We start from the raw sequence: 144179 nt of genomic DNA on the forward strand, positions 1-144179 counted from the left end.
TATTGGAATGTCTGGTTCTGGATTTTGAAGATCCTTGACGTTTGCTTCTACATCATCTTCACTGTCAATTTCCAAGTGAATCATGTCTAGCATGTTACTTAAATCAGATATGTTAGAAATTTCAGCACTGCTGTCTTCATCGAAGACAACATGAATTGATTCTTCAACATTAAGAGTTCTATTGTTGAAGATTCTAAAGGCTTTGCTTACAGCAGAGTAACCAAGAAATATTCCAGCATCTGATTTAGAATCAAATGCAGTTAAATGATTTTTGCCATTATTTAGTACAAAACATTTGCAACCAAACACATGAAAATAAGATACGTTAGGCTTCTTCCCTTTCCATATTTCATACGGAGTCTGGTTGTGTCTTTTGTTGACCATAGATCTATTTTGCGTGTAACAAGCAGTATTGATAGCTTCAGCCCAGAAGCACTGAGAGATGTCTGCATCTGCTAGCATTGTTCTAGCTGCTTCTTTTAGAGTTCTATTTCTCCTCTCAGCTACCCCGTTTTGTTGAGGTGTTCTGGCAGCTGAATATTCATGATGAATCCCCTGTTCATTCAAATATAACTCAAGATACTTGTTAGTGAACTCAGTGCCCCGATCACTTCTGATTTTAATGATGGTAGTAGATTTTTCATTTTGAATCCTTTTCAGAAGCTTGATCAAGAGACTACTGGTTTGATCTTTTCCTGCGAGAAAGATTACCCAAGTGAATCTAGAAAAATCATCAATAACAACAAGAGTATATTTCATTCTCCCTAAGCTCATGATGGGGATAGGACCAAATAGATCTATATGCAGTAGTTCCAGACATCTTGAAGTTGATTTGCTGTCTTTGGTCTTGAAACTGGATTTTATCTGTTTCCCAAGCTGACAAGCAGAACAAACATGATTTTTAACGAAATTAATGTCAGGTAATCCATCAACCATATTCTGCTTCTTGAGATAATTGATTGACTTGAAATTCAGATGATTCAATTTCTTGTGCCATAGCCAGTGTTTATTGCTAAGAGAAACAACTAAGCATGTAGAAGTATTGACATGATTTGAGTTCCAAGAGAATCTGTAAGTATTTCCTTCTCTTTTTCCGATTAACACAGTAGTTTCAGCAGAATCTTTAACTATACATGAATGCTTTTGAAAAGCTACAGAATAACCATTATCACATAGTTGACTAATGCTGATTAGATTGTAACAAAGATTGTCAACTAATAACACGTCATTAATAGTTATGTTACCATGGATAATCTTACCCTTACCCATGATTTTACCTTTAGAGTTGTCTCCAAAAGTTATCTTTGGTCCAGTACAACTCACTATCTCGGAAAGTAGGTTTCTCTGTCCAGTCATGTGTCTGGAACATCCACTGTCCAGATACCATATAGAGTTACTGATTTTTGCTTCCTTCTGTTGTTCCTGCAAACACAAATTTTAGTATCTGGTACCCAAATCTATTTGGGTCCAAGCCTTATCAGTCCTTTGGGGACCCACATTTGTACAATTCTTGGTGACCTTGTACTTCGGGTATCCAAAGATGTGTGTTACTTCTAACAGTATGCATATTAAAATGTTGTTCCTCCCTTCTGTTTCTGTTTTCCAGTATGTATCTCTTCTGAACAGGTTTAGAGTTGTAGTACTGGTAGTTTCTAACCTTCATAGGATGTTGTCTTCCAGAGTTGAATTCTTTTCTGAATCTAGAACTCTTGTCAACTTTTTCCTTAGGTTTAACGTAACCCAGACCATAGTGCATCCTTCTGTTCGTCTGATTTACATTCATTTCAACTAAAACAGTAGGTACTTCTGGTTTCTATACCACACTGGATTTCACAAAGTGAATGTATTTCCCTTTGCACATTTCCAGTGTTGGCTTAGTATTCGTTTCAGAAGTGCCTTCATTATTACAAAAACCGAGACCACTCCTATCTCCTGACTGTTTTTGTAATTCTTGCATCTTTTCCAATGAAACAGATGACTTGTTCCAAGCATTTACAAGTAGCGACAAATTCTGGTTTTCAAAAAGCACCTTCTGGTAATCTGCTTTGGCTCTTTCATTCTCAGTTATTAATTTACTCATCTTAACTTGTAAATCATTGCAGCTGTCTACTTGCAAGCAAGTTAACTTACTGTTCTGATTCTTCAAGTTCTGATTTTCGATCTTAACTTCTTCAAATGATTGAGAAAGTCTGGAATACTCTTTTACCATCTCATGTAGTGCATCAATCAAATCAGTTCGTGTAAATTCATTAGAGTCAAAATCAAATACCTCTCCAGATGTCGAGGTTGAGTCATTGTCTGCCATTAGACATTTGACTTCTTCTGCATCACTGTCACTGGAATGACTTTCTGAGTCAGATGACTCAGAACTAGAGTCCGCCCATTTGGATTTGCTTTCTTCGGCAATCATCGCTTTTCTATCTCTTCTGGACATTTTGTCATTCCTCTTGTGATCTTTTCTCTTTTGGTCATCCTTCTTTGGTTTAGGACAATCTGCAATGAAGTGACCTATCTTTCCACAGTTAAAGCATCTCATATCACCAGATGGTGAATCTTTCTTGAAGTTGCGATTGGGACCCTGATAAGTTCGATGGTTCTTCTTCATGAACCTGGAGAATTTCTTTACAAATAAGGACATAGCATCACTACTGATCTGTTCAGCAGTCTTCTCCAATGTGTTGTCAATGATCACAGTCGGTAATGCCTGAGGTACAACTGCAGCAGCAGTAGAAGAGGTAGTGGCAGTAGCAGTAAAAGCAGTAGCAGTAGCAGCAAGAGCCTTGGTGGGTAGGCTTGAAGGCTCTTCTCCACTTCTCACTTCCAACTCGAACTCGTAGGCTTTCAGATATGCAAATAAGTCGTGCAGTTCCAATTTGTTCAAGTCTTTGGATACTCTCATAGCCATTGTTTTAACATCCCATTCTCTGGGTAAAGCTCTCATCACCTTGAGGGCTATCTCTATGTTGTTATACTCTTTACCCAGAGCTGTTAGCTCATTTACCAGGCTACTGAATCTTTCATAAAATTCATTTAGAGTTTCACCAGCTCTCATTTTCATATTTTCGAACTTCTGCATTGCTACAGACAGTTTGTTTTCTTTCGTTTGCTCATTTCCTTCACATATCTGGATGAGCTTCTCCCAAATATCCTTTGCAGTAGAACACATTTTGATCTTGCTAAAAGTGTTCTTGTCGAGAGTTTTATACAATATATCCTTCGCCACATTATCAAGATTGGCTTTCTTCTTATCTTCACTGGTCCATTCACTTCTTGATTTTTCGACCATCTGTGGTGCACCGTCGGTAACAGCAACAGCTGTGTTAGGCTTTAAAATTTTCAGTGGACCATCTGTGATGACATACCACATGTCATCATCTTGTGCTGCAAGATGAGCTTGCATTCTTATCTTCCAGTCATCAAAATCTTCCTTAGAGAACATAGGGATCTTGTTGAAGTGTGCCATTTGTTTTAGTTTTTCACAAACAAGAATGACCTGCTCTGATACCAATTGTTGAGGATCGAAGTTGAGTTTAGAGGGGGGGTGAATAAACTCTACTCGTTTTTCGTTCTAATGAGGTACTAAAATCCTGTTAGGGATAGTAGTTAATCTTGTGCGAATACTTTCACCTGATTACAATAAAACATGCGGAAACAATCTGATGAAGTAGTTGAAAAACAATAAAACAGTATGCAGCAGTTGTTTATGGAAGTTCGAAGATAAACTCTTCTACGTCTCCCCTTCTCCTGTTTCCAGAAGGTATAACTAAAAGACTTTGGATATTACAGTACAACTCTTGTACACACCCACTTCAGAAGGTCTTACACCTCAGCCTACTGAAACTCTGAGTTACTCAACTCTTAAAAATGCGAAACACAAAGTTCTGAAAAGACTCTTTTCAGATTACAAACTCTTCTTGATAAAGTATAAGTGATGTAAAGATTGTGAAGAGTGTAAGAATCAGTAGCACAAGATGATCTTTAAAAGATCAGATATTAGCTATGAAGCGTGTGCTACTTTTCTTTGTGTTGAACTTTAAGTGCTCAAGGAATTTCGAGATTCGTCTGATAAGAGAGTAGCTTTGTTCCTTGAAAATGATATTATGCGAAGTGTCGTGTCGAATAAGGATTTGATCCAAGTATATATAATCGACTGAGTTCAACGTTCACAATCAGAGTAAGTGTTCAGATAACTGATACAATCAACTTCATTACCGAAAGAAGTTCCTGCAGAAAAGCTATAAAACAATCAGTCTTGTTTTATACTTAATTGGGTAAAATGCATTAAATGACTCCGTATAGTATTTAATGCTGCAATTAATACTAGTACTAGGAACTCTTTAACGGTAACAATTAAGATAGCAACGTTAGAAAAGCGTTCTCTACTGGTTTTGTATTGCTATCCTTTCTACTGGTTTAGTTTTAATAAATCAGCAGCTACTGATAAGTTATTCTATTGTTCTGGTCTGCTAGTCTACTGGTCTACTGGTTTTAGTTATCATCGCCACAATAAAATTCATTCTCTAACATTTCATTTAAAAACTTGAGATTTTTATTTTTGATCTTATTTTTTGCCAAAAGTCAATATTCTCATAAAATATTGTTTATTTGACACTGTTGTTTTCTTACATAACCATGTAATGAGAATAAACCTACATTACACACATTGAAACAAATTTTAAAAATAAAAAGAGAAAACTAAAAGAAAATGACACCTAATATTTCAGAAATAACTTGACATTTCTCTTTATTTTTGTTTAGATAAGTTTAGTGTATATAATATTTGTTTAATTTTCGCTATATGAGCCATATAAAAATTATCCTTTTTAAAATTATGAATTCATGAGAGTCAAATTTTATTCGTACATATGGTTGAAAGTTTACTTTCTAATAATGTTTCCAATATAGGCGTAATAATTAAAGTATCATGTGAACCTTTTGTTGCCAAATACACAATTAGTTCTTTAATAAAAACGAAATTATGCAAATATTCATCATTTGTATTTTGTTCACGAAATTTTGAGGGAAAAAAAAAGTTACATTTTCTTTATGTGCCTCGCCATAAATTAAGAAGTGGGAAAAAGAGTAGAAAACTGAACCAATTTCCACCCGCGAAAAGAGTAAAAAGAGGCTTCATTAATTCAAACACCTCAAAGATACCACTATTGTCATGGGCCAGATCGATGCGACAAGATGAGTAAGAACATTAATTATCATCAAACCAAAAATACTCAACATCTCCATTCATATTCTTAAAATTAGAATTTGGACCTAACTCAACCCCAAAAGTTAGCTCAAGGGGGGATTGTCCAAGCCCATATATATACAACTCTCAAGTTATTTATCCAACCGATGTGGGACAATTAACACACCTCTTTCACGCCTAGGAATGAACATCTGGAGCGTAGAGTTTATAAATGACTCAATTATGGGCAGAACGGATGGTCCACACATAACGGTGGAACCTGAGCTCTGATATCATGTTAAGATTGGGTCATTTGTAAACTTCACGCTCCAGATGTTCATTCTTGGACGTGAGGGGGGTGTGTTAGTTGTCCCACATCGGTGGTATTTAATACCTGGGAGTTCTATATATGGTCTTGGGCAATCCTCCCCCCTTGAACTAGCTTTTGGGGTTGATTTAGGTCCAAGTTCCAATCTTAACACATATTATTCAAAAATGTTATAAGAAAATTGTTTTCTTTAAATTTTTTGGTTCTATATCCATGTTGTACCATACAATCTCCCATCGGCCATCACTATTATAAAACACGCATCACCACACCAAATTCTTCATCAGGTACACCACATTTGCTTCCTACTTTCTTTTCTTGAAACAAAGTCACAGTTAAATGGGATGCAAAAGAAGCAAAAATGTGAAGATTTTAGCAAGACGAAATGCGAAAACGGCTGGTGGATCGATTCGGATGAAGGTGAAGAAATTACAGAAAATAGTTCCTGGAGGCCGAGGCTTGAAACCTGACAGGCTTTTGCTCAAAACAGCAGAGTACATTTTGCTGCTGAGGCTGCAGATTAATGCTTTCCAGATTCTTACCAAGCTATGTATTCCATGAGTATTATTGCTAAAGAAAGTTATTTAATTTCATGTGAAATTTATTATTATATGAAGCCATTTTTATTTCATTTCCTTTTCATTTTCAACATCCATATTTACATTTAGAAATTATTTAAGATTTCTTGGTTTCTCGTTTACTCACTTTCAAATTGATTCTCAGAATTATTTAAATGAAATTTTTTTTTTGTAATATTCAAAATATAGTTTAATTTTTTTAATGAAGGAATTATGTTTTCTGACCATCAGGATAATGCGATGTGCATCGTTTTACAAAACTATTTTTCGATATATTATTAGTTATTTATAATATTTGTTCTTAACAATCTAACTGGTAAAAGGTATACCTTTTTTGTACCTTTTTTGATTAATTCTTCAACAATGATGGTAAATATTATGTCTGAATATTAATTTTTCCCACGTGAGCATGCATGTTATTGTATACTTTTGTGCTAGATTACACATTTTTGAAGTTACCTTCAGCTAATTGATATTTGGAAAAATAGCTTAAAATTTCTTATGTACGTACTATAATACCAGTTCCTAAATGAGGAAAAGAACAAAAAGGAAACAAAATATCATATATGAATGTTACTGTAAAAAATTTTCTCAGAAATACAAAAATTTTCTCAGAAATACAAAAATTTTCCTTTCCAATTTCATGCATTCGGGCCCATACGATCTATCTGGCAGCTGTTATTTCGGTTACCCAAATTGTTTGAAAATGTAAATTTTGCGAAAATTACCATCTGATCATGTAATTAATTTGGTCATTTTCCATTTTTAGTCGTGAAGGTATTCTGTTTAACATAATGGTAAAGAGTGTGCATCATATATAAATATTATCTCGAATATTGTAACAACTCAGTGACAACAGCCAGCGGAATAGATAATTATGCATTAGTAAACACGCTTGTGCGATGATTCATGAAAAAATAATCACTAGAAAAGAAATCAAGTTTACAAAATTAATAATGGTAAATGAACGAAAAAATATCTTCCTTAATAAGTCAAGGAAGTAATCTGCATCATAAAATATCAATAACAAAACTAACCAAAACACAAGAATGCAAATATGTAGCAACAAATCAATTATTCAATCAACAATTTGTACGGATGTTATCTTCAAGTGTCTCCAACACGTCACGCAACACAGTGAAAAAACAATACTTCGTCTTTGCAAGTTCTTTTAGTTCTCTCATATCTCGCTCGTCTCGCTTCTCTACGTGCAGCAATTATTCTTCAATATATATAGACTTGTGTTGATCTTGATAGGATTATTCGAATAAATTCATAAAATATAAGAAAAATAATCTTTCATTATGATAGAAATTTTTTTAAACATTAAAGATAAAATCTAGAGTTTAAGAAACTTAATATTCTAGAAAGACAAAACTCTTGTGCAAAATCTTATTAAATAAAAAATAGAATTTAGAAGATAAATTGTGTCTTGCAAGACAACGCACATTTCCTTTCAATATCGATCACATTTTTGTATTTCTGGACAAAATAAGCGCAAACAAGTCCATATTACAAGTTGATTCAACTCCAAGCACCTCCATTTAACTCCCCTTGAATTTGATCATGTTAATAGTGTTAATAACAGGGGGCGGAAACATTTATCACTTAGATTTAATCAGAGCATTAAAACAAGAAAAAACAACTAACACCTTTGGCCTGAACTATTTGCTTAAGTGCAAACTCAATTTGGGATTGTAAAATGTTATGGGCAAGCTAGATAGAGTCAGAGGTTGAGTATGTGTTCCCAACATCTGGAGCAACATTGGATTCTGACCAAGGACCAAGACAAGTGGTCGTAGTGCTCCGTTGGCAAGTGACATGTCCATCGAATTTTACCTGTTAAACCAAAAAACCAGAATCTCACTTAGTAACGTCAAGAGTTAGCTCTGATATCAAATGAAATTGTTTGGTTTAACATAATGGTAAAGAATGTATATCAAATATAAGTGTTATCTCGAATATTATAACACATATTGACAACATGTAGCGGAATAATATAACACACTAATAAATAACTTAATTAAAAATAAACATAGATAATTATGCACAAGTTAACATATATACTTGTGCGGAGTTAACACACTTGTGTGGTACCTATAATCACTAGGAAAAAAATCAAGTTTACAAAACTAATATGGTGAATAAACGAAAAAAAATATCTTCTTTAACAAGTCAAAGAAGTAAATTACATCATAAAATTTCAACAAAAAAAATAACCAAAACATAAGAATTTAAATCTATGTGGCTAAAATTCGAATCAACAAAACAATTCTTCAATCAATATTTTATACGAGTATTGTCTTCAAGTGTCTCCAACACGGCAACACAGTGAAATAGCGATCTTTCGTCTTTGCGAGTTCTCTTTGTTCTCTCGTATCTCACTTTTCTACGTGCAACAATTATTCTTCAATATATATAGATTTTTGCTGATCTTGATTGGATTTTTTTAATGGATTTTTACAAGAAAAAGAAATTAATCTTTCATTATAAAACAAATTATTTTAAGACATAACTCAATATTATATAGAAAGACAAAAAGCTTATGCAAAATCTTATCCAAAAATTGAAAAAAAAAAAAATTAAGGGATAAATTGTGTCTTGCAAGACAATGCATGGATCATGATTCCTTTCATGTACAAAACTCCAAACAAAAAAAAAAGATTATAAATGAAACAAAGACCAATTTAATGGACTATTACTGGAGGATTTATAAGACAAAAAATGAAAATTTGTCAAATTACAATCCCAAAATTACTATAGAACCAACTATGCACACTGATATAATCTATACATGTCAATTAATGTCTCATATGAAATCAAAATCTCAAATTTGAGACACGGTATCAGATTCGAAACCCGATTATAATAAATATGTTCCAATTTATTATATAAAAAAAAACCATGTACATGATATCGGCTTCCTCGCGTGTATATATTAGATGGGCGCGCGCCAAATATACACCTGATGACTCCGAGGAAGTAGGCCTTGAATCGAACATGACAACATCCATGTCTGCCATTAGTTGACTACATACGTAAATCAACTCAATCAAAGGTACCAAAAGATATTCTTTCTTCTTCTTTTTTTCAAATTTTAAGTTTGATATCAATCTTAACACTTGGTGTGAGGTAAAATAGAAATATGTTGTATAATAAAAGGAATTAAAAGTTAAAATAGAATTATAATAATTGTCTAAAGTATATCGTCTGATCTTACAATAATCATATCTTAATAGCTTATTCGAAATATAAAATGCTTTTTTAGTTCACTTTTGGGGAAAAACAAAGAAGGAAAAAAAGAACCAAGCATTATGTCGACACTTTTATGGGAAATGATTTGAAGGATGCTGTCTTCTATGCTTAAATGAACTGCAAGTGCTTGATGTGGTACTAGGAATAAATCTAACTGAAACGAGCAAATATAAGCTGTGCCTTCTTCCAAACAAAAAACTATAACTTTGATGCATTATGCCTTTTGAAACATTATATTTAGCCATCAAGAAAATAAGTCGTCATTCACCTGGAAATTCCAGGTTCTCTACAAGCTTCTTGCGTCCAATCGGGCATCGGAATCCGATAGTGGTGTACGGTTTATTGTCATTGTAATTAAACATCTATATTTCAAATATGCATTTGGAATCAGGCACACTAAAAAATCAAAGATTACAAAAGAGAAGGAACAGGGAAAATTTGGACATCAGGGCTCCTTCATTCGGTCTCAAAGTCAAAAAAAGTGATTCGATTAGCTACAAGAATCCTTGTGATGGTGTAAATAAACTACCTTTTTAGGAACTGAAACCAGACACCAGCTCAGCCGAAACAAAAAAATGAATTTTGACCTGAATCTACAAGCTGGGCGAGAATATGATCCGGTGTCGCAAGAATTAACTAGATTCTTACATTTTCAGGCGCCACTCTGCATCACAATTCGTGGGGGAAATTGTCGATCTGCCCTTCCTCTAAAACATCTTTGCCATTGACCGTATAGTTTATCCTTATGCGCATAACAAGTGGTTTCTGAAAGTAAAAGCACAAGGTGAAAGCTCGCAGCTCGGTTAACATAAAACAAGATTGTATAAGCATTTGGCTTAAAAAATATTTTCTTGAACTATATTTTTTACAAATTAGATTTATCTTAGTGAATCATAGTCAAAAGCACTTCTTTTTTGGTATATTGAAAGAAGCGGGAATATATAAATACTAGAAGTTATATTGGCCTTTTGAATTAAGTTTTTTTAAGTTTTAAACACTAAAATCTTCTCTAAAAATCAATCTACAATGGAAAAAATGCCCATTATATTAAACAGAGAGGGATCCATAGTGAAACAAGTTTATACGGGTGTCCTTTTACTTTTGGAAACAAGTATTTTATTTTATGAAAGCTTTTTAGAGACAATAGGGGAACCGAAAGAGATGGCTGTTCCAGAGTTCAAAATCAATCATAGGGCATGCAAAACACGTTAAGAAGATTTTTGAATTAAAAAAATTGCAAGATGCATAAATATATATATATCGGCATGCCTTCACATACCTTGCCATGCTGGCTGTTTGAAACTCGTAATTTCTGTGTGATTGATCCATTACCACTTGCAGGAAGTGAACTACTGCTGGCAGGATCCAGGTGCAGTTGAAGAAACTGCACATCATATTACAAACAAATGATGTTACGGAATGATAGGATCCCATACTTCTCCAACCCAAACTTCAGTCTCTCAGCACACAAAAATTCCAAAAAGATTCACAAGTTAAAAGATGCAAGGTCTAAAATAACGATGCAAACTCAGAATACCTTCGGGACAGCAGTCTGGAATACAAAATTTGAATAAATATCGGATGACTTGTTCATGAATTCAGCCTCAATTAATGTGGACTGTAAGTTTCCAGGTTCTTTTGAGAAGTTGAAAGTTAATTTCAAGGAGCTGCTTTCGAATGCAACAATTGATGGATAGGAAGAGCCATTTGTTTCTGCAACTGCAAGACAAGGTGTCAAAATATGAGGAACAAAATAATAATGGCAACAAGGTAAAGAGTTTGTTGACATATACCAGGCGCTGATGAGCTAGGCCCAAAACCGTCCAACAAATCCATCATTGAAGAACTTCCAACTGGAGAAAAAGTTTTTGCTGAAGGTGCAGAATTTGATGCTAGATTATCCAACACAGTCACGGAAGTTTTATTATCTTTTCCGGATTGCAATATATCAAATGGGGATGAGTCGCTTTGAGATTCAGATGGAGGAGTTCCGATAGACAAAAGGTCCAGCAAAACATCAGTGCCGTTAATTTGGGTTCGGTTAGTTCCTGACACATAGAGTCAAAAGAATAGCATAAAATTAACAATTTACCGTATTACATGAAAGTAGATGCCAGAAGAAAACAGATTATTTAAATTACGCTAAATCTTTTTTCGAATTTTTCGTGAGCAATATAATATGCGGCAAAAATATTTTAAAGAGCTTTTGGCATAATAAAAACTCCAATAATCTAAAAATGTCAGTGTTTCAAACTAATTATTATTTCACACTTTATAGGACAACCTTGAGAAGATGAGGACAGATCAACCCCAAGAAGATCCTGAAGAAAAGCTCCATCAGAAGAGCTGGGTCCAGGGATTTCATCTGAACTAAGATCGAGTAAATCTACAAGCGGAGCTGAAGTGGGCTTGGCAACTCCCTTTGGAATTTTTGATGGAACTCCTTGAGAAGATGAAAAGGCGGGAGGCACAGATCCAGCCCTCCTACCGCTGTAAGTAGCCTCATCAAGTACTGGCATCCTTTCAACTAGTGCAGACCTAAACAAAAGCATCCGCATCATCTCATAGCCAAGTTTGTATAAAACAAAAGGGGAGAATGTGTTGAGACAAAAACTGGTATCTGTACCTGATTCTCCCGTGCTTCTCAATGATAGAATTGAATTCAATGGCTCTCTGTTGCAGTTCAAGCACGAGGCTTCCTTTCTGATGGATAACGATATCATTTATTCTCCTGCAATAATTAGAAACAATTCTTGACTTACAAAAGAAATAAAAGCAGTGACTAAATAAATCTATACGTGCTATGACATGATAGATGTACAAAGTACATGCAATTATCAGTATTATATATTCTTACAGCAGTAAGATAAAAGCAATAAATCAGTGAGTTCACACAATTTATAACATGCAGATGCAGGTCTGTCAAACAAGGAAAAGAAACAAAAAAGAAAGATCAATTATTATACATATATATTAAGATGTTAATCAGTCATCACTACATTAGAGAAAACAAGCGGAAATATGTAGACATGCTCCAGAGAATGCAGCCTATCAAAGATTGCAACCAAGTAATGGTAACATACTTTGAACAGGAGGGAAATCGACTTGATAGCTTTAGCAAAGCGATCAAACACATAGCCCGAGTTGTGAGATCTGCAGAATGACGCTGAATTACAGTTTCTACAACATCCACTGCATCTACCTCTGTTACCTGCTCTAGACAGCAAAAATATCAATGTTGTCCATGAAAATGAAGTTTTAAAGCGCCACTCACAAGATTAAAGAATCAACGCGATTCAAGAAAGATGGTGATAGAATATTTTAAAACTATCCATTCCCAAGCATTTAACCATGGATATATGATAACTCAGCTAAGGGACTTGTCAATTTATCGTTTCAAACCTTTCAGTCTGCTTCAAATAAACATTCTAAATCAATAGCAGAGAACAAGCTAATAAAAGTACTTGAAGGGACTCAATTACCACCTATGGCTGTAAAGGCAAAAACTATCATGGATGGATAAGAGCTTTAAAGCTGTATGACAATAGGGGCCAAAAAGAACATCCATCTGGGGAAACCCGTTCAGAAACTGAAATTTCAAAATTATTTCAGGCAAAAACTATTATTGATGAAGAAGTTTGATCCAGTTTGTAAATTTGTTGACAAGTATTGCAATATGATGTCTACGTATATCCAACAAAAAGGAGTAGATGGTGAAGATAGAACCAAATGAAAAGCAACAGCACCGCATTAATGTACAGGCTCGAAAAGACGTTAGTAAGTGCTAATTTAAAGGGGTACAGGAACCACCAATCCTGAATCAAGCCAATTGACTCTACATTTTTTCCGTGCAGAATAAACATTTCATCGTCAGGAAGATAGACGACAACGAACTGGAGAGAGAAAATATTATAGAAATGGAAATATATTATTCACAGAAGTATCAACTGAACTTGATAACCAAATCTAACATGCTAAAGCTCGAAGTAAATTATTGACATAAAAATTAACATTAAGTTCTTTAAGACGTATGTCAGTTACAGTTCACAAACATACGGCACACAAATAGATGAACAATTTAAATAATGTCGTTACAAATCAGAAACATACAGCACGCAAATTGGTGAACAAATTAAACATTGTCGACACCCCCAACTCATACAAACCATTCTAGGGAAACAATGAATACAAAAAGTGATAATTTCAGAAGTATGAACTCACTGTTACTGGATCCTCTACACCAAGCATTCCAGCATTACTGACCAACAATTCCCCATATTCTCCAATGCACCAAACTGCAACTCGAGCCAGAGTTTCCTGGTGGAGACAGAAAAATTTTAAGGCATGAGTAAAAGAATATAAGAAAATGTGAATTTATTTGATACCTAATTTATTATCGCAACATGGTATACCTGTTCACCTGCTGTTTGTACAGTCTTGTACAGTGATCTAACAGTATATCCATGGAGATCAGAAGCATTGGTAATTACGACAATAAGGGCATGCCACACTTCATCTTTCACATAGTTTCCAGCCTGCAAAATATCACAAACATCGATTCTCTCGGTAAGCGAGACAATCAATAAAATGATAAAACAAGTAGACCAAACTCTTCCTCGACTAAATGTATTTGACGACGTGGCATTTTTTTATAAGAACTCATGCGCAACAGAATAAACTAATGGGGTGACATGTATAGCTAACAGAATCTGAAAATATAAATGCTTTCTAAGAGAGCAAAGCACGGGATCAATTGGGCTACAAGTTAAGATCCTCACAACATGCCGAACTCTGAAGTAGAAAATAATCAAACACATTATAAAAATAAAAATTGCTTAAATGTTGTGTTTAATAACATATATTTCCAAGTATTTACACAAAATGGTACTCAACCAACAGATCTTTCAGAGTTCTCCTGTCCAAGAATGATTCTAAAATTGTAGTAGATCTACTATTCGATTGACTGTTTTGCTTTCAACTATGAAAGCAACATAAGTAAATGTATCAGGTCAAATTCAAAAGCATTGGATGTGCAGAAGGCCAAAAATTGCACCCAAGTGATTTTGGGCCAAAAGCCTAAGTTACTAATCAATAAAGTAACCAAACTAATGCCTTACAAGCATCTAATAGAGAAGCAATATGATCTTTTGCATCACAACAAGAGATCATTCTTTTAGGTTTGTGATTCATCATAACACACTTTCAAGATCAACAATACAGCATCCACATCTGAGAGCTTCACAAATCTAAAGATATTATAGAGACTGTCATTCCAGTCATTAGCACATCAAAACGAAGTGACAAATTGCAAGTCATTTCAAAAATCGAAGCTGGTTCACAAACAACCACGTCTGTGAAATATAAGAAGGAATATATGATGCCTTTAACTAAAAATATGGTATCTTTCAAAAGGTCTGCAACTAAACTTTCAGTATCATAGATATTCCACAAATACAAGGCATACCTCAGACAGAACCTTAAGCATCTGATCAATGTACCATATTTTCTCAGGGGAAAACCTGAAATGCCACATAATAAATGAAAAATGAGTTTCAGGTCCAACTGCAATAAGCTAAAAGATGCATCATTCAAGTCAGACCAAGACATTGCACCGATGTTTAATATTAACTTTCGGGGTCATGAAATCTGCAAAACATTTATGGACAGAGTGGAATTATGTCATGAACCAACATGCCAGTCAAGCCCTTATGCAAGGCCCAACCGATCGGGTTTATCAAAGAAATACACACGGGAGTTTCAAGCAAAGGGACTAGGATCCAGAGCTTTGTTTATCTTGTAATCTTGTTCATTTTTTAATTTCAGAATAAATCAGGTGGATATGCATATGATAGGATTAGGTGGTTTGCTTTTGAATTTGTTTTATCATTTCAGTAGTTTAGATAACGAGAACTCTAGGTGTATTTATTTTGGTTTTGATGAATAAAGAAGCATCAGAATATTTTTCTCAAACAAGTCTGATGAGATAGTGAGTTCTCTCAAACGACCATCATTCAAAAAAATATGACAATAGGCCGTAAGGATAGAAAGTCGAGTAAGAAGAGATACACAATGGAAGGTCACGATTTTTCAGTGAACCCACCCATTACCTGATCCTCTTCAAAAGCACGTAACAGGTTACAGACGAGTTTAATAAAGAAAAGGTAGGAGCTAGAAAAAAGAGAACAAGATAATGTTTTGACATGAAAAAACATGTTAAGGTTGAGAGAAGAGATGGGAGGTCACTAACAGTCTAACACGGTAAATGACAAGGGAAACAACTTTTGAATATTTTGTTGAATTTACAATTTCCTCACAAACTAAGAAGCGTTGCTTACAGATTTTAATGAAGACAATCAATCGCAATATTTTTAGTAGCTCGAAATTATTAAAGGGAAAAAGTCATCCCATGCTTAAACGAAACAAATGTATTCAGTCATCAGAATTATGAGCTGCTACTAAACACATAAAACACATGCACACGAGTACAACAATTGTCCATGATCGGACTATATAGATTCTTAGACCATGCAAGGAAAACAAATTTATAGAATTTTGTATCAATTTAACTCACTTCTCAACAATGGAGCAAATTTTGGTGGAGAGCTCTCCCTTAAATTCTGGATCACATACTTCTAGATAGTCAACGAGCTCCTTAGTCAAAGACTTCACGTTACTTTCATTTATCAGAAGATAAACAAGTTCAAGGGCCCTTTTACGGATTGAAGCATCTGAATCCTGATACAAGATAAGCACCCATAGGCTGCTGAAACTATATTATCCAAGAGAACTAGAAAACAATGAGTTGGGAATGGAAAAAAAAGTAGGAAAGAAGAACATATTACAAATTTTAATAATCATATAAAACAAAGATCGGGTTTGAACTTGTTTGGTTTAATCACATTTTTTCAGGAAAAATCAAAATTCTAGAAGAACACAAATCAGTGCTCAAGTAATTGTGTCAAAGTACTATCTCACTGATGTATTACATCATATCAAAATGAATAGATGAAAATACGGAATAAAAAAATCTCAAAAATGTAAAGGAAAAAATTAGTTTGGAAACAAGATACCTTTACGCATTCCAAAATTGTTGCTCGATGCCTCTGTACTGCCTGGCTATCTAAAAGAATAGCTTTCATCAACATGTTCAATGCAACATATCTGAAATAATTCAACTTTATCATTCATTCACATGAGCCAGAAGATTGAAACATTTAATCATGGTATTTACAACTAACATGATTTTACGAATCTGTTTTAAATTTCTACACATCTTAACAGATGAGATTTGATCCACTTCTATCTAGTTTGGTTCATCACAGCCAAAATTTCAAGTATTTTGGATGCTTCTGCCAGCTCTCTACTAAAGTTGCGATAAAGGAAAATCCATCATCATTTGTTGGATGTTAGGCCACAACATTATTTCAGCGTAAAAACTTTGAGTAGTATTCCATCAAATATCTGACATGTCCAGGCAGGTCAGGCCTTGACAAAATGTAAACTAGAAAATATTGCCTCGTTTTAACATATTCTCAATAATATGCCATGCTTCATATATTGAATAATATAAAGATTAAGCACGATATCCGTTATCTAAATATAGATTATGATATAATAGTAGATAAAGCATAATGGCCTATGAGCACAATGGCCTATGCGAAAAATCTTAATATATGTTTTAGTATCTATTGTTTGGGTGTACTACAAATACTATAAAGAAATAAAAATTTATCGGAGATTTGGCAACAACAGTATTCAAGATTTAACAGCTAAATGAAAGGCTCATAAAACCATCAACTAAGAATTAAAGTTGCAATGGAGCACAGAGATTTGACAAGGCCATAATTACATCCAAGAGCAACTAAAGATTATCCCAGTTGTTCCCTACTTCCAGAAAAACTAATGGCTTGCACGAGAGAGAATCTTAAAGTGACGATATTCATTTAGGAGCCTTCGGCAAATGACACTAGTTCAACAGATTAAAAAGCATATAACAAGATAGAAGAGTTTGAAACATATTCATTATGAATCATACAAAATAGTCATACCAATGGATGGAGATTACCTAATATTATTGTCTCGGCTAGACAAAAATCTTCCCAAAATATTGACAGCAAGCACACGTAACCCACTATTATCTTCAAGGCTCATGATGGTAGCAACACATTCATAAAGAATCGCATTTCCTGTATTTTTGTTCGATTCAGTCTTGGTTGCCACCTAAAATGACAAGGAAACAAAACAAAGGAAGATTCATGATACAGCACATGGTATCCCTAGTCAAAACTGATTATTCAAATGCCGATGCTAAAAGCATCATGTTTTCATGCAATCATAACTATGGAAAATCAGATTCCACGATTTAACCATGGTTCATTTTTTCGTAACTTATGTCATTGAGTTTGACATTAAAAATACCCAATTCATCGCCACCTCCATGTCTACCAGGTGGATCTTCTTTGTGTAAAAATCAAAGCTGGATTGCTGGAATCAATTAAGTTGATCTCATGTCATGAAAAAGATGAAATTAAAAATAAGCCTTGAGACAATTAGAGTTCCAACAGATACAATTTGTGCGATACAGAATATTATGTGTCTTGAACTCAAAGTGAAACCATTTACAATGAGAATAGATAATTGAAAATAAGAAACAACTAGAATTTGAATAAGGGTAGACTCGAGGAAAAGCAAACTGGTGCAAAGATTATACTAACTTACCTGGGCAAGAATATCATTCATATTATCACTAGCATCGGGATCTCCTTGTCCTAACTCTCGTAAGAGCTTGAGCAATCTAATATGAAGAAAAGGGTCTGAAATCCCAGAAATGTTGTACTCAGGTGCATATGAACTGTTTGCAAGATCCTTTAGAACTTTGACTAAGATGCCTATGCAATTCTAACAAAAAGAAAACAAAAGGAAATAAATGTCGCAATCCAGTGTAATTAGCCAACTATATTTCGCCCAACACACTACCTCCATTACCTTTCTGAAATGCTCGAGAGCTTCTGTACTGACTTTACACATATCCATACAAAGCTGAACTCCAGTTAATAACACTCCATGGTGTTTTTCTTTTAGCAATGCAACAGCAGGATTTATAAAATTCTCAGCCAGGTCCGGAACTTTTTTTATGATTCTTATTGTGCATAATGCTGCCTATATTGAAAAACAAAGGAAGGAATTAATACAAACTAATAAATGTTTCATGTTGTTTTATTTTATTTTATTTTATTTATATAACAAATGGCAATAGCCACAAAGCAAATCTTCCAAATTTAAACAAAAATAAAATAAATTTCATCCTAAACGGACTATTATTAAGAAACAAAGTCTCAGCATTGTCACAAATCCAGCAACCAGATCCTATCACCAGGTTGTAGGACATAATAGAAATGATTAAAATGAAATGCAAAAATCAAATATAGGGCTGGTACCTGCAACCTTTTGCATCAAACACCACACAGATGTCAACTCAATCCAATAAAGAGCTCGGAAAAAGGTTGCAAAAATGTCCCAAAACAGACAAGTTTATTATCCCAATGGACCAAAGCTTTTTACACTCTATGGAGGTGATTCTTAAAAGAATGCAATTTCTCAGCATATGACCACGGAGGTAGTATGTCTTCAGTGTCAGTTGAAAATTTTTAATTCCTTTCTTCTATTGTTGATCTCAAATTTTCAAGTTGTGGATTCCAGCAAGCAACCAATTGAACTTTCTTCGGGTGGGTAGTTGTAGAACCCGTAAATTAGACTGCGTATAAGCCATGCATAATTCTAATATTTAAAATTAAAATGATTTTTATTGTATGAGTATTTAAATTCTTTTCTTTAAATTTATTTATGTTACGCAGTAGTTTAATCGTCATCTTTTCAGTATATAAGTGAGGCCGGACTGGAGATGGAGTATTGAGATAAGTTAATAAAGATTCATTTAAGAAGTTGTAATTTAGCATGTTTATTTCATTAATTTATGTTTAATTATTTTTATGCATTTTATGCATAATTCATGCATGGTAGAATTTAATTCATGAAATTTTAAAAGTTCACGCATTAGGATTTCTAGGTGCATTTCACGTTCGAACGAGGATCGGAGACCGAAGAATTTTCAGGAAAATTATTTTTATTTCACGATTTATTTTTATAAATTAAGTTAAAATATTTTTAAGTGTACTTTTCAAAAATGGGAAATTTTTGGGTATTTTTACCCGCAAGATTTTTATTTTTAGCGGTACGCAAATTTTATCAAATCGGGTGACATTTTAATGGTTCGGCTAATATTTTCAAAATCATTTCAACATGAAATATTTTTCGAGATTGTATTTGGATTTAATGGGCCAACTTTTAAGCTCGTTGGGCTTAATTAGCTTTTAAACCTTTAATTGTTATTTTAAAGCCCATTACCTATTTCTTATCTATTTAATTATTACCTAAAGCACCATTTACCCTAAACCTAATACTCAAAGTAGCCGACACCTCCCACCAGCCGACAACCCTCACTTACATAAGCTTTTCTTCTTGGTTTCATCACCACACCAGCCGAGAGGATTCGGTTTGCACTTGTTCTTGCTTAGGAAATCCTCCCGGCGCCTCCTGACTCTCATTTTTGTTCATCAATCATCAAAGGCACGCTAAGTATCTCCATTCTCGCATCATTTGCGTCATATATGTGTTGTGTTATGTGTGCTGTGTATAAATTGCTCGGTCCTTACTTATTCGTGGATTTTCTTTTTCGGTTTTGGCATTATACCTCACGGGTTGTGGTTGCAGCTCGTGTTTTACTTATTTCTGTGCAAGGGGCTGTGGGTTGCGGATGCTAGAGGGTGGAACCATGTCTCGGTTTAAGGAACTTTATGCTAGAGTCGAGTATGAGAGCAGGTAGCCATCGGGTTGCTAGGATCGAATCTTGCCAGCCAAGGGAATAGGGTCTTCGGTTGCCATGGTGTAAGCGATCATTTCTACTTGGTTTGCTCGGCAGCTTTATGTTTCGGCTAAGCTTGGTTTAGGAGCTCTCTTAGAGCCATAAGAATGGGATTTAAAGGATGGATAGGTGTTGAGTTTAGAGGGGACCGAAGGAAAAATTAAGAAATGGAGCCATGTGTTGCAAGGAATATGGGTAATGTGTTGGCCGAGAATTTTGCATGTTCTGGAGAGTGGCCGAGGGGGTTAGGAGTGAAGTCTTATTTATTTTAAGGTCTTTTAGATGTGTGGTAAGTGTTGTAAAAGTTGGGACCAATATATTTAATAATTGTGGCCATGCGTTGGAAGATGATTTTACAAAGAGGGGGCCGAGAGTTTTGTTCTTTTCTCGGAATATCAGCCGATGGTTTTTGGGTCTGATGTTATAATATTATTAGCATTACAGTGTTTTTAAAATATGATAAGAAGTTGGGAAAGTTTCGGTTTAGTTTTGGTTCGATTCGGGTTAAAACCGGGACCCCGATCCAAGTTTTAAAACGAATCAGTTAAGTTATGAATTTGGGCTCGATTTTACGTCTAGGAATATTTTTAAAAATGTTTTGGATTATTTTAATGAGTCTGGTAAGCTTCGGGTCAATTTTAGAGGTCCATGGGTAAAATGGTAATTTTTGGGTTTCCAGGGGCAAAATGGTCATTTTGCATCCGGGGTGAGATTTTAGTCCTAGCAGCACCCCGAGCACAAATCATAATATTTTTAAATGTTCATGCATTACGTTTACGATTTTTATGCTATTTTAATAATTATGGTGCATACTTAATTTAAAGGAATTAAGTGAGGAAGAGAAGAGCACTCCGTCTCCGCCGCGCCGCGTCGTTATTTTGTTTGTTTTCAGTCAAAACAAACCAAGGCATGTTTATATCTTCTTTCACTCTTCAATCAAGCCATATAGATATTTTTAAATATCGCAAGTACATAATTTTAATACAAGATATTTCAGTATGCGATTTAATTATATTACGTGCATTAAATAGAAAATGATTATTTTTTAGATTTATACGATATGGCTTGTGGTTCCTTCACTATGTGGGAGCATTATTTATACGGTCGCCAGTGACCGCTCAGTTCAGGTTGGTACCACCCGGTCGCCAGTGACCGATCAGTTCAGGATGGTACCATCGGGTCTTCAGTGACCGCCAGCTCAGTTCCAGGCTCCCCGGTAGTCAGTTACCGATCAGTTCAGCTTAGTGCAGTGGCCACAGGCGTAAAACATAATCTCAACAGAAAATTTTATCAGTTATTTCAGTACAGGGCTCCAAGGAGCAAATATTTTTACTGTGATTATCAGTTCAGTTATGCACGTATTATAATTGCTCAGTACAGATTATTTTCAGTATGCCTCATGACATGATATTTTACCCCATGCATATTTTTACTCAGATTTTACTCGTTACCTGCGATATATGCATGTTGAGTCTTTAGGCTCACTAGACTTGATTGTTGTAGGTACTGATGAGGTCAGGGCCGAGGGCGGGGACCAGTGAGCCAGCTTGGGTCGGCAGTAGTGGCACCCGAGGACCTCAGTGCAGCAGTGTTTATTTTATTCCGCAAACAAATTTTTATCAGTCATTGGACATTTTTTAAATTGTTATTGTGGACAAACAATTATTTCATTCCGCTGCTTTTATTTTAAACATTGAACTTGATTCATCAGTTGGTTTTATGAGTAAGGCCATTTAAGTTCTTTTAAAAAGAAAAAAATTTAATTTTCCGCAAATTTTGAAGCAAGCAGTTTTAGGGCCTTCACAGTAGTAATGAATGGAGAACTCAAAATTATTGATAAAAGAGTTTCAAAAAAAAAACCTAATAATAATTAAAAATAAGCCTCCTACTTCATGATATACTGCATTGTTTTTCGACAAAGCTACTAGTACTACAAAAATTTTATGATTTGTTTAACAGAAACCGTGTAATGCAAGTACAAAGTGTTTGAAAGTGATATAAATATAGCTAAAACAAAATAGACTGGCATTGAATTGTAGTGAATTCTACCAGGATCTCTAAACTCGCTTTAGTTTTATGATTTTGGGAAAAAAAATCCCAATCAGTAAGAGAAATATGAACGACTTACTTTCTTCCTGATATTAGGATCCCTAAATTGAAGTAATCTTTCAACTTCTGGAGCAAGATCACGAGCCATTTCAGCAGAACAGATATTTCCCAAGGCACAAAGAGCAAGTCCAACAATATACTGGTCGGTGTGATTAAGATCTCTGAGCACAGATTAAGGTATCTCAAGGGATGGAAAAAATATAATACCATAGGAAATAGGTGAATCAACAATGACTTCATTTAGACGTAAAACCAAAGAATTTTAAGCCTTAACATTCCGTTGCTGATTTGCCTCTCCTTTTATTAATTTATTCAGATACAGGTGGTACGGATGAATTTGTTTGTCTTGATAATAGAAAACTTATATCCAGAAAATATTAGATTAAAATGGATACTGTTTAATTGAATTGGTAACAAGCATCAGAACTTCCTGTCTTTCATCAAGAAGCGACGTAAGACCAAGATATCCTATTCTTTTTTCTGGAAATCCGGGAGATGCAATTAACTTCAGGCATTCCATTTGACCAAAATGTGTTGGGTAACCAAGCATGTGAATAAACATGAGCTTTGCCAGATTGCGATGTCTATAATCTTGGTCATTTTCACTAATTGCAGCTCGAATTGAAGCACATTCTTTTCTTATAGCAGCCCGCTCCTCTGCTGCAGTTTTGCAAGCACGTACAGCCCGAATCAAGTCCCTGGCAAACGAGAGTTATAACTCAATTTTACAAAAAAATAAGAATTATAAAAAGGAAAAGAAAATTGACAACACGCTACGATGGAAGGGCATTAGCTGGAATTAAAGACATCTAAGAATTCAGAAAGAGGGAATAAATAAGAGTGAAGGTTGATGAAGATAGAAAGATACAACTTTGGTGCTGAACTGATGCGCCAAATAAAATTAGTGTTTAATAATTTGGGAGAGGATAAACGTGTTAAGAAACTACTTTGTGCACCTGGTTTGTGACTCTTAAGGACACTTTTTATTATCTTATGAAAACCGAATGTATATGTTTTTAAGTTATACAGAGAACTCTTTTGTGGTACATTTAACATACTTCATAGACCATAAAAACAGAGGAGGATGTAATAATTTTTATACTCCAGAAAGATAGGAATCAAATTTTGGGTTTCATATAATGACTCTTTTTAGATCTATATGAGTGTTAATCAACATTCAGAAACAAACAAAATAGAGTATTCATAGAAATTCAGAACTTCATGCGAAATCCCAAAAAAATCGTTCCAAAAGCAAACAACTTCTTGAACTAACCAATTAACCAAGATGTCAATCAAGCAAGATCGGGAAAAAAGCGAAATATTACACAAAAACAACCAAAAAAATCGACAGCTTCCTCTTTTGAATAAAGATTAATCACCACTGCATCGTGAATACACACTGCTGAGATATACAATACATCAGAAGAGATAAAGATAGTAAAATCATCCATGTCCACCGTCCAAATGAAATAACTGTTTTTTACACTGATTTAACTAGCTTTGTCAGCACAATAGTCAACATCTTCATTTTCAACATTCTTTGAAAATGGCAAACTTCACATTAATTCGATAAGACTAACAATTCATTTATATCGAAAACCTGTAGTTTAAGCAGAATCCAAGTAGAAGGGAACTTTGAACTCCTTCAAAAGAAAAATCCTCCATGAACTCAATAGTGAATGTGCAACCACATGATGTGTAATTCTTACAAAAATGGATTTTTCATCCCCAGAATAATTCATTCGCCCTGCACAACTCCACTCATGCATTGATCGATGAGCTTTCAATCTTATAAATATTTATTTTACTAGTCCCAGGAATCACACAACCAATCAAACTAAAAACAAACGAAAATGTCATAAACCAATCAAACTAAAAACAAACGAAAATGTCATAAAACGCACCTAACACATCATCAAACGTTTAATAAACTCAAATGTGACAGCTTTAAATCGTTAAATTCGCACAATCACACAGACAATCAAAATTGATCACTAAAGAGTAAACGAAGCACAAAAACACAGAAAATAGGAAACCAACGGCGTCCAGGTGGTTACCTCAAGCGAGTGGAGGAGGAGAACGGATTCATGATCGAGTCCATTTTGAAACCCCGATTAAGCTCCACCAGATCCAGCTATATTTTGGATCTGAAACCCTTTATTAGAACGGATTTTTAATGCTGTAAATTGAATTCAATGCCGATTTGACGTGTTTCTTCCACTATTATTACGCTGAGAATGAGAATTGGGTGTGAAATTCAAGGGTGGATTTGGTGTGATGTTCTTGGCAGACCAAAACTAAATGCTAATTAGTAATTTGGGGGGAAAAATTAATTTTCAATAAATATTAAATTAAATAATGCAGGTAAACTTATATTCTCCTAATTTGGCAGTCTTATATTTTAACTAATCACATAAATAATATAATTTCTCCGCTAATTTTTTTAAATTCAGAGACTTTGAATAACTTAAATTAAATTTATTTCCATATAATTTTTTTCTTGTTATCTTTTCAACTCGGGTGTCCGCGTTGCGGTTGGATTTTATGAAATCACAAGTGTTACTATATACACTTTAAAAATAGAAGTTGAAGTTGACATTTATTTTTAGATGATTACTCGTCTAATTGCTTAATAAAAAAAAAAAAGTGGGCATACCTCTTTTTGGATAGCAATTCGAGTCCTACGGGCAGGTTGTTACCAACTTGCCTTTTTTTAATTGTTTCAAAAGTAAAAATAGAACATGAAAACTGACAAATTAATTGGATTGTACAACTTATACTATAAGGCATAGTTTGGTACACATGATAGGATAAACATGTGATATATAATATAAGGATAAGTTAAGGATAAATAAGATGTAGGATATTATATTTAATGTTTGGTATGATTTTAATAAGAGTGATTAAATTTATATATTAGATTGTAATGACAAAATTAACATTATCATAATAAATTTTATAATTTCAAAGTCGTTGCTTGAGTTCATATTTTTTATTTGTTCATGTGCCGATAGTACTTGCATGATTTATTTATTTTTACCTAATTTTATATATTACATAATATGATAATTGAGCTCTTGATTTTTGATTCAAGTCAAATATCAATTTTTAAGGTTAATCGAGTGATAATAATAATTTTATTGAGATTTATAAAAATTATTTATATAATTATCTCGAATTCATTTATATAATTATCATATTATATAATATATAAAATAAATAAAATATTTATTTGATTTTAAGTTCTACCTACCTACTAGCATAGATTTCTAAAAAATCATTTATAAATTGAGGATAATTAAGTCATTTGTAGTGTATTTTATCATTAAATTAAAATTATCACACCTTCTATTAGGGATATTTTATCCTTCTAAAAAATTATTTATCAAGGGCCCATGATATTATCATGAGCTTTTTAAAAAGGTACCAAACATGAGATAAGAAAGATTATGTATCAATCCCTCTCTTATCTCATGTACCAAACTATGCCTAACAGATAAATGCTGACAGATACATTGAAAATTTTCTCTCTATGGATATGATATGAAACTTTCTTATGTGTAACTCATATTTCCAACTTCTCATCTACTTGCCAAGCAAGAATAATAATTTTCTTAACTTAAATGGTTGATATATTCAGTGGTTTATACAACAATTTTTTTTGGTTCTTCAACTATAGAAGGAAATTCAAGCTCTTAAAATTCTCGTTCTCGTTGTCGTTCTCGTCTCAATCACCACCCATCTGAAGTTGCTATGCAACTCAATTTGCACAAAACATTCTCCCTGGTTCGAATGTTATAGTTAACACTTCGTTTTTTCCGATTATGATATCATCTCTTTCTCACATATTTTCTTCTCCACCATCACAGAACATTTTGTCAAACGAATAACAACATGTGGGCCTTTGAGGATCTAGATCTGATAGAGATCCGACAACACCAATGTCAAGGCTAGGTCCTCAATTTCCACCACAATCGACGTACCCCGTGATAGAAATCATTAATCTCGATGCTGATGATGAGTACAAGAAAGAAAAGAATGACCTTCGTAAAAAGTTATGTTGAGATGGTCAAACGAGGAGGAAAATGTCTTGCAATAGCTTGGGTACAACTACCAACGACCCAAAAGCAGGTAATGGACAAAAGAATAAGAACTTTTTGCAAATTACTATTCCCTACTATAATGATAATCAGTATGCGGGTATGTCAGGGAGATAATGGATGGTGATAAAGTCACATTACTATGAGGTTATGCCCGATGTTGGCAAGTTTTCGAGATGATACAACAATTTTTTCAATAATCAAACTAGTGGTCAAAATGATGTTGTTGTTTTAGTGTTGCACATTATATTGAAAAACATCACACGATAATAAGGCGCCCAAGTACGAACATGTGTGGAAGATTGCAATGGAATGCGAGAAATGGGATGCATGTTCACTTGGTCGTCATGCTCTCAAGAATTCGAGGACTTCCGAGTAAGGGGCACATACTTCTTCAACCAATCCGGATACTGACGAGGACTATGAAATTTGCTCACATCCAATAAAGCTACAAAGGGGCAAAAGTACGTAAGAACATATCCTAAGTTTTAGATGTCGGAGAACTCCAAGTAAAATGAGAACAAATGCACGAAAATCAAAAGGAAAAATTGGCAGTAAAAGAAACTGAGATAAAGCAGAAGAAAGCATAAATTATTACAAATTAAATCGATCTTGAGCAAAAATATTATGTTATATTTATGATAGATACTAGTAATGAAAGAGAGTCAACCTCGTTGGTATACAAAAATAGCTGCAGCAAATGCGTAGAGATGTTACCTATAGTAAGTGTGTCGTTTGTATAAGTTTAGGTTTTTAAAATTTATATTAGTTTTTGTCGGTTGTGTGCATTAATGTTTTCGAAATTTATGTTAGTCTTTGAGGTTTTTCAATTGTTTTCTTCTCTTAATTTATATTCATTAACTGGAAAAAAAATAAAAATAAATAAAATAATAAAAGCAATATATATTATTAATAATTATTTAAGATAAATACCATAAATATATATTTATGATATTATATAAATGAAGATGCTAAATATAGATAGTGATATGATCAATTGGAGGATAAATATTGAGTTAAAATAGCTCATTCTTGAAATGTTAAAAATGAAATGAGTATCGAAAAATTATATTCAGTTTTATTTAAAAGTGAGCAGAAAAAAATCAAAATAATCACTTTAAAAATCGACTCTCATGTATATGTGTGACTATCACTCAATTATTATTTGAAGCGACTCTCATGTATATGTGTGAGTGATTGTGCAGTGAATGCTTCTCAAATGTATCATCACACACAGGAAAAGATCTATCACTAAGCTAAATTATCTATTGTGAGGCCCGGAGCCGAAGAGGGCGAGGGGTGATCACCGGTGCCATGAGGTTGCACAGACAATGAGCGGCTTTTGGTAGGATTCTAGATGGAGGGAACATGAATGAACCGATCTTACACTGGAAGGAGAAGGATTCTGAAACTGTTCAAGTATGGAACTGTGCAGTAGAAGAGGACTTAAAAGATTTGATATGTACTACTCATATCAAGAAGGTGCATCTTCTTTTCGGAAGCTCATCACATAAGAATTCCAAAGTTAAGCGTGCTTGACTTGAGGCAATTCTGAGATGGGTGCCCTGGGAAGTTTTCTAGGGTGCGTGTGAGTGGGGACATAAGCACGCTGGAAAGTCACGTCTTGGTACAGTGAGCACAGACGTCGAATATGGGGCGTTACAGTTGATATCAGAGCCGAACTCTCCTAGTACGGTGTGGTTCGGGGACGAATCTAGTGGAAGCTGGTGGGCATGTGAGACTCGGGCCGAAGAGGGCGGGGGTGATCGTTGGTGTCATGAGGTTGCACGGACAATGAGCGGCTCCTGCCAGGCTTCTAGGCGGAGGGAACATGAATGAACCGATCTTACATCGGAAGGAGAAGGATTTCAAAACTGTTCAGGTATGGAACTGTGCAGTTGAAGATGACTTAAAAGATTTGATATGTATTACTCATATCAAGAAGGTGCATCTTTTTTTTGGGAGCTTATCACATAAGAAATCCAAAGTTAAATGTGCTTGACTTGGGGCAATTCTGGGATGGGTGATCTCCTGAGAAATTTCCTAGGGTGCGTGTGAGTAAGGACATAAGCACGTTGGAAAGACCCGTCTTGGTACAGTGAGGACAATCATCGAATCTATGGCATTACATATATTAAGACTCTCTTTCTTGGGTGTGCTCTCATTCTAGATTATTTATCTTATATAGACCGCACTTGCTTTGAATATTCTTCAAAAACTTTTATTTGATATTCAAGATGTTGTATTAATAATCTCCAACAATTATATGAACATTTGAAACATGAATATGGCCGTTTGGAACGGTTTTGTACAGTTTCTGACATTGAAACGGTCATATTTAACTATTTGTCCACTTTTTGGTATTGGGCTGGCGGCTGGACTTTGGAGTGGTCCGGTCGGATTTGAGCGGATGGACTTCTGGAGCAGTCCGATCGGCTTTGAGCAGTTGGATTTTGTGACAAGTCTAGTTGGTCTCTTCTCTTGCTTATAACCGATTCGTCGATTTCTGAGCATAGTGGTGAACATGAAATTTGTATTCTTTTCTTTGTCTTTCCAAAGAATCAATCAATTTCGAGTTCATATGAGAGATATATACTTGATATACCAGACAATATACAAGCTGGTGCAAGTTGAGCTGGTATCTTTTCTTGATTATAGCTCTTTATTCGTCGATATCGAGGTGAATTTATGTACATAAAAGTTGTGCCTCTTTCTTTTAGTTATCCATAGAATTAGAAATAACTCAGTTTCGAGTTTATATGAGAGAAATATGCTAGAAATATTAAAACTTTTCATGTCTAGCTATAGATGTATCCTTGTTGCGAACCAGCAACTTCATCTCAATTTATCAGCTTCTTAAACTCCAGTTTAAGGCTTTTTGACTTAGGAATTCAAATTGTATATCATGGTATTATATTTTTAGCGCATTATGGATTGTTCCACTAAAAAACTTGAGCTAAGAGATATGGCTATAATATCATAACTGCTCAAGTCTAGTCGTTTGCTATATCTGTAACTTCCAGCTGGACATTGCAGTGTCTAGTAAACATAGATAACGACCGAACTAAGTCGACTGGCCTGAAATATGACATGTAGAAAATTGATTTGGATTTTTCAATCATTATGCTCACTACTCATTTGAATCACTAATTTGTGATATATGAGCAAAATATTGCAGCTCGTCAGAGTCTAGCTATTTGCTAAATTCGAATCGGGTATGAGTAAGATTCTTTAAAACCCGTTCTCATCCCCATGCCTGAAAATCCTCATACACGATTACAGATTTATTTAATCGGGTAAAAAATCTCTTTCATATCCTCCTCCATTCGGTAGAGTATTGGATTATCCGTCAGGTTCGAAGAAAATTATCATCCCTAGAATGTGGTTCCCTTGTGTTCTTTTCTCTCTAATATAATACTATACAATTGCCTTTTTTTTAAAGGATTTTTCATATCTTTATTCGTGTTCATAAATTTCATAACAAATATTGCATGTACCATATCATAAACTCAATGTGTTTGAAGACCCAACTCAAGACAAGGCCAACTTAAAGCTCATGAAATTTGCAGCTTTTAAACCAAAGAATGCATTTTATTTTCAGCTCAATAATTACTTACATTGATAGCTCAAACACAACAAAAAAAAACATGCAACCCGTCAAGCTTCATTTCAAAATTTAAAGCACAATTTGACCATCATTAACAACTATTAATGACCCTTAAAACCTGAATTTTAAACAACCTCTTGGTCAGTATGTAATAGCCAAATAATGGGTGCTTAAGACCATTAAGATGGTGATTCTTACAGGCTGAAAACTCTTCAACATCTCTCCCCATTCTAGCCTATAAATATCATCCCAAAGTGAAAGATATCATACCAAATACAAAGGATTTCTCTCCTTATTTTCAAGTTTCCCTACAGACATATTTGAGCAAGAGTGCTACCAATTCCGAGCTAAAAATCTGTCCAAAATCAGGTAGAAAGGTGGTGTCCATTCTCTAAAGCTGATTTTTTTCCATCTTTGAGCAGTCATTTGCAAGCAGCTACTTTGGAGTTCTCAAAGAAGAGTTGTTGTCCAAGAATTGAGTCAACTTTAACGATCTTTCTGACAACTTTGTTCACCTTATTCTCAACCTTAAGATTAAGTAAGCGTGTGATTATATATGTATTTTAAAATAATGATATTCATGTTTTTAAAAATTCAATCGTACACTACTCGTTTCACGTCATTTGATTCGTATATGTTTCGTTCCGCATGATTCAAATGTTATACTACTGTTAGGATTCGAATTAAAAGTGGTAAGGAAATTTCCGAAACATGCTAAGATAAAGACCTAATGCAGTGAGTTATAATAACCGATATATATGGCCTCGCCGCTTAGATGAGTTACAATTAAAGATTGATCAGTATATCATGGATAAATATATGAATAACAATGTCTTGTTTTGATATGTTTTGATGTCTTGTTCCAAATTATGCTTGTCTCATGTCTTAATTCACGTTCTGATATGTTTTGCGAAATACCTTTGAACTCATATATATTTATATGCCGATATTCTTATGTACGATCGGCTCCACATATCGAGTGTTTCTCCAAACACTCATCCCCTTACTTTCCTCCCCAGATAAGAGAGAATATCAATTGGAAGATGATGAAAAATGCATGTTTTGGGGTCGGTGATAAGTTCGAGACATAAAGTTTCAAGCATCAATTTTAATTTTATTTTTCATTACGTTATCGCTTCTGTATTTATATTAAGCACATTAAAAACAATCTTGATTTATGCAATATACAGGCTTTTGGCTATTTTATATATTATGTGGCTTGAATTACATAACCTAACTATAGCAATATCTTTATATTTTAAATTCTCGAAGTCAAGAGTTTAAAAATATTTCTCCATTCATATCTATAATTTCAAATTATTATTATAAAGATTAAAATATTTTAATTTAATCATAGTTAATAGTAAAATCAGAGAATTTTAACTCCAATGTTTGCAAAAAAAAAATTAACCTACTTTGTAATTTATTTACAAGTCCAAAATACACTCGAAATCATAAAAATTACACATTGTACACCATTCCCACTTCTAAAGTAGACGCATGAGGCACAGTCAATGCATAAGTAGAAGCCCTACTATTCCTTCTCAAGAAATCATAGCCAAAATTTATGACCATTTTCTTCACCAAACTTGATCCTTGCTTTGTTTTGACATATGAATGTCCCAAAATATAAGCTATACCGGCTTCTCTAGCTTCCATCAGTTCTCTCAACTCTTCCCGTGCGCCTCTGTCCATTTTAGGGGTCTCGGGTATGACAAAGCTTACCCGTTTCCTCGGTTTAACACATCGTGGAGACCGTATCTCTCTGAGCTCTGATGTGCCAGGCTTCTCGGGATCAACCCCGTTTTCCTCACGTAGCCAAATCCCATCTAGATGAGTCGAGGGCGTTCCTACAACAACCATTTCTTCATTTTGCTGATTACCCAAGTTTTTCGTGGAATCGTTTATACCTGCGTTCCCAGTACGTATATACTCTGCAATACTACATACAAGCTCGTTCTCAAACTGTATATCATCCTTGTGTGCATCACGGTAGCCATAACGAACTATGCATCTATACATACGGTACTCTCTGGGGCCAATGTGTCCAACAAGAAACCGTTCTTCGTGTTTAACATGAGGGATAGGGACGGATTTGACACAAAGGAAAATAAGTACCTGGTGGAATGCTGGAAGATTGGTGACAAAATGGGAGAAAATGGCGGGGATTCCGGATACGAGTTCTGTGTGTATAATACCAATGCCTTTAACACGTACTATCCCCAAACTCGGGCCTAATTCAAGTAGCCAGTCGACGGAAACTTTGTTTTGAACATCGTACTCATACTTTTTAAGCGTTCCATAGTGCCACACACACATCACCATCATGAAAATGAACGAAAGGGCGATTGGCACCCATGCTCCTTCAAGAAACTTGATCAAAGAAGCGGAGAAATATAAGGCCTCGAGTGTCCCAAAGAACAGAACAAAGCAAATTGCGAGGGCGAGACTCTGATGCCAGCACAACACAATGACAAGAGACATCAGACATGTTGTAACAAGCATGACGGTTATAACTGCCAAACCTGAAAGAAACATTGAAAAGGAACATAATTAAGATCCAAAATCCCATTTCTTTACGAGAACAGGTTTGTTTTACTTTATGTCAGGTTTTTAACCAGGTCCTACCGGAGGCGTTGCCTAAACGTTTCGTGTCTCTGAACCCAACAGTTACAGCTAGACATAGGAGCATTAAAATCCAGTTAATCTCAGGAATGTATATCTGTCCATGAATTTTTGAGGAGGTATGCACGATTTTCACTTTTGGAAAGCACCCTAAGGAGGAACACTGCTTAATTATGGAAAATGTTCCAGTAATAATGGCTTGGCTTCCAACGACTGCAGCAAGTATTGCAATCACCATAACCGGCCATCTTAATATCTCTGACATAATACGCAAGTATTCAGTTTATTACAGAAAAAAGATACAAGAGAAACAATTTAAGTTGCATACCAGGCACAGAAACATAAAACCCAACACGATAACCATTTTGAATTTCATGATGCCGGGAAAGATAGGCAGCTTGCCCCATATATGCAAGAACTAGCGACGGATAGACAATGGATGTGAAAGCTATCTGTAAATTCATGACTAGAGAAGGTTGGATAACAGTGAAAAATTGAAAAGAGTTTTGGAGAAACTTAATCGACTCCAAAAGTGTGGGGTGTAAGTATTATGTCTACTACCTTTATTGATAACTGGGAAAAATGCCCGAGATCAGCAAACATTGCCTCCGAACCTGGAATATTTAAAAACTGTATTCTTGTAAATGAAAGAAAAAATTAATTTACGCTAGTAAATAAACAAACTTCATTGTACATATCAAGCGATTTCTTGCCTGTTATGCATAGTAAGATTCCTCCCAAGGACATCCAACCACTTCTTTGTGTTTTCTTTAGAAATTTGTACATGTAGTATGGAGACAGAGCTTGATACACATGGGGATTCCAGTGGAAAATATTGTATATACCAATGACACTGATACACAAAAGCCATATTATGACCACGGGTGCGAACAAGAATCCGACCCTGTGGGTGCCATAATGTTGAAGGCAAAACAAAGCTATCAATATGAAACAGGTGACTGGGACCTCCACATCTGCAAGAATATATTATTTTGGGCAGGAAATGAACAAGTCGGTAAATGACATTCACAAAAGATTTGTAGGACCAAATGCTGCCACTAAACTGAAGGAACAATAGAACTCAAATATTTCAAATCATGTTTTGGCCCCCAAGAATCATATTTCAATCGGTAACAATATGCATGCATCCACACAAGACAATATGGACAATTATGGCTACACAATAAAATTGGATGCTTTCATCATAAAGCTGAAAAGTCAAATTTAGAATACATGTGTTCATAAACCTAAATTACGAGAAATCAGCATCCATTTTTCATTATTTTACGGACTTGAGATCATATAACTGCCAGCCCGTTACGTTGTTTCTAAATAAGCAACGTTTTACAGGCACCAATTTGTGATAATTTGTCTTCCCATCTGCAGTTAACTATCTTCGAGTCGATCCCATGTCACAGGTTGCATGCCTCATTTAGTTGGATAGAATCTTTGTCAAAAGTGACATCATATTTCGAAATGAAACTATCCCATTTTTTATATTGTACAACTTAAGGCTAATCATTCCAGACTGAGATGGCTAATTCTAAGTTTCCACTTAGGAATAAAATAGGTATTCAAATAATAATAATAGCAGGCACCCTTTCCATACAGAACTTTAAGATTTTCTCAGGTTGTATTCAAATCAATGGTTTACAACCTTTCGAAATTATACTGCATTTCTTAACATTTCCACACTTTCCTTAAAAAATCTCAGTGTGAGACTCAATACAGTAAATAAAATGATGTTGTGGTACACAGAAAAAACCAAAACCAGAACTACCTCGAGAATTTTGATTTTCATTTGTTGCTTTTATAGTCATTATTGATTAAAATTTACCACTTATTACAGTCAATAAAATGATGTTGTGGTACACACAAAAAAACCAAAACCAGAACTACCTCGAGAATTTTGATTTTCATTTGTTGCTTTTATAGTCATTATCGATTAAGATTTACCACTTATTATGGGGGGTGATGATTTGGTATCTAGCAACAAATTACAACATCTCATGGAACTTTTTGCTAATTTTCAAGCAGGCTAATTAATTCATGCACCAATCGTACTAAAAATTTCAAATATGAAAAGCCAAAAGATGAACTAGAACAATTGAAAGGGAAAGATTGGAATCTTACATTTGTGATGCTCTTTCGCCATCGCAAGTTCAACACCCGAAACCGCAGAAAAAACTGCCCAAAATGAAAACAAATATCCATCCAACGTCAGTACAACTTGAAAACTCGAAACAAAATTTTTTGATCAAAATCCAAGAGAAACTGCAAGCATACCCGAAATTGCTGGAGTTAATATTCCATCTCCAATCACCATACAAGCACCCAAAAGAGACAACAAAAGCAAAAATCTTTGCAAAACTTTATATTTTTCCAAAGAGGATTTTAGCTTCGCCCCAAAGGTTGAGGGTGCAGGATTTCTAATATCCTTTTTGTAAGATGATAAATCCTCATCTGCTAATTGAAAACTAGGCAGTGAATTTAACTTAGCGTGTCTACATAAGAGTGAATACAATGCAAAAGTGCCTCCTTCACCATTATCATCAGCCCTCAGCACTATGAACACATACTTCAAAAGTGGAACCAAAGTTAAAGTCCAAAATACAAATGAAAGAACCCCAAAAATTTCTTCATTAGTTTCGGAATGTTCAATATCTTCTGCAAAAGTACTCTTGTACACATACAATGGTGATGTACTCAAATCCCCATACACAACACCTAAACTCTGATAAGCCAATGTCAATACTGTTCTCCAAGTCTCTTTCTGCAATAAAATCGGTCGGCGGGGAAAAAAATTAAAACGTACCCGAAAATGCCTTAAATCCCTCTAGAACACTAATTTATCAGAACAGAACTCACTTTTACATGATTCTGAAAATTCCCACTTTCAGGATCCATTGAAAATGCACTCAGAATCCTGGAAATTAATCACCAGCTGCAAATTCAAGAACTTTAAAGACGACCCATCTGCCAAAACACCCACCCAAGTAAAGAACTTTCAAGAAAATGCATACTTAAACACCCAACACATATCTTGTCCACCAAGAAAATGGATAAATTTGTACCTAGAAATGTGGCACATCCAGCAGTTCAACAACCTCCATGGAAAAAACAATCAAACAAAGATTGAGGAATAATACTCTGTTCACTTGAAAAGATATTTCAACTTTAACTACCATAAAAATATGTGATAAGTGAGAATGGTTTACACTTTAATGCAAGTAGGTAGTTTTTTTGCGTTTCTTTATTATTTATTCCCAATCGTTTTATTCAGTGATTTCTTCCGTTGAGTTTACTGATTCAACTACGAAGTGATATCACATCTCACATATCACATATATTATTCTTATGCCCACGTCAGCGCTTGTAGGAGAGAAACAGAGACGTGTAAATGTTTGCTCTGAAATTAAGCAGACAATGGGGTTGCAAAGTGTTTTGTTTATCTAAATTTAATATTCTTTTCTTGTGGGAATCGATAGACGTTAGATTATGCACATTACAGGGTATTTGAAATAATATTTTCGTAGTTTTTATTTAGATTCTTTTTCAAAAGAGAAAATTATAGATAAATTTATAAAAAAATACTAAATTTCGTGTGCAGTTTATGATGGTATCAACTATCAATAAAATGTATATAAAAACTTTTGTGAGACGGTTTCATGAGTTAATTTTATGAGACGAATCTTCTACTAAGGTCACCCATGAAAAGATATATTTTTTTCATTCAAAAAAATTTTTTTTTTTATTTTAAACCTACCAGTCTTACAAATAAAGATCTGTGAGACTGTCTCACAAATAAATATATGTGAGACCGTCTCACAAGAGACTTTATCTAAAATTTAATGTGTGCAATAAGTTTTTTTTTTTGAAATGATTCTCCGCGAAAACTAAAGATGTTTTTTTTAAAAAAAATTATGATGGAACTCACAATCGTTATCTTTCGATATAGATTGTAAACGCTCGAGCTAATACAATACTCTAGAAATTATGTTACTAATTTATACGAAGATTTTAAAAATTAATCCTCGTATATTTTTTTCTTAAATTGAAATCGAAATTAATAATCAATTAATCATGATAAGAGACATCCACGATGACTCAACATTAGGAAATGGTTTCCGAAATGGCAAAGAAGAGATTTGGAAGAAATAGAGGCAAAATGGCCGGGGTGGTACTTTTAGGTTTAATTAACGTCTTTGAAAAATATACAAATTTGAATTGTTCTAATCTATGTGTGTGTGTATATATATATGTGTGTATGTGTGATTGTGTGTGTATAGAATATGTCTCTTGTGAGACGGTCTCATAATAAAAAGTAATATTCTTAGCATAAAAAGTAATATTTTTCATGGATGACCCAAATAAGAGATTTGTCTCACAAAATACGACACGTGAGACCGTCTCACACAAGTTTTTGCCATATGTATGTGTATATATATATATATATATATATATATATATATATATATATATATATATACACATACATATATATATATATATATATATATATATATATATATACACATACATATGGCAAAAACTTGTGTGAGACGGTCTCACGGGTCGTATTTGTGAGACGGATCTTTTATTTGGGTCACCCATGAAAAAGTATTACTTTTTATGCAAGGAGTATTACTTTTTATTGTGAATATGGGTAGGGTTGACCCGTCTCACGGATTATGACCCGTGAGACGGTCTCACATGAGACTCACTCCATACATATATACACACACTATATTATTAAGTATGAGGGCATGATAATAACTACCTAGAGAGGACACCAAATTTTTTTTCCAATTTTACTCTTATATGATACTAATATTGCACTTTTGTTTTTTGTTTTTTTTAAATTTCAACACATTTTTTTTTATTTTTTTTATTTCAACCATTCAAATATCAATTTAGTTTCTCCATAATTTGTCAAATTTAACTTTAATCTATCGATAATGATAAAAAAATTGTATACACGTAACACGTGTACAAAGTAACTAGTTTATATAAAAGACATATGTTTAGTCAAATAATTGAATAGGACGTCGCCATATAAGGGACGAAAGAGATATTGTTTCTTTGAGTCGTCCTACAATTGGACAATGATTATTTCATTTTGAAAATATCTTGGTCTTGAAATCCATGCATTATTTAATTTATTAAATAAAATGTTACATAAATATGCTCTAAATATTGTTTTCTATAAAAAGTCATCATTTGTCCAGAATTTCCATTTTAATACTGGCACAAAACCCTAATTAAGCCATTGAAACAATACAATTTATGTGTCTATAAATATATACAAATGATTAATTTATAAATATTACAATAATTGTCATCCATCGATCCTACAAATTATTTGGAATTATATATCCTATGTATGTATATATGTCGTCACACATATTGATTTATCTGCCCGATAATTACATTATTATTAAACAATTATACATGACAACACAATGCTTGTCATTATCTTTTATTTTTAATTTTTTGAGCAAGCGTTTGTTTATCTTTATATTCTAAACGAAGGAATACATATATTTCTTGATTTGTGTGGGGTTCTTTTAGTTTTGTCATCTTCAAACCTCAATTACTGGCAGGGGCGGATCTAGGATTTCGATACTGAGGGCCGCTTACAAAAGACAAACAAAAATTTAAAAGGAAAAAGACAAAAATTCTATGGGTTACATTGAACAAAACATCAACAGTACGTTTCTTAACAACGTACGGTTTTGACAATAACCGTCGCCGATCTAGATCGGCGACGGTTTGGTTAAATCCGTCGCTATATGCTAAAAATTTTTTTAAAATTTTTTGGGGGGGGCCGTGGCCCTCGTTCGCCCTACACTAAATCCGCCCCTGATTACTGGGTCTTTATTGTTATTTGTTAAATGAATCAATCTTTCGTTTCTTTTCATGGTGATATGTACGTGAGTGAAATTTCAATAATTAATCAAAGTCATTCGAAACTTGGTTAGACTTGTATTGAATATACGTACACATTCCACTTGGTGAGACTTGTAGTTAAATATACACACATTATTCCACTTTGTTCTTGTCACACCATGAATTGGTGGAGGTGAATCTCTTGGTTGTGTTACATCAAAGTTTAAAATGTGACTGGATTGACAAAATTATGAGTAGTTTTCAAAGAATTTTTTTTTTCTCAAATCTCGAAAAGCTGCTGAAATAACAAAGAGTAGATCTCTTGTGAGATGATCTTACGAATCTTTATCTGTGAGACGGATCAATCATATCGATATTCACAATAAAAATTAATACTCTTAGCATAAAAAATAATACTTTTTCATGGATGACTCAAATAAAAGATTAGTCTCAGAAAATACGACTCATAAGATCGTCTCACATAAATTACACAAGTTTTTGACAATAATAAATTATCAAGATACCCTAACTCTAAATCAGATCAAATTACGTTTTCAATGACATTTATTAAAAGTGAAATGATTTCCGAAAGTGCCGGTCTGGTCCATCTGGATCCAAGACTTTAAGTTGAAGAAGAATTTATATTTCTATAAAAGTTACACATGTTTAAGGGTCCTCCAATTTTTAGTGAAAAATAGTAAATTTTATTTATGATTTTAAAATATCTAAGTTTTTTTTTTTACATTAAAAATTTTGTGGTTTTAGCATAATACCCGGATTAATTATTGATTCTTTTCCAAATGTGACGTCAATTTTACATCAGAAGAGATGGTGGAAATTATTATTTTTATTATTAAAGCTAATAAAATTATTTATTGCTAGGTTTATAATTGTTAATCAATGTATAATTTTATTTCTTTATATTTGTGTCAGCATAAAATGCACTTATTTAAGTGTTAATGGGCCGGCTGTTAGGCCCATGAGTCCAGGAAGATGCATGTTTATCTGTTGGTGCTGTCTCATATATCTAAAAATATCAGTTTTACTCTTTCCCTAACGTCGGCTCTGTCCCAACAAATACAATATTACTCGTTAAGATCTGATGTCAGTCTTTTCTTGCTCACCTAGCCAACCATATCAAGTGGCACAACGTCAGGAGCTTGACACAAGAGAACTTCTTAGGAGGTCACCAATCTCAATACTACTCTCACTCATGCACATTTAACCCAACATTCCCCATAAGAAGTATTATGATTTTTTGGAGACTTGAATTCATTACCTCGTTCTGATATCAATTATTAGGATCAAAGCACTTATTACTAGGCCAAAAGTTATAGATGTTAGCCAAGGTGCAACTTTATTTCCTTATATTTGTGGCAGTGCAGGGTGCATCTACTTGGATGCTAATGGGTGGGCTATTAGGTCCATGAGTTCGATGAAGTACATGTCTATCTATTAATGCATGTCTATCTACTGATGTTGTCTCATATTTATAAGAATTAGTCTTATCATTTCCCTATCGTCGACCATGTCCCACCAGAGACAATATTATCCGTTAAAATCTGGCTTCACTCTTTTATGGGCCCACCTAGACAACCAGACCAAGCGGCACAACATCAACAGTTTGATGCCCAAGAACTTCTCAAGAGGTCATCAATCTCAATACTACTTTCACTCATGCATGCTTAACACAATATTTCCCCAAAAAACATAAAATATGCTTCTTTAGAGACTTTAACACACGACCTCACTCTTATACCAATTGGTAAGAATAAGCACTAACCACTAGACAAAAGATATAGTTGTCAGCCAAAGTGCAACTTTATTTCCTTATATTAGTGGTTGCGAATAATGCACCAACTTGAGTGCTAATGAGTCGAATTGTTAGATACATGAGTTCGAGGAAGTGCATATATATTTATTAGTGCTGTCTCATATCTCTTAGAAATCAGTTTTACCATTTTCTTACCGTCGACTATGTCATCAGCAGATATAATATTACTCATTAAGATCTATCATCACTCGTTTACGACTCACCTAACCAACCAGATCAAACGATACAACGTCAACAATTTGATGCACGAGAAATTCTCAACATATCATTCATCTCAATATTATTCTCAATCATATATATCTATCCAATACAATTATTAAAAGGATAGAGCATGCGATGGATGATTCAATTATGTAAAAATTGATTGATGACTGCTTGGCTCGATTTAATGCCTTGTCTCAAGTAAAATAAAAGGAAATGAACGCCACATATTATAAATTATATCGTGTGCCTTACGTGGTTTGACTTGAGTAATGGACGTGATTGAATAATAAGGAAGTTTTGAAAATCCCTCAAAAAATTTTTTGGTTACTTCTATAAATTGTGGCATGCAAATGTGTACCTCATGTGGAATGTGGTTAAACAGTATAGGGATAACCAAAAAAATGCGGCTGAGGGAACCTCTAAATTTATTGATAACCCTCATCATCTATATCTTAGGCTAATTTTTTCTATCCTCTCCATTTTTTTTCTCGCAGAACTGGTTACTACTGAAATGAGAGAACAAGCCACAAGCCAATTGGCTCAGTCGGCTGACGCCTCTTTCTTACGTGGGAGAGGCGTGGGTTCGACATTTACTTATATTGTGATATATATAACCTATTTTTTAAAACGTCTTGAATCAATGGCTTTTAATCTAATCCAACCACATAACTTAAAAGATATGTCGAGTTGAAATAGTACTTCAGTTTTCGTGGTAGATTATCTGTAACGATCATGGATCATGAGCTGTGCACTGATCTAATATGAGTTTTAGTTTATACTAATGCATCATTAATGATGATAGGCTGTAGGTTTGTCCAACATGAGCCGCTCATAGCTCTATACATACCAAAAATCTAATCTTTTATGACTACTTCATCACTACATAAGACGAAAAATAACTACAAAATCAATCAAGCCATAGTTTGAATCTTTCTGCATAATAAATGGAATAAACTAATTAAGCAGCAAAAAACAATCATTTCACCTCGTGCAAACTCAATCAAGGCTCTCTCCCGCACAAGCTTTTTCAAATCTCTTACCAGAAATTCCTTTCAAATCCCACCCTCACAACTTTTTTCAACTCGAGGCCCTTACTTACAAAAGTACAGTTGTTGATAGAGTAATTTCTCTTATGATTAAATGAGTTGAAAATAATTTTAGTGGGCTAAGTTAGTAAATATAATTATTTTATGGACTGGATAAAACTTTAATGTAGGCTAAAATTACATATATACTATACTTACTAACAAATTTTTTTTGATCCAGGGCTGGAGCCCACCCCAACATTTGGGGTGGCTCCGTCCCTGTATGTGTTTATATATTGGACCTATTTTTTAAACGCCTTGAATCAATGGCTTTTAATCTAATCCAACCACATAACTTAAAAGATATGTCGAGTTGAAATAGTACTTCAGTTTTCATGGTAGATTATCTATAACGATCATGGATCATGAGCTGTGCATTGATCTAATATGAGTTTTAGTCCATACTACATGCATCACTACTGATTATAGGCTGTAGGTTTGTCCAACATGAGCAGCTCATAGCTCATGTCCATTCACGGTCACTCATAGAATATCTAACCTCTAGAATGTGGTTTCTCTTGTCTCCCTCAACACCTCTAAGTTTAAGTACCTACATCCTTAGAGTGTTGAATCGTAACAATAATAAATGTTTGATCATAGTATATATTAACGATTGATGTCATATGTAATAACAAAAAAAAATTAATAATGACTATATGAATTAAATTAATCACGACATGAACCATTCTAAACAGCTAGAGCCGATGAACAACGAAAAAAAAAAATTTTAAAAAATGCATTACGTCAAGAAAACGAAAAGGATGAAAAATTACATTAAAAACAAAGAAGAATTTAATTTTTTTTAAAAAAAAATCGATTGTTTTTGCTTTCCCCACCAAATTGGTTCCTGTGCATTCATCAATGGCCAACTTCGACCACGTCATAACCCCTTTTTAAGTGAAACAAAAAATAAGTCAAAATTTGTGTGAGACAGTCACACGACTTGTATTTGTGAGACGGATCTTTTATTTGGATCATCCATGAAAAAATATTATTTTTTATGTTAATAATATTAATTTTTATTGTGAATATGAGTAGAGTTGACCGTCTCACAAATTATGATCTGTGAGACGTTCTTACATGAAACCCACTCACACCAAAACACAATTTTTGAATTAAATAATTTGAGTGAGTCTCATGTGAGACCGTCTCACGGATCATAATCGGTGAGACGGGTCAACCCTACTCATATTCACAATAAAAAGTAATACTTTTAGTATAAAAAGTAATATTTTTTCATTGGTGACCCAAATAAGAGATTCGTCTCACAAATACGACTCGTAAGACCGTCTCACACAAGTTTTTATAAAATAATTTAGCCATTCACTAGCTGTTCTTTTCAATGTTTTCTTTATCTAAATAGGACCTACTTTTAATTCAAATATATAATATATATACTTTTTCTCCCAAAATGGGCCATTGAATAATAACATCTTCTACCTAATTTTTGAGACTTGTTTTAATCTTTATTTTATTTAATGTCATGGCCTAATATTTGAGTGCTACGTGACTCTTTCCTCCATGGCCCCATTTATCTGATCGTCCCAAGAAAACGACACCATTAACAAATTTTGTTGCCTCATACACTATCATCACCATCCATTTTCTGTCCTACCCGGTGCACCCTCATTTGCTTTACCCCCACAGGTAAAAACCGGAACACGCTGATCAACTCGACTCTAAAAATATTTTATTCGTATTCGATTTATATATTACATAAATATATTTTGAATTTTTCGAGCTTTATCATCAAGCAATGGTTCGATAGATTACGAACATGTTCGAATATCTCGAACAGAACTCAGAGTCGAGCTCTCATTCGAGCCAAAATCAAACCAATTACTTTAAATCATTCGAGCTTCGAATCGAGCTTGATTCGATCTTTTAAATCGTACATGAGCTCAAACATCATGTTTACATGATCTCAAACATCATGTTTCAATTGTTCTATCCAACATTGACAATTATTACACCCGGCAAAATCGTTCCCCGCGCTTCAATTTCGGATTTCCCCACCGATTTATTTTTGGAGGGATGCGTACGGTGGAATTAATCATTTTATGAAAATGATAATAAAGCACAAAATTTGACCGTCGTTGACTAGAGAGAGTCAATTTTGTTAAATGAATGATTTTGATTTATTGTTTGGTTCTTACACAAAAATGGTACCAATTTTTGTTAAGCGGTCTATAGTTAGCAGCCTGGACCAATAAGTTCTCGTCGGCAGGGAAAAGACTCTTCCAAATCCAGCTGCCACCAATTTATTCTGGCCGATTCTGATATTTTTTTTCAAAATATTTATTTATTTATATTATGATAGTGTTTTAGAAAAAAAAAAATTAAAATAATTCAAAAATATATAATTAATCTGAGTATTTTACGAGATTAAAATATGAACTTCTTTATGGGATTGGTGAGCTATCTTAACCTTATATGAAGACATAATTTGGTACTGGTAGGCTGCCAGCCATACAAATAGCAAATGGGCCACCTTTGGGAAAAAGAAGAATAAAATAGAGAAACTAGATTTTGCAATAAGATGATATTTTTTAGTGCATGAAAATGAATATTCGATTCTACCATTAATAAAAGTAAAAATTTGTGTGAGACGGTCTTACATATCGTATTTTGTGAGACGGATCTCTTATTTGGATCATCCATGAAAAAATATTACCTTTTATGTTAAGATTATTACTTTTATTTGTGAATATCGATATGGTTGACCCGTCTTACAGATAAAGATTCGTGAGACCGTCTCACATGATGAACAATAAATATATGATCTTTCTACGTATATTGTCGAAAAACACTGAAATAGAGACACTATCAATAGTAGTGAAGATGGATTCGATTTCCTTCGAAAAAGTTTTTTTGGGAACCTGTGAACTCGTGTGAAAACAATTAAAATATGATGTTTGAATTGTTATATAACCTAATAAATTTTGTAGCGTAATTTTATATAAAAAAATAACTTTGTTACTAAGACAACGGTTTCATATCAATATATTTATGGTGTAGCGAACAAAATAACTTTGGTCAAATTTTTTTTTTTTTTTGTTTTTTAAATAACGTTCACATATGTATTTTAAAACAGAGTATGTTATTTCCCTGAATTTTCTTTTTACAAATTTAAAATTTTTATTGTGTTAAAACTTGGAGAGAATAATGGGCTGATTGTGGGGTAATAGGGCTAAAGCCCAAATAAATTATTTGGGCCTGGAGTAACCCATTTTAATCAGAACTAGGGCCAGTAGTGAGTAGCCCGATTCCAACAGGTATAAAGGCATACATAATATTGCTTCGCTCGGCCAGGTGATTCGATTCTTTTCTGGTCTTCTTTTTCTTCTGTTCTTCTTTCAATTTCTCGAGCTCTAGTTTTGCAATTTTCTTGTATTTTAGGCATTTCAAGTTCTGCGAAGGAGATTTTCTTTTCTAGGTTTTTGTTGATGCTATTATTTCCTGTCGGGGTGTTGCTTGTTTAGGCGCAGGAGTAATTTGCTTAGTGGGATCTCCGATCTCTCTCACCGAAAGAAGCGTAGAAAATGGTAATTGGTCGCTAATTTGACGCAGTTAGTGTAATTTCGATTATTTTGTTAAGTTTTCAATGCGTAGTGTGTGCTGCCTCTTGAATTATAGTTGCCTGGAGTGATTGATAATTGAAATTCGGTTGCTTGAGTGAGGAACAACAGGGAGGTACATTAGGAATAAGAGTCCTGTTTCTTGATTGAATGAATTTATTCTGCGCAGAGAAAAACACAATCTTTGTCAGTAGCGGTTATAAACTAATACTTGATTATGTTTTCTAGTTTCCTTCACAAGAATAACTTTGTGTTTGAGTTGGTGAATCGTTGTAAAGATTAATACTTGCTATTGCTGCAAAACAGAGGCTCAAAATTATTTCAAGTGAGAAGAATTTTCAATTTGCATGTTTCTTGAGTGTTATGTAGAAGAGAAATAACATTTTATTTTCACTATGATGGAACAACTCTTGCTTTGAGATAATGTTGTAGATACTGGACCCTAGCAATCAGCCTGAAGAATATCATCATTATTGTATTGATTGAGTAAATTCTTGTTGATCATAAGATTGAGGTAATACAGTATACAGACTTGTCCACATGGGGTTTTTTTTGCTCAATTTGAAGGTCGACTTCCATGTTTCTATTTGACTTGATTCGGCGTTTTAGGCACAAAATAGTTTAACCTTGTATTGATTGTCAAAGAACTGAAGAAGACAACTAACAAGTTTTCTTTATTTAACTGAAGATATGTTTTAGTAACAATACAGTTGGCCAACCTAGGGAAAATGCTATTGAGATTTTATGAAAAGCTCTTGTTATTCCACTTTGTAACAAAAAAGATATATATCTCCGGCATGTTATATGATATAGCCCTCCGTGCTTTCCTAATATGATAATAATGCTTGGTCATATTATATTTTGCCAACATCTGGTGTGTAAGTACTTTTCATTTGCATCCCTAAACTATAGCTCTTATGGACCATTCTTTCACTCTTGTGCTATATGTTGCTTGACTCATTTAGCAGAGCGGCTTTTAGAAATTTCTGTCCAGGCCATCTATTGATGGTCCTTGTGGTAGGCTTACCAACCAGCCTTCTTTTCATTGTAAAGAATGGTGCTGTAACTTCCACCAACCCTAATGTTTTCCATGATATACAGAACAAAGTGTATCATCATGATTTTTTTTGTGATGAGATGCATTGCTATAAGCAGCCACTTGCAGTTTTTTGCATAAAGTTGACTCAGGTGTTATGATATGTTATTATTCAATGTCTCAGAATTATACACTCGTTCCTCCATAGAATTTAAATTCTGCGGTTTTAATCTAAAACTTCTATATTCCGGATCGAGATGCTATGCCTAAAAGCAAGTTTTCCTAGTCAACAGAGTTATCGAGACCGTGATTCACGGATTATCTTTTTTTCCAGGCAACCCTTAATGACTCTTTCCTGGCTGATCTTGATGAATTATCCGATAACGAAGATGATCTTCTGGTGAGTATGCAGCATTTTCTCTTCACTATGTGACTTTAATACATGTTTTCCCATAAATATGACAGGTTATGGTGCTAGTTTTCTCATTATCTTCGTGAGTAGTCAGACTTCCTTGTGTTTTCTCTGTTACTGCCTTGCTTATGGCCCTAGGTTGATATCACTTTATTTTCAGGAGGAGGAGGATGTTGATGCAGAGCATATGGAGGAAGATGTAGACGGGGACTTGGCAGATATTGAATCACTTAATTATGATGATCTCGATCTCGTATCCAAGCTTCAAAAAACTCAGCGTTACACTGATATAATGCAGGTGAGCTTTCCCTGAAGTAACTAACATGAAAGACATATTTGAACTTTTCTTTTTCTGCAGGTTTAACATATTTGTTTAATGTGTTTCAAATGCACCCAGAAATGTAATAATTTTATCCTTTCTTGCAGAAAGTTGAAAAGGCCCTTGAGAAGGGGTCTGAGAGCTCATATCTCGGAATTGTATTAGAAGATGATCCAGAATATCAGTTGATTGTTGATTGCAATGCTTTGTCCGTTGATATCGAAAATGAAATTGTGATAATTCACAATTTTATCCGTGACAAGTATCGCTTAAAATTTCCGGAGCTTGAATCACTCGTTCATCATCCAGTCGACTATGCTCGAGTTGTTCAGAAAATTGGAAATGAAATGGATCTGACTCTTGTGGATCTAGAAGGTCTTCTACCCTCTGCCATTATCATGGTGGTTTCTGTGACTGCATCAACCACCAGTGGCAAGCCTCTCCCGGAAGATGTCTTGCAAAAGACGATCAATGCATGTGACCGAGCTCTTGCTCTAGATTCAGCAAAGAAAAATGTTCTTGATTTTGTTGAGAGTCGAATGGGTTATATTGCTCCAAATCTTTCTGCTATCATTGGAAGTGCTGTTGCTGCAAAACTTATGGGAACGGCTGGTGGTCTTTCAGCATTAGCAAAGATGCCAGCTTGTAATGTTCAGCTTCTCGGTGCGAAAAGGAAGAACTTAGCAGGGTTTTCAACGGCAACGTCCCAATTTCGTGTTGGTTATTTAGAACAAACTGAAATATTTCAGAGCACTCCTCCTTCCTTGAGGATGCGTGCCTGCCGACTTTTGGCTGCAAAGTCTACACTAGCTGCACGTGTCGATTCTACTAGAGGAGATCCAACAGGAAAAACTGGGAGAACTTTCCGTGCAGAGATTCATAAAAAGATTGAGAAGTGGCAAGAGCCTCCTCCTGCCAAGCAGCCTAAGCCTCTTCCAGTTCCCGATTCTGAGCCTAAAAAGAAGAGAGGCGGACGTAGATTAAGAAAGATGAAAGAAAGGTAGTAGTTTTATAATTTCATTGAAAATATGATTGCATCTCCACCTAACTTAAATGTTAAAAAAAATCTAATGTGATCTCCAACTTTTGTTAGATATGCTATTACCGACATGCGGAAGCTTGCAAATAGGATGCAGTTCGGTGTACCAGAGGAGAGCTCTTTAGGTATTTATTTCAAACATCATACATTGCTTCAAATTGTTGATCAATTATGTCCATAATGATCTGCTTTTGTTCGTGTGGATTTCTTGGTATTGATACCGATTGAGGAAAAATGGTGAGAAAACTAATTGAACCAACAGTCCATCGGCCTACAGCAAAGTTGTCTGGTGTCTACTTTGCTGGTTGACGTGATCGTGGATTTTAGACATTTTCTTCATGTTTTTGTGTAGTTCCTAGAACGATTTACTCGTTTGCTTTGATTTTAGTTACCTTGATTTTAATCTGATATCGTGATTGCTTATTTTATGGGCATATTCTTTGTCGTTGATTTAGGTTCTCGCTCATTTCTCATACTTTGTGATTTTTCTTGAAGGTGATGGACTTGGGGAAGGATATGGGATGCTTGGTCAGGCTGGAAATGGCAAGCTACGTGTATCAATTGGTCAAAGCAAGCTTGCTGCTAAAGTAGCAAAAAAGTATACCTTTTCTGCTTGTCCTTTTTTTCTGCTACAAGAAATGAAGTAGCAAAGTAGCTTACTTTTTCTGCTTGCCAATTTTTCTTTCCTACCATCCGAACTGCCTTTGATGCTTACTAAAAGCAGAGGTTCATTTTCGGTGGAAAAGGAATTCTAGCTTGGAAGTAGGATAAGAAGTTTCTATTCAAGTTTGATTCTGATATTTAGCAATGTTGAATCACAGACCATTAAATATAAGCATCAATGTTAAATGTTTGGGTGATCTTGTTATCTTCCACGCAGGCATCATTCGATTATTACCTGTTTCAATTCCTTTCATGGACCTTTTCTTTTCAGGTTTAAGGAGAAGCGTTTTGGAAGCAGTGGTACAACTTCTGGACTAACTTCAAGTTTGGCCTTCACACCCGTGCAGGTTTGATGCTACTTTTAAAAACAAAAAGGTCCTAAGAGTCGGTCCACTGAAAAATGAATGCAAAGTTTGAAATATGACTGGCTCATACTGTTGCTACTTGGATGCGCTTTGCTCAAATTCACTGTATCATCTGCCTTTTTCAGGGAATTGAACTCTCGAATCCTCAGGCAAACCTGCTTGGTGGTGGAATTCAGAGTACTTACTTTTCAGAAACTGGAACTTTTTCAAAGATCAGGCGGACGTGAGATGCCCATTTGATGCGATATCTTAGAACATGTATCGAGTATGCTATGGATACTATAACTGTTATCTACAATGAATCTTAGCATATGTGCAATGCTGTGGTACTCAAGTGTAATTAGCCTTGTTAACTATATTACCTACTCTCGAAATCTCTGGGCATTATTCTGCATCCCCAATTCATCGATTCAAATTAGCATCACACAACAGATGTATACAATGAATTTGGAGATGTTTGGCAAAAACACTGAAATGCTTCAGTTATTATAAACCATCAGTTTTACATCTTACTTTGTGATTTCTCCCCATCCTGGTGGCTACTCTATTTCTCCTTTTACGAGGATGCTGATATACTCAACGAACAAGTATATGCTCCAAAAGTTTCCATGTTAGTGATGGAACTTTGCATCATCAGAAGAAATGGATCCCTTCTTCTGGTAGAAAACCAAATCCTTGTTAACAATTTCGAAAACTACTCAAGATAACCTTAACATAATCAAACTTTGTTGTCTGTTGCTTCACTTTCAACTGCTTTGTCATGCGGCCTGCTTGTTTGAAGTAAAAAGTTGCAAGCATTTACTGCTTCTCCAACAGTCAGGTAAATCCATTCCTGCCCAATTGTGTCAATGAACTTTGATTTGTCCAGCATCTTCATAACTTCTCCTCCGGGATTGGCCAGGACCAGCTGGATGTTATAATAAAACAATGTTTTTATGAAATTACGACAATTTCGCAGTGGGTTTGCGTAAGCAGTACTCGCACTTGCTGGCATATGCAGTGACACAACTATAAAAGCGTGGTGCTTGGAAATTTTAAATTGTATGTAGATACTACCATCAATTGTAGCTTTTGGTACAACACTAGAAATTTAGTCAAATGAAGGCGACATGCATTATGAATTCCGTTTACCTTTATACATCTTTGATCAAAGAGATTCTTGGTTTCTTGAAGCATGCTGATTCCACTTGTATCGATGCTTCCAACAGCTGTTGATCAACAGTGTGTTAAGGTAGTTTATCCAAAGTCAAGATGCATAGAAACTTCATCCATGAATAATAAAAGTTCATTAAATGCCTTAAGCAAAATTCTTACAACTCATATCTAATATAACAAAATCCAAGTTACTCCTTTCTGAATACTTCAACTTGTCTTCCTGTTCATCAATCCATCTTAAGATCCTAAGAACACAATGAACGTATGTGAGATAATGGTGCACATTCATAAATGTAATATGATCTAACAAGAAGTTTAGACACCTTTCTCTTAGGTAACTGGCGTTGGCGAAGTAGATTGGAGCATTGATATGAAGGATGAGGATTCCTGAAACAACATTTGCCTTTGGGTACTGTTCAATGCTTCTATAAATCATGGAATTAGGAAGGCTCCCCATGACAGAAGTCCTTGGCCTTGCAACAAACAGCAGTACTCGAAGGACGGATATTGCCACCTGTTGTGAGTATCACCGACTCTTAAACATCATTATCCAATTTTATCACAAGAACTTGAACGTTTTTTTGGTCTTACATACCGCAGCTATTAGCCCAGTTAGCACACTACCAAAGACCACTCCTGTATAAGCACTCAGACACACAATGAAGTCAAACTTGTCGACCCTCCAGAGGTGTATAGCTGCTTTGTAGTCAATAAGACCGATCATTGCAGCCGTTATTATGGAAGAAAGCACCACTAAGGGTGTGTAGTGGAATAACGGGGTGAAGAATAGCATGGTTAGCATCACTGCTGTTGCCATAACAATGTTGGAAGCAGCAGTCTTGCATCCTGCATTGAAATTTACTGCTGACCTTGAAAACGGTCCTAAAAGATAGAGAAGTTAGATTAACCCACATATGAAATTCCTTTTATTTTTTTAGCTTTAGTTGACAAAAGCATGTACCGGTAGTTAGGTAGCAAGAGGTGCATGAACCTACAATATTCATCATTCCGATGGCAATCATCTCTTTATTTCCATCTACGTTGTAGTTCTTTAATGTGGCGAAGCTTCTTCCAACTGTTATACCTTCCTGAATATGTATCGTATATCATTACCCTTAGTTTACTCATTGTCAAGGAAAGGAAATTTATCTCCTTTTATTTGGATTTCTTGTTTGGATTTCTTTCTTTATTGTAGCATCTAAATTGAAGGATCTTATTTTATGAAATAGTTGTGATCAATAAGAACTTCTCCAGAACATGGGATTGTATTGAATCAAACGATACACCCTGATTGTGCCACTAAATGTGTATCCCAAATAAGACTCTTTCCTGCTTTCTTAAGCTCAGCAGACCGTGCTGGTTCGGAGCATGTTCCATGACACGCGTCGTAAAGTAAGAGAGTGATACCATTTTAAAGCTTGTATCATGCCTTTGGCAGACAGTTGCGCATTAGAGACTTTACATAGTAGGCTCAATATAGTTCACTAGCAAGTAGCAACACACGGAATTATTGACCTATCATGCCAAGCCACAACAAATGAACAAGGTGGAAGGTATTTTTTGCAACTTACAGCAAGGCCGACGACACCGGTGATGACTGCAGTCTTAATCACGGCCATAAGATGTTGAGATCCAAAAGCCAATTCTGACAATGACTCTTGATTCAACCCTTTTTCGAGCTTCCCAATCTGTAATATTTATCAATGTCCTCATGAGTATACCCTGTCTGGTGTAGGTAAAGAAGCAGAGGCAAAGGTGAATCCGGTAAGAGGAAAATTGGTTGCAGAAGAAAAAAGTTCCGAATGGAGATTTGCCTCTTAAAATAAGTTAAGCTCTCACATACATTTTTGGATCCATCACTAACATGTCCAAGAGAAATTAATTTGAACTTACGACTTCAACGCCATGTTTCTCCGCGTGCGTGAGATAAACAAGAAGGCTTCCCAAGATAACAGATGTCAAAGGTGCCAAAGCATTTATCCAAAAGAATACTGATTTCCTCCTGCTCTGTTTATTACACAACGTGCCGAAATCAACAAAAGCTAAACATTATTATCCAATAAAGAAATGAGAAATTGTTGGATCACATACAAAGTATCTCGTGGTGAGAAGGAAGAAGAGGAAACAAGAGCCAAGAACTCCACTTTCCCACCTCCACTACATCACAATTCACATATGATCAAGAATATTATACCGAAAACATACAATATCTCATATCAAAGTAAAAAACAATTTCAAGCCACACACGATGGATTTTGAGGCAATATAACGGCTCTTTGTAATGATACATGAAAAGACGACGTAAAATCGCGATAGCAAATAGTACATACCATGTGTATTTGGGTAAATATTGATTTCATGACAGATACAAGGTCAGCTTGATGAGTAAAGTGGACGAGCCCAAGAATGGCCTTCAACTGCTGCAAGCACACAACTGTGGCTGCTCCACCCATGAATCCCACTATTGTTGCATGTGACACAAAGTCCACAACTAAACCAAGCCTGCAAAATCACAAAATCTCTTCAAGGAAGTATGTAATTTTGAGAAATCAACCAACCAACCTCCAAATCCTTGATTTCTTTCGATTCTGCCCATCTCCTGATTTCGGGCTTGAGACCAATACTTTCGATATTTCGAACAGAGTAAATAAAATTGATTACCTTAGGAAGCCTAGAGCAGCTTGAAAAACCCCAGCAAAGAAAGTTGCGGTGAATACTAACTGCATGTACAGCTTCATGTTCTCATGAGGATTAACTTCCTTCCCTAGCATTGAAGTCATTAACAGCGACGGAACCGCTACAGTCCCCACTGCCAAATCCCTTGAAGTCCCCAACATGGCATATATTAGTGGTGGCACAAAGCTTGAATCTGCACAATGTCATCCATATTTGTACTTTTGATCTCTTTTGACAAAATCCCATAAAAAATTTGAATTTTATAAAGACTTACAGAGGCCAATCACGGGAGGTAAGCTCGCTAAACCAGCATAACTGATGCCCTGAGGCACTGCAAGACTAGCAATGGTGATTCCTGCCACGAAATCAGCTTTGAAGAACTCAAACTTGTAACGTGGTGCCCATTCAAGTACGGGCACAAAATATTTCAAACCCAGGATGAGTTTTCTTGAAAATGACTGGTTCTTGAGCTGCTTGAAGGGATCGTCCGGGAAAAAGGTCTCTTTGAGGGACGATTTTAGCGAATGGAGAAAGGGTCTTGGTGGGGGAATTCCCACTTCAAACCGATGCTGTGTTTCATTGTCCGAGTTTCCCATTGATTAGTTGGATTCTGTCAATTACAAGTTTTATATTTCTCGAATATAAAAGACGACAAAGATGGGAAATTTTAAGCTTCGTGAAGCGGTTGTTGGATTGGGATTGATATTTTTTAGAATGCGCGAGATTTGCATGTCAGCATGCAGAGGAAGAGAGCTGGGTGGATATTTATTGAAGGGTTTTGAGCTCGTGCCAACGGTGAAGTCAGAATTTGATTAATTTTAAAATTCTTTAATTTTAAAAATAAGTTTTCTTAAATAATATCAAAAAATTTTAAAACTAATATAATATATATATATATATATATATATATATATATATATATATAAAATTAGTGTCCGAGTTGCCATAATTTTACTATTGGTGCATGTGTGCTTATATCGTCATTTTTTAAAATATTAAATTGATTGATATTTAAATATTGATAATATCATAAATATAAAATTAATAAAGACCATGATGTAATTTAAATAATAAAATAAAATTATAAAAGTCAATTAAGAATTATTCAACAATTAGAAAAATGATCATACTGATTCATCAAATCTATATGCATAATTCATATTTTTAATGATATATATAAATTATTTTTTTAATGATCCATTATAGAAAAATATTTTCTCTGGCATGCGTTGATTAGGTGAATTTTTCATTTTTGGAGTTCCAATGCCACTGATAGAAAGTGGTGGATATTTAATTGTAAAATCTAATAGACAAAAATTTGTCAGAGATATTTTTATAGATCATATTTTGTGAGACAAATATCTTATTTGAGTTATTCATGAAAAAATATTATTTTTTATGCTAAGAGTATCACTTTTTATTGTGAATATCGTTAGGGTTGAATTATCTCACAGATAAAGATTCGTGAGATCGTCTCACAAGATACCTACTCAATCTAATATATTCTCAGGAGAAAAAAATTGTGATAAAGGACAAATAGTGACGCTAAATTCACACTTTTATATTTCAATATTTTCATAATTAAACTCTTTTATTCTTGCTCTTAATTCTGATTAATTAAAGTGGTCTTTATATTTTAATAAATTTTATATATAAATGAACGTATTTGGTCTATTTTTAAACAATTTTTTTTTTAAAAAAAGCCTGCGTAGGTGCAAGATTTCTATTTAAAAAAAATATTTTAAATGGAAATGTGTGTACCTGCAGCTACTAGTGAGTTCTCACCACCTCTGACAACATTTATGGTACATAGAACTTCGGTAATAAATAGATTTCCTTCTGCTTTTTCTACGTATCGTAAATCATAATCTGAGTTCGTGTTCAGAAAGAATCTAAAGATTGGCACGTAAGAATCACATAATTCCAAGTTGCCACACTTTGATCCATTTGACGTCGGTGAAGTTTTGGTGGAACGATTAAGGTTGAGGTTGTGTGATTTGTTGATATCATATTTAAATCTTGCTGATTACGGATAGTTTTTTTAATTTATTTATGTAGATAGAGATAAGCAAGTTTTATGTTCACGTTCAAGTCCTGTCCATAGTACAAGAGTTAGTCTCATATGAGACCGTCTCACGGATCATAATCCGTGAGACGGATCGACCCTACTCATATTTATAATAAAAAGTAATACTCTTAGCATAAAAAGTAATACTTTTTCATGGGTGACCCAAATAAGAGATCCGTCTCACAAATACGACCCGTGAAACCGTCTCACACAAGTTTTTGCCATAATACAATTGAAATGAATATTTTATTCTTAATTATTCTTTGTCATTTATTTAAATTGAGAAATAAGAGTTTCGAATATCTAGACTAATTTGACTTGATCTGATAATAAGATTTATTCATATACATGGTTGATATAATCTAATCTTGGTATTTATCTTCTATGATTTATTTTTTGTATTTATCTCTAAGATATAATATTTGAATAAAGTTTTATTTCTAATAAACTCTTGTTCTATATTTGTAGGACTTGGAGAGGACTTTTACACAACTGCTGGAGTTTTTCTAAACTTGCACAAGTTCAGTATTGTAAATTTTTGTGTGAAGATTTTGTGTGATTGATTCACATACTTGTCATGTTGTTGATGGGCGTTGAAAACACATGAAAAATAACACAGACACAGAATGTTAATTGAAGAGTGTTCTTATATTATTTATTTTAAACAACTTCAATTTATGCATCTAGTGTTTAGTTTGGTTTATTCTGATGCATTTTAATTTCTTGGACTGTCAAGAAATTTGGCTTTGTTATTTTCACTAGTATTGTTTTGTGTAAGAAAATTCCATATTTTCCTAGTGAATTTTTTCCATGAGGCGTTGCACAAGTACAAATACTTGTGCATAATTTAAATATGTTCTATATTTATTTAAGTTATACTTGTGTGTCAATACTTAATTTTCGATGCATGTTGTGCGGTCGTGTTGACAACATTAGAGCGCAACACTAACTTCTGATACACATAGTTTCATGTATATTTATGGTCAACAGTCATTTCATACAGACAATTACATTATATGTTTGTAGTATGTAACAATATCATATTTATACTTGAAAAAATCAATTTGATCAAATGTACATAAGATATTCATTTGCTATGTTTAATAGTAATTGTGATGTAAATCAATTTGATCAAATGTACATAAGATATTCATTTGCTATGTTTAATAGTAATTGTGATGTGAAATGCTTATGTATATCAATTGTTTATCGTTTAATACGTTATAATAATATAATTTTTCAAAAAATTTAAACAATATAATAGTTTAAACCTCATTTTCCAATTACTCTCATAATACATTTACACTTTTTGACTATATCAGATTAATTTATTCAAATGTTTATGATCATTTATTAGAAATATATTTTTCATTTTCCGAATTTGTTTCTCAAGATGGCTCAAAATACAAACAAAAAAGAAGTTGATTAAAACATAATGTGTTACTATATATGTAAACAATCTAAACCAAATCAATCAGTATTAGGCTTGATCTTAGCTCGTTTAAGATTGTTTGAGGAGCTCGAGCTCGATTCGAGCTTCTATTATCATGCTTGACCTCGGTTTGTATTGAAATTACTAAGTTCGAGAAAAACTCGAGCTCGACTCGTTAAAAGCTCATTTATCATGTTAATCAAGCTGGGCTCGAGCTTGATTCATTAATAGCCTATTTATCATGTTTAAAAGCGTGGCTTGAGCTCGGCTCGTTTTCGAGCTCGTAAAGCATAGAATTGAGCTCGAGTTTGAGTTTGAGTTTAATTCGAGCTTGTTAAAAATTAAATCTATCTATGAAATAATTTTAAATCAAACATAAAATATAAATTTATTATAAATAAGTAAATAACCAAAATGACAAAAATAACAACTGAAAAAACATAAACTCATTATATCATTGAACATCCCAAAATCATTTATCTAGCATCCAGATAACAAATATTCGTCATATACTGATATCACCATATAAATAGCATTGCAATAATTTCATTTCTTTAATACTCCTTTCGTTGTGTTCCAAATAAATTTTATTTTTTAATCAATATAAATTCATATATTCAATTTAATATAATATTTTAGGATAATAATTTGTAAAATTACTCAACGTGTATATGACTTGGTGATGTAAATTTTTTGGGGAAATGTTGTATTAATATATGAAATCTAATGATTCAACATTGCAGCAGGAATGCAAACAAAGCGACGAATGAATTAGCTCGACATGATTCTCATAACCATAGACAGTTTGTTTACTCACATGTCATTCCATTCTTTATCGCTAAAGTTGTAATTCGAGAATTATTGAATATGTAATCGAAATGATTTCAATAAACACACACACACACACACACACACACAAATATATATATATATATATATATATATATGAAATCTAATCATAAAATAAATATAATGAACTTAATACGGTTCTAAACCATCTTAAATTTGATTCCAACTCTAATTTCTCCAACCAACTTAAATAATACCTTAAACTATATATATAAAAGTTTGATATCTTACCAACTAATGGTCTCATCTTTGTGTCCAACGTTGATATAACACTTAATTATTAGATGTGATGAATCATATATATGTGTATATATAACACTATATATAATGAAACCAAAAACATAGGAATGATGTATTAAAAAAAACATAGGACTGATGAAAAATTCCTAAAGTTCTCTGCCACTTCTGAAGTTTATTGCTGGTTTGTAAATTAATTAATAAAATATTGACATTTTTGTGGCTCAAACATATTTCTTTGTGGTGCTAGTGAAATTATACGACCGACGGTTGGTTCGAAAACATTCGTGTGACAACATTCTTTATATCATTCTTCGTCGCATTTTTCATTAATAAGTTATAACTTTTTAAAATTACCATAATTATTATGTATGATAAATTTTAATTGTTCATGATACACAGATTGTTACAAAAAAATATTATAAAATATTTTTTATCGACCATATAATAGTTTATTATTATTCATGTGGGTTTGCAGTGGGTCGAATTTCATATCTTTTAGTATCATATATAGTAAGAGGAGGGCTTTTTTAAAAAAATATTATAAATTAATTAATTCATTATAATAATGTGGCAAAGTAGGGAGATTTACAAAAATATTGTAATCCGGGACTCACTATCTCGGATTCTGACATTTTTTAAAAAAAAATTAAAAAAATAAAAAAGAAATTGTGTCACATTGTCCCGGAATCCAATGAATCCGTGACAGACTGTCCCGGATTCAGAATCCAGGTCAGTCTGCCACGGATTTTGACTCGGTCAATTCCGTGTATAATCCGTGGCCTCTTTTCCTACAAATTGCACCTAGTATTGTTCGACATTTTTCCATCGGCACAAACATTCATTTATCAATCTTTACCCAGTATTAGGCATTCTTCGCAAATATTTTTTCATCGATCCTTCGGCACAAATATTCGGCATTCTTCCTACTCAACTATTTTTTTTCTCGTTCCGTGGTATTTTTTGTTATTTATAATTTTTGGAATCGTGAGGAGTATTAGAATTTTGGAGAATTCCGTCGAATCTCTGTCTAATTTTTTTTCTTTCTATATTGAATATTTTTTTGTATAATATTTATGATAATGTTTGTTATTTATTGCAGATATTTAAAATCGTTCGCTGATTCAATTACAAATTTCGTACAACTATATTTTGAAAAGGTAATTTCCATAATTTTATATATTTTAATTATGTTATTTATATTTTATTAATACAATTAAAATTTTTTTCGGTTGCTTTCTAATAATCCGTGACAGTCTGCCACGGATTCAGTGATTCCATGAATCCGTGACTTTAGTCACGGATTCTAAGAATCCGTGACCTCTGCTTTTCCTTCTTTTTTTTTTAGGTTTTTTAATTATTTATTTTTTAAAATGTCAGAATCCGGGACAGTGAGTCCCGGATTGCAATATTTTTGTAAAGCTCCCCACTTTTCCACATTATTATAATGAATTAATTAATTTATAATATTTTTAAAAAAAAGCCGTAAGAGGATCTCTAATTAATATCTTTGGTCCGACTTGATTACATCAATATAATTATACATAAATATCTTAAAAATCAATGTGAAAATCACATATTCAAGGAGCAAAATAGTAATAAAAAATGTTCAATTTCTCCACCTGCTATTAAACTTCCTCAACTTCAACTTTCCACGTTTGTTTTTATTTTTTTTATTGTTTTTTATTTATACCGATTTTGAAAATATTGGAGTTTGTGCAGAAAATTTAGTTAGTAATTCTGAACTTTTTTTTGTCCAATTTATTAGTAAAATATTTGTATTATTAGTATTAATTAAGAGTATGTCTCTTGTAAGACGGTCTCACGTATTTTTATCTGTGAGACGGGTCAACAATACCGATATTCACAATAAAAAGTAATATTTTTTCATGAATGACCCAAATAAGATATCTGTATCACAAAATACGACTCGTAAGACCATTTCACGCATGTCCTTGTCATTAATTAATGGATGAGGTATACGGAAATAAAAAAGGATATCATCTCTAGATAAATAAATGAAACCACAACACATGTCATTTCTAAATAAAAAGGTTCGGTAATGCAAAGGCTTTTAAATCAACTTTAGCATCATTTAAAATTTAAAGAGAGATAACCTTTTTGTATGTTTTAGCTTAATTGATTTCCTAATTTTGCTAATGTGCCTCCCAAGAAAAATCACCAACTTTGCGGAAGAAAAAGTTTGGAAAATTCTACAAAAAGTTGTTGGAACAGTTCCTATGATGGAAATATGGTCAATTGGCATGTGTTGTTTTTTAAAACAGTGATATTCTGGGGCTTTTTAATTGTTTACGGCATAAATGATAAAAGATTAATAAAATAAGGTAAAATTTTTTTTTTTAACAAACTAATGTGTCACGCCATCTCCGATGGCATGACTTGTTTTTTTTTTTTTTAAAAAAAAAGCAAGTCACGCCATTGGAAATGGCGTGACTTGCTAAATTAAATTTTTTAAAAAAAGCAAGTCACGCCATTGGAGATGGCGTGACTTGCTTGATTTTATTTTATTTTTTAAAATATGTAGGGTGTCACGCCTCTTCAAGAGGCGTGTGACTATTCAAGTTTATTATTTTTAAAATTCAAGTTTTTGTTTTTTTTAAATCAGAGATGGCGTGACCATCACATGTTAAAAGCTGCGAACACATTAACTTTCATCGTCACGTGTTAAAAGCTGCGACACATTTAAATTTTCTTCTATAAATTGAATACTTGATTCTTTCCTTTCCTTCAATCTTCTCGTGTTTTCATTCACTCGTCATCTTTTTCAATCGGTTCCTTTCCTCACTCTTCTCGTATTTTTCATTCACATCTCGTCTTTTTCAATCGGTAAGTTTTTGTATATGTTTGATTTTTATTTTTTCGCTTTTTGTATATATTGCAAAAGACTCCGCACATTTTTTTTGTTTTTGCAGGTTCATTTTATTTGGACAACTTATATTAAGGTACGTATACTTCCATAAATTATTATATTAATTATTAAATTTATAAATGAAATTATTATTTATGTTCGACTAATGTTGTAGTGTAATTTAATTTTTTTTGAATTTTAATATTTACGTTATTTTTTAGTCATGAATCATTTCTGTAAATAAGTCACTTCCCTTATTATTTTTTTGATAATTTACACACTTCCATTAATAATATTCCTTATTGTTAAAAAAAATGATAATTTGTAAAATTAGCGTTGTTGTTATTCTAAAAAAAGGAAGTCACGCCCTGAAAAAATATAATAATTAGTTTTATAAAAAAAATAATTAGTTTTTTATATAAAAAAAGGAAGTCACGTCTAATTGGTAGGCGTGAATTCTCTTGAAAAATAGTTTAAAAAAAAAGCTTATTATTTTTTAATAAAGTAAAGTCACGCCTACCAAGTAGGCGTAACTTTCCTCCAAAAAATATAATAATTAGCTTTTTTAAAAAAATAATTAGTTTTTTTTTTAAAAAAAGGGAAGTCACTTGTTAGGCGTGACTTCCCTTGAAAAATAGTTTACAAAAAATATTATTTTTTTAATAAAGGCACAAACTTTCGTTAATTAAAAAAACGTTCAAGAGTCATATTTTTTTTTATATAACATACCTAACTAAAACAAAAAACCATAAGAATTACAATTGTATGTGTTATTTTTATTATAAAATAAAAAATCGTATTTCTTATTTATATCTTACAAGTTAATTATAATAAAAAAATATTTTAATAAAAAAATATCTTAATTTAAAACATACAGAGTAACAATTATTTTATAAATGTAATTATTATTGTTGTTGTTTTATTTAGGTATGGTATAAAAAAATTAAGTATTATCGTTGATATTTTTTACAAAAGTAATAAGAAATATATTATTATAAATATTTTTTTTGTTCTTACTTTGTTAAATAAAAATAAGTATTATGATTTAATTGTTGATTTTATTCGTATTTAAGATGACCGTTTATTTATTGTACAGAAATATTATCATTATTATTATTATTATTATTATAAAAAAATAGTTATGAAAAAAGTGTACATTAAAATGATTTTAATATTCAATTGTAATATAAAAAATTTGTTATCACATTTGTGTTCTGTGTGACGTATTGAATTTTATTTTTATAGGAATGGACAGTGTGTCGGTGCTTTTATTCGTAGGTGGCAAAGTTATTATAGGACATCACACTGTAAAATATAGTACACCTGCGTTGTTCGGTGTGATCCTTCGTGTGAGATTAAATATGTTATCCAACTTGTCAAAGATCGATATAATTATCAAATCTCATATGGTAAGGCATGGTACAGTTTAAGGCGGGCGGTGGAAAATGTATATGGTACATGGGAGAGTTCGGTACGTCTTTTGCCAAGGTACATGGGTGCCCTTGTGAAGTACAATCCAGGCACTATTGTAGAGTGGAACCATTTACCGAGATTCAATTCTCAATTGAAGGTGTTAAACTACGTGTTTTGGGCCTTCCGACCATGTATAGATGGGTTCGCACATTGTCGAAAAATAATTAGTGTTGATGGTACTCATTTATACACGAAGTATAAGCACAAGATGCTTATAGCTGTGGGTTTAGATGGAAACAACCAAATCTTACCCTTAGCATTTTCCATAGTCGATGAGGAAACATACGACTCCTGGAAGTGGTTTTTGGAACTTCTATGCAAGCATGTGGTTCGAGGAGCAACAGGTGTGTGCCTTATCTCCGATAGACATCGTGGAATCATTAATGCTGTTGAGGAGATACCCGATTTATATATTTTTATTTTTAAAATTAAGCAAGTCATGCCGAGTTCACAAACATGACTTGTTTTTACATATTTTTTTAAATTACTTGGTTTTAATTTTTTTTTAATTAAGTTCGGCGTGACTTGCTTTTATATATTTTTTTAAAAAAAATTAAGCACGTCACGCCCAATCAATGGCCGTGACTTGGTTTTAATTTTTTTTAAAAACTTAATCAAGTCATGTTTGTTTTTATATTTTTTAAAATAAAATGAAGCAAATCACGCTTAATCAATAGGCGTGACTTGGTTTTAATTTTTTTTTTAAATTAAGCAAGTGACTTGCTTTTATATATATTTTTTGTAAAAATTAAGTAAGTCACGCTCAATCTATGGGCGTAACTTACTTTTAATTTTTTTTTCTTAAATTAAGCAAGTCATTTTTTTTTCTTAAATTAAGCAAGTCATTTGCTTATATACATTTTTTTTAAATTATTTAAGCAAGTCACGCCGAGTCCATCGGCGTGACTTGCTTAAATTTATTTTTTTTAACAAAATTAAGCATGTCACGCCGTGTGCATCGGCGTGACTTGCTTTTTAAATTTTTTTAATGAAATTTACGCAATCCTTCTCCAGTAAATTCGCGTGATTAGCTTTATAAAAAATTTAATCTGCAGTACCTATTAATAACAAGAAGTTCTTCGTAATATAAATGAATTTTAAATATTTTTAGAAAAATTAATCATAATTAGAAAAACAAATAAAAATTATAGTTATACTAAAAAAAAATTAGCATAACATAAAAATTATATTTCAAGATAAATAATAATTTATTCTATAAATTTATTTTTTAACAAAAAAATTTATTTTAATATACATACCTTATAACAGTTGAATCAAAATTTACCTGCAAAAAAAAAAAAAAATTAACTCAAAATCAGAGTAAATCAAATGAATAAATTACATAAATAGAAGAAGAGAACTTACTCAAAATGAAGATGAAAAATTGAAAGACAACTCATTTTCATATATAGGCAAAGGATCGGGATGCTTCCAAAACAAAAAAAACAAATGCACATGGCTTTCTGCACTCCAATTTTTAATAATTCAATTCACATGCATTTTCAGCCTTTGACGAATCTTATTAATTTGTCGCAGCTTTTCAGACTCCGCGTCTTTTGCATTAAAGTAGGTCTAATTTAAAAAAAAAAAAAAATAGGATAGTCACGCCTCTAAAAATTGAAGGTAAGTCACGCCTCTTCAACAGGCATGACTTACTAATTTAAAAAAAAAAATAAGGTAAGTCACGCCTCTTCAAGAGGCGTGACTTTCTTTTAAAAAAAAAAATTTCAAGAGGCGTGATACCTTACTTTGTTAAATATTTTTTTTTTACGTTATTTTATTAAAGTTTTATTAAAATTGTGGTAAACGGTGAAAATACCCGATATTCTGTGCATTAAATACATCAAAGTTACCTCATATCTTTTAAAAGAATGCATCTTTAAAATATTAAAATAAATAATTTCAAGGAAGATAAAGTTGCTCCGATCAGGGGAATGAATAGAACGTCACAGACTCGCACGTCAGAGACACAGGTTTACTAATATCATCAATCTGATTAAAATTCTATGAGAAAATAAATTAAATGGATGAACTATAGAAATGATTGGTCTAAAAGATCTTAAAGACCATGCTAAGTCTTTAGCGGATCTTAAGGTCATAGATCTGGATGAATACAACAGGGAGTGAACCTCTCGCAATAACTTGGTTATCTTCTCATGAACCACCAAAGAAAAGTGTGAGATCTCATAATACAAATATGAGATGATCCCAAACTGGTTTTCAAATAGGTGGAGAAGCACACTTAGCGGGAACAAGATCACTAAAAATCAAATTCTCTTGCACCATATCATATGGGAAGTCTGTTTTAGAACCAATACATCCTTTTTGGGGTTATGATGTACTGTATTTTAAAAATAGAGAAGATCACATACATGACTGGGCATCGACTATGAGAATCGCAGCATGAACGCTTGATCTCAACAAAGAAGGATTCATTAAACTTCAAGAAATGAATATGATGGGATCCGTTAAAATCTCCTAGGACATGACTTCAATAGAAACCAAAGAGTCAGTTCTAGTCGGAGAATCTCTTAGCGAGATAGTTTGGAGAATTTCTACCATGTTATAGAGGTAGAATATTTTCATAGTCAAGACACATAGAATAAAAAGAAATACAATATGTAGGACCGAGTGCTTACCGCTTTATCAAAAGCTATAGCTAGTGGTAATGGTAATGACGCAACTCAAATCTCTTAAATTGCACAGCAGCTCAAGCACCAAGGTTCGATCGCTCTACCAAGCAATGACAATTATTGTACCAATAATCTCCCTCTCAATAATTTCACTCTATGCAATCAATGAGAATCGAACCCATGACCTTAGCTCTGATACCAATTATAGGATCGAGTGTTTGCCGTTTTACCAAAAGCTATAGCTAGTAGTAATGGTGCAACTCAAATCTTTTAAACCGCAAAGCAGCTCAAGCACCACGGTTCGATCGCTCTACCAAGCAATGACAATTATTGCATCCAACATTATTGTTTCTTTACCTGAATAACCTTTGGTTATTTGATTGATTGTGTTGCCTGGTGAACCGAGGGTTCTTAAATATCCAGAAGTGTAAAGTGATCTCTAAGAGTTTCAAAAAAGACAGTGTGATAACTTCTGATTGGAATGACTGTTGCGATAAGTTTGTAAAGTCAAATTCTTTTAGCGGAATGCTTCCTAAAGAGGAAGAAAGGGCGGAGTAGGAGTTTTATCTCAAAACATCCATAAAAATCACGTGTTTTTACTTTCCGCGAGCACTTATATTTCAAATCATTTATTGTTAACAAGTCAGCCAACCGGTTGAAGGCTATCTTTTAAAATTTTGAATTGTTTTCCGTACTTTTCAAGTGGTTCATATTTCTAACCGTTCGAGAAACACTTTCAAACGCCTAAAAACGATTGAAAACAAATTTTAAAAACAACTATTTTTAAAGAGTTTATTCATCTCCTTCTAAACTCTTTCACAATCCCAACATATTCAAGCTCTATATATTCTTGAATCACATGACATATTTTTTTGTGGATGAATAAGTTATTCATTAAATGTGGATGAAATTTAGATATTAAATGATATGCATATTGTTATAATCAACAAACATTTAAACTTTGGTTTAATCAAAGTAGAAATATCATCATATAGCAGTCCCGAATTTTTAGTAAGAAATCATGGTGAAATAAAAAAACAATAACTCATATTAGTAATTATTTATCAAGGAAATAATAAAATTATAGATTTTTATGGGTATTTTGTACTCAGTAGAGAATATTTAATCAGTTGTATATGCAGCGGCAAAATTTTCTCTAAATTCGTTTGTAATTCTGAATTCTATCAAATTAGGATGACGATAGAAAACAAGAAATTCTCAGCTTTCGCCACACCATCAAATCATTATATTTGGGAAGTATTATAAATGAGATCATTGATTAATTCACCCTAGACATTTCAATTAAATATGAATAATATATTTAAATATTGTTTTAAATTTATGTTTGTTTATATCGATGATCATTTAATAGTATCTAAAAATATGGATGAATATATTAAATATTTAGAAATTTTCTCTAAGGTGTATAAAAAAGAAGGAGCATTCTTATTGGAAAAGAAAGCATCCACAACAAGGAAAATTGAATCTTTTGAAATGAAAATCGATTATTCGAGAATAATTATGCAAGAACACATTGTGGAAAATGTGCATAAATTTCTCGAAAAAAATCAAAGACAGAAAACAAATTTAAAGTATTTTATTTGTTAACTTTGTTAGAATGTCTGTAAAAAATCTAGCAAAACAAAGGAAAATATTCAATCAATTACTAAAGAAAGATGCAAGATTCTTATGGACAGAAGAACACACAAAATGATTAAGTCAATTAAAAGAAATTTGCAAAAATCTCCTGAAAATGTTTATTATTCAAGATGAAGATGATCTTGTATTATATAAAGATGTTATTGATCATTGGTAGACATCGGTTCCTACAAAGCTCACACCAGAAGAAGAATAACCATGCAGGTATTACAATGGACTATTCTCAGATGCAGAAGTCGTAAGATGACATATCATGAAATTATATTTTTGATATTGTTATTATTAAATCTCATGAAATATTTTTGCAGATTTTTTAACAAGATATGAATATTACTACTGTCGATGTCATCATGAAAATATAGAGGCACTTGAGAGAACAAATTGAAATGCTTCGAACCAAGGTCAATAAGCTTGCCCTAAATGCAGAAGTTGCGATTAGGCTACAACAAATATATAAGAGCACTCTCTCCGATCGAATAACAAGTTGTTTACATGCTTATACCTATCTATGTTTTGTATTGCAAAAGCTTATCCTCCAAGTTATTGAGAAGCCACTGATTTTCCAAATGGAGAGATTTCGAGTACATGGCTCTATGCCTAGAGCAAAAGATTCAAATACATTTAGCACAAGTGCTAAATCGAGATTATTTTTAGATGAATCGTTCAAAACCAAAATTGAAACTCTGAATCATTATCTCTTGTCGTCAAGTCAATCCTTCATCTCGGGAATTGAAGATTGAGAGATCAATCTTAGACCTCAAACTGATAAGGGAAAATCTAATATTGGTACTAAGGAGATTATCGTTTCTCCATTTTAGATATGTCAATATAACTAGGAGAAATTGAAAACAAGAATATGTATCAACTCAGTCACAATCCGAGTTGATATAGTAGGAAAGTATCCTAGGATATGGATGAAACCAAAATCATATCCCAACAAGGTAAAAGCATGGTATGCATTTGGTGCCCTTGCCTCGTTTTATACTATATCGCCCAGCCTATCAGAAATCTCAGTGCTACCAAAATAGATCCAAGAAGCTTTTCATTAAACATGAGAAAATAATATTTAATTGTCAAGAGAAGATATTACGGAGCTTTATTTTTTTAGTGCAGCACCAGAACCAGCAGAGAAAAGATCACATGAAATCTTTAACTTCATCAAGTCGAGAAGACCAAACATGAACATTCAAAAGTTAATAAAAGATTCTCCGAAAAATGAAAAACCCCTTGTTAAGTCACTCACTGAAAACGACATCTCCACTAGACGAGCATGGAGATTATGAGTCTATCTCTTTAAGATAGAAAAAACCAAGTTTCCATTTAAGTTTTATCAAAATTCTGTAAATAGATCTTTTCTGTTAGATACAATGATAGGAAAAACTACAAGCTTCGCAGAAGAAATACTTGAAATTAAAGAAATTTTTTGTTGAACAACAAGCTGTCGGAGAGTAAATAAACTCGTCAGAAATTTAGCAATACGGCTCATGTGGGAAGATTTTCATAGTGAATCTTTCCGCAATTCCCAAACCAGAAAGAGTCAGAATTCGAGAAAGATTTTCGACCCAAATTTGACCGAAACATAATGCGGAGACAAATTCAAGTGGTGAAGGTCTACACAAGTCACGTTTTCCTTGGGGACCATACAAAAACAAAAGATTACTCGTCAAAGGTAAAGAAGGCATGCGATCCAACTACTCTATTAATGGATGATGGACCACTCAACTACAACAATATGACAAACCACTAATTGGTAGTACACCAACTAAAAGATGTTGTCGGCTGCAACTGACAAAGCAATTCACAAGTTTGAAGTCCAGATTTCAAATTCATTAAGACTTCTATATATACCTTGATAGAAAAAAAAATGAAGACATCACTCAACCTCTTCAATTTTCTTTGAAAAAAAAAATTGTAATATTTTCAGTTTATGTGTGTTGTAGTTCCAGCTATGATAAGAAGCTAAAAAAAAAATTTCTCCTCTACATGATATTATTATGTAATAATATATTGTATGTTTGAATAAAGAACCAATGTTTATTGTCTCTCTCATATATGATTTTCAAAATTAAACTTTTGTACTATACACTATCATATAAAAAACAATGCAGGGTTATGATAAGTGTTGTTGAACAAATTTATGCCAGAAACCATCTATTGCGACTACGTTAAGCTGTGAGGAGGAGTCTGTAAAACTCAATATGTACAACCCGACGACATTCTGATCAAAGAACTAATAATATATATACATATATGTATATATTTTGGTATATAATTTTGAAATCCTACTAAACTCTATGTCTTTAGACTTAGGGAGTCAGAATAGTGAGTTCTAGGTTTAAGGAGTTATTGACCATTTTCCCTTTAAATTTGTAAAAAATAAAAATAAAAAATTCATCCACTGAATCAGAATAACCTTCTTTTTAAAAAAAAAAAAAATGAGATAGTTTAATATTATAAATACTCCCAATTTGGGCCCTTTCTAGCTACTAAATTCTAACATTCGGCTTTATTTTAAAAAAAAATTACAACATCTCTCCTTTGTATCACTTTCGGAAGGACCCTTTTGACTTGGGAGGCAAATAAATATTTATTTATTTTCAATTTTCTATTAGCATCGAATTTGAAGTCATTGATCGAATTTGAAGTCATTGATTGTAAACATCATAGTCTGTACTCTAATTTATTAATATTATATTATATTTAATTGTATAGATATAATTTCACATCAATCAAACCTTAAATTATCATTAATTATTAATGTATTATTTATTTGTGTTTATATTATTGAAAATTTTAAATATATAATTATATAATCTTATTCCAAACCTCGAGTAGAATCTCATATCACCCCGGGTCTAGAATCTCTGAAAGTTGCTGATTTAATGGATCCACTTACACATGGATGGGATACAGAGCTCATTGAAGGAATTTTCTGTACAAGAGACACTTGAGAAATCACAAATATTCCCCTAATGACCAACGATCCAGATGTCCGCATATGGAGATACAACAATGATGGGAATTACACTGTGAGGTCGGGGTATCATCTAGCCATGAACACAATCTACACAGGACGAGGGAACAGCGTATCTGGTGCATGGAATAAATTATGGGATTAAAATATGCCACCCAAGGTTAAAACCTTCGCGTGGCGCATGGTGCGGAACTGGCTCCCTACAAGAATTAAGCTTCAGGAAAAAAATCTTCTGGTCCCAGCCACATGTGTAAATTGTAACTCTATGCTAGAACAACCTTGGCATATATTCTATACATGCCAGTTTGCTCAAGATTGCTGGGAGCTATCTCAAGTGAAGACTGAAGTCAATTCAACTCCCCCCGAGATCGAGAACTTTGAAGAGTGGTTCTTTAATATCTTGGAAAGGCTGGATGGCGTGAGGCGGCGAAACTTTGTGATGATTCTTTGGAGCATCTCGCACTCACGCAATGACAGAATCTGGAACAACACTTCGGATTCCGCAGATGAGCGGAGCTATGTATGCTCATACCCGGGCTTTAGCCCGGGTGGCCCAATTTTTTTTGAAAATAATTATAGGTAAATTTTGTAAAATTTTAGAATAATATGATATTAGCCCGGGTATATCAATATAAAATATTAAAAAATTCTAGAGTATAAAATTCTAGCCCGGGCGGAGCCATATTTCTGGCTCCGCCCCTGCGCAGATCGGACGATAACATACGCCCTCGACACTCTTAATGATTGGCTTGCCGTAAGATCAATAGAAAACCAGCCAAACCAGTCACCGAACTTGCGAGCGAACGCGGTCTGGAGGAAACCCATGGAAGGTTTCTTCAAATGTAATGTTGACGCGGGTTTTGGCATCGATAAAAGATCATTTGCAGTTGGTTTGGTAATCAGGGACTCAAGTGGCTCATTCATAATTTGTAGAACCGGTCTCCACCATGGAGCAGCACTTGTAAAAGAAGCAGAAGCACTTGCTATCCTCGAAGCTCTAAGCTGGATTAAAGACATGGGCTACGACAAGGTAATAGTAGAAACAGACTCAAATATAGCAGCAGATGCAATCCACTCCGATGCACAAGACCATACTGAATTTGGTCTCACTATCACAGCCTGTCGGGCCATCATCAGGAATCAGACTTCTTTCAAAGTTGATCACGTTAGGAGACAAGCTAATAGAGCCGCTCATACTTTGGTTAAAACGGCTCTCCAACAAGCTTGTTTTGGTATTTCTGTAGTCCTCCCTATCTCTATTAGCACAATCATTATGAACGATTGTAACTCTCAAGTTGAAGATTAATAAAGCTGTTAGTTGATGTTCAAAAAAAAAAAATTTATCACGATAATATTTATGGATATAATCTCATCAAATCTTATCAACCTAATTAAATGAACCCTTAGGTTGAGTTTACTTTCAGAATTTGATTGTGTAAAGATTATTTATATGATTATTATTAAAATAATTGTTTAGGATTTAGATTGTTTAATTCGATTGATTAAAATTCTAATTAAATAAAAAAAATTTCTTTTATGACATAAAGGAAGGAAATGAATTGTATATTGTGAATTTTTTTTATTTTTTCCCATTTTTTCATACCATATATTTCTACGCATAGCCGTTTATGCTGGCCGACTAGCACTTTTCACATCCGCAATTTAAATCATTGCATGCATCGTAAAAGGCGTGAGTCGGCCAGCCTAGGCCGTAATTTAGAACTTTACATGTAGTTTAATCATTCAAAATCAGGATCGCAATTTTTATTTAAAAAAAAAAAATCCATGGTTCCGCTGCTCTCAGCGGGTAGTACATTGGAAGTTTGGAACTAAAATTTAATGGCTGCTAGGAAGCAACTAAATTCATTTCTTTTTAAACGATGATAATAATAATAAAATTTGTTTGATGATGATAATAAGTTGATGTATATATTTAGGGGCAAAAACTTGTGTGAGACGGTCTCATGGGTCGTATTTGTTAGACGGATATTTTATTTGGGTCACTCATGAAAAAGTATTACTTTTTATTGTGAATATAGGTAGGGTTAACCAGTTTCACAGATTATGATCCGTGAGACGATCTCACATGATACCCACTCATATTTAGGATATGAGTTAGTTCAACTTGATTATCGGGTCCGCCCCAGCCCAGACCCAATTGGATAGTTCGGACCAATTTTTATCTAATTAATTTTATGGACACTAAATTTAATAAATTATGGAGGCTTGAGATTTAGGGGGCCTTGTATAATTTTAAGCTCAGGAGGCACTCGGAAATATCCATAAATAACGAAAATTCTCATCTTTTTTTTCAAAGTATGTTTATTTTGCAATTTCACTATGATTTCTTTAAAACTTATTTGGTTAATCGATGACTCGAGTGTTAGTGTTTTCTTCAGATATCTCCGATACCTTTGACTTCGATTTAATAATCGATCAAAGTCCAATATTCACAAGATCGTTCTAGCAACCACTGATATTCCGAAGAAACCAAGAAGTTCAAATGAAACTAAATACAAATATAATAGCTTTAATTCAATGCAGCTCCACCTACATAAAACCAAACCTTGCAAGTTTTCACTTCTGTATCCATAGAAATTACTCTGATCATATCTGGTTCTGGCTTCACTTGTTCTTTAATCACAAGAAATTAGTACCCAACTCCTTGAACCTGTGAAAAACTCGGTCAGTATCGAATATTTAGTATTTTGATCCATGATCACATAGTCAAGTATAGACAGTAGGGTTCGTTTAATTGCTTATGTCGTATATTCCCATGAGGGGTCGGCTGTATGTAGCGTTGCTCATGATAGTACTGTTCGATCCACATTCGCTTTCCTTTATTGAAACGTTTGACTTATCGAGCTTCGCAGAATAGGAGTTTGGATAGTTTTGAGCCTTTGATCCAACTTGAGACGATGATCTTTGCATTCTAACAGCTTTCGGGACATGATTCCTTCCTTCCAAAGACGGCCTTCTCGCCCTGCTCGGCTGCCTTTCAAATGTCTCGACAGGGCGTTGCTTTGGGGCACTGTGGGATCGAAGTTTGGCCTTGGAAGACTCGGTGTTAGCCATATAATTTGGGTAGAATGAGCATTCGTTGTAAAAAGTCTCGGCACATTCTGATCTGGGGTATGAAAAAGGGAGCCTAGCTTGATCAGGTTTGCACGTTATTGGAGTGTGGCACTGAGCGCTGCTTTGTGTTGTTTCGAACGAGTATTCTTGGAAATGGTTGCTGCAGGCTTGTGGGCTCGTTTCGGTTATGGCTGATGGTGATGGTGAGATTTGGCAGGGCCGTTCTTGTAACTTCAGTGATGCACGAGGCGTGGAAACTCGGGGTTCATTGGGCTTGTGGTTTGGTGTGTGGTTTGAGCAGCTGTTTCTTGGTTTGGCGGTTAGTTTGGTGCCTCCGAGATCCATCTCCACAATCTTGATGTTTTCTTCATGGCTTTTATCTAAATCCTAAAGAAAACAACAATGTCAATTGGGAGTGAAGCAAATTTATCATTTTCTTGGATTCTCGTTGCCACAGAACGGACGCCAAAGAAACTGAGAAGAGTACTCATGACATCCAAGTAAAAGTACATTATTCAAACTTTACTAGTACCCATGAAGACGAGCAAACTTTGGAATTTAGTCGAAAACTTCACTTAACTTACTTCATTAGAGGTCCTAAACTTGGCATCATGCGATGATTTTCTGTGATTAAACTGCTTCTGTGCAATGAATTTCGTTTCATCTGCGGCCATTCGAAGTCGTTGGACTCGAGCTTGAACATTGACAAGTGCCTGCATACACCCAAGGGTAGCGGCTGCCTGTTTTCTCACCAAATGGCCCCTAACCAATGCCTGCAACTTCACTAGTCCTTTTAATGCATTCAAAGCCTTTCTTGCCTGAAAAAAAATATATATACATGTTCAAATATGGTGGAATTCAGAAAATGGGTCCATTTCAAACAAACAAAACAATAATTAGACTCTTGTTTCTCATACAAACTAGTATATAATATTGCAAGGAAAGATCTTTTTCAAAAAAATAATTAAGATTGCTCTTTTGTAACTATTTTTTATATGCTTAACTTCTTATGAAAACAACTAGAAAAACAACTGTGTCGAGCTAATGACCAATTCCGACTTGATAAAATTTCAAAAAATGCATACCAAAAAACCTCTAAAGCAAGACTGAATCTTTATTGCTGCAGCATTTTCAACTGGAGCACTTCCCCTACCGGATGCTGCAGCCCGCATCTGAATCACGACAGCAGCTGCCTTGGCTGCCGCCGCCGCTGCGTCGGCGGCAGCCGCTGTAGCCAAAGCCAACGCACGCTTCTTTATGTCAGCTTCCATCGCAGGTGGGATGGCGGTGGCGACATTGTCCACGGCATTCGTCTCGTGCCTCCCCAGCGCCGTGGCTGAAGATCGGCGGAAGCTCCACCGCCTCTTCTCCCTCGGTGTCGTGGGATGCGGAGCCGGTAAAGGAATTGGGTGACGATTCTCATTTCCACCACCGATGGCCGAAATTTGCTTTTGGTTTCTTGGATTTTCACTCCCTTGCTCCTTATCTTTCTTCCCCGTCAAGAAATTCTTTATCCACTTGCCAGTCTTCCCCATATCTCCTCACACAATCAAACGACTCTTTCCCCTCGCATTCTACATTTATTCTCAAATAAATCTAAACAAATAATGACACAAAACTCCCCCACACGATGATTAGTAGCTTTCAAGAAATAAATTGTACAACCTTTTAACTACTGTTGCATCGTTTCAATCTGATGAGAAGTTTCAGGAAACGAAGAATAAACAACAACGCAGAAAAGGAGGAATCTTGAAAGTGGGATTGATTCTTTACCCGTCGGAAGAGCTAAAAATCCTTTTTCCTAATCTGACAAATCTGGCAAAGAAAATGGCGAATAAAAGGGTATCATGTAAAGTAAAAAATGTAGTGAAAATTGAATGAGGGTCAGAATGCATGTGAGATTGGGTGGAAGAAGATGCCTGATTCTTGCACAATACTCATGCAATGATAGAGATATATTATCCCACATTAAATTGGCGTAACCAATTTTAGCATGCCTCCCTGTTTTATAAAAATTTGTATGAGACGGTATCACTAATCATATTTTGTGAGATATATCTTTTATTTGAATTATTCATGAAAAAATATTACTTTTATTATGAATATAGGTAAGGTTGACCCGTCTTATAAATAAAGATTTATGAGACCGTATTATAAGAGACTTACTCTCATTTCTTTCGTCTTTTTTTTTTATGATTCTATTGGCACTTTTAAATCTAATCGGATAAAAAAAAGATTTCAATAAATTAAAAAGTGTATATTTTTAATAATTTTTGAGCTCTTACAAGAAAAAATAATTTTCTAATTATTATGACGTATTCTTCAGTTCTCCAATGCATTTCACACATGGAGTTACATGAAATTTCATTCTCTAAAAAATAATCCTTTCCAGCGATTTGCGCCTAAAAAATAAGATTGTCATTATATTTTATCTCGTTTCATAAATTTTTATATATCAGAAGAATGAAGATTAGTTGAATAAATACTCTACTATCCGGAATATAATTTTGATGGGTCCAAAAGTTTATATTTATGACCCCATTGGAAATCGGAAGAGGGCTTTTTATAGGATGTCAGCACGTGGTAACATCTTTTCCCAAATAAATATTAAATTAATTTATCATTTATTGTTACAAAAGGTGAAATCGTTCGTCTTAGGCGGCCTTCACCTCCGGCCCGACAAGAATGTGAGAGGAGGTAAATCATGGTGACTCAGTCAACCAGCAGCAGCTAGACCTTATGCTACGCCTCGCACAAGTATCTCCCCCTCATTGGAGGGAATTTAACTCTCACACTGCCGCTTGCGAGACTCGATCCCTGGTCATTGCTCCAAGATTTACTGTTGCTGATCAACTGAGCTAAGCCCATGCGTCATATTTATCGATAAATAATACTCACTTATTAGGATGTGATTGAACATATTCAAGTTATAAATCAAATAAATGATTATCATCTCATTGAAGACAAAAACTTGTGTGAGACGGTCTTACGGGTCGTATCTGTGAGACGGATCTCTTATTTGGGTCACACGTGAAAAAGTATTACTTTTTATGCTAAAAGTATTATTTTTTATTGTGAATATGGGTAGGGTTGACCCGTCTCACAGATTATGACCCGTGAGACGATCTCACATGAGACTCACTCCTCATTGAAAGTACGACGAGGAACAAAATGAATGTGTATCATATCAAAACCAATCTTATATATATATATATATATATATATATATATATATATATATATATATATATATATATATATATATATATATATAAATGCACGTGCGTTGCACGTTGAGAAATATAATAATTTGTATATGATAATTTTATATAAATATGTTTAAATTATTTTTGAAATAAAAATAACTTTTAATAGATAAATAATTAATTATTTGGTTACAATCGAAATCATCACATTTTCTTGTCTTTGATTTGAAGACTTCTTGAAATTTTTTTGTGTCCGTCGGTTTTATCTTCTTATCTCTTTTTTTTTTGTACTCGGCAATTGGTTCTTCATCTCGAATCTCTATTTCATCTTCGTCTTCATGGATCTTCATGTTTTTGTTAATGTTTATTTCATTTGATTTTTCTACCTTTGGTGCTACACTGCCTTGTTTAGTTGTCTTGATAATCTTCCGAGATCTCCGTTTCTTGATATTGACATTTGTTGTTGGATAATTGTCATGTATCTCAATAGCTTCTGCCACAATTTTTAACATTTCATCACGTTTTTCCACTGAATTATCCAACTTGAAAAGAATGTGTGTAGCTAATTGGTTGATTTAACGAATCTTTATATGGGTTATTTGGTAAATTCTGCATTGAAAATTTTTATTGTTAGATGCAATATTTATGTAGATATAAAGTTATTTGTTTGTTTTATCTTATATATGGTCATGAATTTGAATGAAATCTTCAATAGAACATCCAACAAAAGACGCTGCAACTTTTCCAAATAATGTTATTATTGCGATCTCATTTTCATCTTCAATTGTGATTGTTATTCTATACATTTAACATAAATAAGTAAAGTATTGATCACATTTTTTTATTGTGATCTAAAACTTGGGTTGTGTATTGGTAATTTGTTTTACATAAAAACGATTTGAATTCATTTTTATTTCTCTTTTTTTATTCATTTGATGTATATAAGAGTAATTATTACACATAAAACTAATTTAAACTCATTTTGATTCTTTTGAAGTGTTTTCTTATTGTACCAAACTATTATTTGTGTTTGTCATGCATAGGGTTTAACAATTTGGCAAATTGACAGGCACGTCAATGCAATCCTCATTATGTTCACCATTTGCTTAGTATAGGGCTTTGCACGATAAATCACAATTATAAAAAATAAATATTGCGTCGTGGGTAACAAATATAACTTTTGACATAAATATTAAGCAATATTCGAACTAAAAGATAAATCTTTCACTATCATTCAGTTTTGTTAGGTTAAGCGTGCAAGAGTGAGAGTAGCATTGGGATGAGTGAACTCCTGTGAAGTTTTCGTGAGTTACGCTGCTGACATTGTGTCGCTTATTTAAATTTCATTAAAGATATAATTTTTAAAAAAAAAACTGTAAATTTCATTCCAAAAATAAAATCTCATTTTCTTCAATTATTATAAAATTCATTAATACCTGAAAACGAACAAAAAAAAGATATTTATTTATTAATATTATTTAACGAAAATAACGACATAAATGTAAACTGACACAATTTTATTATAGTTTTCAATTTTATTAGTCGTGTTTATTTAAGTTATTAATGGATATTAATTTACTCAAGTTTAAATAAAAATTGCATAAAAACTCCTACGAGGCTGTTTCACAGGAACATGTCTCATATCCTACCCTAATCATGAAAAATCATTGTTTTTTCACTCAAAAAATTGACCGGTGACCCATCTGAAGGATATATCCTCGAGACCGGCTCACATAAAACCAATTCAAAAATTGGAGAACTATAAAAATTCATAAATAAAAAAAAGAGAAGTCAAACAAAATAATTATTTTTAAAATAAGGATATAATTCATTCTGTGAAAATATATTGTAAATTTTATTATTCTTCTATTCATTTTAAATTATATTAAAGATATATTTTTTAAAACAAATAAAGTATAAATTTCATTTAAAAAAATGGTGGCTAAATTTAATTTTGTTCAATTTTATTTAGAATTAATTGATAGTTGGGAAAAAAAACAAACAATAGAATATGTATTTATTATTATTATTTCAAATTTTATTAAAGATATTATTTTTTTAAAAAAAAATGATGTGTAAATTTCATTCCAAAAAATGAAGGCTTAATTTAAATTTCACTCTAAAAATTGGTGGCTAAAATTTATTTTTCTTCAATTTATTTTAGAATATATTAAATAATAGATAGAAAAAAAACAAACAAGCGAAGAGAAGTATATTAATTATTATTATTTACGTTATTCATAGATGTTAATTTATTTAAGTTAAAAATAAAATTGACACAGAAACTCCTATGAGGTTGTTTCACGAGTGAATTTTGTGAAACATGCCTCATATCTGACTTGAATCGTGAAAAAAAAAAGTATTTTTTCACTCCTGAAATAACTGGGTAAATGGAGTACAAATTTCATCACAAAAAATGAAGACTAAATTCATTTATCTTCAATTTATTTTAAATTACATTAATTAATAGATGAAAAACATATAAAACCAAAAATAATAATAATAATGGAGTGCAAATTTCATCAATAAAATGAAGGCTAAATTTCATTTTTCTTCAATTTATTTTAAATTTTATTAATTAATTAATATATAAAAAAACAAAAAATAAACATGTATTACTGAAGAATGAAGGCTGATGCTAAATTTTATTTTTTTTATTTTTCTTCAATTTAGTTTAGAGGGCTTTTTATATGATGTCAGCACGTTGTAACATCTTTTCCCAAATAAATATTAAATTAATTTATCATTTATCTTATATGATATACACGATTTTAATCGTCATATTTATCGATAAAATAATACTCACTTATTAGGATTTGATTGAGTATATTCAAATTATACATCAAATAATGATGATCATCTCATTGAAGGTACGACGAGGAACAAATGAATGTGTATCATATCAAAATCGATCTTTTATATATATATATATATATATATATATATATATATATATAGATGCCTGTTATGAATTGATTTTTCTTCTGTTGATTAGATTCTGGAAATATTCTTAGATTAATTCTCAACTAAGGACACAAAAGATTGGTAACCATGAATCAAACACAGCGAACAAATATATTCGGAACAAGTCCGGTCGAAGACCTACATCTACGGGAGAATAACCGCGCTTGTTTTATTGTTGTCATTCCAATTCGATGCCCAGTTTCACAAAGATAAGTCTATATATGTAATTACTGTGTTTTTCTTTTATATTCTACTCATCTTTGCTCTCCTTTCAAAGCTCTCGGATCTTGTTACACAAGATAAGGATTCTTCCCAGTGTTTTGCTTCTCTGGACTTGCTGTCATATGTGAGTTCTTACAGCCATCTGTTTCTGATGAACTTCTTATCCCGATGCCCACTTTTTGTCACACACACTCCAACGATGCCCATGTTAATTTTTTCATGTATTTTAAAGTGTTTATTTTTTAACAATTTTTTTTTTCAGAAATTGAAAGATCCATGTATATATACGCGATTTCATAGTTAAAAAAAGATGTTACAAGGAGGAAATGGACCAACGAGCATTTATGAATAGAATAGCAGACAAACAAATTAGTTAATGTTACAACTTACAAGAAGACATATTTTGTGTCACTGTATAATTCGTTCAGATAGTTCACATCTCTGAAACATAGAACAAAAATGACAATTGTAAAAAAGACCCACAAAAGATGATCATTAGTAAATATATTGTCACGCCCCGAAACTCGGGATGGACACCGGCGTCGTTGACAATCACACAATTGAAAACAACAAGCCTTTCGTAGTACAGTTTAAACCGAAACCAGTTTATATATCATAATCTCAAAATGTAACAATTGTCTTTACAATCACCGAAATAAATAAGACGACAGAGTTTTAAATGCGGAAACGTAAACACTGAAATAAAATAACTTAAACTAATTCCAGTTCTTGAATGTTCACCATCCCCAAAACTGCTCGGATTCTTCTTCTTCAACTTGTTCCTCGTTTTTATCTGGGGAGGGTCGTAAGGGGGTGAGTATTTGGGGAATACTCAGCAAGTGGGGGAAATATCGAGCACAATAAATACAACATGCATAAATTTCGAACATAAAACATGAGTTCCATACGTACTTCGTAAACATGCATAATATTGACCCGGCACTGCGACTCATCTACTTTCTACGGTTTACTGACGTCAGTCCCTAATTTTTACTCCTCTAAGGGGGCGAGGCCGTATAGCGGTTATGTCCCCCACCGCGTAAGGGTACGTCGTGGTTGGGATTCCCACCCGTATACAGTCGACTCCTCACAGTGCATTTAAAATCGTATGACAATACAAGAAAGGAGTAGAAGGAAGATTGTACCCGACTATTTGTTTTTCTTGTAAAAACCGAAAATATGCATATACAAATCCGAAATTTTAAAGTTTAAAAATAAGCCCACTTACAGTATAGTCGATGCATAATCTCATACTTCCGTCTTTCTTCTTTACGAAGAGTACAGGAGCTCCCCACGGGGACACACTTGGTCGAATCTGCCTTTTATCTAGCAATTCTTGGAGTTGTTCCTTTAACTCCTTGAGTTCGGCTGGTGCCATTCGGTACGGTGCCTTAGAGATTGGTGCCGCACCGGGAACCAGGTTGATTTCGAACTCCACTTCGCGGTCCGGGATCGTCCCTGAGAGTTCTTCTGGGAAAACATCTGGGAAATCTCTCACCACCGGGATGTCCTCCAGTTTCAGCTCGACTTCTTCTGTAGAACCCGTAATTTGGACTGCGTATAAACCATGCATAATTCCTAGTAATTTAATTGCTTGAGTATTTAAATTCTTTTCTTTGAATTTATTTATGTTACGCAGTAGTTTAATCGTCATCTTTTCAGTATATAAGTGAGGCCGGACTGGAGATGGAGTTTTGAGATAAGCTAATAAAGATTTATTTAAGAAGTGGTATTCTAGCATGTTTATTTCATTACATTTCAAAAGTTCGTGCATTAAGATTTTTAAGTTACATTTCACGCTCGATCGAGGATCGGAGACCGGGGAATTTTCAGGAAAATTATTTTTATTTCACGATTAATTTTTATAAATTAATTTAAAGCATTTTTAAGTGTATTTTTGAAAAATGGGAATTTTGGATATTTCTACCCGCAGATTTTAATTTTTAGCGGTACGATAATTTTATCGAATCGGGGGACTTTTTAATGGTTCGGCTATTATTTTCAAAATCTTTCCAACTCGAAATATTTTTCGAGACTGTGTTTGAATTTAATGGGCCTATTTTTAAGCTCGTCGGGCTAAAACTCTTTTAAGTTTTTGATTAATCAAATTTAGGGCCAATTAACTACTAATTTATTATATAATTAAGCACCTAAATCATTTTTAACCTAAACCTAAAGCATCTAGCCGACACCTCCTCCACTCACAATCCATCCTCGTGAATGGCTGCTGCTAGGTGTCGGTGAAACCATTTTCTCCTCCAAGCAAAGAGTTTCCTCCTTCGGGTGTTGGCTCTCAATCATTTGTCCAAGATTTATTCACAGGCACGCGAGGTATTCATTGTTTCTCATCACACACGTTTATATACTGCTGAATGTGCTGGCGCATGCAAAAGAGTTTCGATCCAGTCCTTTTCTTGACTTTTGTGTTCGGTTTTCACATATTCATGCCACCCCATGTTTTGTGCTCACGTTTTTTTTAGTTTTGATGCAAGGGACTGCCACTTTCGGTTGGTAAGGAACTGTCTAGACTGTGTCTTATGAGGCTTAGGTGTTGGTGAGCAGATCCGATCGAGTAGTAGTGTTTGAGGGTCGTACGGGTTAGATCGAGTCGTGAGGGTGAGCCGGCCGTGCATGGCTTGACCCAAGCCTTGAAGCTGTCCCTCTTGGGTCTGTGGAAGGTCTGGGAGATGGCTGGGAGCGGCTGGTCTCGGCCTGCAAGGAGAACCGAGAGGCTGGGTTAGTTGGAGAGTGGCCGCAGGTTTGCTCCCTCTCGGTTGTACGCCGTTCGGGCTGCATGGGGTCAGTATCACGGGTTGAGTAGGACCAGTAGGATACTAGGAGTGGACCACGGGCACTTGGACGAGGGAGAAGTTCAGATCTTGGAGGTGTTGCTCGATAGGGAAGAAATGCAATAGTTGCTCGGGTTATGCGTATGATTTTACAGCAACATCTCGCGTGGGTTGGGCTTGGTTTAGGAGGTCCTTAAAGCCTTAAGAATGAGATTAAAAGGTTAGACATGTGGAGGGGTTAGGGGACCGAAAGATTTTAAGAATTGTAACCATGTGTTGGAAGATGATTTTACAAAGAGGGGGCCGAGAGTTTGGCTTGTTCTAGGATTTTGGCCGTGAGTTAGGGGCCTAATGACATTGGTTTAGGAGTATTATAATGTTTGTAAATTATGGTAAAAAAAAAGATGGGAAAATTTTAGTTAAATTTTTTTGGTTCGATTCGGGTTAAAATCGGGACCCCGGTCTAGGTTTTAAAACAATTCGGTTAAGTTATGAAATGTGCTCGAAATTACGTCTAGGAATACTTTTAAAAATATTTTGGGATATTTTAAGGAGTTTGGTAAGCTTCGGGTCAATTTTAGAGGTCTAGGGTTGAAACGATAATTTTTGGGTTTCCAGGGGCAAAATGGTCATTTTGGACCTAGGGTAAGATTTTGGTCCTAGCAGCGCCCTGAGCACAAATCATGATATTTTTAAATGTTCATGCATCACGTTTACGATTTTTTTCTCTATTATAATAATTATGGTGCATGCTTGATTTAAAAGAATTAAGAGAGAAAAAGTAAGAAAGTGAAGAGCACTCCGTCTCCGCCGCGCCGCATCGTTATTTCGTTTGTTTTCTGTCAAAAAAAACCAAGGCATGTTTATATCTTCTTTCACTCTTCAATCAAGTCATATAGGTATTTTTTAAATATAGCAAGTACATGATTTTAATACAAGATATTTCAGTATGCGATTTAATTATATTACGTGCATTAAATAGAAAATGATTATTTTTGAGATTTATGCGATATGGCTTGTGGTTCATTCACTATGTGGGAGCATTATTTATACGGTCGCCAGTGACCGCTCAGTTCAGGTTGGTACCACCCGGTCGCCAGTGACCGATCAGTTCAGGATGGTACCATCGGGTCTTCAGTGACCGCCAGCTCAGTTCCAGGCTCCCCGGTAGTCAGTTACCGATCAGTTCAGCTTAGTGCAGTGGCCACAGGCGTAAAACATAATCTCAACAGAAAATTTTACCAGTTATTTCAGTACAGGCTCCAAGGAGCAAATATTTTTACTATGATTATCAGTTAAGTTATGCACGTATTATAATTGCTCAGATCAGTTTATTTTCAGCATGATTACAGATCATTTTCAGTATGCCTCACGACATGATATTTTGCCCCATGCATATTTTACTTCAGATTTTATTCGTTACCTGCGATATATGCATGCTGAATCTTTAGGCTCACTAGACTTGATTGTTGTAGGTACTGATGAGGTCAGGGCCGAGGGCGGGGACCAGTGAGCTAGCTTGGGTCGGCAGTAGTGGCACCCGAGGACCTCAGTGCAGCAGTTGCTATTTTATTCCGCAAACAAATTTTTATCAGTCATTGGACATTTTTTTAAATTGTTATTGTGGACAAACAATTATTTCATTCCGCTGCTTTTATTTTAAACATTGAACTTGATTCATCAGTTGGTTTTATGAGTAAGGCCATTTAAGTTCTTTTAAAAAGAAAATTTTTAATTTTCCGCAAATTTTCAAAGCAAGCGGTTTTAGGGCCTTCACATCTTCTTTTGCCTCACTGACCATTGCTAGGTAGATGTCTTCTCCGGATTTCATGGCTTTCCAAGCTTGAGATGCGGACAATAGTGATTTTCGTCCCTTGGATTTACCGTGAAACACGACTTCTTCCTGATTTGGGGTTCGGAGTTTGACTTCCTTTCCCTTACAATCTACTACTGCATTGTTTCTTGCTAACCAATCCATCTCTAAGATGATGTCGAAATCGACCATGATCAACTGTATCAAGTCGGCGCTAAAAGTCTGATTATTGATACGGATTTCGCACTCTCTGTAAATCTCCTCAGTTTCAATAGCTCTACTCGTAGGTGTTGCTATTCGGAAAGGTTCAGTTAGCTTATTCGGCCTACGTCCTAACTTCTTAGCAAATCTCTTAGACATAAAGGAATGGGTAGCACCACAGTCAAATAATGCATAGGCAGGTACTGATTGAATTAGAACGGTACCTGACACTACTTCAGTTGCGTCGTCAGCCTCTTCCTGATTCATGGCAAAGATCCTAGCATTGGTTTTGTCCTCCTTTGGTTTACTAGGGCCTGCTCCAGTATTTGGCCCGGTTCCTCTGTTTGGCCCGGTTCCTCTGTTTGGCCCTGCTGGTCGGTTGGCAGCGGTAGGACATTCTGCAATTCGGTGCCCCGCTTTCCCACATCCAAAACATACACCGCTTGCCCTTCGGCATTCCCCAGAGTGCTTGAAGCCACATGTTGAGCATGGCTTGAGTCCTTGGTAGTTATTGGCGGGGAATTTCCCTGAGGGAGGTCCACCCGACTGATTGGGCCTCTTGAACACTGGTCTCCCTTGAGAAGGCTGGCTGTTAAGGGGTCGCTTGTTCCTGTTTTCCCTTTCTCTTCGACGAATATCAGCCTCGGCTCGGATAGCCGCACCCATCAAATCTGAAAAGTTGGCAGGTTGGTAGACCGCTAGAGCTGATTGGATCCTGCTGTTCAATCCTTTCTTAAAGCGGTGCAATTTCAGAACTTTGTCTGCCATGATTGCTGGAGCATAAGATCCGAGGGCATTGAACTGAGAGGTGTATTCCACCACTGACATGTCTGAAGCCTGAATGAAATTTTCAAATTCACTTAGCTTCTGTAGTCTGACTTCTGTCGGGTAGTACTGTTTCAGAAATGTTTTCCGGAAGACTCGCCATGTGATTGGTCCAGCGACAGTCATAGCTGGCGAGACTGCTTCCCACCATTTAGCTGCCTTGTCTTCCAAGAAGGGCACTATCACGTCCACTTTTAGTGCATCCGGGACTTCCAACAGTCTCAACTGAGTTTCCACACTCTTTAGCCAACTCTGGCTAACTTCAGGATCAGCTGCGCCACTGAAAGTTGGACACCTGTTTTTGCGTAGTGACTCATAGTGAAACTTGATCCCATGCTGTGGCGGAGGTGGGGGCTGTTGATTAGCATTGGGGTTCACTAACCCCTGAAGTGTCGTTGCCACGATCATGGCTATAGCCATTAGGTCCACTTGATTGAGGTTGAACTGAGGTGGAGGCCCGTTGCCTTCTTCATTCGTGTTGTTGTTGTTAGCATAACGGGGGTTGCGGTTCTGTCTTGGTGGTCTACCGGCCATTTCCTACAAGTTAAACGCTTCTAAGAATTTGTTGAATATATCGACAAGATTTAATAGATAAGTTATGCTGGAACAACTGAGTAAATAAATAAACATAACTTGAATATAGATGCACGACTGAGATAAATAATAATCATATTTTATTAATTTTCGAATTTAAAGAAACAACTGAATGAACAAAGCGTACTGAATGGAAATAAGTCATGCTGACTGAAAATAAAATAGCAACAATGGAAGGATAAACTCATAGTAATAAGGAAAGGTAACTAAGAACTCTAATCGTCTATCTCTCCATCTCCTATGGCAGCTATAGGCTCATCTATCTCAACAGGTGCTTCTTCTTCCGGCTCCTCCTCCGGCTCTTCCTCTTGCAGTATCTCCACCATGTGGGTGAGTTGGGCATTCTCTGTAGTAAGCTGAGCATTCTCTGCATTGAGCTGGGCCACCTGCGCCTTCCACTCCTGAACGTCTGCCTCTGCCTTGTCCAATAGATCTACGGTACACTGGTGGCGCAGTTCGTACCCCTTCTTGTTCTCCTTGATCTTGTTCTTCAGTGCTTCACCATGTTGAGTCAGCTGGTAGTTCACCTTGGCAATGCAGCTTATAGCCTCACTCAAATTTTCTAGTCTCTTTTTGCTCCTGGTATTCAGCTGTTTTTTCTTCCTCCAATTCTTTGCGATAGCGCTCCACATCCTCTCGCAACTTTCCATTTTGATATTTGCACTGCTCTATGACGTCCCGTAGGTCCATGTTATCTCCCCTACCTAGTTCACCTTGATAGATAGACTGATTAAGGCGGACTTGAATCTCTTCTTTCTCAGCGGTTAAGGTTTCGACCTCACTCCTCCTCTCACTCAATCGGGCTCTAAGTCGTCGAATCTGACGGGACTGATAGTGAAGGGAAAGCTCCTTCAAACGAAGGGCAGCTTGGACACGAGTACGGGGTCGCATGGGAGTAGATGGAGCCATTTCCTGAAATCAAAAATGGAAATGCTCAGAATCCGAAATAGACAGTATATAACAAGTGAGAATATGCAATATATATGAAATTTTCGAAATTTAAATAAATATATAATTTTTTCCAAAAATGGAAAGTTTGGAATTCGACATATGGGCTCGAAGCATATGTCGAGAGGATTCCGGGACAATTGACGGAATCGAATTCGGAGTTTCCTACAAAAAGTTATAAGGGTTACAAAACTTTCCTAAAACGGCAAAAACGACGTTTCGGGGGCCTAAACGGAAGATTTTTGCGATTCCAGGGTGGTGCTCACGACTTTAGGGTGGTGATCCTTGATCGTTGGGCCGTTTCGGAGGGGATAGCATCGGCCTCGAGTTAAAATTCCACTGAAAATTTTTCGCTTTTTTTTTTTTGAAAATCGATCTTTCCCAACCGGACTATGAACCTGGCGGCTCTGATACCACTTAAATGTCACGCCCCGAAACTCGGGATGGACACCGGCGTCGTTGACAATCACACAATTGAAAACAACAAGCCTTTCGTAGTACAGTTTAAACCGAACCAGTTTATATATCATAATCTCAAAATGTAACAATTGTCTTTACAATCACCGAAATAAATAAGACGACAGAGTTTTAAATGCGGAAACGTAAACACTGAAATAAAATAACTTAAACTAATCCAAGTTCTTGAATGTTCACCATCCCCAAAACTGCTCGGATTCTTCTTCTTCAACATGTTCCTCGTTTTTATCTGGGGAGGGTCGTAAGGGGGGTGAGTATTTGGGGAATACTCAGCAAGTCGGGGAAATATCGAGAACAATAAATACAACATGCATAAGTTTCGAACATAAAACATGAGTTCCATACGTACTTCGTAAACATGCATAATATTGACCCGGCACTGTGACTCATCTACTTTCTACGGTTTACTGACGTCAGTCCCTAATTTTTACTCCTCTAAGGGGGCGAGGCCGTATAGCGGTTATGTCCCCCACCGCGTAAGGGTACGTCGTGGTTGGGATTCTCACCCGTATACAGTCGACTCCTCACAGTGCATTTAAAATCGTATGACAATACAAGAAAGAAGTAGAAGGAAGATTGTACCCGACTATTTGTTTTTCTTGTAAAAACCGAAAATATGCATATACAAATCCGAAGTTTTAAAGTTTAAAAATAAGCCCACTTACAGTATATTGGATGCTAAAAACGTAGGTTGCTTGCTTCGGGAATATAGATCGCTCCTTGCTCCTTGTCCGGGCAGCGCTTCGGTTCGATTCTCAGACGACTTTGGGACTATTTTCGAGCAGTATTTCGGTGAGGGTGGCTGCTGGATTTTCGAGAGTTTCAGCAAGGATTTTCGAGAATTGGGTGTACGGAATGGCTAAGGGTGTTGGCCTATTTATAGGTGAGGGGGAATTGGTCTAAACTTGATACTAAAATCATACCAAAATTCATGCAAAATCTCACAATTTTGACTCCAATCTCCCTTGCCAAATCCGAAAATTCATCCACCTAAATTGAGAGATTTAATCCTTGATTCTTTTCTCCTTGAATGGCTCGAAAATCTGGGTGCAATGGATGGGATGATTTTTGAGCAATCTAGTTGATTTGCTTCTAATTACCTTGAAAGCTTCCTTGTATCCAAGCATCACACCCATTAGGCATAGGATATCATAATATTTCGAAATTTGATCACCATCTCATGCTTTAATCCTTTAGATTCTTGTAGGATATCTCAATCTTGCAATATTTCCTACCTAATTCGAAAATATGCTTGCCTTGAAATGTTATTATAGACTTGGCAAAACTATATCCAACAATTGATTCCCAAAGTGCATATCTTATCATTGTTATTTTATACAAAGAATCAAATCCTACAATTTCCTTACCATTTTATTTAAATACATCATTGAGAATTTTCAGTTCTCACATATATTATTTCTTATGGTAAGTCTATGTTATATTTGGAGTAACAACTATATTTAATTATTTATCTAAATTTCTTGATATGTTGTATTACAATATAAGGAGACGGAAGAGAAATATAATTTTTGTATTAATTTTATTTTTATATAAGATTAATTTTTCTTTGTTGATATGATTTTCAATATTTAATTATGGTTTTGTCTTTCTAGATAATATAATAATTATGCTAAGATTTTTGTGATGTGGTATCTTTGTTTAAAAAGAGTTTGTTTCTAATAAAACTCTTACTTTTTATATTGTGTAGGTTTTCTTGTTGATAAATTTTAGGGCTATAAATAAAAGGATTCATCTCATGCAGAGGGTGGTGATTTACATAGAAATACATACATACTCTTGTACTTTTGCACGCCATCAACTTTAGAGAAAACAATCTATAAGGTTGCTGTTGATCGAAGAGTGTTGAATACACGTGTTGCCGTGATTATTGGAGACATCTGCAGAAAACAACTGTGACGGAGTTGGCTGAAGAGTTGTTTTTGTTGCTCCAGTTTTGATGTAATGCCCAAGAATCTGATTAACGTAATCTGAGATGATTTATTGATGATGAACGAATATGAGTATAGTTAGACCACTCCGGAACCAAATTGGTTAAAACATATGAGTTATGTAATGTTTGGGCAGAACCGGTGGCGCCCGAGCGGTAGAAAGAGACCGCCCGAGCGCCAATGTTAAATCAAAGATGTTTCGGGCAGAAAGCTTGGCGCCCGGGCGGTAGTTTTTGACCGCCCGAGCGCCGTCGGGTAATGCAGGGAGGCAGAGCGCTCCGCGCCCGGGCGGCAGATTTTTACCGCCCGAGCGCCGAGCGAGCGCCCGGGCGGGAATTTCTTACCGCCCGAGCGCGAGGCGTGTCGCATGAAGGATGTGCCACTTGCCTTGTTGCATGCGCGAGATATATATATATATATATACATGCAATTCAATTTTTAAGAATTCAGACGGAAAGAAATCGAGAAAGGGTTTCTGGGAAAAGAGTGAAAAATCCTTACGCCTTTTGTGAGAAATCCGTCTATCCGATTTCGAATCCGACTGCAGTACTGTGTTCCTAGCAACGTAGGCTACAACTGGATGTAAGTTTTGCTACGTTTTGACATGCTTTGAAATTATGCTATTGTCAGAATTGAATAGGATTCATATATGATGTTCTTGACATGTTAGACATCGTATAATCGAAACCAGACTGAAGAATAGATACCGTATGAAATTGTTATGATTTTCGAAGTTGATATGATATCAGAATTGAGTTGTTATTGATTATGAGATGTTGGGATTCATATCTGACTGATATGGTAGTACTGGATATATTGAAATTATGACGTTATGTTGTTGAAACAGAATTTGGTAGAATTCTGATTATATCCAGTATTGTTTGGTTGGTGTATTGATACCATACCCTCGATATTGTCATGTCAGATTGAGTATTGACAGGCTTGAGGTTCGAGACTTCGACAGAGTCAGAGTATCAGAAAGAAAGGTATAAATTAATGTTGAGTTGGGATTGCACAACTCGAGTGTGGTTTGACTCGAGTCTCCCTAAATCACATACTTAGTTTATTACATTGATTTTTGTAATTGTTGAGATTGATGTGTGTAGTTTATTGATTCATAGCTATTGCATGTGTTGACTGCTGATTCGTTTAGTCATTGGCTGATTCGCCTAGTCACCGACTGATTCATCTAGCTATCGGCTGTTTCGCCTAGCTATCGGCTGTTTCTCTTATTTATTGACTGAGTCGTCTAGCTATCGGCTGTTTCGCCTAGCTCTTGGCTGATTCGCTTAAATCTTGACTGAGTCATCAATTCTGTGGCTGTTTCGCCCAGACATCGGGATCCCTAGGTTAGAGTTGAGTCGAGTCTGAGACGACGCGTTGTTTGAGTTGAGTTTGAGTCTGAGTGTGATTCATTGCTTGATATTGATTTATATTATTTGATGTTGATTATGTTCCTGATGATGGTACATGTTTAGAATAAGAGTTATTCTTGATATTGCTTCATGTTCTGATTTGATACATGTTATGATTATTGCTTATATGCTTTTATATATGTTTTTATATGATTGCACGTTTACATTGTTTATACTGGGATATTTATATCTCACCGGAGTTATCCGGCTGTTGTCTTGTTTGTATGTGTGCATGACAACAGGTGGGACAGGTTCAGGGTCAAGAAGAGGATGAGAGAAGACAGATAGCGTGGCTTGATTTAGAGATAGGGTTAGACACTTGATATTAGCTGTTAAACCCTAGTTGAATAAATGTATGTTGTACAGGACTTGTACTTTTATACTGAGATGTATATTCATGTTTAATATGTAATTTGAGTAAATTACATTACGTTTCCGCTTTGTATTTTAAAAGAAAAAAATTTTAGACCCTGTTTTATAATTGATTAATTAGTCCCAATGATGATTAAGAACTTGATTAGCGTCCGGGTCCCCACAACAGGTGGTATCAGAGCTGTAGGTTACCAGAACTGTAGATTCTTGAGACTGAGATAGAAGATAGTGAGCGGGGTAGAATGTGTTTCTTTCCTTGCTTATGATTGCTAGCATTCTTTACTGCTTTATATAATACATGTTACTTGACTTATCTGATTTGATTTTGTAATATGTGTTATTGGGAACGAATCTGAACTGATTCTCGATCAGCAGTAAGATGATCGGGAGAGAGACTGAATTGAAACAGATGTGTTGGATTGGGTCACTAATCCTCTTGAGTTTCATATATGCCTCCTAGACGAATTCCAGAACAGGGTAGTACATCGAATCCTCCAATGGATGTCACTCCTACTCCAATGGAAACGTTACTGAAACGATTTCAGTCATTTCATCCGCCGACTTTGAAAGGAACAGAGAATGCTGTAGAATGCGAGAGTTGGCTTCGGGATATAGAAATGCTTTTTGACTCCTTGGAGTATACAGATGAGAAGAGAGTGAAATTAATTGGACACCAGTTGCACGATGTTGCTAAGGACTGGTGGATTACGAGAGAGAGAGCCTTCGAGCATAGAGGTACGACGATCACCTGGAATATGTTTAGAACTGAATTTTATCAACGATTCTTTCCCGTATCGTACAGAAAAGACAAGGGGGCAGAGTTTGCCAATCTAAAGCAGGGACAGATGAACATAGAGGAGTATGTATCTAAGTTCTCCTCTTTACTGAAATTTGCTCCACATGTGGAGGACAGCGAAGAAGCTACTGCTGACCAGTTCATCAATGGTCTGAACCCTGATATTTTTACATTAGTGAACACAGGGCGACCCAATAACTTTGCTGATGCCATGAATAGAGCAAAGGGCGCTGAGGCGGGCCTGATAAGGCAGAGAGGAGCTGCATTTGTTCCTCAAGAATGGAGACCACCGCAACCACTTCCCAGATTCGAGAGTGATAGTAGTGGTGGAAAGAAAGAATTTCTGAAGGCTAGAGGAAAGCAGTTTAAGAAGTCTGGCGGCAGTTCCTCTAGTTCTAGTGGTCCCCAACAGAGTTATACCGGGGCTTACTGTGGAAATTGTGGAGGGAGACATTCCACTGAACAGTGCCAAGGAGTACTTGGTAGCTGCCACTTCTGCAAACAACAGGGACATTTTGCCAGAATGTGTCCACAGAAGGGTTTCCAAAGATCCCAGGGAACCGAATCATCTGGATCAGTGGCACAGTGGAGTAGACCATTAGCTGCTGTTCCTTCATTTCAGCCAGCACCATCTCAGTCACAGCAGAGGCCAGGAGGAAGCCAGACAGTCGGCCAGCCTCCTAGACAGCAGGCCAGATTATTTGCTTTGACTGAGGAGCAGGCTCAAGAAGCACCAGATGATTGATATTGCAGGTAACGATTCTTGATATAGTTATTCTGTTTTTGTATTGATAGATACGGGTGCTCCACATATAATTATTTTTGAATGATCTGCATCGAGTTATGCATTGCCTGTTGAGTTTTTATCTACTGTAGTGTATGTCTTTTCTCCTTTGAGGATAGGTTGATATCAGTAAATTCTGGAAAACATGTTATGCTACAGTATGACGGGCATGAAATGGAATTAGATTGTATTGTACTTGGAATGTCTGACTTTGACTGCATTACTGATATTGATATGCTGACCAAGTACAGAACGATCTTAGAGTAATTCCAGAAGATGGTGAGAATTAGAACTGAGATGGCCAAGGGGTTAATATGGTGCGATAAGGATTCTAGACTGAGAATTCCTTTGATAATTCATACTATCGATGACTCGAATATTACAGAAAGGAGCAGATGGACTCCTTATGTATTCAGTTGATTGACTGAAGTTGAGTCTATCATTGGCTGATTTACCAATGATAAGAAAATTATGGATGTTTTCTCTGATAAGACTTCAGATCTGATTCAAATCAGAGAGATTGATTTTAGCCTTGAATCTGATTGAATATTGATGCTTATTCTGAATACGTGTTTGAGACAGACTGTAGACAATGGAGATTACATTGTATCGTCCGAACCAGAGCTGATGTTGAAACGTTAACAGAGATGTGATGGTGAGTGTTGTATGAGATTGATTATTCTGTGATGTCAGATGTGTCAGAATTGTACAACAAAGCTTGATATTGATAGTCAGAGCCGAATACCAGGTAGGTATTTCCTCTTTAATTTAGGTTATTAACTGATTGGTGTATATCAAATAGTTCGAATCAGAAAGAACAGATATTGTTAGAAGCTTACAGTCATGGATTCAGTGTTTAGTCTGATGATTGAGACTGTATTGTATTCGAACAGAGAGTGTGATATAGACAGATGAGATCAGTTATAACAGAATTGTATTGAAATGTTGGCAGAAATTGTACTGATGTGTCTAAATCGCTAACAGAAAAGATAGAAAGATAGAAATCAGAAGAATTATTACAGAATTGTAAAATTCTAAATAGAAATGGGAGTACATTTCTATAGGCTTTCGTAATGAAATTACCGCCATTTTCTACAGATTGTGATATAATATGATGGTGATTGACAAATTGTTCAATCTATATCTATCAGTTTGTACTAGATAATGTACAAACATGATCAAATGACACAGATTGATGTCAGAAGAATGATCAGAATCAACAGAATGTTGAGATAGAGTGTATCAGATTGTAATTTTCTGGTTGATTTTGTACTTGTGACAGAGTATATCATGAGGTGCTCCTTAGATTTATCGCAGATTGAGAGACAGTCAGGGTATATGTTATCCAGAGGTTGAAAGATCTTGGTTGAATTATAGAGTGCTGGATGTTAGCACTCATTGATATGACTTATTATCATTGTATGACAATACCTATCAGCCTACCAGATTGGTAAGGAGATAGTTTTAGTCAGGACAGTATACAGTGAATACTACAGATTTCTAATTCTTTTGAAGAAAATCGAAGGAAGATGAAGATAGTTCAGAAAGAACAAATGTCATAAACCAACATCGGATGATGATGATTGGTAGTTGAGGTCGAGGAGAGAATATGTCCTAGATCGAGAGCAACAGATTAATGATAGTTGGCTGTATTGAATCATTATAGACTATGGAGTGGTTTATACGGATGTTGTATAACCCACATGGCAAGATTGATTTTGTCAGAATTAATTTGAGAAGTATTATGATAATATACTTCGTGAAGTTTTATTCCAGATTTGAAATCGGAGGTTGATACCAGAAATAGATTTCAGAATGGATTCAGTGAAATGAGAGTTTGATTGGAACTCTGTTATACATTTCTTCTGATATATCTGAGTTGATTACCTGCGAGTTCGAGGACGAACTCAGATCTAAGAGGGGGAGAAATGTAATGCCCAAGAATCTGATTAACGTAATCTGAGATGATTTATTGATGATGAACGAATATGAGTATAGTTAGACCACTCCGGAACCAAATTGGTTAAAACATATGAGTTATGTAATGTTTGGGCAGAACCGGTGGCGCCCGAGCGGTAGAAAGAGACCGCCCGAGCGCCAATGTTAAATCAAAGATGTTTCGGGCAGAAAGCTTGGCGCCCGGGCGGTAGTTTTTGACCGCCCGAGCGCCGTCGGGTAATGCAGGGAGGCAGAGCGCTCCGCGCCCGGGCGGCAGATTTTTACCGCCCGAGCGCCGAGCGAGCGCCCGGGCGGGAATTTCTTACCGCCCGAGCGCGAGGCGTGTCGCATGAAGGATGTGCCACTTGCCTTGTTGCATGCGCGAGATATATATATATATATATATATATATATATATATATATATATATACATGCAATTCAATTTTTAAGAATTCAGACGGAAAGAAATCGAGAAAGGGTTTCTGGGAAAAGAGTGAAAAATCCTTACGCCTTTTATGAGAAATCCGTCTATCCGATTTCGAATCCGACTGCGGTACTGTGTTCCTAGCAACGTAGGCTACAACTGGATGTAAGTTTTGCTAGGTTTTGACATGCTTTGAAATTATGCTATTGTCAGAATTGAATAGGATTCATATATGATGTTCTTGACATGTTAGACATCGTATAATCGAAACCAGACTGAAGAATAGATACCGTATGGAATTGTTATGATTTTCGAAGTTGATATGATATCAGAATTGAGTTGTTATTGATTATGAGATGTTGGGATTCATATCTGACTGATATGGTAGTACTGGATATATTGAAATTATGACGTTATGTTGTTGAAACAGAATTTGGTAGAATTCTGATTATATCCAGTATTGTTTGGTTGGTGTATTGATATCATACCCTCGATATTGTCATGTCAGATTGAGTATTGACAGGCTTGAGGTTCGAGACTTCGACAGAGTCAGAGTATCAGAAAGAAAGGTATAAATTAATGTTGAGTTGGGATTGCACAACTCGAGTGTGGTTTGACTCGAGTCTCCCTAAATCACATACTTAGTTTATTACATTGATTTTTGTAATTGTTGAGATTGATGTGTGTAGTTTATTGATTCATAGCTATTGCATGTGTTGACTGCTGATTCGTTTAGTCATTGGTTGATTCGCCTAGTCACCGACTGATTCATCTAGCTATCGGCTGTTTCGCCTAGCTATCGGCTGTTTCGCTTACTTATTGACTGAGTCGTCTAGCTATCGGCTGTTTCGCCTAGCTCTTGGCTGATTCGCTTAAATCTTGACTGAGTCGTCAATTCTGTGGCTGTTTCGCCCAGACATCGGGATCCCTAGGTTAGAGTTGAGTCGAGTCTGAGACGACGCGTTGTTTGAGTTGAGTTTGAGTCTGAGTGTGATTCATTGCTTGATATTGATTTATATTATTTGATGTTGATTATGTTCCTGATGATGGTACATGTTTAGAATAAGAGTTATTCTTGATATTGCTTCATGTTCTGATTTGATACATGTTATGCTTATTGCTTATGCTTTTATATATGTTTTTATATGATTGCACGTTTACATTGTTTATACTGGGATATTTATATCTCACCGGAGTTATCCGGCTGTTGTCTTGTTTGTATGTGTGCATGACAACAGGTGGGACAGGTTCAGGGTCAAGAAGAGGATGAGAGAAGACAGATAGCGTGGTGATTCCGGACTTGATTTAGAGATAGGGTTAGACACTTGATATTAGCTGTTAAACCCTAGTTGAATAAATGTAAGTTGTACAAGACTTGTACTTTTATACTGAGATGTATATTCATGTTTAATATGTAATTTGAGTAAATTACATTACGTTTCTGCTTTGTATTTTAAAAGAAAAATTTTAGACCCTGTTTTATAATTGATTAATTAGTCCCAATGATGATTAAGAACTTGATTAGCGTCCGGGTCCCCACATTTGACATCGTGTTTTGCTTTCCTATATATTGTTTTTAATGTGGCTCTTTGTTTTATGAAGTATTTGATTCTCTCAACGCATTGAGAAAATTGGTTTTTTGATTAAAATCACTAGTAATAGCTTTTGTGTAAACTCATTGGTTTTCTAGTGATTATTTTTTCCCTAAGACAGCGTGCAAGTATTTATATTTGTGCAAAATTTATTTTGTTTCATCGTATTTACTTAAAGTTAATTTGTGTTACAAACTTATATATTTTGTTGCATGTTATCTGAAATGTTGTATCATGTCACATAACACTTAATTCTGATAAATACAAACTTACGATCACATATGATTTTACTCGTTTTACTCTCAAACAAAATATACCGCATACCTAAAAGGGACTATTGTTACATTTTATGTGGAGAATTAGGGCGAAATTGACTCTTGCGAAAAAGACCCTCGGAAAAATGAACATACTTAATCACGCACAATTATACTATATTTTGACCTTTTATAAAAGAGAAAAATCAATTATGTTCACTACAAGAAAAATGATTTTCCGCAGCACGTCATCAACAGCGTGCATTAAAAGCACACTGCGAATACTACTTTTCACGACGTGCACCCATATGTGCGCTGTTAATAGTGTTGCACTTGATACTATTAACGGCGTGCATTAAAAGCACGCTGCGGGTATTACTATCGAAGGCGTGCATTCAAAGCACGCTGCGGATACTAACTTCATACTATTAACGGGGTGTATTAAAAGAACGCTGCGGATATTACTATCCGCAGCGTGCATTAAAAGCACGCTGCGGATATTACTATGGACGGCGTGCATTCAAAGCACGCTGCTGATACTAACTTGATACTATTAACGGCATGCATTAAAAGCACGCTGCAGATATTACTATTGACGGCGTGCATTAAAAGCACGCTGCGGATAGTAAATCATTTTTTTTCAAAAAAATCGTGTTCAGACATTAACGGTGTACATTAATCGCACGCCGTCAATAATATTATTGAGGGTCATCTTACAAGCTTTATCTACTAGACTTGTTTTATTCGCCCAAGCACAATGTATTGAGGGTCATCTTACAAGCTATCTAGTTGAGTTAATAACTGTTAGAACATAGTTCATTTTGACAGATTCTCAATACTTCAGGCATATGCAGTAATGTTGTTCATTTCATTAACCATTTTAAATCTTCGACAACGAATACGTCTATTATAGATTTTTATTATACATTTCTCATTGCGACATCTCCTTTGATCGATTCGACATTGTAGAACATATGCAAACAAGAAATCATTGCAGGTTTTGGTATCTCAAAAGGGGAATGTATCGATTATAATGTTTCTGTTGGTTTGCTGGATTAGTAATATAATATCTTTTTCTTAAAAAAAATTACCATAAACTATATTGTTATAATAATTATCAAAGGATTGAGTTTATAATTATCCCCACTAATATTGATTATTTATAATTGCCTACATTAAATTTTAATCCAATGATCTCTTTTTAACTTTGAAAGCAAAATTACACTAAATTTAATTTTATAAAAAAAATTAAAAAAAAACTCTGCATGCGATTTTAAATTTTATATATGTAATATTTTGAAAAGCTTATTTAAACCACTTCCATCAAATTATCTGTATGTATGAATTTTTATCTTATAGTTTGAAAGAAGTTCATTCTGATTAATAAAATTATTTGATATAACTTTTCAGGAGTCCGTGAATTTCATTCATACACTGTTTTTATTAATTATTTTCATTGCTTAATTTAAATTCATTATACTTAACAATTCCAACATACTATATAAAAATTGCACACAATATAAATATTCATTTATTGAAATTGCAACTTAGAATAATTTTTCAACTTTTAGCTAAAATAATTACATCTCAATTTCATCGTAATTAATAAAAACAGTTCTAAATTTTTTTTCCTACTATTACTTAGTATTAACTCACAAATTCATCGATAGTGCATTCCGTTCTATTTTATTTTCGGCATTAAACCAATATTGTAGTAATAGAACCACGAAAAGTGATTCTCTTCTCACCAAATATTATATCTATGATTTTCAATTACTCGTCCGTATGTTGAGAAAGCAGAATCAGATGCTATACTTGATCACTGAATTGCAAATATGTTTCTGGCAATTGATGATAAGATTACATATTATTTTGAATTTTATTTATATCATTGTAAAACATCGAAATTATCTCTCGTTTGAAAATTCTGATTCAAATAGAATTGTAGTTCATTTCTTGAGCTTATGAACATTATTTTTACTTTACATTTTTTGTATCCTAAAGTATGTTGAAAGTTAATTTCGGATGATTTCTCTGCTGAACTTTCTTCCAAATTTAGCTCATTCTCCTCAATACAATACAATTGAAATATTTTTTGAATGAATTGCATCGCAGACGTCCTCTGATCATTAACACTCTTCTCCAGAAATTTACCATAATATTCAAAAAAAAATTATGTCGACCCCACTGACTTTGATTTGGGTCAAGTAAAGTTGCTAGACAATACATATGTATGATTACTTCCCAATATTTTAAAAATTCCTCTTTTATGTTTAGTACATTTTGTGACAAAACTTTATCTTCTTTATATTCAACAAATTTATACAAACATATTAAAAATAAAGCAAAAACTTGTGTGAGACGGTCTTACGGGTCGTATTTGTGAAACAGATCTCTTATTTGGGTCACTCATGAAAAAATATTACTTTTTATGCTAAGAGTATTACTTTTTATTGTGAATATGGATAGGATTAACCCGTCTCACAGATTATGATCAATAAGACGGTCTGACATGAAACTTACTCTAAAAATAAAATGAATGAAAAGGAGAGTGGTTAATGAATGTCTGAGAATCAATAAAACGACACCAAGTATCAAATGGTAATTAATTAGGAGTACTTTGTATTCTTCATCATTAATATAATTTTACTGGGAGGTAGTTAATATATGTGTAGATCATTAATTTTTAAAGCTGATATAATATATTAATAATTCATTTTTATATAAATAAAATTTCTACAATTCAAGAATCACTATATAGATTAACAGCGTTAGATCATCTAAATTTTATTGATTGAAAGAGGTGGTAATTGATCGATGATTTATTAACTCCTCAAGAAATTGTAAAAACTCGTACTATTTTTCTTCCCCCAAAAAAAAAAAAACTCCCACAGTTCTAATTATTAAATTAATTAAATGCAAACTGATCTGTCAAAAAATTATAAAAATGGGAAAAAAAATATATAGACCTGATATATGAAAAATAACATAAGTTTAAAATTTTAATATAATAAAAAAGATTATAATCACATCTAAAAGAATCTAAGCAATACGTTTTTTATATTAAATATATATATATTCATAATATAAAAAAATACAACACTAGTAAAATTATCTATTTTTTCTATTATATGATTTATTTTATTAAAATTAAATATTAGTAAGGAATAATTTAATATATATACATATTTTTGTGTGTGTGTGTGTGTGTGTGCATGTGCATTTGATGACATGTTCATGTTAAGTTTAACAAAACTGACTCATTGATGATCCAATCCAGTAAAACATGGGCTGGGCTGGGCTGGGTCAGGTCCAAATCACGATAGAAATTGATCATATCAACATGGGCTGGGCCAGGTCCAAATCACGATGCAAATGATTCGATAACAGTACCAACTTTTTCGTAACTCTAGTTTTCATGTCAATCCCCTAATTCTAGCTCCATAATTTCTGGTGCCCGTGTGCGTGATTAAATCAAGGGGAGACGACCTATATTGTACGGATACGAGCCCCCACTCGCGGCGGCGCACGTCCCTACCGTAGGCTGTCGGATCGATGGAGTTAGCACAGGCATGGAAAGACTGTGTGACAGGCTAAGGTGGTAGGCTCCTGATATACAGCTAGCTAATTCTGACTTCAGGAATTTGACATGAAAATACACAAATATATTATATATATATATATATATATATATATATAAAATTACTTTTCAACTTAATTTCATGTCATTTAATTTTTCTGCTCAAATATATTTTTCTTTGAAATTTACGTGTCATTACATCTAGTCTCAAAGCACGTTTTTATTGTAGCAGGTGTTTTGTGAGACGGTCTCACTAATCTTTATCTGTGAGATGGATCAACACTACTGATATTCATAATAAAAAATAATAATGTTAGCATAAACAGTAATATTTTTTCATTGATGACTCAAATAAGAGATCATTCTCACGAAATACGACCCGTGAGATCGTCTCACACAAGTTTTTGCTTTTTATTATTTGCGCGATCGATTATATTGATATGAGTTATTTAAACTAAGATATTTTCTCACATGTCATATATTAAAATTAAGATCTAAGATATCATCTTTAATCATATTTATCTAACTTTTCAACGATCGACTCTTCATTTTATCATTTTTATTAACCAGGCAATATAAGATTACCCGCTCATTACGAAATCAATTAAATGTAAGTCTCTATTGTTATTTAATTTTTGAGAATGATAGATGGTACACTTGATAATTAACCAAGTCACTCTCTTTAACAATTTTAGGGATTATTTCACCCTATCCCTGCAGGCAGTGACTGCAGGGGTACATCCAAGGGTCAGAAAATTTTTTTTTTTAAATTTTTTTATTCCCCATTATATGAATCTCAACCCTTGATCCTGAGTGTGGGCACTGCCCCCACACCCAGGATCGAACCTTCCCAATTTTAGTGTGAAACGGTGCAGTCTGATTTGGACTACCTCCTCATTTATGGGATAATGGTCCAGTCCAGCTATCTATACCACCACAACTACAATTAATTAGGATTTTAATTCAATCCTCAGATTTATCATTTGAATTCTCATGTCAATATCCACATTTACATCACACAATTCTAATAAAAATCGAGTCTTATGTAGCTGCCAACTTTGAATTCCAGATATCAGTAACGTGTTGTGTTAGATGATAAGGTTTGATTCGAGAATTAATCCGATACATGTTTTTGAAATTCACGTAACATAAATTCATCCAAACAATCAAGTTGATTCGAAACTCATGACTTCGAATCTCTCTGTCCGAACCAAGCACGTCTTGAGCAAAAGGAAGAGCGGATAAGTATAAAAACTCAATGAGTTATAATTGAATTATGAGTTTTATATAATTTTTATGCGCGACTTGTGTAATTAATAAGCCGATAATATAAAGAAATAAAATAAATTGTTAATAGAGCTTGAATGTGAGAACCATTGAATGATGAAATTCATTGTTTTTGAGATTTCTTTGTTCTTCTATTTTGTAGTTTGTTATTTCGATTTATGGAATTCTTTGATTTTGTAGTTTTTACAATTATAGAGACTACAAGTTTAGTTTTTACAAGAATTATCTTCGATCAACAATAACTCAAGATAGATTAAATAGGCTAATTATGTTGTCGATTGAGAAATAAATAGTCTGACAAGCACGTATTTGATTAATATTTTCTCCTCTAAAACAACTAGATAAGTAGAATTTATATAGTTATTTTACATATTTATTGAGTTCTTATTGATGTAATATATTGATTTTGATATATTTATGTATTTATTAGTATATTTGTTATTTACAAAATTGAATTTTATATTTATTACTGCAACAAGAGGGTCCGTTTTTTCAATTTTCGTTTCAAGACTTATTCAACACAGATACGATTCTGGTAATAACCAACTGGCTGTCGGTCTTCCACCAAAATTTTATTTGATTTTCATAAAATTTAAATGATTTAGCTAAGGAATTTCAATGGTAAATGTGGGCTTCCAACACCTTGGAAGTTGGGGTGATGGGATTTAATATTCCTTACAATAATTCATTTTTTTTTTATATTTATTAAATTGGAGTTCTGTCCTTATCTCATTTTACTATCAACATCAATTTGGTCCCTGTATTTCCAGAACATCGACTCATTTCATGACGTGTATAACGTATTCAAGCACTTTGAAGTTGTAATAAATTAAATTTCACTAATATATTCAACATTATTTGTACTACAAAAAAGGCATAAATTTTAGTTAGACGTATCAAAAATCGTATTTTGTGAGACAGATATCTTATTTAGGTTATCCATGAAAAAATATTACTTTTATGCTAAAAGTATTACTTTTTATTGTGAATATCGATAGGGCTAAATCGTTTCACAGATAAAGATTCGTGAGATCGTCTCACAATAAACCTACTCCTATAAAAAAATAAGAGAGAAACAGAAATTCGCTATAAATATGTGTAAATTATTATATATAAGAATATTTTCAGTTTGTAAATATATTTCCGTTAAATGCGGGTTTATACGAAAAAATAAATGTACCGGTTCACTCGCTCTCATTGGTTTAAGCTTTATTTCTACTAAAAATTTATAATTAAAAATATCGAAGTAATTCAAATATTTTAAATTATATATAAAATCAAGTGAGACAATTATTGTTTCATAGCCCTCTTTGCTTTTTTTTTTTTTTTGAATCGAGTTAAGAATAAATATGACTACTTCAAGATTTCATTTTCAATAAAAACAAGACATTTTTATGAATTGAGTTAGAGTCAATACTAAATATGATTAAATCAAGAGTTTTTTTTTTTTTTTTTTAACACAAACGACTTCACCAAACATTCTCTAACCTAAAATTCAACATCGCCCACAACCAAGCTTCTTTTCTTAAAAATCTATTTTGACATTTCAATCCAAAATTTGTCCATTAATACTTCGTAGGAACACGAATTTGTTAGGAATTAGCTGCATTTTATTACATAATTTTGTCGATGATGTCGAGCAAAGTAAGTAGCAGGAAAATTTTAGTGCTAGAACGGTCGCCTTTTCAATTTCAAGTTTGTGAGATAGTTTCACAAATCCATTTTATAAGACGAGTATCCTATTTAGATTACTCTTGAAAAAAAAAAAATTTAATCTCAAAAGAAGATTATTTTATATCTATTTTTCATCTTAGTATATTATAAAGATTACAATATTATTTTCTCATTTTTCCAAGTTATATACTAATACTGCTATGTGAAATACAAGAATTGAAAATTTTGAAATTGTAGCTTTATTTAAATTTTTTTTTATTATACTAATTATTCTTGTGATAAATTTTTTTAAAATTTTAGAATATATGGAATATATATATATATATATATATATATATATATATAAATATATTTTTTCTTGAAAAATTATCATTACAAAAAAAAAAATCATTACAAAAATTTATTATATATATATATATATATATATATATATATATATATATACACGAATGCACAAAATAACAACACTTCATATATATATATATATATATATATATATATATATATATATATATATATATATATATATATATTTTGAAAAAATTATCATTACAAAAATATATTCGTCCCCAATATCAATTTTTTGGTCCATACCTAATGGCGATGGGGCAGCAACGAGATTTTTCGTTTTTAAGAACGAAGATTTCGTAAGATCTCACACAACTTTGTAGACCCACATCGAACCTGTTCTAACGTACGGACAGACTTAAACGAAGCCTTAATCGTAAGAATGAGAAAAAATAGGAATATGCTCCACTAATTCGTAAAAAAAAAACCTATCAAAAACTATTTTAAATGTCAATTTTTTATGTTGATCTTAAATCTGATATGGTTCATTAAAAAGTATGATTTTTTATGTCAAAAATATCATTTTTTTTTGTAATCATAGATCGAGTCAACCAATCTCACAGATATATATTAATGAAACCGTCTCGCAAAGATCTTACTTTCATTTCAATTGTTAAAAATAATGGGAAAATCACCTTTATTTGAAAACAAAAATAAGAAGAAAAGAAAACATTGGTCCATCACAACCACAAAATAAACATATTTCCAACCCATATATTTCAAACTTCACATGAAAAAATTAGTTTTCGAAATATTTCATCTTATTACAAATTTATAAATATGTTTATATTTTATATAATTACTTGAATTTATTTAATTAAATTGATTTAATTAATTATTTTATATGACTTAAAATCTAGACACTTGACTTACTGTAAACAATTTAACTAATTGACATAAGCATCTAAATAGCTGTAAAATAAGTGAGAACTATCACCTTAATTAAATAAATTAATAGCATAAAAAAAGTAAACGCCGAGGAGGAGGAGAGTTTTGCTTTTTTCTTAATAGCCAAAATATACTATGTTGGAGAAGACATATGTAACACACAAAAATGTAATTTTTCTCAAGAAAATACATTTAAGAATATTATTACCGAAAGCACGAATTTATTAAATTGGAACATTTTTTATCAAACGATTCACATTTATCAACAGTTCACATATGTAAAGTTATACATTTAAGAGTGATATCATATCAAAATACTTGTCTAATAATTATATACATTTAGAAGTCTATAAGTTGTTCCTTATTAATTTTAAATGCTATACATCAGTAACATTGTTGACCTTTTGAGAAGCTGGCAATTGCGGCTGTATACTTTAGACGACTTTAACTCATCTTTCAATATTCAGTAAATAAATAATGTACGTTATTCCAGCCTACGTTGTTTTCAACAATGATATACTTATAGTTATTTTCAGGTCTCCCCTACCACAACAAAGACGGTTGACGAGAGCGCCACTATTAGGTTATAAATATAAGATGAGTCATCCCAAATGACTTGCCTAATGGATGGTATATCATCATTAGTTTATAAGCTACTCTTTATTAGTATTAATATTTGATGTGAGACATTTGTAACAACATGCATGTTTTTATTTTATTTATTTATTTCTTATTATTATTACAATCTTTTCATCAAGTTTTGAACACCAAATTCTCTCCTAATATGGTATGATTGTTTTAATTCTCGACAAGTTTGGTTGCGAGGTTACACGAACAATGAACAAATCCTGACAGAATTTTCTGACAGAATTTTAAGAAAAAGGAACATGAATAAATTGATATCATACCAGAATGAGATATATTCCAAACCTGTTCAGATATAGGACTGTGGAGTTGAGTAGGACTTAAAAGATTTGATAGGTACTAGTCATATAATCAAAGTTCATATTCATTTCGATAGCTCATCACATAAAAACTCCAAAGTTAAGCGTGCTTGACTTGAGAAAATTCTGAAATGGGTCACCCCAAGGAAGTTTCTCATGGAGCGTGTAAGTTAGGATATGGAAGACTCATGTTGATGCAATGAGGGTATTCGTCGAATCTTGAGTATGAAAGAATGGTATCAGAGCCGACCACTCCTAGTACGATATAGTTTAGGGACGAACCAAGCAGAAATTGAGCAAAGAGGATGAGAGGTGATCGTCAGCGCCATGAGGTTATACAATAATAACCGGCTCTTAGCAGGCTTCTAGGCGAAGGGAACATGATGCGAATCTGGTTCCCACGAAAATTAAACACGAAATAGACCCAGTCACGCCCTCAATTATGTGACAATCAAGATTTCTTTAACCCCCGATCTTTAATCTTTGAAACAAATAATGTGTGTTTGTCTCCAAATCACATAGTTTAGTAACAAATGACACAAATACACAATCTAACTCAAACAAATTTTCAGAGAACTCATCTTTGATAATCCGAATGCAGAACAATCAACAAACACTACGAACTACAAAGTATTGAACTTTGATAAGTTTAACTTGATAAAACACACAAAAACGTGCACAAAGACAGAGCTTTATTGTTGAAAGAAAAACACACAATTTTATTCAGTAATCTTCAATAATGATCGATGATCACTGTTACAAGGAATAATTACCAAAAACATGGTAAAAATCATCCAAAAACGTCAAAATATCGTTTTCATAATTAATTTGTGCCAAAATCCCAAGTTTGATAAATTATGCCCGAGAGACACGCACAAGGGAAGGTAAAACTCCCCATTGGGACGCGAAGGGCGTGCTGGGGTGGGTGAAAATCCCTCGCTAGGGTGGGTGAAAAGCTCCGCTGAGGCCGCGCCTGTCTCGGCTTGGATGCTCTCTCATTGGTCTTGTAACACTTGAATGTTATTATAATGATCCCAAACTTGATTATCATGCTCTTGATAGCTTGACATGAATCCTTGAGGAGCTTCCTTGAACTTCTTTCCAACAATTAGCTCGTAACGCCCTGTCAGATTCATATCAAAATATGAATGAACCGATCTCATACCAGAATGGGAGAGATTCCAAAACTATTCAGGTATGAGACTGCGTAGTTGAGGAATGTCTAAAATATTTGATAGTTACTATTCATATCATCAATGTGCATTTTCTTTTCGGAAGCTCATCACATAAGAATTTCGAAATTAAGCCTTTTTTACATGAGAAAATTCTGGGATGAATGACCTTTTGGAAAGTTTCTCAAGGAGCAAGTGGGTGAAGACATAAGCATGCTGGAAAAACTCATGTTGATATAGTGGAAATGATCGTCGAATCTGGGAATGACATAATGATATGAGGCCCACGAGATTTGGCTTGCAATCCATTAAATTATTACACGCGTGCAACTTTAGTAGGCATGTTAAACCTATATTTGCAATTTTAGTAGGCCTGTTAAACCTATATTTTGTCCCGGAGAACTCAGAATAAGAAATTCAGCCACCACCGTGAAATAATGGGAGGAATTTTTACCGTAATTCAAGATTTAATTATTGTTGCAAGGATGAGTTATTTAAGGGAAGATAGAAAAACACATGCCATCAAACCTCCATATAAATATCCTAGCACCCTTCACTCGAAAATCACACCATTCTCAAGCAAGAAATACCGAAAATTTTGAGAGCCACCTTGTGCAAAAGTTCGAAGTTTTGATCGAAGTGATGTTGCAGTCATCGAAGTGATGTCCAAGTTCGAAAAATTATTTTCATCACTCTGTTGCTCAGAATCCACTATCCACCATTCAGAATACTATATCATGAGTTTTGAATACCATTCCAAAATTCAGTCAATGAATAGTTTTTTATTCACAGTCTCGACAAGAAACTACTCAGATTCTAGGCTAGAATAACATACCTATTTTTTCATCCATAAACTGGTCAAAACAGCCGACCTTAACCGTTCACAATTTATTTGACTTACTTATGGACGTTATGTGCAATTTAAGTATGATCCAACTCTACAATAAGTCGCAAAGGATTATGCAATATGACTGATTTTCTGGCCGAAGTACGGCTGTGTTTTCAAAGTGTCGTTTTGTGATTCTTTTGTGGTTTTGAATTCTTCAAGCAATACTAAATTAAGTGAGCTTGTTTTAAAACTATAAAGTTCGTTTATAGTTTACTTTGTTTTTTAAAGTTTTGGTCGAGCATTATTATTATTCTTCCATTCGGGTGATATAGGACGTGAGCGATAAGAACGCCCAGTACAAAAGTATGAGTATACGACCTTATATGAAATGCACATGCTATGATCATGATACCGGGGTAGTCAAGAAACAGGAGTCACAAAAGGATCTCAACATGCTCAGTCTAGAGGCGCCAAGTGATAGTGCCGCGCGTCCAACCTCTGGGTCACTGCATCCACTACAAGACAGACGTGGACCTAAAATGTCCCGGACCACCGAAGCCCTCCCGACCCGTCGGCCACTGTGTACTCTCGGTGTCCATGCGTCACAAGACAGGGCTAGCGGCCCCAAGATATAGCTTATCTCGAAAGAGATACAGCTCAACAGCAAAGGCTATCTCGAAGGAGGTAGGCTCAACATGAAATGCAACGTGCAGTAATAAACGTGACATAATAGCATGCATCATATGACATATATCAATGCACCACATAATCATGCAACACTTATAAGAATGTATACTCAACCAGGATATCTCGATAGTACTTTCGTAAACTTATGTTTTGGTACTGTGAGGATTCAACTAGATATGAGTGAGAATCCTAACATATAATAAGTTTATGACCTTTACACAGTGAGATTGTAACATTTATATAGTCTCGCTCTCTTAGAAAGGTTAAAATTATGGACTTATATTGTAAACAATAGAAAATAGATGAATCTCAGTGCTTATGTCAATGTTATGCTTACGTTTATGTTTTTTATATATGTTATACGAAATATGTTATGCATGAATCATGATATGATGTTTTTCGAAGATCATGTGTATTTGTTATGTATATGCTTGGACGGCCCCACTTATCAAGTGGGGACCATATCACTGACTATTTATTCTACTTCCTAAGATAAGTCTGAAGAAAAAATCAAGGAAGAAAAACATGGCTAGTTTTAGGGCTAGTAATAAAGAGGAATTAAGGAGCCTATTTTAATGAAAAAGAGGTGGTTGCGACGTCCATGACTGAAAAAAGCGGGGGTGATCATAGGTGTCATGAGGTTTCACAGACAATGAGCAACTCCTGACAGAATTTTAAGCAAAGGGAACACGAATAAATTGATATCATACCAAAACGAGATATATTCCAAACATGTTTAGATATAGGACGGTGCAGTTGAGTGAGGTTTAAACAATTTGATAAATACTAATCATATCATCGTGGTTCATATTCATTTCGAGAGCTCATCATATGAAAACTCCAAAGTTAAGCAAGCTTGACTTGAGAGAATTTTGAAATTGGTCACCCCAGTGAAATTTCTTAGAGAGCGTGTGAGTTAGGATATGAAAAAACTTGTGCTGATGCAATGAGGATATTTGTCGAATCTAGAGCATAAAAGAATGGTATCAGAGCTGACCACTCCTAGTACGATGTGGTTTGGGAACGAACCAAGCAAAAGTTGGCGGGCATATGACGTCCTGGACCAAAGAGAATGAGAGGTGATCGTCGGTGTCATGAGGTTGCATGAACAATAAGAGGCTCTTGGCAGGCTTCTAGGCGAAAGAAACATGATGCGAATTTGCTTACCCAAGAAAATTGAACACGAACTAGAACTAGTTGCGCCCTCAGTTATATGAAAAAAAAGATTTTTTAACCCCCGATCTTTAATCTCTGAAACAAATAACATTTATTTGTCTCTAAATCACATAATTTGGTAACAAATGACACAAATAAACAATCGGACTCAAACAAACTTTTAAATAACTCATCCTTGACAATTCGAATGAATAACAATCGACAAACGCCACAAAGTATTAAACTTTGATTTGATAAGACACACAAAGGCGGAGCTTTATTGTTGAGAGAAAAACTCGCAATTTTATTCAATAATCTTCAATAATTGATCTGTGATCATCGTTACAAGGAATAATTACCAAAAACATGGTAAAAATCATCCAAAAACGCCAAAATATCGTTTTCATAATTTATTTGTGTCAAAATCCCAAGTTTGATAAATTCTGTCCGAGAGGCACGCACTAGGGAAGGTAAAAATCCCCACTGGGACGCGCAGGGCATGCTAGGGCGGGTGAAAATCCCTTGCTAGGGTGGGTGAAAAGCTCCACTGCGCGCGCCTGTCTCGGCTTGGATGCTCTCCTATTGGTCCTTTAACACTTGAATGATATTATAATGGCTCCAAACTTGATTGTCATGATCTTGATAGCTTGACATGAATCCTTGAACTTATTTCCAACAATTAGCTCGTAACGCCCTGTCAGATTCATATCAGAATATGAATGAACCGATCTCATATCGGAATGGGAGGGATTCCAAAACTATTCAGGTATGAGACTGCGTAGTTGAGGAATGCGTAAAAGATTTGATAAATACTACTCATATCATCAAGGTGCATTTTCTTTTCGGGAGCTCATCACATAAGAATTCTGAAATTAAGCCTTTTTGACAAGAGAAAATTCTGGGATGGGTGCCCTCTGGAAAGATTCTTAGGGATCATGTGGGTGAGGACATAAGTAGGGATGGCAATAGGCCGGGGCGGGATTGCCATCCTCATCCCCGAATTTCATCCCCACCCCAATCCCCACTTTTTCGGGTTCAGGGAATCCCAAACCCGAAACTTCGGAGATCAATTTCCCATCACCGCTCTCATCTCCGTTTCAAAAATATTAATATGGTAAGACGATGACGAATTCGGAGATTTTCTAAAATCAAAACTTATTATTATCTATTATTATTAGAGATAATATTAATATTAATATCAATAATAATAATAATAATAATAATAATAATAATAATAAGATTATTAATATTTAAAAAAATAATATTATTATTATATTATTATTAATAATAATACTATTATTGATATTATTTTCGGGCCGGGTTCGAGGATTTCGGGGATGAGGATAGTAATCATATATCCGTCCTGAAGTACATCGGGAAAAATCCCTGAACTCGAACCCGAAAAAATCGGGGATCCCCATCCCCATTTCGGGTTTTCCCCGCGGGGCCTCAAACCCGTGGGGAAAGTTGCCATCCCTAGACAAGCACGCTGGGAAAACTCATGTTGATACAATGGAAATGATCGTCGAATCCGATGCATGACAAAATGATGTGAATCCCATGACATTTGGCCTGCAATCCATTAAATTATTGCACACGTGCAACTTTAGTAGGCTTGTTAAACCTATATTTTGTCCCGGAGAACTTAGGATAAGAAATTCAGCCACCGCCGTGAAATAAAGGGATGAATTTTTACCATAATTCAAGATTTAATTGTTGTTGCAAGGATGAGTTAATTAAGGGAAGATAGGACAACACATGCCATCAAACCTCCATATAAATATCCTAGCACCCTTAAATCGAAAATCACTCCATTCTCAAGCAAGAAATACCGAAAATTTTGAGAGCCACCTTGTGCAAAAGTTCGAAGTTTTGATCGAAGTGGTGTTGCAGTCATCGAAGTGTGTCCAAGTTCGAAAAATTATTTTCATCGCTATGTTGCTCAGATTCCACTATCCACCATTCCGAATATTCTATCATGTGTTTTGATTAACATGTCTAAAATTCAGTCAAATACAAAGAATAGTTTTTATGTACAGTCTCTAGAAGAAAACAGCTCAGATTCTAGGAGAAACCTACTTTTTTCATCCATAAATTGGTCAAAACGATCGAACTTCACCGTTCACAATTTATTTGACTTACTTATGAGGGTTATGTGCAATTTAATTATGATCCAACCCTACAATAAGTCGCAAATCGCAATATGACTGATTTTCTGACCAAAGTACGGCTGTGTTTTCAAAATGTCGTTTTGTGATTCTTTTGTGGTTTATGAATTCTTCAAGCGATACTAAATTAAGTGAACTTGTTTTAAAACTAAACTTCGTTTATAGCTTACTTTATTTTTTAAAGTTTTGGTCAAACATTATTATTAATCTTCCCTTCGTGTGATGTGATAACTTATGTTTTGGTACTGTGAGGATTCAACTGGATATGAGTGAGAATCCTAACATATGATAAGTTTATGACCCTTACTCAGTGAGATTTTAACATTTATATTGTCTCATTCTCTTAGAAGAGTAAAAATTAGGGACTTATATTGTAAACAATGGAAAATAGACGAATCTCATTGCTTATGCCAATATTATGCTTACGTTTATGCTTGTTATATATGTTATATGAAATATGTTATGGATGATATGATGGTTTTCCGAAGATCATGTGTATTTGTTATATATATGCTTGGACGACCTCCGGTTACTAAGTGAGGACCATATCATTCATCATTTACTCTACTTCTTAAGATAAGTCTGAAGAGAAAATCAAGGAAGAAAAACATAACCAGTTTTGGGGCTGGTAATAGAGAAGAGTTAAGGAGTCTATTTTAATTATGTTTCTTTAAAAGTTTTATTTAATTTAAGTTGTAAGACTCTTCCCCAAGTTTATTTATGTTTTGAAAATTTTTATTATGATTTATAAGCTGGTTAACTAAACTTTTATATACGAGGTTTGTCGTTTCAATTATGTGATTGTCAAACAACTCTGACGTCGACTAACCCCGGCTCGAGACGTGACAGTGGTGGCTTCACATGCATGCTTTGAAGTTATAACAAAACAAATTAATCTTTTCAAATTCTATGACTCAAATAACGATAGATGTTAACATGCAACATTTACAAGAGAACCGTAAATATAAGCTCTATTCCGTCTATGTAACTAATGTATTAAACAATAAATATTCTAGCATAACATTAATAAAACCCTGGAATTATATACAGTGGGAACCGTAGCTGTGAGGATTGGAACATTTTATTCGATTACCCGCGTTTTTCCAGCTATGAAAGAAATGAGTAATTGAGTCATAATCGAAATGTAGTACTGGATTGTCGGGTCGGGTCCACGGGCGGATGTGGGATCTCCTCTCTCTATGTATCTCAAACTTATCATATTAAAATATACACTTTTTTTGTGTGTTTATAATTAATATTAATATAATATATGGTCCCTTCATTTAATATTTTGTAGATCAGATTTAGACTTTTTGATTACGTCCAGAAACTCACCGTCACATATCTATTTGTTTTTGTGTATTACTTTTTCTTGAATGTGACAAAGGAATGATGATCGGGGTTCTTCTATTTTATATATATATATATATATATATATATATATATATTATATATATATATATGTGTGTGTGTGTGTGGAATTGGATCTTTGTGATCTTCTAATTAACAAAGTTATCATAGTTTTTTTATAACAAACTTTGTAATGTTATTGAGATTAAGAAATATCTTTTGTTACAAAATTTACAAACTAATAAAGAAAATCATCGGATTTTCAAACAAACAAAAATATGACGAGAAATAACAAAAGACGTCGATAAAAATATGAAGGAATTAAATCTTCAAACTGTGATTAACCAACCCCACTGACCAACCTCACATAGGAGTTGGCAATGGCATGGGGTTGGGTGATGCGGGGGCGAGTTTGTCATTCTAATCTTCGTCTATGAATTCCATCATCACCTCATATCAGTCCCGATTCTCTTTTTTTGGGTTTGGGGAATCTTTGAATCTGAAACTGCGAGGATCAAATTCTCATCTCCATCCTCATCTCCGTTTCAAAAATATTAATGAGGCAAAACAAAGAAGAATTCGGAGATTTCTCCAACCAAAACTTATTATTATCTATTATTATTAGTGATAATATTAATGTATTAGAGTGAGTCTCATGTGAGACCGTCTCACGGATCTTAATCTGTGAGACGAGTCAACCCTACCCATATTCACAATAAAAAGTAATATTCTTAGCATAAAAAATAATATTTTTTCATGGATAATCCAAATAAAAGATTCGTCTCACGAATACGACCGTGAGACCGTCTCATACAATTTTGTCAATGTATTATTATTATTATTAATTTTTTTATTTTATAATTAATATTACTTTTGAGATGGGTTGGGAGATGATCATGGTAATCTTATATCTGTCCCAAGCTACTTCAAAGATTTTAAAACACTTCTGAATCCAAATCAAAACCCGAAAAAATCAGAGATTTTCATCATCGTTTTCGATTTTTCTCGTGGGTTTCTAATTAGTGAAGAAAATTATAACGGAAAAATTTGTAAGATAATTTCTATCAACTATATAATTAAGAAAATTACGTCTCCATGTTTGTTCACAAAATAGTCCTACGAGTGACAAAGTGAAAATATTTACCCTTTTTGCTCTGCCAATATAATGCCTTCAGTAGACAAGGCTGACCTCTCTCTCCTCTCTATCTCTCACACACTGTTCTTTTTTCTTTATGATAATAATATACATTTACTACACAAGTTCTTAATATTGCTGCTATTCTATTTTACATTTAATCCACAGTTCCATATTTTCCTGCTATTGCTCCTTTTCTTATGGAGAAGGCTCAGTTTCAGCCGATGTTTAGGCCACCAGAAACTCCAATGGAGCCAATGGAGTTTCTGGCACGTTCTTGGAGTGTTTCGGCCTTCGAAGTTACAAAAGTTTTGGCTCCACCGCCACCCAAGCTTCCGCCGAGGAGTGGTCACAAAAACAACGCCGCCGTCATAAGGGATGGCGGTGAAACTATACTTGAAGATGTCTCCCACGACTTGGAGGCTGCTTCGGCCACTGTTTCCGGGAACCCTTTCTCATTTGCTTGTTCTGAGACGTCTCAGCTTGTTATGGAGCGTATCATGTCGCATTCTGTAAGCGAAGGCTCGATATTGCTTGGGGAATCAAGAAGCTGTTTTATGCACAAAATGAATGTTTTTTGTGTGTCGCTTGACACCACTAGTTTGATTTCATATGCGCCTTGATTTTTGTTTCTCCAAGTGTGTTGCTGGAGTTGGAACTATTTTGAATTTGACTTATTCCACTGGTGCCAAAAAAAATCACTCTTTTTTTCCTATATTCTATTCGGGTATCTGTCCTCGGGTTTGTGTCTGCTTGCGAATTTTTTTTATTTTGAATACAACTAGCGGTTCTGTATTTCCGGGTTTATTTCTTGACAAGGGGATCATTGCAATTTTGTGGTCCTTTTTTGTTCTTTTGTTGATTCTTAGGATTAACGTTGCCACAATTTACCAGTAACTATGTTCATTCTTGCTGTTGTTTGTTTGCGTTCTCAAGTTTCTGTTTTGTTGAACTATTATTTTTTTAGGTTGTAAATTATGAAGAAGCATTTAATTTAGGTGTAATATGTGAAAACAAAGAGTTTCTTGGAACTTTAATCTATTCAGAGAGCATTTAATAAGTAGGCTTGTCTCCTTGAGAAGAGGATCAATATCAAATCAAACATTAAAAACCCCTGGATTTTCATTTTTTCTAGATTCTTTCTCTCTCCTTAAACCCCATTTTTTAAATTATGTAGTATAGTCATCGCACTTCTTGTTCTTTGACATGATATGCGTGTACGACAGGTGCAGCAGGATGTATCACCACGCACTTCTGGAAGGCTATCACACAGCAGTGGCCCTCTGAATGGAGGCCAGAGCTGCGGCTCTCACACTAACAGCCCCCCTGCTTCCCCCTCTGAAATTGATGACCCCAAGGTTTTATAAACTTTTATTTTTGTCATATTTATTTTCTTCACATTTTTTGGTATCTTCTTAAATGTAATCTTCCCTTGCATTGATTTACTCATTCTTGGTTTTGGAATTTGGGAAATTGGTTGATTTTATTGGGAATTATTATATACTCTTTTTTTAGTGACAATGCACAAGTTCTGAAGACACATATATGTGTAGAGAGAGCATATTTCAGCTCTCTCTTTACCCAAATACATACTCAGAACGAGTCAAAAAACTACTGCTTTGATACCTTTCCTAATTCTACTCGTTAAAATTTATAGTTTTTCAGTGTATTTTGTTTCTGGGAATATGATATTTAACTTGGATTAATAAAAAATACATATTTTTTTAAAAAAATTATGTATTTTTTCCAAGAAATATTATGTCGGTACCATGTCATGGAACTGTGTCATTGTCAGATGAAGATAAATGAGAAAGGTAAAAGCATATGTAATTTGTTAATGGTCCATGAAGTGATGGGGTGGCCATCCTACCATATCAACCTCTCTTAGGTACAAAGAATAATGCCAAGTTATTGTACACTAGTGTCAATCTTCTTCATTATCATGAATTGACATGATTAATTTATAAAATTTTGTCTTACTGTTATTTAGCACCAAAGTAATTAATGATGAAGGGACCACAATATTTAGTCTTTGATTCATGTTGATTTGAGAAGAGGGGCCAAATCGTGGGACTAGAAAAATTTTCCGGTTGTTATGGGATGTATTCTAATGGTCTCATTAATTGAATCTTATTAAATTTCGGTATGTCCTCTCTGCATTGAATTTTATGGATCGTATTTCGGTTGATTAAGACCTTGTACAACTAACGGTTTGGTTTTTACCAATGCTGACTTGCTTGGTTTTCGGCGTGTAGAATTCACAATGGAGCATTCCGGTGAGCAACCAGTACAGAGGGTGTGCCGCTGCTAGTGGAACTGCCGCTAGTGGTGGAGGAAAAACAGTGGGGCGGTGGTTGAAAGACCGAAGAGAGAAAAAGAAAGAGGAGGCAAGGGTGCAAAACGCACAGCTACATGCTACAATTTCGGTTGCAGGGGTTGCTGCTGCTATAGCTGCGATTGCTGCGGCCACTGCTGCGTCGTCCCGTGCTGGAAAAGATGAACAGATGGCGAAAACAGACATAGCTGTTGCATCTGCTGCCACATTGGTCGCTGCACAATGTGTTGAAGCAGCTGAGCTGATGGGAGCCGAGCGGGAGCGCTTGGCTTCAGTCGTGAGCTCAGCTGTGAATGTTCATTCAGCTGGGGATATCATGACCTTGACGGCTGCTGCAGCTACTGGTATTATACTTCTTTATTTTTTCATAAAATTATCTGAAAGTTTTGATCCATACGGACTTAGTTTTTTAAAAAAGCTATTTGGCACTGTTCTTTTCAAGTAATAGGAGTAAGAACTGAAGCAGATGAACCAAACAAGGGACAAATTCTGGCTTCTTGGCTTTGAATTCTTGGATTAATTTGGTCTTTGTATCTTCAGTCTAAAGTCACCACAGAAAACGACACTTTGATTTATGTTCGTAATTTACATGAACTTGGAGCTTGTTTATGTTGATTGATTTTAATATCGACTTTATAGCGCTACGCGGTGCTGCCACATTGAAAGCAAGGGAAATGAAGGAAGTGTGGAACATTGCTTCTGTGATCCCTGTGGACAAGGGCATGAAACTTACAAATGGTGGGAGTGATAATGGAAGTTCAAATGACAGTTTTAGTGGCGAATTTGTTCGCGAAGAAAATTTTCTTGGAATCTGCGGTCGAGAGTTGCTAGCCAAAGGTTGTGAACTTCTGAAAAGAACGCGCAAGGGTAACATGCACTCCTCTTTGAAGTCTGACTTCGGAAACTAATCTGTATTTGCTAAAATTTTCTATAGTTGTTACCCTCGTGAATCTTGTGTAGATCAGATCCAGTGGAAACATAATTAGTCATATTAGCACCATATTGGATAATAAAGTTCCGACTACATTTCAGATTCTGCTCGGTGACAGTTCGATTTCCTGTGGTATTTGCAGGTGATCTTCATTGGAAAATAGTGTCTGTATATATAAACAGAATGGGACAGGTAAGCTTTTGTTCTACATGATTGATCCATCGAGAGCCTGTCATTAGTCCCTGGAAACATTATATTACACTCCAAAATCTATGGATATCATTGAAACTTATTTCAAGAACAGAAGTTAAAGTGTCCAAAATGAATCTGCTTTGTTCACTTTTGATTCATAACCATAATATTTTTCAAATTTGGCAGGTGATGCTCAAGATGAAGAGTAGACATGTTGCTGGTACCTTTACTAAAAAGAAAAAGAGTGAGTTTTTATCGATTATTCTAGGAAGTGGGGCTTCTTTCTATTTTTGGGATTTGAGAAAGTGGTTTGAGATCTCAGTGGAAATTTAAAAATGAAAAAGTTGCAATCTTTATCCTTTGGCCATCTTTTTGGAATTTCAGATGTAGTCTTGGAGGTGTTGAAAGATATCCCTCCATGGGCGGGCCGCCATCTTCTGGAAGGCGGCGAGCACCGGAGGTATTTCGCATTGAAGACCGTTGCACGAGGGGTGGTCGAGTTCGAATGTAGGAATCAAAGAGAATATGATATGTGGACTCAAGGGGTTACAAGATTATTCGCAATTGCAGCAGAGAAGAACAATGGACGCAAAGATGTCATATTTTCTTGAAAATGATCTACACAAAAGGAAGTCGATCGAGTGGATCTAGTATTAAAGTATAGCCTCATAGAAGAATATTTCTCAATCTTTTAGAGCTGTGGACGAACAATATATTATGAAGCTTGGGTGATATTTTTTTTGGCACCTCGTGTTTTCCTTGTAAAAATGGGAATTTATTAATTTAAGATTTGTTAAAGTGATAATTATCTAAAACATGTCTCACCTTATAGAGAAAGAAAAGAAGAAATTGCAATGCTTTATGAGTGAATATCATCTGTAGGGTTGATATGTCTCACATATAAAGATTTGTGACACCGTCTCACAAGAGACCTACTCTTGTATTTTTTAGCAGGAATTTGTCATTACACCAACAATAATGTATACATAACTGACACATCAAATTTTCTTAGAGTGAGTCTCATGTGAGACCGTCTCACGGATCTTAATCTGTGAGATGGGTTAATCATACCCATATTCACAATAAAAACTTATACTTTTAGCATAAAAAGTAATACTTTTTATGGATGATCCAAATAAGAGACCCGTCTCACAAATATGATCCGTGAGACCGTCTCACACAAATTTTTGCCATTTTCCTAATGTCTACAACGCACTCCTAATCTCCCCATAGGAAAAACACAATCTCTGACCCGTAATATCTAATTAAATTCGATTTAGTATAAGGTATCGGTATAGACATACACACTTTGCATGCATCAAAAGTTAATGTATCATATAATTTGTTAAAAGTAAATGACATTTGTCGATGATTTATAATTCATCTGACACGAAATTCCAAAATTTGAGGCGAATCTTATATTCGAGATCCAATTATAACAATCTTCTTTCTTAACATAAAACGATGACATTTTAGAAATTAAAGATCATTTAAGAGAGATACTTAAATATAAACCATATTCAAAGTTCTCAATAAGAGATAATTTAAGTTTTGATCCCCAAAATATGCCACCAAATCGATTTTGGCCCCAGGATGTTTTGCGCTCATCATTTTTGGCTTCGTTTTCTTCTCTATCTAAATTAAACATCAATAATATGTACACATCAAACTAATTTTATTTTTCGCAAATCAAATATTTTGAAAATATAAATTCAGTTTATGTGGATATATTGAGACCAAAACTCGATCATATAAAAATAAAAAGGGGTCAAAATTTATAAACGAATACACTATTGGGATTAAAATTAAACTTAATCAATATAATTTGCCCTTTGGGTTGGATGGAAACTATGACATAGGAACCAATGATAATAAGCATCGGACAAATCAAGAAAATACAACCTAGTACAATATAAAGAATGGTATGTCATCCATGAAAAAATATACTTTTTATTGTGAATATTAGTGGGCTGACCCGTCTAATAGATAAAATTTCGTGAGACTATCACCAAAGACATATTCAAATAAACATTTTTAAAAAAAATTATTTAATCATATGATCACGATGATATAGATATCAAAAGAATTTAGATTAGTAGGTTATGTGTTCTTCGCTTGAAACAAGGACATGAACTCCAATTTAGAGTAGAAAACGCAGATAATAAATTTTTATGTATAAAATGATGCAGCTGCAAAGCCAAAGCCAAGAGTTCAGATTAGAAGCAGATATATTCTTCCACCTGAATTGTTTCTCCCCTAGATCGACTATCGCAAGAACCACTCCCCTGCAAATAAACACTCCCGCGCCGTCCTTGACTTCGCTACCTGCCATATTCGCGGCCTCCACCGCTATTCCCAACCCGTTCGCAGCTGTCTCCGGAGCCCGATCGAATCTCGATTCTCTCTTCCCAACCGGATCGATTACCGCTCCTCGCTCGAGCCCTGGTTGCAAGGCTTTCATGGCCAGTTCGGGACCGACCCAAGTTGAATCCTTGGCTATAACCATTACCCATTGGAGTTTCTTCGTTCGATATTGCTATTGGTATCTCATTCTCTTTTCTTGAATTTTCAATTTTTTGTAGAATTAATCACAAAAAATGATTACGTGGAATCGTTCGTTACCTTGATTAGATGGGATTTTATCTCTTTCTTCTCTCCGTGATTCACCTGATGTGTTTTGACTTCATAGGAACAAAGTACACATTTTTTTATGCATATCTCGTCGTTTTTTTATTCGAGAGAAGTTTGATCAGGTTTGTCACTACAGCAGTCACTTCCATGATGTTTTATATTATTTATATGTTTGCTCCTTCAAAATGTTTACATCTCACCGCCCTTTTTTATTTGCTTTTGTTAACTCTTGTGAGGAGTTAGGCGACTTGATGTTTCCGGGCCATCCATTACCCTTTATACCACGGTTTTGGTGTGATGACTGACCTTATGATATGTATTCGAGGAAAACCGGTTCTTGAGTGAGAGACTTCTCAGGACATCTCCAACCATCCTCCATAATGAGAAAGAAATCCTCTCCAACCGTACTCTATTTGTTTCCTTCATTTTAGAGTATGCAACAGTGATCCTCTATTTATAGAGTATCACTGTTCATAGGGAAGATTGAAAAGGACTTAGAAATAATTACAAAATAGATAATTTAAAAATTATAATATAGTCCTTTTGTTGATCGACTGGTGGCTTGAAGAAGAAAGGATCCACTCACAGACAAGTTTGGTCGACTCACGCACCCACATTTGGATCGACCAAAACAGATTTGGTGGTGCTTTGGTCGACCAACCAAAGCACCATGCTTTGTTTGTGCTTTGGTCCACCAAAGCATACCATGCTTGGTCAAAAGCATACCATGCTTGGGCCAAAGCAAGATGGTCGACCAAAGCAAGATGCTTTGTTATCTTGCTTTGGTCGACCAATATAAAGCATCAAAGTGGGTCGATCTTGTTAATTAAACTTTGTTTTAATTTTTTAATAACTTAATTATAATTTACTATTTATAATATTTATCAAATAGAACTAACGAACAATTTAATCACAAAAAAATACATAACACAATTTATTATAAACACTTATTATTGACTTAATTTAAATTGATAAAAAAATGTGATATTTTCAGACATAAATTAAAGAAATAGAGTCGAATACACATGTAGTTGTGTCATGTTTAGCGAATTAATTAAATTCAGTTAAATATTATATTATGAAATTAATTAATTATATGTGTGTGTATGTGTATTCGAAAATGAAATAAATTAAAAAAAGAAAGTATTTGGTAATATTTAGAGGATATGGGTTGAAAATGAAATAAATAGAGTATTTGGTAATATTTAGAGGATATGGGCTGGATGATAGAGGATGAAAAATAGAGGATATGAATTGGAGATGACCTTATATGTGTGCAGTTGTTTTTTAATCCCAGAAACATATTGGTTCCGAGTCTATTCCTGATGTCATTCTTGTATGCACTAAAGAGAATATGTACGCATTTTTGTTGCTTTAGTGCGGTGTAGGGAGTTGCTATGTTCATTACCTTTTTTGAATTATAGATCGTTAGTTACTGCGATCTCTCCACTTTTTATGACTTTTGCTGCACCAACTTTATCATCAAAGGTTGTCCTACCATCCATGTCTGTCATGCTTCACACCAATTGGTCTGATGTTGTGGCATCTATTTCTGACTCGGTCTTAGCTGCTTCCATGGCTTCATCTCTTGCACCCACTGCATCAGGTATGACTTTGCTCTTTTGATTCATTTACCTTGTGCAAGTAATGTATGCGAGCGTCATAAGCTATTATTTGGCCTTCTCGCATCTTTATTTATTATTTGTCTGATGAGGATGTTTGATATGTCATACCTTCGTTGTAGGTGCATTGAACTTATGTGGCATATTCACTCATAGAAACTTCCATGTGCGTAGCATTTTTGCATAACACTTCACTTGGATCATTTTCCCGCATACATCTCTATACACTTTAGTCGGACCCCTTACTCGCTTACATCTTTATTTACTGCTCTTGCATGAGGTAGCTCTGCTCACATTCGGTGACTGTTGGTTTGATATTGTGATTGTTGAACGTTGGTTGAGCAATGGAGATGGGTTTGTATGTGTTCAGTACATGCTAAACATGTATCTTATACAAAAAGGCTGCATCTATTTCTTTTTCCCTTTGTGAACTCAATCATTAAGTTTCTCAATCAATGGCTGAATTACCGGCCTATACTTGTCCACGATAACAGTTAGCTTGATGATTCTTTTCAACACCAAGCTTGGAGTTGGTATTCGTATGTACAGTAAATTTCTTTGTTCAGCGAAGGCTTACTGATGTAAGCATTTACTCATATTCACTTAATGTGATTAATGCTATTACTTAGTCAGAAGCTGAGCTTGATCTTGATGGCGTATTAGTTTTGGAAATCGAAGAAATTCTTCAAGGACCGGAAAAGTTAACTGTCAACTACAGAAGGGGAACAACTAATGAAGTCACGCATAATATGGCTCGAGACATCCTTAATTCAGTGTCGAATATTAATTGACTTAACAATGATTTCTCTACGTGGTTTTCTAATAATAGAATGAATAATTTTCGTATTCGTCTTAATTCATTTATTTATTGAGGAAAAAAAAATCTTGAATATAAATATTAAATAATAATTCCAAACGTGATATCAACATCTGCCACAAAATATCTACTGACCAAAGTGTCGGTTCCCATTTAAAAAATATATAAATTCAAGTGAGAACATGGAAAGAAACACACCAAGTGTGGCACTCTTCGTTGCCACAGAAGTCGAACTGATCTTGTTATCCCTTTCGAAGAAAAAGCTCACTCTAAGCAAAGAAAAAAAGAAACAAGCCCAGATCTTGAAGAATTCTGAAGATCATGAATTCAGCACCTACCATCTCCACTCCTGCTTCTACAAATATCTTCAGTCTTGGAAAATACCCAACAAATTTCATAACTACCGAGTCAAGAACATGCGGTTTCAGCAGTAAAGTTTCCCCCTTTTCACCCCCAAAGTCTCTTTTAATTTGCAGCCCGACAGAAACAGGAGAGTTCCCTGTGCTGTTGCTTCTTCACGGGTATCTACTCTACAACTCGTTCTATTCTCAACTTATCCAACATATTGCATCCCATGGGTTCATTGTTGTGGCGCCGCAGGTTAGTATAGTATCCGATTTCTCTTTACTTGCATTAATCGAATTTATGTCAACTATGAGTTCTTGAATAGTGTTGTGAATATAATGTTGTGTATTTGATTCACTCTGTCCGAAACATGACAAATTTGTTTCGTTTGGACCAGTTATACACTGTGGCGGGACCAGATTCGCACGAAGAAATCGAGGCAACAGCCAAGATAATCAACTGGTTGTCCGAGGGATTAGTCCATTTCCTCCCACCTCAGGTGAATCCAAATTTGAATAAGCTAGGATTAGCAGGCCATAGTCGTGGAGGTAAAGTCGCGTTTGGCTTAGCTTTGTGCAAATCCAATCTCACGACCCTCGACATTTCGGCCATCATAGGCATCGACCCTGTCGATGGGATGGACAAAGGGAAACAAACACCTCCTGCGATCCTAAGTTATGCTCCTCATTCATTCGATCTTGGTGGCTCGGGAGTTTTGGTTATAGGCTCGGGATTAGGGGAAATAAAGAAGAATCCTCTCTTTCCTCCTTGTGCACCAAAAGGGGTGAATCATCAGGACTTCTACAACGAATGTTGCAAACCGGCTTACTATTTCGTGGCCAAGGATTACGGGCATCTTGATATGTTGGACGATGACACGAAGGGGATCCGAGGGAAGGCAACTTTTTGTTTGTGCAAGAATGGCAAGTGCCGAGAGCCGATGAGGAGATTCGTGGGAGGGGTCGTGGTGGCATTCTTGAAAGGCTACTTGGAAGGTGATATGAGAGAGCTTACGGGGTTGAGAGAAGGGCGTGAAATGCTTCCCGTTGAGCTTCAAAGATTCGAATGCCTTGTGTAACTTGAATGCTTGTGAAGTTTAATATGCTATTGTTGGATTTACGTCCGATTTTAAATGGCTATTATTACGTTTATTTACTTGTCTAAATTATTTTTAGTCATTTCATTCATCATGATATATAATATAGTTGTCAATCGATATATAAATTTAATCATAACTTATTGCAAACACTCCCGAACCCGATTATATTTTATTAGGATTTCTACCCTAACCATTTTCCTTTTTTTTTAAAAAAAAAAGAGATTATAATTGGAGTGGCCTAGTTTAAAAAATAGATATGGAAACCTTCTTCAGCACTCAAACAAGTCAAACGTCCTTCAGTTCAAGATTCAAGCGGCCGCATACAGACGTTCTTCTCTCGCTCTCGGAGAAGAGTAGAAGACTTCAAAGTTCAAGTCACGTGAGTTTTTGTCCCGATTGTTGAATTAACAATGCGTACGCTTTAATTTGGCTAGACACTTGTTTTGGTGGTGGTTTTGTTTTGTTTTCTAATACTTAAACTCAAAGACAAAAATTTGTGTAATACGATATCACGGGTCGTATTTTGTGAGACGGATATCTTATTTGGGTCATCCATGAAAAAAGTATTACTTTTTATGCTAAGAGTATTACTTTTTATTTTGAATATCGGTAGGGTTGACTCGTCTCATAGATAAAGATTCGTGAGACCGTCTCACAAGAGACCTACTCTATATGGCAAAAACTTGTGTAAGACGGTCTCATGGGTCGTATTTTGTGAGACGGATATCTTATTTGGGTCATCCATGAAAAATTATTACTTTTTATTGTGATTATCGGTAGGGTTGATCTGTCTCACAGATAAAGATTCGTAAGATCGTCTCACAAAAGACCTACTCTTTACACACACGATAACTTAATAATCGTAAGTGAATTAAGAAATAGAAGAAAATAATAATATTTTATCACTATTTTGAGCGAAATAGGGAGAGTTTAAATTCATCATAAAAAAGTAGCAACTGTACTACCAAATATCTACGATAATAAACTTAGATTGTGAGAATTATTATTTTTATTTAACTGTGCCTACTTTTTACGTATATGTCTTTTCTCCCCTGAATTATCAATTATTTGAATAAAATAAATAACACATATTGTGAATTAATTTTATTTAATCTTTACAAAATTGCATTTCAATTTTGTGTATCATATATATTAGTACGTATGGAGCATGTATTGTGCACATTTAAAATTTTATATTCGTTTAGTTAGCTTTATTTTTTCTTCATTTTATTTAATAGTACATCTTTTAATTTTTTTTATAGAAGTAATAATTTTTTTAATACGAAAGAGTTGTTTTCTGGGAAAAAAATAGTGAAATATTAATGTTATCCATCTCTATTTTGTTGTAATTATAATAACAATATTGTAAAGATAGGGAAATAAATCATATTTAACAATTAAATATTAGAATATTAACTAAATTAAAAAGAGGGAGCATTTTCTCCCATTTTTAATAGAAATAATGCGAGAATTTTTTACTTTCGACTTCTGCAATGCCCTGTAGTTATATTAAATATGGCATGGAAAAAGTTGGGCAGTCAATTAATAAGTTTATCCATGGTGATATTTACTTTTCAAAAAAGTATATGGAAAATAATGTGTTATGATCGGGTGATTGTTTAGAAAAAGGTTACATAAACAATCACAATAGTTTGTTCAAAATTTGATTGTGGATAACAATTTTGAATTTAGTAATTTTCGCCTAAGTCAATATCAATTAACTAAGCACATAAGTTATGTGCGAAAGAAAACTAAACTGACATATTGAATATTCAAAAATGACTAAGTAATAAAAACAATTGGATTATCAAGAGTATGCTGAATGAAACGTAAATAACACAAAGATGTTTCTGGATGCTTGGAGATTTGAATAATTTCTACGTCATCTCTTCTTCTTTGTGGGAAGAATATTCACTGGAAGACTTTGGAGATTACAACTTTTATAACAACCTGAATCGGTAAGATTTTATTACTGTCCAACTGAAACTCCTAATTTAACTTACTAACAATATATTAACGGTCAAGTATTTTGAAATGAAAAGTATGAAGTACAAATTAATTCTCAATTATCTGATATAATTCTTAAATGTGTACTAAAGAAGTCTTGAAAGCAGTTGAGCCATTGAAAACTTGAATTTTTGAACTCGGGTGATGATTCAAGATAGTCTAACTGATTTACAAGTTCTTCTATTTGTAACTTGGATCCAACGCGCAGTAAAATCAAATATTATATATGTTCCAAATATGATAGTCGCTAATTCCATTTTGTTCACATCACTGTCCTTTATGACAATTCATACACTGTAGATTGTGCTCGCGGATTTCTGACAAGTCAGAGACCGTTGGTACGGAAGGCTTTATCTAATAATTCAACTTTGTAACTCTGAGTAGTTTAATTGATTCTTCGGAGAATGTTTCTTCATTGACACAACTATCTTTTGTCTAATTGGTCTTCAGCTATCAGTTCGGTAGACCTAGATATCAGTTAAGCTTCAAACATATTTTGTCTTATAAAACTTTCAATTTAGCTCATGTTTAATTTATCTTAGTATCAGTTCAGTTTTACCCAATTTGTTAAATCATCAAACTTAATTGATCCAATATAATGAAACCAATTATATTCCGTAAAATGTAGCATTGCATATAAAAAAAATATTTTAAAGACTAATTAGAAACAAACAGGTTTATGTACATATTAAATAATTTATTTACAAGTACTATTCATTAAAACATCAAACTTTAAATCATTTTTTTTTAAATATATCTACAATCGGGAGACAACATCGAGAGAGAAAAAAGTTGTCGATTAATTGGTTAAAGATCACTTATTTTCCCCGCTGTTTGTATAGTTTTAAAATACCCGTGTACCGATTCGACTCAAATCCGACTTAACTTTATCAGACCCCTACCCGAAGAATTTTGGAATCTGGAAAATAGGTGTCAAATTTTTTTATTTACCACCCCAACCGCACGAACCAAATTGCACCGCAACCGTTCTTTCTTCATATATTTTATAAAACCGAGATGTAAAAATAGTATCAGAACCAAACCGCAACCGCAATACGCGGTTCGGTTTTTTTTTTTCCAGAACCGCACCAAAAAACCGCAGCAGCCTAACGTTTGCCATAATATTTGGCTAGAATTATAATAATTTGTAAACAACATATTCAATAAAGAAGTCATCATTCATTATATCCTAACTATCTTTAAAATGATGGGTTCTTACAATAAAACGTATCTTTGTCTTAATGATTTCTGTCATATGAGTCTTTTATTAAAGTAGTTAGTAACTGACAAGTGTCCAAGCGCATTGGCGAAACTGATGGGCCCCTCTACAGAAATGAATGGCCGTGAGAGCCTGAAGTTCGGTACCATACTTGAAAAAAGGCCTCGCAAAATGATTAGGTGGAATGGCAGATGTTATCGAGCCCAGCACGAATAAATATGGCCTTGAACCTATACTTCTGTATTATTATATTATTAAGTTTAAGATGTTCAGAGTAACTAATTTTTAGTATCATTGTCTGTTTTAATAATTATATATATAAATAAAGTATTAAAAATTTAAAGCAAATCACATGTAACTCAGTTGACAGATCCTTAGTTTTCTAACCAATAAGTTGTAATTTCAATTCTTACTTGAATTTTTTTTTTCTTATTTATTTTTTTAATTCATATATCAAAATTGCAGTATAGTTTCTCACTATTTTTTATAATTATATTTTAGTCATCATTTAAATATAAACAAAATAAATTATAGAAAATATTGTATAAGGTGCATCAGTACATTAGTATAGATAAAGTCCTACTAATGTAAAATGAAGATTATAATATCAAGAGACATCCAAAAGTTGAAATATGACAAGGTTAGATTGGTACGAATCTTACCATAAATCTAATATTTTATCGACTTGTCTTACTAAGATTTATTCTCCTATAATGTATATAGTTTTTCTTAGCTCTATAAATACCAAATATTTCTCTTGATTTTTATATATTCAATTATTGTTATCACTATCACTGCTTTTATCATTCGCGTAAGTTGTGTCTCAACACTAACTTAAGCATCAAAGAACCACATCATAAATACTTTTGATGTCCTTTAACTTCTGTTCTTCTTTGGCTCACCAAACCGAATCCAGTGTACATTTTTTTGGTATCATAAAAAATTTTAGGAATGAGTTTCATGTGAGACTATCTCACGGATCATAATCTGTGAGACGGGTCAACCCTACTCATATTCACAATAAAAAGTAATACACTTAGCATAAAAAGTAATACATTTTCATGGATGACCCAAATAAGAATCCGTCTCACAAATACGACCCGTGAGACCGTCTCACATAAATTTTTGCCAAATTTTAGTTAACTTCATCTCTACGGAGATCAAGAAATGTTCAACACTATATGGGACGTGTAAATATAGGTTTTGTATCTCCCAATTTGAAATTCCTGAATGATTTCTATTAAATGAAAATATTAACAAAAAATAGTACCTACACATGATACGGGTAAATGATCTCTGGTAAAAAGGGTTCTATGAGGAGTGCTGTTCAAATCAAAGAGGAAATAGTTATGATTTTAATTATATTATAAATTATAAGTTTTGATATAAATCTACATATATTCATTATTAAAAATAAATAAATAGGCAAAAAAAATTATAATCACATATGGAAAATTTCAAGAATTGTTTTTTATTTTTTTATATGGCAATTGAGTATTGACCAACCTCGAGTTTATAAATGGTCCTTCATCTACCTAGTTTAAGCAATTAGCATCACTCGACGTAACACAATAGTTTAATGACAAAAAATTGTGTGAGACGATCTCACGGATCGTATTTTGTGAGACAGATAAAAATTTAATTGACCCGTCTCACAGATAAAAATTCGTGAAACTGTCTCACAAGAGACCTAATGTAGTATAATTTAATTCTTAAATTCGAAGAAGAATAACTTAAATACAACTATTACTTTCATTCAGTCCCACATCACATGCATTTAAGCATATCCCAAAAATTCCTCCGCCAAAAGAGGAAAATAAATAGTAAAATTCTGGCCCTTGGATGTACCCCTGCAGGCAGTGCCTGTAGGGGTAGGATGAAATAATCCGTAAACTTTGAAACTAAAATGAAATTTAAATAAATGAAATTAATATATCAATCAAATGGGTAAAAGACAGATAGAGATGATGCAAAAATTACATTCCCAAAGTTCTAATCTGTCTCCCAACACTAAAAATTTACGGTGAAACCAAGAATCATCATATTATGTGAAGGGAAATAATGTCTTCGATTAATATAGTTAATTATTTCCCCAATATATTTTTCCTTATTGTTTTGATTGAGTAAATATTTGGTTTGATTTTGCCTTCCTTAGATAATGAGATATTAAAAGATTTAGTAAATTGATAAGATATGATTTCAATGTTTAAAAAGAGTTTATTCCTAATAAAACTCTTACTTTCCTTGCTTAATAGGTTTCCTTATGAGATAAGGCTCTCATCTATAAAAAGGAAAACCTAGGAATTTGAAGGTGGCCGTCTTCTACTCAAAGTCATACGCATACTCTGCACGATCTGAAGTTCAGAGAAAAACACTATCAACATTGCTTCTTTGAAGACTGCCGATATCAAGTGTTGCCTTGAATGTTGGGAGCATCCGAAGACAACATCTGTGCAGACGTTGGCTGAAGATTGCTTCGCTTGGAACTACTGTTTGACAACACGCTTTTGCTTTCTTGTTTTAGTTTTATTCTGGTTGTTTGTTTTTAGAAAGCATTTGTTTTCTCAACGTGTTGAGAAAATTGATTTTCGTCATAATCACTAGTGTTAGGTTTTTGTGTAAACGTTGTGGTTTTCTAGTGATTAAGTTTTGCCATAAGGCACCGCACAAGTATTTATACTTGTGCATATTCAATCTTGTCCATTTATTTATTTAAAGTCAATTTGTGTTATTAATTTTCCGCTGCATGTAGATGTTGTCCGAGATGTTGTAACATCTGGCACAATATTTAATTCTGATAAAACACAAATTTCCTATTTTACATCATATTCTGATATTTTGATTATTTTCGATATCTGTCGGACAAAATAAACCTAACAAGTGGTATCAGAGCCTACTCTTGATATATAAGTGCTGATTCTGTTTATTGTTTTGTTTGACAGGAAATATCTAATGGACATTTCATTTGCTAGCGCAACACTTCGACCACCAGTCCTTGATGGTACTAATTACAGCTTATGGAAGGTTAAGGTAAGATACTACATAAAATCTCTAGATGAACGTGTGTGGCAACGTGTCATCAATGGATGGACTCCACCACTTGCAACAGATCAAGAGGGGGACAATCGACCAAAGCCTGAAAACGACTGGACTGCTGACGAAGTGCAAAATTCAAACCATAACTCAAAGGCTTTGAATGCTATATTCACAACGGTTGACATGAACATGTTCAGTTTAATCACAAACTGTACTTCGGCCAAAAGTGCATGTGATATCCTGCAATGTCATTGTGAAGGGTCTGAGAGTGTGAGACGAACCAGACTAAGGCTTCTCACCTCCAAATTCGAGATGATGAGGATGGAAGAATCTGAAAGCATACTCGAGTACGATCGTCGCCTACGGGAGATTGCTAATGAGGCATTCAGTGCTGGAGAAGCGATCTCAAGTGAGCGTCTAGTAAGCAAAATCCTTCGCTCTCTGCCTGAAAGATTCAACATAAAAAATTTGTGCAATAGATGAAGCTAAGGACACGTCTAAAATGTCAGTAGAAGATCTTATCAGCTCACTTTGCACGTTTGAGATGAATCTGGACATGCAAAGGAAGGATAAAGGGAATACAATTGCACTTCAAGCCTCTAATGACTCCTACAATGAACTTCTACAAATATCTCAGGAAGTCAATGATTCTGATCTCTGCGAAGATTCTATCTCTTTTATCACAAAAAAATTTGGGGATTACTTGAAAAGAATCCGGGAAAAGAAAAAGGATGCACAACCTTCTAAATCTTCTAATCTCCCTGAAAAGCCACAAAGGCTTCCTGCGAAGTTACCAACTCAAACTAGGAACGAAGGCAAGGGACAACTCAAATCAAGGAAGTTTGATTCGGTGCAGTGTAGAGAATACCAAGGATTCGGCCACTACGCCAATGAGTGTGCAAACAGATTACGCAAGAACAAAGGGTACAATGTATCCCTTAGCGATGAAGAATCTGATCATGAGGAGAAGTCCACTGATGAAGACAATCAAACCTCCCTGACTGCACTACTGACAGAAACCCGCTGGCTACAAGTGAATCCCTCAGGTGTTGCCCTAGGTGTTGCTACACCTGGCTACAACATTTGTGAAAAATCAGTCTGTTTCAACTCTACCGTTTCTGAAAACTTGAGTGAAGATGATCTGGAGGTTGATGGTGAAGAACTTACTCTTGAAAGTGTCCAGGAGCTTTATGAAGAACTTTTTGAAGATTGGACCAAAAGAAACAAGCTTAATGCGAATCTGGTAAAAGAAAATGCCGAACTAAAATCGGTGGTGAAAGAAAATGCTGATCTAAAAGCAGTGGTTGCTAAACTTGAGGTAATTTTGAGCAAAAAGGATTTGGAACTTGGAAAGACCAGAGAAGATATTCAAAAAGCAACTGACACCTTGTCCAAATTTAACACAAGCTCATCCAAGCTTGAATCCATTCTTCTGATGGGAAGAGATGACAAGAGAGGCTTAGGGTTCAAGGACAGTTTGTATGAAACATGTGAATCTTCCAAACCTTACTGTCTTTGTGAAAGGAAAAGCTGATACATCTCCACAACTTCAATCCAAGTCCCCTATCAAAAGCTCCCCTCCAATAAAACAACCTTCTGCACCAATTTCTAAGAAACGAAAACGAAGGTATGTATGTCATTACTGCTTAAAGCCTGGTCATATCAGGCCATACTGTTTTAAACTCAGGGATGATCGCATGAATCAAAAGTGGAGCCAGATGTTGCCCCGAATGTTGTCCAACACTCGCCGCAACACCTCCCACCATCGACCTACAGTAAGACAAATTTGGGTCCCAAAGATAAAAACTCACTGTAAAGTCGTCTACACTTCATTGAAAACTAACACTGCAGGTCATTGGTACTTTGATAGTGGAAGCTCACGCCACATGACGGGCTCTAAAGAACATCTAATCGAGTAAGTTGAGCAAAAGTGTGGTAGAGTAACCTATGGAGGGGGAGCAAAATGAAAAATTGTAAGAAAGGGTACACTGAATGTTGAAGGACTGCCAAAGCTTCACAATGTGATCCATGTTAAAGGATTGAATTCAAATTTGATAAGCATAAGCCAACTATGTGATGATAATCTGTTTGTTAAATTTGATAAACATAACTGTGAAGTCTTTGATGAATCAAATGTGTGTGTTATGACAGGTACAAGGTCCTCAGACAATTGCTACCAAATAAGAGAAGACCTTTCATGCAAACATGTGCAAATCACCGAACTTGATCTTTGGCATCAAAAACTTGGACACGCAAATTTCAAAACCTTGAAAAATTTGAGTAAGTACGATGCAGTAAGAGGTATGCCTAATCTCTCCTCTGGTATACCATATGTGTGCGGTGAATGTCAAAAGGGTAAACAGACTCACGTTTCGCATCCAGTGTTGCCAACACCTGGGACAACACGGTGTCTGGAATTACTGCACATGGATCTTATGGGTCCTATGGAAGTTCAGAGCCTCGGAGGTAAGAAATACTCTTTCGTATGTGTTGATGACTTCTCCCGTTTCTCATGGGTTAATTATATTAAAGAGAAGTCAGATATGTTCGATGTATTCAAAAACTTGATCACTAGAATCACTAACCTCCACAGTCTGAAGATAAGAAGGATCAAGACTGATCACGGTAAAGAATTTGAAAATCGTTCATTCTCATCATTCTGTGACAGAAAAGGTATTTCTCATGAATTTTCAGCACCAAAAACACCACAACAGAATGGCATTGCTGAACGTAAGAACAGGACTTTGCAAGAAATGGCAAGAGTAATGCTAACTTCTAAGAATAGCGTTTTTGGGCAGAAGCCCTTAACACAGCATGTCATATTTCAAATAGGGTGTATCTAAGGAGTGGATCAACCATGACCTCTTATGAAATAATTATGGGAAAGAAACCTAACCTTCGGTACTTTCATGTTTTTGGCTGTGTATGTTACACTTTGAATGACAGGGATCAACTGGCTAAGTTTGACTCCAAGAGTGATAAGTGTCTGTTTCTCGGATATGCCACTAATAGTCGTGCTTATCGTATGTTTAATCTAAGAACTAGGACTATTATGGAATCAATTAATGTTGTTTTTGATGACTGTACAGATCTTAAGAAGAAAACTGCTGAAGATGAGGTTGAAGACCTTTTGGAGACTCAAGCACCACTGGAAAAGACAGATTTTGTTCCAGATGTTGCAACATCTGACACAACATGCGACACTGATGTCACCAAATCACAGGAAGATGCTCACAGTGACAATGAGGTAGTCGATGATGGACCGTGTATTCCAAGCAAAATCCAAAAGAACCACCCATCATCTCAAATCATCGGAGGAATGAGTGAAGATGTCAAGACCCGGAAGAAGGATAAAATCGACTACAGAAAAATGGTTGGACTTGTGTGTATGAGTACCATGTACTCGCAGGTTAGATTCTCATGCTTTGTGTCTCAAATTGAGCTTAAAAACGTTATGGAAGCATTAAAAGATGAATTTTGGATTAATGCTATGCATGATGAACTTGAAGAGTTTGTTCGAAATGATGTGTGGACTCTAGTTCCACCTCCTGATCATGGCAATGTTACTGGATCAAGATGGGTTTTTAAAAATAAAACTGATGAGTCAGGAAACATCATTCGAAATAAAGCACGGCTGGTTGCTCAAGGATACACACAGGTTGAAGGGGTTGATTTCGATGAGACCTTTGCGCATGTTGCCCGCATTGAGTCAATTCGGCTCTTGCTTGCCATTGCATGCTACATGAAAATAAAACTTTTCCAAATGTACGTTAAAAGCGCCTTCTTGAACGGATTCTTGAGTGAAGAAGTTCATGTGAGACAGCCAAAAGGATTCGAGGATCCACATAATCCAAATCATGTGTATAAATTGAAAAAGGCTCTCTACGGCTTGAAGCAAGCACCCCGTGCATAGTATGGGAGGTTGACTGACTATCTCTTTGACATTGGATTTACACGAGGTGAGGTAGATAAAACACTTTTCATTCAAAAGGCCAAAGGTGAGATTCTTATTTGTCAGATCTATGTCGATGATATGATCTTTGGTTCTTCATCACAAAAGCATGCCAATGACTTTGTTGAGTGCATGTCATCTACGTTTGAAATGAGCATGGTTGGTGAGCTAAACTTCTTTCTGGGTTTGCAAATAAAACAAATGCATAATGGCATTTTTTTGTGCCAAAGCAAGTATGCAAAAAATTTAATTAAGAAATTTGCAAATGAAAACACCAATGGGCTCAAATGAAAAACTATCCAAAGATGTTGCGGCCGAAGATGTTGACAACACCCTTTACCGCAGCATCATAGGAAGTCTCTTATACTTGACCGTTAGCCGCCCAGACTTAATGTTTAGTGTGTGTTTATGTGCTAGATACCAATCTAATCCTAAGATCTCTCACTTAAAAGCCGTAAAACGTATCCTACGATACGTAGCCGGAACTATTAATCTAGGATTATGGTACACCCACGAAACCAACTCAAATCTAGTAGGATTCTCAGATGCTGACTGGGCAGGGGATATAGATGATAGAAAAAGTACTTCTGGGGGGTGTTTCTATCTTGGCAACAATTTGATTTCTTGGCATAGTCGAAAACAGAATTGTGTTTCTTTATCCACTGCCGAATCTGAATATGTAGCAGTTGGAAATGCGTGTACCCAATTTCTGTGGATGAATCAAATGATAGTAGATTATGGACTTAAAAGTGAACCTTTAATGGTGTACTGTGATAATTCGAGTGCAATTAACATATCAAAAAATCCAGTACAACACTCTCGAACAAAGCACATTGACATAAGACATCATTTTATTCGAGACTTGGTAGAGAAAGGATTGATTAGAATTGATTTTGTTGATACAAATAACCAATTGGCTGACATATTCACGAAAGCATTAGACTTTGAGAGATTCTTCAATCTCAGGAAATCTCTCAACATGTGTTCTGTTTAATCATTGATAGATGTTGTTCCAGATGTTACAACATCTCGGACAACACCTAAACGGCATGTGCATGTTTAGGACTTAGGCATACCACATTGCATTCATATTGTGATATGTTGTGTCGAAACTATGTAGCATAAGTTTCCTGATGCACTTACAATTCCATGCTATCTCTTTAAACTTCACACCTATGCATTTGAACCCAGTTCCAATAAACTTGAAGATTGGTCACTTGACTCTAACCAATGGGACAAGTCACCTAAGAAAAGTTAAAAAAAATTAAAGCAATGAGTCTGTGATTAGAAGGAAGATGGAAAAAGCTATCTAAAAGAGCCCAATGAAGGCTGTGCTTTTAGTATGGGAGCTACCCCTTCTAAAATTAACACAGAAATAGGAGAAAATGGAAAAAGCTACCTAGGTGAGTCCAATGAAGACCGTTCTCCTAGTGTGGGAGCTGCCACTCCTATGTTAAGAAAGTTGTTAAGTCGTCAAGTGTGAAGATAATCATTTTTTTTTTTTTGGGAATTGTGTGTGTTGTCAGGAGATGCTGCCAACATTTGTAACAACACTTCATCTGTAAACATATCTCATATCTGTTCTCATGTTTCTATTTCTGTTACATTCTGTTTTAGGCATAATTAGGTCATGCATAAACATATTTTCGTGAATATTGATATGCCACAAGGATATTGATAATTTGACAAAATAAAATTTGATGAAAGTCCAGATTGAGCGAGAATCTTGAATTTACGTGATGCTTGGTGTCTAGTGGTGCGAAAATCGATGTGGGTTTAAGTCTGAAATTTTTGAATTGGGTATTGCCCTTTATTAATTCGGTCATCACCGGAAAGAGCTAACGGCTAGTTGTTCTTCTCGCCTAATTACCGTTCTCATTGTTACCGTTGGATCAATTAGTTACTAATCTGTTGTTGCATTGTGATTTATTGATAATCTCCGCGTTTCTACACCGCCTCTCTCATTCGCATCTGTTTAAACATAGATTCAGTTCCTTCTGTGCTCTCTTACTCTTATCTGTAATTTCTCCCAATAAACTCCAAACTAATTTCCAATTCATCGTCAATGGCAGACAAGGATTATGATCCTCTTGATATTCGGAGTGAAATGGGACACACAGAAGATGTTGCCCCTCACGAGCCATCACCTACTACGACACCCACTGTCGCAGCGCCTCTACCGCTGGTGGTCTCAGCTGAAGAACCAATTCCTCTGGAAATAATTGCCCCTGGTGAACCAGGGAATGCCTTCGATGTTGATAATCCCCCGATTATCCAAGTGTTCGAACCCCCGCGCCAACCTGTTCGTCGTTCCAAAAGACAAGCAGGGTATAACCCTGACTTGACAACCTCCAAGCGATTTCGCCACAAAGGAGAGGGGCCCAGCAGACCATCCCTTGTTGACCCTGAAGATATCTCTGATGATGATTCGGATGATGATAACTACGAGTTTGTGGCTCGCACTAAGACTGCACACCCACCAAAGGTAAGTCGCTCTTCATCTAGCGCTGCCACTGAATCCACTGCGGCCACGCCATCTATTCCTCAATCGCCGCCCTCACCTTCAACTGCTGAAGAAATCACGTTGGCCCAATTTATGGCCAACTTGAGAAATCAGAAATCTGGTGCCTCTGCTGTTCCGATCTCTCCTCGTCCACCTGAAGCGTCGTCTGAGACCAGCAGTTCCACTGATACTGCTATCGCAGAAGCTGCTATTTCTGAAAACAGTGCGCATGATGCACAGGATGTTGTCGAGAATGTTGCCAACGCTGAGGACAACACCGACCTCGGTGGCTATGTTTTGGACTCTACCTTCACTGACAAGTTTTATTCTGAGCATGCCGCTGCCCAGTGGAATCTCTATGCTCATCGAGAAATCATTGAGGAACGCAAGATTGATATGGTTGCTTTTGAAAAGTACAATCTGATTGCCTTTTTGAAACACTGCTCCCTGCTACCTGCTGTCTCAGCAATCACACCGTTCAGTCGTTGGCCGGTGTTGGAATTTTACTCAAATCTGTCTTCAGGTGTTGGTGATGACAGATCTGATAAGTATGGGAGAGTTTTTCTTCGCAACAGGCTTTTTGAGTTCAATCCTGCAATCATCAATGCACATTTTCAGACTCCTTCCAATGAGGACGATGGCTCTGCACCTGACATTCACGTAGTTACTTCCACTCTCACCGGAGGCCTTGTCACTCAATTTCCAACACATCCACAAAAATTATCTGCAGCCAAGCTCACTTCCTTTTATTCAGTGCTTCACAAGCTGTCAGTCCGAAATTGGACCCCCTCGACTAACACCACCATTGTCACTAGACATCAAGCTTTGGTCTTATACTTCATTGGAACTACAGGGGCCTTCAACTTCGGTAAGGTTGTCTTCCACACGGTTATGCAGTATGCTGATGGGGGGCTGAAGTCATCGAGGCTCCCATACCCAAGTTTGATCTATGGGATCCTGATATCTCAAGGATTTATTCGGGATCTCTCTGAGCAACTCTCAGAGCTTGGTGAACCTCTCAAGATAGCCCCGGCTTTCCTCAAAGGTTCAAGAAAGATAGACCTTCCCTGGTCCTCTTCATCTCCAACACCTACCTCCGGGCTATCTCCAACCGTCTCTGCCACGGTACCCCCTGCTACTGGTCCCTTTAAGCCAACCGCCTCTACCACCTCACCTCCGGCTACTTATACTTCTCCACATACCACCTTCTCTTCATCCTCGTCTGGATATGTGAAGATATCAGTCACTGGTGCCCAGATGTTTCTCGATCATGCCCTGAAGAAGATTGCGCAAGCCAAAGTTGATTTGGCTTTCTATGGGGATGTGGCTACTACTATCCAAGCACTGTTGGCAGTTGGAGTCTTTCATGGACAAAAAGGGGGAGATGTTGGTCCCTCTGGCACTAAGGATGACAGTGCTACAGATGATGAAGATGATAGTGATGATGATGAGGAGGATGAATGACTCATGAGGATGATAGACTGTGAATGACTCATGAGGATGAATGACTGCTTTGATCTTAACTCTTTTGATCCTCTGTCTGCGATTTTAACTGTTTTTGATCTTATAGTGTTAGTACAAGTGTTTATGCTTTTACTATGATAATGAGTCAGCTTCTCATGAGTTATTGAAATATCAAGAGCTTGTGCAGGTGTTGCTGTGAATGTTGTCACTGGTATTAACAACACCTCTGCTAACAGTATCTTATTCAGGGGGAGACAAACGTTCTTAAACTCAGGGGGAGTTAAAGTGAACTAATAATGATAAATAGGTTTGATCTCATTTTGTCCACGAAAGGCAAAAAAGGGGAGATTGAAGGGAAATAATGTCTTCGATTAATATAGTTAATTATTTCCCCAATATATTTTTCCTTATTGTTTTGATTGAGTAAATATTTGGTTTGATTTTGCCTTCCTTAGATAATGAGATATTAAAAGATTTAGTAAATTGATAAGATATGATTTCAATGTTTAAAAAGAGTTTATTCCTAATAAAACTCTTACTTTCCTTGCTTAATAGGTTTCCTTATGAGATAAGGCTCTCATCTATAAAAAGGAAAACCTAGGAATTTGAAGGTGGCCGTCTTCTACTCAAAGTCATACGCATACTCTGCACGATCTGAAGTTCAGAGAAAAACACTATCAACATTGCTTCTTTGAAGACTGCCGATATCAAGTGTTGTCTTGAATGTTGAGAGCATCCGAAGACAACATCTGTGCAGACGTTGGCTGAAGATTGCTTCGCTTGGAACTACTGTTTGACAACACGCTTTTGCTTTCTTGTTTTAGTTTTATTCTGGTTGTTTGTTTTTAGAAAGCATTTGTTTTCTCAACGTGTTGAGAAAATTGATTTTCGTCATAATCACTAGTGTTAGGTTTTTGTGTAAACGTTGTGGTTTTCTAGTGATTAAGTTTTGCCATAAGGCACCGCACAAGTATTTATACTTGTGCATATTCAATCTTGTCCATTTATTTATTCAAAGTCAATTTGTGTTATTAATTTTCCGCTGCATGTAGATGTTGTCCGAGATGTTGTAACATCTGGCACAACATTTAATTCTGATAAAACACAAATTCCCTATTTTACATCATATTCTGATATTTTGATTATTTTCGATATCTGTCGGACAAAATAAACCTAACATTATGAAAATTCAATAACTAATTTATAAATAAAAACACAAAATTATTAGGAAAAAATCTTCCCACGATGTCTTGAAAAGTTTCTTATATATCCAATAATACTGTACAACACTGTGTTTGTGCAATACAAACTATGCTATATGACAAGAAAGCCATTGCCAAACAGTACAAATACAATTGATTTGAATGAATCTTGTCGATACAGACCCAAAAATTTAATCGAGTTTACGAGAAAGATTAAAAAAAAAACCCCACATTTTGTTTTTTGAATAATAATTACATGCTCGTCCTGCTAATTCCTCTTGCTTTAACCGATTGATCATGGTTGATTATTATTATTTTTTCTTTTTTTCTAAGGAATGAAAAGTTTGTTGCCACACTTGCATCGCCAAGCTTCTGGATAGTACTCCAATGGGATACTAAAGCCTGGTTGAATCGGAACATGAACCGGTATACATGGCATGCACTTCCCACACTTGGATCTGCAAGACGGCGGAGATGATCCCGGGCCGCTGAGTCTCTGCTGTGGTATGATTTCCTCCTCTCTGAATTTTCTTGATCCAACACCTACATTGCAAAAAGAGAGTGGCGGGAATTAATCGAGTAGTTAGTGAAGAATTACCTGGATATATGCTTAAAATTAATTTACAGGTATTTAATTTTGAATGAGATTACTGATCAACTGGGGAGATGGGTTGGAGCCAAGAACTGAGACGGAGGAGAGTAGAAGGAGAAATGCTAAGGTGGAGAGGGAGAGAGGGATTTGCCGCCGGCAACGGCGGCGTGGGTGGTGCAATAAGTCCATTGGCGTTGGTGGTGTTGTACGTATGAATTGGAATTTAGTATGGAAAAGTTGGGATTGGGAAAACAGAAAAAGAAAGTTGTGGAATGAGAAAATGGGAAAGAAATTGATTGCAAGTTATGGCTAATATTGACGATAGTAAGCGTGCGAGTCAGTTCCAAGTCAAAGGGCATTCTACAAATAATGAAAAGAGAAATGATTGTCAAAATCTATATAAACAGTTTTCAGAAAAAAAAAATTAATCGCTGTGGGATAACTAACCTTAAGTATTTGAAATACAAAATGTATTAGTTATATATAATTAAATTTAAGGGATTTTTTTTGATGTTTCGATTTGAATATGGTTCAGTTTAGTTGTAGTAAATTTTCAAATATTTCTCAGCAAAAAATCCAATATACTAGAGTGAAGAAAAATAGGGGGAAATGGGCCCATAAATTAGTTCGAATTGATTGTTATACGCAGGTGTAGGACTGTCCTATTTGTTGTACAGATACTATCTCATAAGGTTCTTATTTTCGAATAGAAAAAATACAGACATTCTTACAAATTTGAAATAGAAATATGATACAAGGAAATTAATAATCGACCGAGGTGTTCAAAAAAAAGTATGGAGTTAGATTAGAAGATCGCCAAAGGTTTGGGACGTGTGGGGTTGCTTGTCTTGTACAAGAAGAACATGTGAAGAGTTCAATTTTTGAATCGAAATTCAATGTTAAGGATATTAATTATCTATTATATATAATTGGCCCCTGTTTCCTTCTCATATTTTGGAAAAACTCAAATTTTGACTATTTTTTTAAAAAAAGATTTATCAATTTTAGTAAACTCATCTATACGAGTCTCTTTATCCCCACAAGAAGATAAATCAAGATATGTTCACAAATAGGTAGAAACTTAAGGAAGATGACAGCAAACACCGGTTTCCAGAACATATACTCACAATATTTCAGTGAGTATATATATATATATATATATATATATATATATATATATATATGTCTTACACGAAAATCAATCATGCGACGTCGTGAAACATTGTCCCAAATCTCACCAACTCGCCTATGATCTTGGGGCAAGGTTGTTCACATGTATGTTTAATTTGATATCTGTATTTAGAACAAATGAAGTTGGAAGAGCAAAAAGAGAAGTAGGAAAGCCAATACGTGTCCTTGAAATTAGGATAACTCGTAGACTCAAACCACATGACATTTATAGGGGGCAGAGGGGACATATGAGAGGGAGTCGGGCCATTCAATAGACAATAAATACATGTCATGAGCCCGCATGGGCTCAGCTCAATTGATCAGCAGCAGTGAATCTTGGAGCAATGACAAGAGATCGAGTCTCGCAAGCGGCAGTGTGGGAGTTTAATTCCTTCCAATGTGGGGGAGCTCCTTGTACGCGGCGTAGCATAAGGTCTAGCTGTTGTTGGTTGGCTGAGTCACCATGATTTACTTCCTCTCACAATCCTGTCGGGCCGGGGGTGAGAGGCGTCTAAGGTGAGCGATTTCACTATTGGAGCAATAAATACATGTCATGAATCTGCGGGTGGGTGGGCCAACTAAACGGCTTACGCTCATCAACCCCGCTCGAGATTCGATGGATCTGAACCCCCTTTTTTATATTTATATTATATATATTTGGTTTAGATAATTATAAAAATCACACATTTAATGGCTCAAAAAAAAATTCACATATTTAAAGCCCTGTAGGAAGTCGGGAGGTACTTATTAAATCTTACATGTTATAATTTTATTATTGGGATTTATCCCACATGATTTAATTTATGAACTTATATATCTCTAAGATATAATATCCAAGATTGAGTAGAGTTTTATTTCTAATAAACTCTTGTTTCCTTGTTTGTAGGATGTGGGTATCTATGGAAAGATATTTAGGACAAAAAGGATGATCTATATCGATGAAATATTAAGAGATTTATTGTGACACTTTTTGAAGGGATTCGATACAGCTGCTGGAGCTTTTCTGAACCTGCACAAGTTCAGTATTGAAGATTCGTGTGAAGAGTTTATGTGATTGATTCACATAATCACCGTGTTGCTGATTAGTGTTGACGACACTCAAGAACAACACTGACGCAGAGTGTTGATCGAATAGTAGATTCGTTTGGTTTAAAGCAACACGCCTATTTTGTTTTATGCATCTAGTTTTAGTTTGATTTATTTTGATGTTGTTTAATTCCTTGGAGTGTCAACGAATTCGGTTTTATTATTCGCACTAATATTGTTTTGTGTAAAACGATTTACATATTTGTTTAGTGAATTTTTGCCATGATGCATTGCACAAGTAGTTGTACTTGTGCATAATTCAAATCTGGTGTTTATTCATTAAATGTTACGTCAGTGTTAAAACTTAATTTCCTCTGCATATATTTGCTGGTGTTGCTGACACTGAACGCAATAATAACTACTGATACATGCAATATTTTAATTTTTTGTACGTTTACGAGCAACAGCCTTCTTTCACATTCAATAGAGCTCTTTTGGCTAAATAGGTGTTGAATATAATCAAAAAACCTAATTCCCTGATGGATAGGGTACTAAAAGCTCGATAATTTAGACATTCGGAGATTGAGGTCTAATCTGTCGTTTATTTGACGATCTTTACTTTGGGGTTGTGATTTGATTGAAAAGAGAATTTGTTGGAGAATGGGGGATGGGCGCAATGTTTCAGTCAAGACAGATCCTTGGATTCTGTGTTTGCCGAAATATATATGTTACTATAATTCATAGGTGGATCCGAATGAGAGAGTGAAGGATTAGTGCGACAGAATTTCTCCTATTGAAGCTGAAGTTATTCTTGATATCCCATTTTGGGATCTGGCCCGTATCCATCTAGTGCATCTGAGATAGAGTACATACATGCACGCACGTAGGGATGACATATTTCCCAACGGGTTTGGGGCTCCGCGGAGAAAACCCGAAACGGGGATGGGGATCCCCGATTTTTTCGGGTTTGGGGATTTTTTTAAATCCCCGATGTAATTCGGGGTGGGTATGGGATTACTATCCCCATCCTCGAAATCTCTGAACCCGCCCCAAAAATAATATCAATAATAAAATAATAATATTAGTAATATTAATAATATAATAATAATAATAATACTTTTTAAAATATTAATAATCTTAATATTATTAATATTGATAGTGATATTAATATTAATATTATCTCTAATAATAATAGATAATAATAACTTTTGGTTTGAGAAAATCTTCGAATTCGTAATCGTCTTGCCATATTAATATTTTTGAAACGGGGATGGGAAGTTGATCCCCGAAGTTTCGCGTTTGGGGATTCCCTGAACCCGAAAAATCGGGGATAGGGGCAGGGATGGGGGTGGGGATGGAATTCGAGGATGGGGATGGTAATGGCAAACCCGCCCCGGCCCCGGCCCATTGCCATCCCTACACGCACGTCATTTTCTTTTTTGTTACAAGTTCTAATATCAATTGTAAGATCTACTGTTTATTGTTTTATCAAAAATTATAGCTATTATTAACATTAGAATTCAAATAATTTAAACTGTACAACAGCTCAAACACTACATTTTGATTCGTCTAACTATTAAAGACAATTATTATACTCAACAATGCATTACCCTGAATAGGGTTATAATTACTTACGATTATCGAATAGTATCTATTAATTGAGAATGAATATTAAAATTTCTTTGGTTAATTTGCATTCACCTCGCATATACTTTATGTAGTTCTCAGTTATATCATTTATAAAGTGTAAAAATTATAACATGTCACGAGAGTTCAATACCAAATATATAAATTGTAAGAGATGTGAATGGAAATTACCCAAATTTATTTTGATGAACCAGTTATATACATTATATATAAATATCCATATAAATCTCATTTATAAAGGAAGAATTAATAAAATGGAATTACATGGACTGAATTGTTGGTGATAAGAAGCACGTGCATTTCGAGTTCGAAACACAGAACAACTAATTACATGGAAAAAATCTTAGAAGTCCTTTATCCTCTTCGATGACTAAGAGCACACACATTAGTGCTGATACCCTTGTAAGAGCTCGGGTCATGGATGACCCGGAATATCAAATGGATTCCCAAATCCGAGTAAGTCTGCAGGTGGATTCTTCTGGAGCCGGGCAGGTGCAAGCCCATGCTCGACTCTCCGGGCAGTCATAGGCCCGGGCTCTTGTATAAATCTCCAGGGAGGCATTCTACCCGGCCACCTCGATATGAGCACCGCACTCGAGTATACTAGCAGAATAGGATGTGGGCGACTGTCCCATCTCTGACACCGTGCCGATGAGTTGACATGTCAGAATATAGGGTGTGCTCAGCCGTCCTACTATAATTAGTAGCTAGGTAGCACGGAGAACGAGGTCATCATTACTTTTTCTACTATAAATATCAGGTTCTCTCTTTACATTTACATTCATTTTCATTCATTCACACCAATCACACAGCCATCACTTGGCTACATTGGTTTTATTGCTTGAATACCCTGCTGACTTAAGCATCGGAGTGGTCACGCCGGACACCCCTCCGGCGCCCATTCACGAGTTCCTTTCATTGTGTGCAGGTTACAGCTGAAGCCATATTACGGAGATATGTCTCATTGCTCTTATTCCCATCATTATATTGATAGCAGATCCGGTGGAGCTCCCGACCCGGCTCACCCATTTCACCCGGATCGCATCATTGGCGCCGTCTGTGGGAACTTGAGCTCAAAACGTAGATATGGTTTCCATTCGAAGCAAGTCCGACCTTGCTCAGCACCACAGTAAGCCCAACTCTGCTTGGCAAACATAGAAGTCCGACCAGCTCGGCATTCAGATCTTATATGTGAATTTTATATGAGCTCGAAGCTCAGCAGCTATTCTGGATTGGCGTGGAAGAGCATTTGCAATGCACTCAGTAGCATACAGCTGTGAGAAGCAGATTATCTTAAGTCCGGGAGATACGAGGCCCCGGCACATTCTCTTAAATCCGGGAGATACGAGGCCCCGGCACATTCTCTTAAGTCCGGGAGA

General features: G+C 34.7%; 11 protein-coding genes across 16 annotated transcripts; 6 read left to right on the top strand and 5 right to left on the bottom strand.

The window, feature by feature from the left end:
• Window positions 1-9681: 9681 nt before the first annotated feature.
• Window positions 9682-24690, bottom strand: LOC140830664 (AP-1 complex subunit gamma-2-like). Of its 2 annotated transcripts, none has more exons than XM_073194082.1 (18): window positions 24431-24690; window positions 22769-23071; window positions 22393-22534; window positions 18329-18502; window positions 18062-18241; window positions 17409-17563; window positions 16414-16504; window positions 15915-16078; window positions 14808-14862; window positions 13756-13878; window positions 13565-13660; window positions 12427-12554; window positions 11970-12074; window positions 11628-11881; window positions 11137-11391; window positions 10881-11056; window positions 10623-10727; window positions 9682-10108 (listed from the first exon to the last, which is right to left on the bottom strand). In XM_073194082.1, the coding sequence occupies exons 1-18, from the start codon at window positions 24472-24474 to the stop codon at window positions 10013-10015; spliced, it is 2646 nt and encodes an 881-aa protein (XP_073050183.1). In that variant the 5' UTR covers window positions 24475-24690; the 3' UTR covers window positions 9682-10012. The 2 variants fall into 2 exon arrangements, with proteins under 2 accessions (XP_073050183.1, XP_073050182.1); XM_073194081.1 differs by having other exon boundaries at window positions 10881-11062; window positions 24431-24689.
• Window positions 24691-31418: 6728 nt separating this feature from the next.
• LOC140830665 (potassium transporter 6-like) lies at window positions 31419-36002 on the bottom strand. Of its 3 annotated transcripts, none has more exons than XM_073194084.1 (9): window positions 35780-36002; window positions 35574-35631; window positions 34992-35478; window positions 34839-34892; window positions 33419-33679; window positions 33267-33319; window positions 33034-33157; window positions 32709-32963; window positions 31419-32605 (listed from the first exon to the last, which is right to left on the bottom strand). In XM_073194084.1, exons 1-9 carry the CDS (start codon window positions 35794-35796, stop codon window positions 31542-31544), a joined length of 2373 nt encoding a protein of 790 aa, XP_073050185.1. In that variant the 5' UTR covers window positions 35797-36002; the 3' UTR covers window positions 31419-31541. The 3 variants fall into 3 exon arrangements, with proteins under 3 accessions (XP_073050185.1, XP_073050187.1, XP_073050186.1); XM_073194086.1 differs by having other exon boundaries at window positions 35574-35649; XM_073194085.1 differs by having other exon boundaries at window positions 35574-35681; window positions 35780-36001.
• A 9014-nt stretch (window positions 36003-45016) lies between these two features.
• LOC140830668 (U4/U6 small nuclear ribonucleoprotein Prp31 homolog) lies at window positions 45017-49513 on the top strand. Its single transcript, XM_073194089.1, has 8 exons — window positions 45017-45262; window positions 46666-46731; window positions 46904-47041; window positions 47170-48062; window positions 48156-48226; window positions 48597-48699; window positions 49036-49111; window positions 49255-49513. Exons 1-8 carry the CDS (start codon window positions 45260-45262, stop codon window positions 49354-49356), a joined length of 1452 nt encoding a protein of 483 aa, XP_073050190.1. The 5' UTR covers window positions 45017-45259; the 3' UTR covers window positions 49357-49513.
• Window positions 49514-49735: 222 nt separating this feature from the next.
• LOC140830666 (sulfate transporter 3.1-like) lies at window positions 49736-53741 on the bottom strand. 2 transcript variants are annotated; one of them, XM_073194088.1, is made up of 12 exons: window positions 53235-53741; window positions 52946-53153; window positions 52615-52786; window positions 52376-52441; window positions 52178-52291; window positions 51856-51972; window positions 51246-51372; window positions 50880-51166; window positions 50608-50798; window positions 50444-50529; window positions 50261-50337; window positions 49736-50036 (listed from the first exon to the last, which is right to left on the bottom strand). In XM_073194088.1, the coding sequence occupies exons 1-12, from the start codon at window positions 53554-53556 to the stop codon at window positions 49848-49850; spliced, it is 1956 nt and encodes a 651-aa protein (XP_073050189.1). In that variant the 5' UTR covers window positions 53557-53741; the 3' UTR covers window positions 49736-49847. The 2 variants fall into 2 exon arrangements, with proteins under 2 accessions (XP_073050189.1, XP_073050188.1); XM_073194087.1 differs by having other exon boundaries at window positions 50444-50798.
• Window positions 53742-69977: 16236 nt separating this feature from the next.
• On the top strand, window positions 69978-70460 carry LOC140829614 (uncharacterized). The gene has a single exon (XM_073192927.1). The coding sequence runs from the start codon at window positions 69978-69980 to the stop codon at window positions 70458-70460; it is 483 nt and encodes a 160-aa protein (XP_073049028.1).
• A 1155-nt stretch (window positions 70461-71615) lies between these two features.
• LOC140830669 (protein IQ-DOMAIN 19-like) lies at window positions 71616-74260 on the bottom strand. Its single transcript, XM_073194090.1, has 3 exons — window positions 73315-74260; window positions 72814-73047; window positions 71616-72616 (listed from the first exon to the last, which is right to left on the bottom strand). Exons 1-3 carry the CDS (start codon window positions 73762-73764, stop codon window positions 71906-71908), a joined length of 1395 nt encoding a protein of 464 aa, XP_073050191.1. The 5' UTR covers window positions 73765-74260; the 3' UTR covers window positions 71616-71905.
• Window positions 74261-83090: 8830 nt separating this feature from the next.
• On the bottom strand, window positions 83091-84783 carry LOC140829615 (uncharacterized). The gene is made up of 2 exons (XM_073192928.1): window positions 83209-84783; window positions 83091-83123 (listed from the first exon to the last, which is right to left on the bottom strand). The coding sequence occupies exons 1-2, from the start codon at window positions 84781-84783 to the stop codon at window positions 83091-83093; spliced, it is 1608 nt and encodes a 535-aa protein (XP_073049029.1).
• Window positions 84784-113067: 28284 nt separating this feature from the next.
• LOC140830670 (VAN3-binding protein-like) lies at window positions 113068-117254 on the top strand. Of its 2 annotated transcripts, none has more exons than XM_073194093.1 (7): window positions 113068-113522; window positions 114243-114368; window positions 115266-115689; window positions 115985-116212; window positions 116419-116468; window positions 116655-116712; window positions 116853-117254. In XM_073194093.1, the coding sequence occupies exons 1-7, from the start codon at window positions 113211-113213 to the stop codon at window positions 117077-117079; spliced, it is 1425 nt and encodes a 474-aa protein (XP_073050194.1). In that variant the 5' UTR covers window positions 113068-113210; the 3' UTR covers window positions 117080-117254. The 2 variants fall into 2 exon arrangements, with proteins under 2 accessions (XP_073050194.1, XP_073050192.1); XM_073194091.1 differs by having other exon boundaries at window positions 113069-113522; window positions 114237-114368; window positions 116853-117253.
• A 4426-nt stretch (window positions 117255-121680) lies between these two features.
• Window positions 121681-123074, top strand: LOC140830671 (chlorophyllase-2-like). Its single transcript, XM_073194094.1, has 2 exons — window positions 121681-122138; window positions 122281-123074. Exons 1-2 carry the CDS (start codon window positions 121860-121862, stop codon window positions 122959-122961), a joined length of 960 nt encoding a protein of 319 aa, XP_073050195.1. The 5' UTR covers window positions 121681-121859; the 3' UTR covers window positions 122962-123074.
• Window positions 123075-129160: 6086 nt separating this feature from the next.
• LOC140829616 (uncharacterized) lies at window positions 129161-133157 on the top strand. Its single transcript, XM_073192929.1, has 8 exons — window positions 129161-129653; window positions 129724-130719; window positions 130769-130871; window positions 130932-131159; window positions 131627-131710; window positions 131913-132077; window positions 132191-132267; window positions 132334-133157. The coding sequence occupies exons 1-8, from the start codon at window positions 129161-129163 to the stop codon at window positions 133155-133157; spliced, it is 2970 nt and encodes a 989-aa protein (XP_073049030.1).
• Window positions 133158-133473: 316 nt separating this feature from the next.
• Window positions 133474-134819, top strand: LOC140829617 (secreted RxLR effector protein 161-like). Its single transcript, XM_073192930.1, has 3 exons — window positions 133474-133959; window positions 134485-134673; window positions 134814-134819. The coding sequence occupies exons 1-3, from the start codon at window positions 133474-133476 to the stop codon at window positions 134817-134819; spliced, it is 681 nt and encodes a 226-aa protein (XP_073049031.1).
• Window positions 134820-144179: the final 9360 nt, after the last annotated feature.

This window comes from Primulina eburnea, chromosome 4 (assembly GCF_022965805.1).
Source record: "Primulina eburnea isolate SZY01 chromosome 4, ASM2296580v1, whole genome shotgun sequence".
NCBI lineage: Eukaryota > Viridiplantae > Streptophyta > Magnoliopsida > Lamiales > Gesneriaceae > Primulina > Primulina eburnea.

What these genes read in the sequence shown, in the direction of transcription:
- LOC140830664 (XM_073194081.1), bottom strand. Translation starts at nt 24,474, where the DNA reads ATGGACTCGATCATGAATCCGTTCTCCTCCTCCACTCGCTTGAG. An exon ending in TACAAACAGCAGGTGAACAG is followed by an intron (nt 13,661 to 13,755) that starts GTATACCATGTT and finishes TGTCTCCACCAG; the next exon opens with GAAACTCTGGCTCGAGTTGC. An exon ending in CAAACAGCCAGCATGGCAAG is followed by an intron (nt 10,109 to 10,622) that starts GTATGTGAAGGC and finishes TTTTACTTTCAG; the next exon opens with AAACCACTTGTTATGCGCAT.
- LOC140830665 (XM_073194084.1), bottom strand. An exon ending in ATTTTCAGAATCATGTAAAA is followed by an intron (nt 35,479 to 35,573) that starts GTGAGTTCTGTT and finishes ATTTTATTGCAG; the next exon opens with AAAGAGACTTGGAGAACAGT. An exon ending in GTTTTATGTTTCTGTGCCTG is followed by an intron (nt 32,964 to 33,033) that starts GTATGCAACTTA and finishes GTATTATGTCAG; the next exon opens with AGATATTAAGATGGCCGGTT.
- LOC140830668 (XM_073194089.1), top strand. An exon ending in ATAACGAAGATGATCTTCTG is followed by an intron (nt 46,732 to 46,903) that starts GTGAGTATGCAG and finishes CTTTATTTTCAG; the next exon opens with GAGGAGGAGGATGTTGATGC. An exon ending in GCTGCTAAAGTAGCAAAAAA is followed by an intron (nt 48,700 to 49,035) that starts GTATACCTTTTC and finishes TTTTCTTTTCAG; the next exon opens with GTTTAAGGAGAAGCGTTTTG.
- LOC140830666 (XM_073194087.1), bottom strand. Translation starts at nt 53,556, where the DNA reads ATGGGAAACTCGGACAATGAAACACAGCATCGGTTTGAAGTGGGAATT. An exon ending in TGTTATATTAGATATGAGTT is followed by an intron (nt 50,338 to 50,443) that starts GTAAGAATTTTG and finishes GTTGATCAACAG; the next exon opens with CTGTTGGAAGCATCGATACA. An exon ending in TTGATCAAAGATGTATAAAG is followed by an intron (nt 50,037 to 50,260) that starts GTAAACGGAATT and finishes TATAACATCCAG; the next exon opens with CTGGTCCTGGCCAATCCCGG.
- LOC140829614 (XM_073192927.1), top strand. Translation starts at nt 69,978, where the DNA reads ATGGAAGGTTTCTTCAAATGTAATGTTGACGCGGGTTTTGGCATCGAT.
- LOC140830669 (XM_073194090.1), bottom strand. Translation starts at nt 73,764, where the DNA reads ATGGGGAAGACTGGCAAGTGGATAAAGAATTTCTTGACGGGGAAGAAA. An exon ending in CTTGCTTTAGAGGTTTTTTG is followed by an intron (nt 73,048 to 73,314) that starts GTATGCATTTTT and finishes ATTTTTTTTCAG; the next exon opens with GCAAGAAAGGCTTTGAATGC. An exon ending in AGTTTAGGACCTCTAATGAA is followed by an intron (nt 72,617 to 72,813) that starts GTAAGTTAAGTG and finishes TGTTTTCTTTAG; the next exon opens with GATTTAGATAAAAGCCATGA.
- LOC140829615 (XM_073192928.1), bottom strand. Translation starts at nt 84,783, where the DNA reads ATGGCCGGTAGACCACCAAGACAGAACCGCAACCCCCGTTATGCTAAC. An exon ending in AAGACATCTACCTAGCAATG is followed by an intron (nt 83,124 to 83,208) that starts GTCAGTGAGGCA and finishes TCTTTTTAAAAG; the next exon opens with AACTTAAATGGCCTTACTCA.
- LOC140830670 (XM_073194091.1), top strand. Translation starts at nt 113,211, where the DNA reads ATGGAGAAGGCTCAGTTTCAGCCGATGTTTAGGCCACCAGAAACTCCA. An exon ending in AGCGTATCATGTCGCATTCT is followed by an intron (nt 113,523 to 114,236) that starts GTAAGCGAAGGC and finishes CGTGTACGACAG; the next exon opens with GTGCAGCAGGATGTATCACC. An exon ending in ATATAAACAGAATGGGACAG is followed by an intron (nt 116,469 to 116,654) that starts GTAAGCTTTTGT and finishes CAAATTTGGCAG; the next exon opens with GTGATGCTCAAGATGAAGAG.
- LOC140830671 (XM_073194094.1), top strand. Translation starts at nt 121,860, where the DNA reads ATGAATTCAGCACCTACCATCTCCACTCCTGCTTCTACAAATATCTTC. An exon ending in TCATTGTTGTGGCGCCGCAG is followed by an intron (nt 122,139 to 122,280) that starts GTTAGTATAGTA and finishes CGTTTGGACCAG; the next exon opens with TTATACACTGTGGCGGGACC.
- LOC140829616 (XM_073192929.1), top strand. Translation starts at nt 129,161, where the DNA reads ATGGACATTTCATTTGCTAGCGCAACACTTCGACCACCAGTCCTTGAT. An exon ending in TGCTGGAGAAGCGATCTCAA is followed by an intron (nt 129,654 to 129,723) that starts GTGAGCGTCTAG and finishes TTTGTGCAATAG; the next exon opens with ATGAAGCTAAGGACACGTCT. An exon ending in AGGCTTAGGGTTCAAGGACA is followed by an intron (nt 130,720 to 130,768) that starts GTTTGTATGAAA and finishes TCTTTGTGAAAG; the next exon opens with GAAAAGCTGATACATCTCCA.
- LOC140829617 (XM_073192930.1), top strand. Translation starts at nt 133,474, where the DNA reads ATGGGCTCAAATGAAAAACTATCCAAAGATGTTGCGGCCGAAGATGTT. An exon ending in TTAAAAGTGAACCTTTAATG is followed by an intron (nt 133,960 to 134,484) that starts GTGTACTGTGAT and finishes GTCTGTGATTAG; the next exon opens with AAGGAAGATGGAAAAAGCTA.